Source organism: Taudactylus pleione, unplaced genomic scaffold, assembly GCF_031769625.1.
Source record: "Taudactylus pleione unplaced genomic scaffold, aTauple2 ptg000352l, whole genome shotgun sequence".
Taxonomy (NCBI): domain Eukaryota; kingdom Metazoa; phylum Chordata; class Amphibia; order Anura; family Myobatrachidae; genus Taudactylus; species Taudactylus pleione.
This window is the reverse complement of record NW_028284753.1, coordinates 13,115,931-13,260,109: the sequence shown is the minus strand read 5'-3', so window position 1 is coordinate 13,260,109 and position 144,179 is coordinate 13,115,931. Positions and strand designations below refer to the sequence as shown.

Genomic DNA, 144,179 nt, shown 5'->3' with positions numbered 1-144,179 from the left:
AGAGTACATTGATTTAAGGCAAGTTTCGACCTTTCCATCCATAGGGTCCTTCAGAGAGGATACTGTAAGGCAGGGGCTGGCTGGCAGACTTAAGACAGGGAGCGAGCCCACAGCACTGGCCCATGAGTAGTAGCCCGTACAAAGATGGTTTAACATTATGCCAATTACAGTATTGTGGAAATAAAAAAAATCTCATGCTTGTTGCCAGGGGTCTCATGTTTGTTGCCAGGGGTTTGACAGGAGAAGATGCATAGTGGCGTAACTATAAATTTTGCTCCCCCCTGCCAAAAAAGTTTCAAGCGCCTCCCTCCCCATAAAATAAACACACCCTAAGGTGTGTGGTTTCATGATACAGTAATGTCCCTTACACACTAAGTACTGTCCTTCTAACAAATTATGCCAGACCTTAATGCCCCTATAACACATTATGCCACACAGTAATGCCCCTTACACATTATGCCATACAATAATGCCACGTATAACACATAATGAAACACAATAATGCCCTGATATTAAATTATGCCATGCCGTAATGTCCCTATTACACATTATGCCACATCATAATGCTCCTTACAACACATGCCACACAGTAATGCCCCTTACACATTATGTCCCTTATAACACAATACCCCACAGTAATGCCCTTTATAACACATTATGTCACATTAAATAATACACCCAATAGCACCCATTACATCCCACCCTGAAAGATCTACTTCACCAACCCTCCTCTCCACTTTTGCCAGTCTGTCTCAGCTCAAGACAGGTTGCACAGTTTCTATGTATGTATTGGTAACAAAGCGTATAACCTGTAAACTGTGTGTATCAAGTTAGTGCCCCTTATACAGTGTCCCCTATAGTAGTCCCCATGTAGTTGTGCCCCTTATGCAAGGTCCCCTATAGCAGAGCTCCTTATGCAATGCCCCTTATGAAATACCCTCTGTAGCAGGGCCCCTTATGCAATTCCCCCTGTAGCAGGGAATTGGTATGAAATACCGTCGGCCGCATGGCCGGCGGTTCGATTCCTGTTAGCGGCAGCCCAACAGAAGCAGAGTGCGACGCAATGGAAGCCCGACAGCGCTGGAAATCCCGATCGTGGATAGGTAGGTATCCACTAACCTAACCCCCCTAACCCTAACCCTCCTTAGGGGTGCCTAACCCAAACTTCCCCCCCCAAGTGCCTAACCCTAATCCCCCTTCTAAGTGCCTAACCCTAACCACCCCCTTCCCCGCTGCCTCAACCTAAGTCCCCCGGGGGGGTGCCTAACCCTAAGTCCCCCCCAGGGTGCCTAACCCTAACCCTCCCTCCCCCTAGCCTGACCCTAACCCTCCCGGGGGGGTGCCTAACCCTAAGTCCCCCCCGGGAGCCCTAATCATAACCCTCCCCCCCGCGGCAGTCCGCTCGCGGCGCCCGGCATCACTACGATCGTGATGCCGGGCGCCGGTCTCCCGGCGTCGGGGAAATGCGGGCGTCTATATCTAGACGCCCGGCATTTCACCCATGCCGGGATAAGACAGTCGGGAAGCCGGCTGCCGGTATTTGTCTCCCTGTAGCAGTGCCCATTTTGCAGGCCCTCAGTAACAGGTCCCCTTATGCAATGCCCCCTGTAACAGGTCCCCTTATGCAATGCTCCCTGAAGCAGCATCCCTTATGCAATGCCCCCTGTAGCAGTATCCATTATTCAACATCCCCTGTAGCAGTGCCCCTTATGCAATGCCCCCTGTAGCAGTGCCCCCTTATGCAATGCCCCCCTGTAGCAGTGCCCCTTATGCATTGACCCCTTTTGCAATGCCACCTGTTGTAGTGCCCCTTATGCAATGACCCCTGTTGTTGTGCATTTTATGCAGGGCCCTCTGTGTAGTGCACATATGCAGTGCCCCCTTTAGTTGAGCCCATATACAGTGCCCCCTGTAGTTGTGCCCACATGCAGTGCCCCCTCTACTTGAGCATATATGTTATATGCACCCTGTAGAAGAGCCCATATGAGGTGCCCCCTGTAGCTGTTCCACACCGCCAGTACTTACCTTAATTTTCGCGGCTGTTGTCCGGACTGTCTGTCGCTCCTGCTGTTGATCCAGCACTGCAGGCGCGGACACGCAGGCTCTTCACACGCGCGGGTGATGTCATGACGGCACCCCGCGCACCTCCGGGTATTGCAATGCATTCCCTGGCAGTTGCTAGAGGTCAAGTAGGACCTCTAGCATCTGTCTCCACCTAGGCGGCGGCCATATTTAGAGGGACATTTCCAGCAGCCTCCGCATGGAATCTGAACTGCAGCCCCCAAAACACCGCGGGGTCTATTGTTTCCCCCTTACCGTGGCCACCAGAGCCTCTTTGCTTCCTGAGAAGGCAGCCTGCGATGCTCAGCAATAGAGCGGCCCGGGGGGCACATGGCCCCCGGCCCAGCCCGCCACTGCTGTAAGGATAGGCAATGTAGTGCTCTTAATTAATTGCGTAACATGGGAGTCCACCAGAGGGAGAGTCTCCCATTTTGAACAATAGGCCGCAGGAAATGGATAACAGGAGGTCAGACATTTTTGGGGTTGAAACCTCTTACAAGGCATTTGCCAGGCTGCTGCCATTTGTTCAGCTAGTTGATCTGATAGAGGGAATTCTGCTGATGCCACTTTCTGTCATTTAAATAGTGGGTGCTTAGATTTAGGGTCTGGTTCGTCATCTTCTATCAATAAGATGGATCTAACAGCTCGCACCAAAGCAGGAATATAAATTTTTGACTGACTCTCTTCCTCCCCCGGAGTGGAGTCAGTGTTAGAGAGATCAGCATCTTCTGCCTCCTCAGATGACACCTCAGAATCTGAGAGCTGGACTGTGAGGATAACACAGGTCGCTCAGAAGTTTTACTGAGTAGGGGCTTCTCACCTTTCAACATAGTTTGAAAGGCTGTAGAGGTAGCCACCAGACTCTGTACTGAGCTAGAGAGTAGATCTACCCATGGAGGGGGAACAGGAGGTACCTGTATAGTCTGAACCTGTTGTGGCAACCGCAGAGGGGGACTAACAGCCTGTTGTGGCAACCCCATAGGGGTGATTACAGCCAGGACCACTATATATATGAGGGTGACCTGGAAGCGCTGCAAACGTAATCAGGGAGAGCAGCCCAAGATTAGAAAACAGGTGTACCCACACCTGAAACAATTGATAAAAAGTATGCAATAGTAGCCAGCACCTGAGAAAAGGAAGCCCAGGGGGGCTCTTGTGCAGGAGCTGGGGGATCTGATGGGCCTGGTGGGGTATAACACTTAGTGCCTGATTCAGAGCCGGACGCAATTAGCGCTCGCTCGTCCTGAAAATAGGGGTGGCTATTCAAATGAACCGTTCGCTGTTTGCGGTCTGTTGACGCCTCTAGGTCTGAACGAGCGAACAAAACTTGCGGTCGTTTTTTGGGAAACTACGCCCCCTGGCTGCTCGCATCCTACGTCATGTCCGCTATTTATTAGATTAATCGAGTACATCGAACAGGGTATGAGCTGCTCGCTATTCTTGTGGTTGGTTTTTGCTACCACAATTTTGCGAGCAGTTCTGGCTTAAAAAAACCCCAGTGACGTGGTCAATGACGCTGCTGTTTTAAATATGCACAGCCATAAAACGCCCGTTTTGACCTTTAAGCACGCCTGCGATCGGATCTCCACTCCCCGTTTTCAAGCACCTTCCCCTGTTACCACCCACATACGCCTCATTCTGTCACTCAAATTAGCAGGCATTCGCTATTTTGCGAGCACATGAATTTCGGCCGCACTGACTGGTTCGCGCATGCGTATAACGATCCGTACGCATGCGCAGTTGGGCAAACATCGCTCGGAGCGAACGAGCTGCCGCTTACGAGTGGCTCTGAATCAGGCCCTTAGCACATAACCCATCTTGTATCAAATCCTCCTCACTTAAGCCTGCAGCACATCATTTGCATGACAGCAGTATGTGTGCAGATGCTTGCTTGCTACTCTTGCCCTTGCTAGACATAGCTGCAGAGTAGTACAGTACACAATATATATGACACTATGTATAATGCAACCACTAGGTATATAGAATACAAGTAGGAATGCAATATACTAATCCTTGGGCAAGCACAGAACAAATATGGCACAGAGCAGTAACCAACTGTATGTGACAACCCTCACAAATACAAGAGATGTTAGGGCAAAGTAAGAAAATAAAGGGAGAGATATATGCTGAAGTATAGAGAAATATACAAAACAAGAAAAGAAAAGGAGCCACAATCCGCACAAGTGGGAATAGTCCGTAATGAAAACTAAACAATATAAATATATGCAAATGGCCTTGCTATAATTCTCTAAGTATTTACATAGCTCCCTTCATGGGTTTATAATATATAGTTAGATAGAAGCATAGGATATTTTTTTTATTTCGTCACACACCCTATTTGTTGCTGATCAATCTATTCCTACTGCATGGATGTATGCAGAATGTTATTTGGTCACCATACTAATATATATGTATGATATAGTATCCCGAACAAGAAAAAAAGGGGGATACCCAATTGGGTATAAACAGGCGCTGAAATGTGTTGCTTTTCTAGCAGCTACTATGAGAAGTAGGGGAGTCACTCCCTATACATACAAAATCACATGAAATAAAACAAGTAGCGCTAGTGATATAGTTATTAACATAACATATAGACTGTGGTATTTGAATATATAAAACAATTTATTATAAAAAATGTTGCTGATTCCACAATATAATATTGCCTATCAGCATTTAACAATAAAATCACAAGTTCTCACCCATAATCCCAAGTCTGTATTAAACTTTGATATAAGATCCTAGTGGGGTACCATCGATGTTGCCTCAATTGGGGACTGTTCTTTAGATGTTGGTACTGGTTGCCGCTAGAGGAGTGTCCCTTAGGTATTATAATCCAATTGGTGGGTCCTCAAGTGATGCGGTTTCCTATATATTATAGTTGCTGTCTGGTAAAATGCCTGGTGCCGCTAGAGGAATGTCCCTTGTATAGAATAGTTCCAGTGCTGGGTCCTCAATTCATGCGGTAGCTAAATAGCAAATTACTGAATGCAGCATAAATGATGTTAAGCATATCACTGAGTCCTCAGCTCCAAGGGCTAGTGTGGTAATTAAGCAGCAAAGTCTACTTGTATATTAAGATAGTCACCCAATCTCCAGGTCCTTAGCTCCAAGAGCTGCTGGGATGAGAGATGATGGTGCAAACGATGTTCCGTTGAGGATCTATAAAGTAGGGTGATGTATAAGAAAAATCCTGACGCGTTTCCCTGCGTCTAGGCGCAGCTTTATCAAAGGTAGGGAATGTATGTGCGCTACTTGTTTTATTTCATGTGATTTAGTATCCCGAACACACTGAACTTATCATTTATATCATCTTATTTTATCCCCATCTATAAGGGTATTTGCTACATTTAATTAGTAGCATAATTTGCCTACCATCTGATTTAACCCATGAAATTGACCATATACCCATCAGGGGTTATTATGAACTGAGGTATATTCTCCATTTGTTATATATGGGGTGTATTGGTACTGCGAAAATTGATTAGTCTACCAACACCTATACATACACATGATAAAATCATATATTTGAAATAAGATACATGTCATACTGTTAACATTTAGGCAATATCAATTCATGCCTTTATATCTATATACTGTACTATATAGAAATATATTCACACCATGATTATCAGGCAAATACCAATGGGTATGTTCTGATATCCATCAAGAACAGCAGCTTCATGACAAGCAGGAGAGTTGTCAGACTCCCTGGAGAGCATGTTTTCTGCTACTTCGTTATTATTTCTTACTATGAGAACTAAATGTACAAATATCTGACCAACCTATTAGACAACATTTCTCATGGCCTCTGTACATATCTACTTATGTTATGCCATGTGGACATACACGTACTCCATTCAACACAGCACTATAAATTATATAATCAATGTTTGAAATAATACTGACAGAGTGGCATTTCTTTTAAATAAAAGTAGTCAGAGGAGGAGAGCAGCTCAGGAAAGCAAGACCTCAGAGGAATGGCGCCCTGAGCTGAGGGGAGAGGCCTCTTTGATGGGGAAAGCTGACCTCCCCATGCTGATTATTAACCATCGGGACACTGGATTCCTGCTCCATATGTACCCTGGTGGTCTAGTGGATCACTGTGGACAGAGCCTGTGTTCACTCTCAGCACCTCCGGTCTGTCCCCTGAGACCGGAGGTAAGACTGCCAATCCGTGAGTCACCACGGGCATTGACCCACCTTACCTGTCCCCATGTGTCCGGGATAAAGTCTGAGTCCGTCCGCGGGGCCGGCTAGCAAGGTCCCCGGGATGTCCGCCGAAATCCCCAGCTGCATCTGGCGTTGCAGCACCCGCATTGGTGACAGAACGGGACCGCAGACATCCTGTGGATGGTCTGCTGCTACCCGCTCAGCAGATAAATGATGAAAAATAAATAAAAATAAAGCTATTTGGGCTGCCTAAGCAGCCCACTGCAGAATAGTAACCCGACTTCGGCCGTGCACCGACGAAACTGAGGTGCCTCTGGTTTGGCAGGAGGGACCAATGCATCTTGGGAGCTGAAAGCTTTAACTGTATGGTGCCCGGTCCTCAACCACTACCTGTGGAGCCCTATGGACCCTGAAGAAGAAATTATTTGTTATATCGTGTAACATATTTGCAGGCTAAGAAAGTAGACCAATTGTTTGTTCCCTGGAAACATGAGCAGTTGGTGTTGGTGTTGAGTGCGGCTCATACACTTCTGTGGGGTGGCCATTTATGGGAGGGAAATACTCCAGCGAATTCAGTTAAGATTCTTTTGGCCAGACATTCATGCAGCAGTAAAAAAATATTGTCAGGAATGTCCAGTGTGTCAGAAGACAGCACCCCAGCCAAGGTTTTGGGCACCCTTGGTTCCCCTACCTGTCATTTCTGTACCTTTTGAGAGAATTGGTATGGATCTGATAGGGCCAGTGGAAAAATCTACTCGTAAACAACAATACACATTAGTGGTAGTAGACAGGGCCGGACTGGCCATCGGGAACTTCTGGCATATGCCAGAAGGGCCGATGGCCTTAGGACAGGCTCGAGGAGGGGGGACGGAAAAGTCCCCCGACCTCCACCCAAAGGCTCCGGAATCATTAAAATATCAAAGAGACGGAAGGGGAGGAGGTGTGCATGGGCCGGTGGCGGCTGTGCTGGGCCGGGAAGAGACGGGGGCGTGCCACAAGGCCAGCCCCTGTGACTCGCGGCATGTCCCCTTGCATTAACCACACCCCCCTTCACACGCGAGTGCAGGGCAGACTGCCATTGCTGATATACAGCTCCAGTCCATCCATGGTAGTAGATTATGCCACAAGGTACCTGGAGGCCATACCGCAACATAATATGAAATCTAGCACTATGGCCCGGGAGTTATTGATGCTATTTTCCCGTCCGGGCATACCAAAAGAGGTCCTGACGGATCAAGGTACACCTTTTGTATCTAAATTAATGAAAGATTTGTGCTGACAATAGGATTACCACCTCAGTTTATCAACCGCAAACAGATGGCCTTGTAGAATGCTTTAACCAGACCCTTAAACAGATGGTAAAGAGGGCGGTGTCACAAGAAAAGCAAGATTGGGAATTACTCCTACTTTTTTTGATGTTTGCAGTTCGAGAGGTGCCCCAATCCTCCACAGGGTTCAGTTCCTTCGACTTTCACTATGAGAGGCAACCTTGTGGAATTTTAGATGCATTAAAGAAAGGGTGGGAGCAACAGTCATGCCAAGAGCCTAATATTGTTCAGTTTGTGTCTCAATTGTATGGCCGCTTAAGACACATTGCGCCACTACTGAACGAACATATGGACAGAGCTCAACAGTGTCAGAAATGCAATTACGACGTTACCACAGTTGACTGGTCTTTCAAACCAGGAGACAAGGTACTAGTGCTTGTGCCTACTTCTGAAACAAATTGTATGCGCAATGGCGAGGCCCTTATGAGATTATAGAGGCGGTGGAACCTGTAAACTACAGGGTACGACAGGAGGGTAGAAGAAAGATGGCACAAATGGTAAATCTATTAAAACCTTGGAAAGAAAGTGCCAGTCAGCCCTCTGTAGTGGCAAAGAAAATCCCAAACTATTAGGCATCCATTGAGTTCACCCTCAGTCATAGCCAAAAACAGGAAGTGGTGAGCTTAATAGCACAAAACCAAGATGTATTCTCTGCTATTCCAGGAAAGACCCGAATCATACAGCATGATAGTGTTACTCCTCCCGGGGTGATAATAAAGCAGAGACCCTATCGCATACCTGAGGCAAAACAGGCAGCGGCAATATGAGAGGTGGAGGTGATGCTGCACTTAGGGGTCAAAGAGGTGTCAAACAGTGAATGGAATAACCCCATTGTCTTAGTGCCTATGCCTTCAGGGGCTTTAAGATTCTGTAATGACTTTCACAAGTTAAATAAAGTTTCTCAGTTTGATTCCTATCCTATGCCCTGGGTTGACGAGCTCGTGGAAAATCTAGCAAAAATACATTATCTCACCACTCTTGATTTGACAAAAGGGTATTGGCAAATTCCTTTGACTGAAGCTGCTAAAGCAAAAACAGCCTTCTCTACCCCAGAGGGCTTGTTCCAGTACAAAATGCTGCTTTTTGGTTTGCATGGAGCCCCAGCAACTTTCCAGAGGGCTATGAATAAATTGCTTTGGCCCCACAGGAGTATGCAGCTCCATATTTAGATGACATTGTCATCTTTAGCTCTGACTGGGAGTCACACCTTCCAAGGGTAGAAGCAGTGTTACAGTCTTTATGGGCACATGGTTTTTACTGCTAACCCTGAGAAATGTGCCATTGGAATGGTGGAGGTGAAATACTTGGGATATAGCGTATGCAGAGGGCAGGTTAAACCTCAGCCCAGTAAGGTGGATGCAGTTCTCACCTGGCCTAAACCCAAATGTAAATCACAACTCAGAACATTCCTTGGTCTGGTAAGTTAGTACCGCAGATTCATACGTGATTTGCCACTAGGGCGGCTCCACTGACTGAGTGCCTTAAGAAACAATCTCCAGACCAGATAATATGGTCTAGACCAGCAGAGACTGCTTGGCAGGATTTAAGATGAGCCTTGTGTATAGAACCTGCTTGGCAAGCTCCTGACTTTAAGATGCAGTTTGTGTTGCAGACTGATGACTCTGGTACTGGCTTAGGAGCAGTCCTTTCCCATGAGGTAGATGGAAAGGAGAAACCTATACTCTATCTTAGCCGGAAATTGCCTGCCAAGAGAATGCAAGTATTCAACTATGGAACAGGAGTGCTTGGCGATTACGTGGACAGTAGAGTCGCTAAAATATTATCTGTTGGGGTGAGAATTCAGGCTAGTCACAGATTATGCTCCCTTACAGTGGATGAACACAAACAAAGAGGTGAATGCCCAGGTGACCTGCTGGTTTTTGGCTTTACAGCCATTCAAATTTGAGGTATAGCATCAACCAGGGAAACGGCACCTCAATGCTGATGCCCTTTCCAGAAGGTTTGTGGGTCCTGAACCTCCGAGCAACCGTATAGTGAAGCTAGGGAAAGAAGAGGGGGTGCAAGGCAAGCTCTGGAAAATGGTAGAGGATTGTGTTCCCAGATGGTGGGCGAGGCAGAGAGCTCGTCTGAAAAAGTTTTAGGTTCACCAGGGTGGTTGAAGCTAAGGGGGAAGGAGTGGGACATGGACAGCATGCTTTCAAATGAGGTTAATGTGTAGCAGAGATGGAGCAATAAGCAGCATGGTGATGAGATCCAGTCCAGGTTTTCCTGGGATCAGTTGTAGCCACAAGCAAGGCTAATTAGCAGCACCTGTTATCTGTCTTTAAAGTTGTGTCAGTGCAAATCCACAATGATCCTGATGGTGAATTAGTCACCCAGGTTATAGGCCCAGATGTGACTAGTGTTAGGGATCCTGGCCCTGAGGGTCCACTAAAAGAACTGTGTTGCTGTATGGAAGATTCTGTGTACCTGCGTAACATCCTGCCTGTGAACACTGCAATGACCTGTATATCTGCCTGTGGTGAGAAAATACATTTCTGATGGATTTTACTCTGGTCTATGTGATTCTTGTTACAATATGTTACATGATACTGCATTCTTAGGACCATGGTGTATTCACTACAGTGCATAATCTGATATATTATACTGCATGAACTATCAGTATATACTATATATATTTAAAAATGAGCCCAGACCATGTAATATACTATCCATGTTGTCTGCAGACTATGCCCTCTCTAATGGTTAGTCAAGCCTCTTTATTGGCTGGCCACACCCCCTGTGGTGCCTGGATGCACCCCATAAGCATGGGTCAATTCCACTGTGTTACCCCAGTGGGTCCTTATTGCCCCAGTCCGACACTGGTTCCTTCTCTACTGTAATCTATAGTAAGCATAAAAAGTTCATCAGTTTAAACAACAAGAGAAACATAATAAGGTTATAGAGCATAGCTCATAATTGCATGTATATGAAGGCATTATCTGGATTAAGTAAGCTACAAACAGATAGTGAGTCGAAACACACCAAAATACACAGCTTTGAGAGAAACCTTCTATTTCTTGATTGTGTAAACAGAACATTTCCATTTAAGAAAATGTATAAGTGCAGGGCTGTATGGTTTCTCCAAAATAACTTTATTATTATATGTACAGCATTAAAATATATATTAGAGATGTGCACAGACCCCGTGTTTTGATTGTGGTACTATATCATCATCGTGTTTTGGTTTTGTCAATACCACCCTTAAGTGTTTTGATTTGGATCTGCATTTCTTTAAAAAAAATGATAAAAACAGCTAAAATCTTGTAATTTGGACCTGTTTTTGTTCCTACAGAATTATTAACTTCAATAACATTAAATTCCAGCGTTAATGTTCTGTGTCTTATATCTGTAACCTGTATCTGTATGATTGGATTTGATTGAGCCTATGATTTTCTGGTCGTAGAAGTTTGTTATTAATGTATTAATTTTTGCCAGCACAGCGCGTGTGACATCAAATCGTCGCAATGTTGGATTGGAGAGGAGCCGCACACGAAGAGGAGTAGCAGGTAGGAGGTAATTGGAAGACGGGCAGGAGAGACACAGGGGTGGGTGTCTGGAGATTAAGTGACACAGGGGAATGGAACTGAAGACACGGGACTGGGGAGACACAGGGGTAGGTGCTGGATAGACATAGGATGATGATGCTGAAAGAAATGGGGGTGAGGCTGAGAGACACAGGGTGTTGAGGCTAAGAGACACAGGGGAGGATAAGATAAGACCAAGAAACACTGGGGAGTGGTATGAGTCTGAGAGACACAAGGGGGGAGGGGGGGTGATATTGAGAGCCACAGAGGAGATTAAGCTAAGAGACACGGGGAGATGAGCCAATGACTGCAGATGAAGAGACATAGGGGGATGAATCTGGAGAGACATAGGGGAGATTAGGCTGGAAACACAGGGATGGTTCTGTAAAGACATTGTAGGGATGTATTGGAGCAGCACAGGTGAGGATAAAGCTGGAGCGGCACAGGCTGGAATGAGGCTGGATCAACACAAGACGTGGTAAGGCTGGAAACACACGGGAGGATAATAATGAGAGACACAAGCGACAAGCGATGATGAGGCTGGAGAGACAAAGTAGAGATGAGGCTGGAGAGACACAGTGGAGATGAGCCAATAGCTAACTAACTTGCATTGAGACATGAGTGTGCTAGGCCCAAAGATTTCTATTACCCTGACTTTGGAGAGTCCCTGCTGTAATAAGTTGCTATGATACGCTACTAGTGTATGATGTGCTATTGGTGTATCATAAACTATTAATATAAAGGCACACGTGCATGTCGCACAAATTCCTTTCTTTTATGGATGCAATTTGTCTATGTGAATCCCTCCACATTTTAGGATATTATTGTCAGGCGCATGCAAATTTTAGCCTGGGGGGCAGGAACACAACACTAGCCATTGAGCAGCGGCCCGCCCTTAACCACATGCCTGTCAATAATGCAAGAGATGTGACTGCAGTCAGGAGTGCATTACCTGACCAGGTCGCTGTCAGGTTGCGGCCCAGGATCTGCCGTTACTCACCTCAGCGCCGGCTTCCCCTGACCTCCTCCTGAGTGGTCAGACATCAGGTGCGGCGGCGAGTGACGCGCTGAGGATGATTCCTGTGGTCTGCTAGGACATCCATCTGTTGCGCCATGATTTGGTTCCTGCACTTACCATAACAGATGCAGCCATAACCTGATTAACCTTCACCCAATGGTAGCATGGTTTGCTGTCAGTCGACACCATACCCCAATGGATCGCTACCTAAGGGTATTTAGCCGGACAACTTCGCTACTTCCAGTGACTACTTGCTGTTGCAGCGTTCCAGGTTCCACATTCCTTTCTACAAGGGATATATTCCTAGTGTCATTCACCAGCGCATGTACTCAGTACGTCACTCGAGTACTATCTCCTAGTGCCATTATCCTGTACCAGTCCTGCCAGGGCTGTAGCTAGGGTAGTGCGGCCGGTGCCATCGCACAGGGCACCACAGGTCAGGGGGCACTGTTTGGGCCTGTCAAATTTCTGTTTATTATCATTCTCACTTGTAGCTTCCTCTTATTTCATCCCCAGCATCTCCTGGCCTCCCCTATCTCTTCCCTGGCCCTTCCCCATGAGGCCATTCCCCTTTTTTGGGTGCATTATGTCCCTTTGAAAAATGAGGGGGGCGCCAATGCTCTTTCTGGCACAGGGCACCAAAAAGTCTAGTTACAGCTCTGAGTCCTGCGTCTGGATCACCAGCGTGTGTACTCAGTATAAATTCCGAGTACTGACTCCTAGAGCCATTCTTCTATTCTCTTCCTGCGCTTTCCCTGTGCTTGTGTTCTTCCGTTTACCACTTGTACCGGATACCTGACTAAAGGGCTGCAACCTGCTTGCAGCTTAAACCCAAATCCCAATTGGAAGGGTCACAGGTGAACATCTCCCAACAGGTTAGGCTCCGTGCCTTTGGTCAGGTCTAGCCAACATCCGGTATTTGTGGATGAGGAAGACATATATCCAGGCCCCTCCAACCTAAGACCTGGCTTCTAATCCATCAGTGGAAGATCTTCAGTTTCCGAACATGACAGTTGCATCTCATGTGTTAGTGCTGCATGTCCGGATCCCCCTGGGTAAGGAAATCTGTTCTGCACATGCAGAGCGGATTTCCTCCTCCTCCTCAGGACCCCTGGGAGTGATGCGGCGGTCTGTGACTGCCATCACATCCAATATCGCGCCCCAGAATGCTGTGCGAATGGCACTCCGGGGTGCATGCGCCTAAAGTAAAAGTGCGAGGAGGGGAAAATAGTTCACAAACAAGCACCGGTAAGCTGATCAGGACTGGGGATCAGTTCGCCCTGCACCACGCTCTACTGTGCTCGTCAAGAAAGAGGTGAGGGGGCAGGGCTAGACATGGGGAGTCAGGGGGGGCATCTACTGGCACTAGGGGGAGGGGGTTTGTCATGAATATTAAAATATCTTTTTTCTCTGTCTGTGTATATACATATATATATATATATATATATATATATATATATATAAACGACAGGCTCAATCCACGGCACTCGACCATCTGGGGTGCCCTTGGTATGTGACCACACAATCTACATAAAAAATATCATACAAACTCGGCACTCACATGCTTTTCAAACTGCAACTCCTTTGAACATAGGGAATGTTGGTTCCAAAATATTGTAATAATTTGTTAAGCTGGCCACCGCTTCACGGTCATTCCCATCTAGCCAGTCCCTACACTGATTCTCAGATAAATGAACTTGATCTGCCATCTTGGCCTCAAGCTTGCATACATTTTAAACAGAAAACTGGGTCCTGCCTTAAAGAGACAGGACCACACCCAGGGCTATCAGTTAATAAGCACCTGGAAAAAGAAAAAAGTTTGTCTTACATTTGAAAAACAGGGTGCCCTAGCAAGTGTGACCACAAAATTTAAATAAACAACAGGCTCAATCCACGGCACTCGACCATATTATTGCAATATTTTGGAACCAACATTCCCTATGTTCAAAGGAGTTGCAGTTTGAAAAGCATGTGAGTGCCGAGTTTGTATGATATTTTTTATGTAGATGGTGTGGTCACATACCAAGGGCACCCCAGATGGTCGAGTGCCGTGGATTGAGCCTGTCGTTTATTTAAATTTTGTGGTCACACTTGCTAGGGCACCCTGTTTTTCAAATGTAAGACAAACTTTTTTCTTTTTCCAGGTGCTTATTAACTGATAGCCCTGGGTGTGGTCCTGTCTCTTTAAGGCAGGACCCAGTTTTCTGTTTAAAATGTATGCAAGCTTGAGGCCAAGATGGCAGATCAAGTTCATGTATCTGAGAATCAGTTTAGGGACTGGCTAGATGGGAATGACCGTGAAGCGGTGGCCAGCTTAACAAATTATTGCAACATTTTGGAACCAACATTCCCTATGTTCAAAGGAGCTGCAGTTTGAAAAGCATGTGAGTGCCAAGTTTGTATGATATTTTTTTTATATATATATATATATATATATATTACTTGTAATCCTGACGAAAGAACGACAGATATAGTTCTGAAATGTTGATATACTCTACAGCAGTTTAATTTATTAAGCCGTCTATGAGTGCCGCCTCTGCACTGCAGTATTATTTACAGTCACTCTTGGATCTGGTAATTGGGAAAACCCCAGGTACAAGTTACCTCTAAAGTAACGGAGTGCCGGCCTGTTGGGGAAACATATATATATATCCAAATACAGAGCAGCAGCGGGCGGCACTCAGAGAAACTATCAAAAATGACACGGACACACCGTGAATCCAGTCAACGTTTCAATTCTTTTACAGAATTTTCATCAGGACATAAAGTACAAAATGCAAAAATACTTACCTAAATACCCTCCGCCAAGGACACCCAACGTGAAGTGCTGAATGGACCTCGCTCACTGACGTCCGGCAGCGCCGTCCGGCATGCAGTCGCGGCGGGGCTGACGTCATCAGTGGGAGTCCTGTTGCTAGGTGATGAAGAGAAAACAAAATGATTACACCAACACCGCACCGTGGCTCGCACAGCCAGCTAGCCAGGAATAACATAAAGGAAATACAGTCACCAGGCAGAGGAGGACCCAGTGCCAAGCATATTGAAAAACCAATAGTAATAAATGTGATAAGAAACCAATAATATAACAGCGCAATATACGGAAGACAGTAAAGATGCAGATAGTCAGAGTCAGGGACATAAGGGAAGATATGCGGATCAATAAGAACTTTATGTTATTCCTGGCTGACTTCAGCCCCGCCGCGACTGCATGCCGGACGGCGCTGCCGGACGTCAGTGAGCGAGGTCCATTCAGCACTTCACGTTGGGTGTCCTTGGTGGAGGGTATTTAGGTAAGTGTTTTTGCATTTTGTACTTTATGTCCTGATGAAAATTCTGTAAAAGAATTGAAACGTTGACTGGATTCACGGTGTGTCCGTGTCATTTTTGATAGTTTCTCTGAGTGCCGCCCGCTGCTGCTCTGTATTTGGATATAATTATACTGGGAAGGCACCTACCAGTAAAGTTTAATAGGCGCTAGTGCCGAGTACTTTGGTTGACTCTATATGAGGACCTGCTGGTTTGCATTTTTTCTAAGGCACACACCAAAATTGAAATTAACTCTCTCATCTCCAAGGACCATTTTAGTGATTTTTTTGTTGCACATGGTGTTATCTTTAGGTGGTTATGTCGCAGAGTATTGTACCTACGAGTAATTCAGGATTACAAGAGGTTGATTTGCCGCTGGGTGATACCCACACTTTTACGGATGAGGAAACTAGTAGGATCCTATTTTCTGAAAACTTTGAAGCCACTGCGGGTGATGAAACAGCCCAGCAGCATTATTTCACGTTATTTAAATTAAAAAAACGGGAATTGGACTATTATTTGCATGGCGTTACGCTATCAGATTATTTCAAAGAGAAGAAGATACCACGTGGCTTCAGGATTCGCAATATACCTACTATTGGGAGACACAATTCTGAATTTTGTAGAAAGTAGGCTGCGATCCTCAATAGAGCGCCCTTTGACTTTATCCTCTTGGTAATAGAGGAATCTACAAGAGAATTGAATATTATCAAAGAAAAAATTAAGACATTTGAGGATCAGCATTTAAGCACTCTTGTGGAAGACCAGACCTGTGATTGGCTGGAGAAACTTCAGGTCCAAGTTAACAAATATAAGAAAGAACTTATTCAATTTAAAAGAAACAAATTAGCCACAGTGAATCGTGATTACGAGGAGAAGCAGGTGTATAGCTGGGCTACTAGCACTTACAAAAGACCTAGAGTTTTTAAAAAATTTGGAAGACAACATCGATATCCATTTGATACGGAAAACTCAGGTGAATCATTAACATCACAGAGTGACTCAGAATGTGCTGGAGCAAGGGATTTGTCTGCTACCTCACGCCCCCCTTTAGGGGTAGCGACGAGAGCTTCAAGAGACCCCGTCAGAGATCCGCTACTAGAAGGGGTGGACAGTGTGCGAGGCAAAGGAAGGCAGAATTTAAGAAGGAGAAGGTGATCTACAACCTATCCTCACGTATATTATCAGATGATGAACTAAGAGTATTAAGAAGAGGACTTAGTTTTGTGCCCACTAATGAGCATGACTCATTCCAGAGCAAGATTGATCTGTGCAAATTTAATCGCCAACTTAGATTGAAAGAAAATTTTGGTAATCCTGAATTACCAACACGTCATATTCCTCTGGATAAAAATATTAACCCATTCAAAACTAAATCCTTTTTTGACCCTGCCTCTAGCATATTAACATCAAGGCTTATACAAAAACTATGATTGAAACAATTGAAAAGGCAGATAAAACTACTTCTATTGACAATCTGTCCCATAAGGAGCGTGTGGCCCTTAAAAATCTGTCTGGTTATGAGGATGTTGTTATACGCCCAGCCGATAAGGGTGGGGGAATTGTTGTGTGGGGCATTGAGGAATATAAGGCTGAAGCCTATCGCCAGCTGAATGACACTGAAGTATATAAACGATTGTGCAAGGATCCAACAAATACCTTGTATAAAGAGCTAGAGCATCTTTTATCAAATGCAGTAGCGTAGAACATAATAACTGATAAAACGGCAGTAGCATTATTGCAGGAATCCCCTAGGGTTCCTATTTTTTACTTGCTCCCTAAATTGCATAAAAACAGCATTTGGCCCCCGGGTAGACCCATAATATCGGCAAGAGACTCGTTATATTATAACGTTTCTAAGTATCTGGATCTGTATCTTCAGCCGGTAATCCAAAATGAAAAAACGTTTCTGAAAGATACTACGATGTTTTTGAATGATTTAAGTAGTTTCACATTTTTACCCTCAATGTTCTTTATGGCGACTATTGACGTAGTTAGTCTGTACACGAGTATCCCCCATGAAAGAGGAATTGAAGCTATGAAATGGCTAATTACGAATAACAACAAATACGGTGGTCCAGATATTGATTTTTTCTGGATCTATTGCAGTTAGTGTTGACGCACAATTTTTTTTATCTTAAATGGAGAATTCTTCATACAGCAACAAGAATGCGCCATGGGATCCTGTGTGGCACCGGCTTACGCAAATGCCTTTATGTTTTCGTTAGAAAAAGAGCTATTTTTCTGTGACTCTGGGACTGCAGGTAATATTATCTATTTCAAACGATACATAGATGATATCTTTCTTCTGTGGACTGGTACTGAAAAAGATTTTAGGGATTTGATGATCCAAATTAACCAGAAAGATCCTAATATCAAATTTACTTATGATGTTAGCAGTGAAACAGTGCACTTTCTGGATGTACGGATTACACGGAGTGAGAATAAGTTACATACCACCATTTATAACAAACCCACTGACTGCAACTCTTTACTATCAGCATCTAGTTTTCATCCAGGTGCTTTGAAGAGAGGCCTACCCTTTTCTCAATTTGTGAGGGTAAGACGAATTTGTGATAGTGAGGAAAAGAAGCAGATGGGACTTATGCATAATCGATTTTTACAGAGGGGTTATTCAGCATCATTGCTTTCAGTAGCTAAAACTAAAGCTTTGAACATTCCAAGATCGAAATTATTACAAAAATCTAATGAACAATTGGAGAAGAAGTCTATGCTGTTCATCAATCAGTTTTCAACTGCAAGTACAGAAATCGTCAGAAAAGCTAAAAGACATTGGCCGTTAATTAATCAGGAAGATGTACTGCCTTTACTGAAAAATACAACGCTGGTTCCCTGTTATAAGAGAGCTAAAAATATTAGGGATCATGTAGTAAGGACCGATATTACAGGTTGGGAGTCTAAATCTAAGAAGCAAGCCCATTTTTTAACTAAAAAACCGGGTAATTATCGGTGCCTTAACTGCACAACGTGTAGTTTCCTGGAAACTGGAGACACGTTCCCTCGTCCATTAATGGGTAAAAAGATACGTATAAATCACATACTTACTTGCACAAGTAGTTTTGTGATATATTTTATACGCTGTCCCTGTGGGCTTCTCTATATCGGGAAGACGACTCGCCAGTTTAAGGAGCGAATGGCACTTCACAGAAGTGCCATCCGACTGGCAATTGAGGGTAGAACATCAGACCAACCGGTTGCTAAACACTTTAGGGATGCTAGGCACAGTCTTAGCTCTCTAAAATATAAAATGATAGATCATGTCCCGGAGCATCACAGAGGGGGAGATAGATCTAGATTGCTTCTGCAGAGAGAAGCACGCTGGATCCATAGGTTGGATATGCTGAGTCCTAATGGACTTAATGAGCAATGCCTATTGAACTGTTTCATCTAGGTGCATAAGTTCTTATTGATCCGCATATCTTCCCTTATGTCCCTGACTCTGACTATCTGCATCTTTACTGTCTTCCGTATATTGCGCTGTTATATTATTGGTTTCTTCTCACATTTATTACTATTGGTTTTTCAATATGCTTGGCACTGGGTCCTCCTCTGCCTGGTGACTGTATTTCCTTTATGTTATTCCTGGCTAGCTGGCTATGCGAGCCACGGTGCGGTGTTGGTGTAATCATTTTGTTTTCTCTTCATCACCTAGCAACGGGACTCCCACTGATGACGTCAGCCCCGCCGCGACTGCATGCCGGACGGCGCTGCCGGACGTTAGTGAGCGAGGTCCATTCAGCACTTCACGTTGGGTGTCCTTGGTGGAGGGTATTTAGGTAAGTGTTTTTGCATTTTGTACTTTATGTCCTGATGAAAATTCTGTAAAAGAATTGAAACGTTGACTGGATTCACGGTGTGTCCGTGTCATTTTTGATAGTTTCTCTGAGTGCCGCCCGCTGCTGCTCTGTATTTGGATATAATTATACTGGGAAGGCACCTACCAGTAAAGTTTAATAGGTGCTAGTGCCGAGTACTTTGGTTGAATATATATATATATATATATATACATATATACATATATATAAAAACGTTCAAAGATGTGGCACTCAGGACTCAACACTGGTAGCTTCATAACAACGTTTCAGTATTTACTACTGTCTTCAGGTTACATATATATATATATATATATATATATAGCTACAGCTCAAGGCCTCCATATATAAATAGGCCCATCATCATGACAGCATGATGATGACCAGCTGCCTAACTGGACACACAGTCGGCCATAACGCATAAGTATTAAAATAGTTGTTCTAGTTTTCTGACAAAATTACGCAATTTTTAATTTATTATGTATTAAGGAGATAGTGGGGCTGATAGTGTAGGGGATGTATTGTACATACCCACGTGGCACATGGCCCACACAGCACACAGCACTTCCCTGTTCTCAGTATAGGATCTTGAAAATTTTCAGCCCCAGGCCCATTTGGCCCCTAATCTGGCCCTGTATGCAGGGTTGGACTGGCCCACAGGGGAACAGGGGAAATCCCCGGTGGGCCCCACTGCCTAAGGGCCCACCTCCCTCCTTTAGGTGTCAGGTTCCAGACATCCAATCATACATTGTTACTCTAATAGATGGTCAGTTACCTGGTGGAGTGGAACCACTGATCAACATGGGTGCTTGGTTCCTTTTTTTAGGAACTACACCAAGATTTTCCTATTGGTTAGCTAAGCATCTGTGGTGGCTGGCCACACCGCTAAAGCATGGGGCCCTACCACTGCATTCCCCCGGTGGGGCCTTCATGCCCCAGTCTGACACTGCCTGTATGTATATATATATATATATATATATACATATAGTGACACATGGGGTGGGGGGGATAAATTGGGGGTTAGGGTGGGGGCTCTGCCACAGGGACATATTACCACTAGGGAGGTGTGGGTTAATATTGCTGGGGACAGCAATACACTGGGGGGGGTCTATTTTGATGGGGGGTGGGAAATTACATTTAATCTGGGGCCTATGGACACAGGGGTTGGGGGTGGTGCATAACACCTGCTAGGTATATTTTTTTTAAATAAAATATTTAAATATATTTTTACAAATACTTTTTAAACTTAATTAAATTAAAATTAGGTCAATTTCTGTGTGGTTAATTGTCAGTTAAGTCGTTAAAAAGAGATTTTAAGTAGAGAACGCAGGGACTGATTTATTATAGGGTAAAAAACCCTATTGCTTTTAAAAAGTGATGTTTTTGCAGGCTTATTGTGGTGATTAGGGATGTAGTGAATAACAGGGACTGAAGACTGCAGTGTTAGGCTCTTTTAAATAGACAAATTACTTAAAATACCCTGAAACTGCCATTCATTAATTTTAGGGGTAAACTAAAAAATAGAGCTTTTTATATAAACTTTGACTTTTTTATATTAACAATAGCATTGTTATAAAAGAGTAATAAATAAAAAACATAATTTCTTAACTCTCACATGCATAGTAGGGTATTTATAGGTCTCACCATATGCTTCTTATGAGATGGCATATGAGGTAAGATAAGGGGATACATTCAGTCTCCCGGCACATGGGATGCCGATGCTTGAAATAATGGTGCCAGAATCCCAACACCTGTCAGAATCCCAGCCCCGGCATCCTGACTGCCGGCATCCCGAAGGTAAGTAGCGGGTTTAGGGGGAGGGTTAAGGGTTAGGCACCAGGGGAGGGTTAGGGATAGCCAATAAGGTGGGACGGTTTAGAGCGCGGGGAGGGGGAGGTGGAGGTTAGATTTAGGCACTAGGGGGAAGGTTAGGTTCAGACACCGGGGAGGGAGGGTTAGGGTAGGGAGAGGGGGATGGTTAGGATACCTACCGACAGGTGTCGGTATCCTAACCCTGTCAGGATGCCGACATCGGGATTTTTACAACCGGGATCCCGACCGTCAGAATCCCGTACCCATCCCAGGGTAAGACATACATTCATATAACTTAGATGAAGACTACTGTGTCTCCAGGGTCCGTTCAAGAGTTTGGGAAATATTGATCCCCAAAAACAACCCTAATCCTTTCCTGCTGCCCTAAGTGCATCTCATGATCGCGTTCCATCAGTGTTACATCACTTGACAAGGTATAGGATTTCTCTGGTGGAGTGGTCGCCAATGCTGGAGTAAGACCCCATAGGGATCAAGGCAAGTTAATGATGGGCACCCTAGGCAAGAGCGCAGAAGGAATGATAAATCAGTACTCACTTAGGGGCCTATTTATCAATTATTATTTGTAGAATTTACTAAGCTCCGGAGTGCTTGCCCTGGTAGGTAATGCCATGTTCAGATGGTCTTAACCATTGTAGCCTATATTTTCAACAAGAGTAATCTGTAGGATCCCTCCCTGGCAATGCCAATAGCATATGCATGGTCAGCAGATGGTGTGGTGTGGTGCATGCTCAGTAGTGTGGCTGGCCCCTGAAACAGAAAGTAAAGTGATCGCACTAGCAATCACTTTACTTCTAACAAATTGCTGGGACAGGCTCCTTTATTTTAATAAATTGGGGTAATCCTTAATTTCTTAGTTATGTGATGAGAATTTTTAAATTTTCGAATCTAAAACCTGATAATTAATAAATATGCCCCAAAGTAGGCAGGTGTGGTGGTGGGGTGTCACTGAGGTGCAATTATTGTTTAGGACAACTGAGTGAGGATATTAATCAACTTAAAATTGGCAGCATGACTACAAATAAATAATATTAAAACAGCTAATAATAATAAAATTATAAACAAGACCAATGTTATATTAAATCAAAATAGATATAAAGATAGTTAGGGATGACAAATCAGTAATGGCTCAAGTGGCTAATATTAACCATAGTGTGGCCTGAGAAGAGCAATAGAGGAATGAAAGTGTCATGATTTCACAATAATAAACTTTTACTTTAACTTTTTTTATTATCTTTGGCTTTTTGGCCTCAACACCCCACCTCCACTGCTTATATATAATATACATATAATAATTTTGTGCCACCCAGTGCTCACCATTACCTCCTCTCACTTACATGTTCCTTCACAAAAACAAAAGTGTCTGTCAGTGGCAGGTTGCAGCTACCTGGGGGCCGAGGCAGCCGCATTTTGAATTTGGTGCCATCCACAAGTAAATTGGAGCTCGCGGACTGGCAGCCAATCAGGAGCCGCCACTGTGGCCACTCCTAATTGGCTGCCTGTCCGCAAGCTACGATTGGCTGCTATCACAATGGCCCTGGAGCTTATCTACTCCGCTGCCGGTCAGGCCCCTTTTCTGTCCGGGCCCGGGACTCTTGTCCTGGAAGTCTCCCCCTGATGGCGGCCCTGGTGGCTGTCACCAAAATGTTTTCACCAAAGCAGTGGCAGTCTAATATCGGCTGGGGCAACGGCCATGCCATCCTCCCTAGACCACATCAGTTAAAGTCTACAATGTAGAGTTTAACTGACATGGCTGCATAGGCAGTCTGTGGCCACATCATGTTCTTCATGTTCTTCAGCCCACCAGATAGTGACCCAAGTGTGTTTAAAAGGGGACCAGCCCAGGGGGCAGGTTCCCCCCTGCCCCCTGGCCCAACCTATCCCTGTATTGTAATGCTCCAGTTTACTCTCACAAGCAGTCACTCTAAACAGACAGCAGTAGATGCAGGGTCGGACTGGCCCAGAGGGGTACAGGGGAAATCCCTGGTGGGCCCCATTGCCTGGGGGCTCACCCACTCGTTTAGGGGTCAGGTGCACTCGAATTATACACTGATAATTTGGCCAGTTACCTGGTAGAGCAGGACCACTAATGAACATGGGTGCTTGGTTCATTTCTATGAAAACTACTCTACACCAATATTTATCCTCCTGCTAATCAAAGTGGGTAATCATTACACAACTCTGTCCCCTACTCTTGTTGTCTGTGGGCTTTAACATAATGAACACAATTCCTGCCATTTATTGGAATGGCATTGTAGCTCTGCATTCATCTGCTAACCTACAATTAAGTCATCCTAGTAATAAGAGCTCAGATAGTTGATTTTTTTTTTTACAATAGCATGTATTTGGCCTTTATTAGACCTAATGCAGTTCTTACTGAGTTTTAGACACTGGCCAGTCAGTGCCGGGGTCCCCTATCATATGTACAGTGAATTAATGTGGTATAGACTGGATCACTATCATGTGCTTACATTATACTGTATTTCCTGGTGTATTCACTACAGTGCATTGCTGTTATCGTTCTGGTACAAATATGAATGCACTATAAGGATTTATTTACTATATATAAAAGGGGTCCAGACCATGCACTCTCTAAAAGTTAGCTAAGCCTCTGTGGTGGCTGGCCACACCTCTTAAACATAGGCCCCTATCACTGCAAATCCCCCAGTGAACTCTTCATGCCCCAGTCCAACACATCTCTTGCTTGCAGAAGCAGCTTGCCCTTTGTAGTAACAATGTTTCATATAGCCTCTCTGTGAATGGATATTACGCAGGCCTTTCCCACACACAGGCGACATGTCCTGTTTTTCAGACTAGGGGGTAAGTTTACTAAGAATCGAGTTTGGTTGTGCTTCAACTCACTTTGCTTCACCTAAACTCGGGTGAGTTTTCCTTTTTAAAACTCGCAAATTTACTAAGAAGTGAGTTTAGCTGAAAGTGAGTTTTCCGATGGTGAAGCAGAATGAGTTTTTTCCCCAAAATTGCGAGTTTAGATGAGAGTTTTGATGAGAGTTTAGATGAGAGTTTAGATGAGATTACTTACCAGAGATTGCAGTGTTTTCTTTCTGCAAAACTCACCCGAGCAAGCAGCCTGCATATACCAGTGAAATATGTGAAAGTTGCTTGTGTATTGAACCTGTAAAAAATTGTTAAATGTTAGAAAAAAAATGACATAGGGTCCCCCCCAAAAGCATAACCAGCCCCTAACTTGTCAGCCAGTCCTGGTTCCTAAAATTACGGGGAACAAAACGAGTAGGGTTCCACCATAATTTAGGAACCAGCACCTGGCTGCAGGGTCAGTCCTAGTTTTAGATATAGGGGGAAAAATGTGTAGGGGTCCCTATTTAAAACCAGCACTGGACCAACCCGACCGGGGTGTAATGCCGCAGCCCAAATACACTTTCACCGTGGCTCCAGGCCCAAACCATTACAACCCCAAGCCAATCAGGCCAAGCCGGGGATCCCACGGGAAGTGGGGGCCCCCCAAAAAGGTGCCCTCCCCCGAAACCCCAGGCTTGGTCTGAAGCCCTGGGCTGTGGATACTGGGGTAATAAAGGGTTATATAGTAGTAAACTATTGTATTTTACAGTAGGACTACAGGTGCCAGCATGCCTGCCCTTTGGCACTTGTGGAACTACAAGTGCCAGCAGATGGGGGCACCCGTACCCCTACTGTAAAATAAATAGTTAAAAAAGCACAGTACACACACACCGTGACAAGTAAAAGTTTATTGCATACACCTACCCACTCACACATACTTACCTGCTGCCAGGAGATCTGCCATAGAAATCCGTGAGGTATGGACCTGCAAGAAAGATCCTATACTTACCTCCTCCATCGCGCTGGTCTCCATAGCATCCAAGTAAGTATGTGTGAGTGGGTAGGTGTATGCAATAAACTTTTACTTGTCACGGTGTGTGTACTGTGCTTTTTTAACTATTTATTTTACAGTGGGGGCATGGGTGCCGCCCATTTCCTCGCACTTGTAGTTCCACAAGTGCCAAAGAGCAGGCATGCTGGCACCTGTAGTCCCACTGTAAAATACAATAGTTTACTACTATTTAACCCTTTATTACCCCCCTACCCACAGCCCAGGGGTGCGGGGAAGAGCCCCGGGCTTCAGACCAAGCCTGGGGTTTCAGGGGGGGGGCACCTTTTTGAGTGGCCCCCACTTCCCCTGAGATCCCTGGCTTGGCCTGACCGGCTTGGGGTTGTAATGGTTTGGCCACGGAGCCCCGGTGCAAGGGTCTCCAGGCTGTGGCATTACACCCTGGTCGGGTTGGTCCGGTGCTGGTTTTAAATATAGGGGGTATCCTACGCAATTTTTTTCCCCCTATATCTAAAACTAGGACTGACCCTGCAGCCAGGTGCTGGTTCCTAAACTATGTTGGAACCCTACTCGTTTCGTTCCCTGTAATTTCCGGAACCAGGACTGGCTGACAAGTCCGGGGCTGGTTATGCATTTGGGGGGGGGGACCCTATGTAATTTTTTTATAAATAAAAAAAAATTATATTAGGTATTCAGGCAGAAACATACATAAATCACACTGATCTGTGTATGTCTCTAACAAACTCGCAGCTCAGGAGGTTGTCTATTTGAAACTTCAATTTAACAGTGAGTTTGCTACAAACTCACCAGAGATTGTAATCTCGATTTTCAGTAAATTTGCGAGTTTCATCTTTTCCATGTAAAGTACTTCCTAGTTTGGCCGATGGTGAGTTTAGTTGAGTTTGCAAACTCACATGAGTTTTAACAGTGAGAAGAGAAAACTCCCTTCCAAACTCACACCTGTTTGGTCTTAGTAAATTTGCGAGTTTGAAAAAAAGGCTAAACTCGCATGAGTTTGCAAACACAACCAAACTCGATTCTTAGTAAATTTACCCCAATGAGTCCATGAGAGCCAAATTTTGTCAGGGATTGAGGAGTCAGACAGCTTGTTCACCACAGTGTAATACACAGGACTGCATTACTGCTTAGTCTTTAGGTAAAACACTTTTGCCATATTGGGATGTAAATAGCACTGAATGCAATAGAATATAACAGCATGGAAAAAGGAACAGTACATTTCCATCTAAGATTCATGCAACAATTATATACAGTATATTGTAAATACTGTAAATAAGCCAAGTAAACAGAAGATGAACATATTTAACATCATTGATGTATATAGATAAACAAAGGGTTATAACCATTATTTTTCAATTTAAGATGAAAATGCATTATTGAACATGAACATACGACATCTAGCTGGGCAGTAGTGTTTCTTTTAGTTGCTTTTTGCATTTTTACATTCCAGTAGCAGTTAAACTGGTTCAACTGGTGTTATAGGGAGGGGGAGAAAAGAAGAGAATTGAGGTGAAAAGAATTTGTCAGAACATTCAATTTGGCAGAAAAACAAACATTTGTGGTTTAGAATTACGCCTCCAGCAACCTCCTTATCCCTATTTTTGCCGCCCTACTTATGTTAACCCATCCAATATTATTGTAGGTTGCTAATGAAAGTCTCTATAAGACATGGAAGTTACAAATAATATTCTAATGAAGTTTATTAGGTACTGATATCCAGATCTGGGTAAAGTGGTGTAGACAGTCATAGTTATTACTAATATTTTATCTCCCTCGATATTTATAACACAACATTGTATGATAAAACCTTTGCTTGGCTATATTTGGGTTTAGTGTTTACATGTGCATATATGGATTATATGGGGTGATTTATAGTTGAATGTAAAACATGTTTTCTTCTGCACACTTGTATTTGCTGTATTTTGAGTTAAAAACATCTTATGTTACAGGTAAGCACAAGCATAGGGCCTGATTCATAGTTGCCTACTTTCAGCTCCCTCCTTCCGGGAGGGAGCTATCAGGCTTCCACAGGTGGGGAACGTGACGCTGCGATGATGCTCCGTTGGGGACGGAGCATGGGCCATGACAGAGTGATCGCGTCATCGTGGCCCCGCCCCCTCTTCACAATGCCAAAATTAATGGCATTGTGAAGCAGGAGGCGGGGCCACGATGTAGCAATTCAGCATGAATAGCCTCACCGGGGAGGGGGGACGGATGGGTCGGTTGCCTGCCTTTCTGGGGGGCCAGGAGCGGCAACCGATTTTCTAGAGGCTTCCGGCCGAATCGGGAGGGTATGTAACCCTGGCCTGATTCCCTACGGAACGCAACTGCGAATGCAATAGCGATTATGCATGCAGTCTGACTGCGATGATATGCTTTTCCATTTTGATTGCTATGCCGTCGCAGCACTACGTAAGGACGCACACTTTACCTTACCCACATCCGTAATGTCTAGCAAGACTGCTAAACTATCGGTACAATCGAGTACCATCGCAACCTCACGCACACTTACACATGCCCTGACCTTACTCAGAAATTGCTAACTTCCATGCACTCTATCAGGCCTCAGGCTGCGTCATGCATGCCTACTCTCCCAGAATTTGCGGGGGGCTCCCATTTTTCGGGTAACCCCCCACATCCCCGGAACAAGGGTAGGCACTTCTCCAGCATTCTGCCCACTTCCTAGTGAAGTAGGCAGAATGGGGAGAATATTAGCGGGGATCGGCGATTCCGTGCGTTGGGGACAGGGCCTAAAGATGCGATTCTATGAGAATTGCGTAATTTAGCCCCATCCCTATTTCAAATATGCGTCATGTCGTAATTACGAGATTTCGAGTAGCCCTGCCCCCAACTCCGCCCACTTGCTTTTCCTCCCGGGAGAAGAATTTCTACGTTGGCACGCCTGCGTTTGGCCGAACCCCCCCCCCCATCATCACCCACAAACTGTACTTCCTGTCAATCACTCTGCAATGGGTCTGTGTAGCCATTTCGACCACAGTCCCGATCGCAATGGCCGGTTCGTGCATGCGCACTGCGATTCATACACATGCACAGTACGCAACAATGGGCCGATTGCGTGAGTATTAGCAGCTGCATTCCTTGCTGAATCAGTCCCATAGTGCATAGATGTGTACTGGGCAAATATGTCATTTGCAAGACCTGTACTTGTGTAGGCACATAATTCCTCTATAGATAGATGTATAAATATTAGGGGTGAGCGGGTTCGGATTTCTGAAATCCGAACCCCCCCGAGCCCCCCCGATCCGAGTCCGATCCGAGTCAGGCTCGACTTTTCCCGCCTGACTCGGATTCTGAAATCGAGGCAAAACGTCATCTTCCCGCCTTCCGAGTCTCGCGGGTTTTGGATCCTATATAAGGTACCCACGTCGGCGCCATTTTCTCACTCGGCTGTGGACAGTGAAGAGGGAGGGTGGGAGTTAGGGCTGTGTAGTGTAGTGTAGTGTAGTGCTGCTGTTGTCCACTACTTCAAAGTCCATAGGGGCTGGCTGTGTTGTGCTGTGCTGCTGTTGTTAATAGGGGCTGTGTCCACTACTTCAAAGTCCATAGGGGCTGGCTGGACTGTGTTGTGCAGTCAGTTCTCCATAGGGGCTGTGTCCACTCCAAAGTCCTGTGCAGTGTCCCAGTCCTAAAGAGGTGCTGTAGTGTTGTCCAGGGGGTGCTCTGTCCATCAGGGGTGCTCCCCCCAAGTGCTAAAAATATAATATATTTTCTGTGTTTGTGAATTGTGTGCGCAGTAGCCGCACGTGCATCAACAAAGTAGTGCCAAGCGTGCGCCTGTGTCATAAGTAAAGGGCCGGCTGGCTTGACCGTTAAAGGGTGCTGTAACCCCCGAAAGTACACTCCAGTCCAAACCAAAAAAAAATTATTTTCTGTGTTTGTGAATTGTGTGCGCAGTAGCCGCACGTGCATCAACAAAGTAGTGCCAAGCGTGCGCCTGTGTCATAAGTAAAGGGCCGGCTGGCTTGACCGTTAAGGGTGCTGTAACCCCCGAAAGTACACTCCAGTCCAAACAAAAAAAAAAATTATTTTCTGTGTTTGTGAATTGTGTGCGCAGTAGCCGCACGTGCATCAACAAAGTAGTGCCAAGCGTGCGCCTGTGTCATAAGTAAAGGGCCGGCTGGCTTGACCGTTAAGGGTGCTGTAACCCCCGAAAGTACACTCCAGTCCAAACCAAAAAAAAAATTATTTTCTGTGTTTGTGAATTGTGTGCGCAGTAGCCGCACGTGCATCAACACAGTAGTGCCAAGCGTGCGCCTGTGTCATAAGTAAAGGGCCGGCTGGCTTGACCGTTAAGGGTGCTGTAACCCCCGAAAGTACACTCCAGTCCAAACCAAAAAAAAAAATATTTTCTGTGTTTGTGAATTGTGTGCGCAGTAGCCGCACGTGCATCAACAAAGTAGTGCCAAGCGTGCGCCTGTGTCATAAGTAAAGGGCCGGCTGGCTTGACCGTTAAAGGGTGCTGTAACCCCCAAAGTACACTCCAGTCCAAACCAAAAAAAAAATAATTTTCTGTGTTTGTGAATTGTGTGCGCAGTAGCCGCACGTGCATCAACAAAGTAGTGCCAAGCGTGCGCCTGTGTCATAAGTAAAGGGCCGGCTGGCTTGACCGTTAAAGGGTGCTGTAACCCCCGAAAGTACACTCCAGTCCAAACCAAAAAAAAATTATTTTCTGTGTTTGTGAATTGTGTGCGCAGTAGCCGCACGTGCATCAACAAAGTAGTGCCAAGCGTGCGCCTGTGTCATAAGTAAAGGGCCGGCTGGCTTGACCGTTAAAGGGTGCTGTAACCCCCAAAGTACACTCCAGTCCAAACCAAAAAAAAAATTATTTTCTGTGTTTGTGAATTGTGTGCGCAGTAGCCGCACGTGCATCAACAAAGTAGTGCCAAGCGTGCGCCTGTGTCATAAGTAAAGGGCCGGCTGGCTTGACCGTTAAAGGGTGCTGTAACCCCCGAAAGTACACTCCAGTCCAAACCAAAAAAAAATTATTTTCTGTGTTTGTGAATTGTGTGCGCAGTAGCCGCACGTGCATCAACAAAGTAGTGCCAAGCGTGCGCCTGTGTCATAAGTAAAGGGCCGGCTGGCTTGACCGTTAAGGGTGCTGTAACCCCCGAAAGTACACTCCAGTCCAAACCAAAAAAAAAATTATTTTCTGTGTTTGTGAATTGTGTGCGCAGTAGCCACACGTGCATCAACAAAGTAGTGCCAAGCGTGCGCCTGTGTCATAAGTAAAGGGCCGGCTGGCTTGACCGTTAAGGGTGCTGTAACCCCCGAAAGTACACTCCAGTCCAAACCAAAAAAAAATTATTTTCTGTGTTTGTGAATTGTGTGCGCAGTAGCCGCACGTGCATCAACAAAGTAGTGCCAAGCGTGCGCCTGTGTCATAAGTAAATGGCCGGCTGGCTTGACCGTTAAGGGTGCTGTAACCCCCGAAAGTACACTCCAGTCCAAACCAAAAAAAAAATTATTTTCTGTGTTTGTGAATTGTGTGCGCAGTAGCCGCACGTGCATCAACAAAGTAGTGCCAAGCGTGCACCTGTGTCATAAGTAAAGGGCCGGCTGGCTTGACCGTTAAGGGTGCTGTAACCCCCGAAAGTACACTCCAGTCCAAACCAAAAAAAAAATTATTTTCTGTGTTTGTGAATTGTGTGCGCAGTAGCCGCACGTGCATCAACAAAGTAGTGCCAAGCGTGCGCCTGTGTCATAAGTAAAGGGCCGGCTGGCTTGACCGTTAAAGGGTGCTGTAACCCCCAAAGTACACTCCAGTCCAAACCAAAAAAAAAATTATTTTCTGTGTTTGTGAATTGTGTGCGCAGTAGCCGCACGTGCATCAACAAAGTAGTGCCAAGCGTGCGCCTGTGTCATAAGTAAAGGGCCGGCTGGCTTGACCGTTAAAGGGTGCTGTAACCCCCGAAAGTACACTCCAGTCCAAACCAAAAAAAAATTATTTTCTGTGTTTGTGAATTGTGTGCGCAGTAGCCGCACGTGCATCAACAAAGTAGTGCCAAGCGTGCGCCTGTGTCATAAGTAAAGGGGCCGGCTGGCTTGACCGTTAAGGGTGCTGTAACCCCCGAAAGTACACTCCAGTCCAAACCAAAAAAAAAATTATTTTCTGTGTTTGTGAATTGTGTGCGCAGTAGCCGCACGTGCATCAACAAAGTAGTGCCAAGCGTGCGCCTGTGTCATAAGTAAAGGGCCGGCTGGCTTGACCGTTAAAGGGTGCTGTAACCCCCGAAAGTACACTCCAGTCCAAACCAAAAAAAAATTATTTTCTGTGTTTGTGAATTGTGTGCGCAGTAGCCGCACGTGCATCAACAAAGTAGTGCCAAGCGTGCGCCTGTGTCATAAGTAAAGGGCCGGCTGGCTTGACCGTTAAGGGTGCTGTAACCCCCGAAAGTACACTCCAGTCCAAACCAAAAAAAAAATTATTTTCTGTGTTTGTGAATTGTGTGCGCAGTAGCCGCACGTGCATCAACAAAGTAGTGCCAAGCGTGCGCCTGTGTCATAAGTAAAGGGCCGGCTGGCTTGACCATTAAAGGGTGCTGTAACCCCCAAAGTACACTCCAGTCCAAACCAAAAAAAAAATTATTTTCTGTGTTTGTGAATTGTGTGCGCAGTAGCCGCACGTGCATCAACAAAGTAGTGCCAAGCGTGCGCCTGTGTCATAAGTAAAGGGCCGGCTGGCTTGACCGTTAAAGGGTGCTGTAACCCCCGAAAGTACACTCCAGTCCAAACCAAAAAAAAATTATTTTCTGTGTTTGTGAATTGTGTGCGCAGTAGCCGCACGAGCATCAACAAAGTAGTGCCAAGCATGCGCCTGTGTCATAAGTAAAGGGCCGGCTGGCTTGACCGTTAAAGGGTGCTGTAACCCCCAAAGTACACTCCAGTCCAAACCAAAAAAAAAATTATTTTCTGTGTTTGTGAATTGTGTGCGCAGTAGCCGCACGTGCATCAACAAAGTAGTGCCAAGCGTGCGCCTGTGTCATAAGTAAAGGGCCGGCTGGCTTGACCGTTAAAGGGTGCTGTAACCCCCGAAAGTACACTCCAGTCCAAACCAAAAAAAAATTATTTTCTGTGTTTGTGAATTGTGTGCGCAGTAGCCGCACGTGCATCAACAAAGTAGTGCCAAGCGTGCGCCTGTGTCATAAGTAAAGGGCCGGCTGGCTTGACCGTTAAGGGTGCTGTAACCCCCGAAAGTACACTCCAGTCCAAACCAAAAAAAAAATTATTTTCTGTGTTTGTGAATTGTGTGCGCAGTAGCCGCACGTGCATCAACAAAGTAGTGCCAAGCGTGCGCCTGTGTCATAAGTAAAGGGCCGGCTGGCTTGACCGTTAAAGGGTGCTGTAACCCCCGAAAGTACACTCCAGTCCAAACCAAAAAAAAATTATTTTCTGTGTTTGTGAATTGTGTGCGCAGTAGCCGCACGTGCATCAACAAAGTAGTGCCAAGCGTGCGCCTGTGTCATAAGTAAAGGGCCGGCTGGCTTGACCGTTAAAGGGTGCTGTAACCCCCGAAAGTACACTCCAGTCCAAACCAAAAAAAAATTATTTTCTGTATTTGTGAATTGTGTGCGCAGTAGCCGCACGTGCATCAACAAAGTAGTGCCAAGCGTGCGCCTGTGTCATAAGTAAAGGGCCGGCTGGCTTGACCGTTAAAGGGTGCTGTAACCCACAAAGTACACTCCAGTCCAAACCCAAAAAAAAATTATTTTCTGTGTTTAGCCGCACGTATATATCAAATCGATATAACATAAATGGAGGACCAAACTTTCTCCGATAAAAATAAAATAGAGAAAGATCAAGAACCACTTCCTCCTAGTGCTGAAGCTGCTGCCACTAGTCATGACATAGACGATAACATGCCATCAACGTCGTCTGCCAAGGCCGATGCCCAATGTCATAGTAGAGGGCACATACAATCCCAAATGGCAAAGTTCAGGAAAATGACCTTGAAAAAGACATTTAAATCAGCTGAAGAGAAACGTAAACTTGCCAATATGCCATTTACGACACGGAGTGGCAAGGAACGGCTAAGGTCGATCCCTAGTATGTTCATGACTAGTGGTTCAGCTTCACATGACGATGGAAGCCCTCCTCCCACTAAAAAAATCAAAAGAGTTAAGCTGGCAAAAGCACAGCGAAGAACTGTGCTTTCTAAGAAGATATCACAAATCCCCAAGGAGAGTCCAAGTGTGGTGGTGGTTGCGATGCCTGACCTTCCCAGCACTGGACGGGAAGAGGTGGCTCTTTCCACCATTTGCACGCCCCCTGCAAGTGCTGAAAGGAGCACCCACAGTCCACTTGCTGATATGCAAATTGAAGATGTCACTGTTGAAGTAGAACAGGATGAGGATACTGGTGTAGCTGGCGCTGAGGAGGAAGTTGGCGAGGAGGATTCTGATGGTGATGTGGTTTGTTTAAATCAGGCTCCGGGGGAGACAGTTGTTGTCCGTGGGATGAAAAAGCCCATCACGGTCATGCCTGGGCAGAAGACCAAACATTCCACCTCTTTGGTCTGGCAATATTTCTATCCAAATCCGGACAACAACTGTCTTGCCATATGTACCATATGTAAAGGTGAAATAAGTAGGGGTAGGGACGTCAACCACCTAGGAACATCCTCCCTTATACGGCACCTGCAGCGCGTTCATAAAAAGTTACTGTCAAGTTCAGAAACTTTGGCTAAGACCGTAAGCAGTCCAGGGACACCTAAATCCCGTTGTCCTGTTGTATCCAAGCGCCTGCAAACCACACCGTCAACTCCCTCCTCGTCAATTTCCTCCTTAGTTAGGATCGGAAGTAGTCCTGCAGGCCATGTCACTGGCATGACTGACTCTCCTATCCGGGATTCCTCCGGAGGATCCTGCATTGCTACGCCTACTGCTGCCGCTGCTGCTGTTGCTGCTGCTGGGAGTCGTTCATCATCCCAGAGAGGAAGTAGGAACACCACTACTTTTACTAAACAATTGACCCTCCAACAGTCCTTAGCGAGGAGGATGAAGTACGACAGCAGTCATCCTGAAGCAAAACGTATAACTGAGGCCTTGACTGCTATGTTGGTGTTAGACGTGCGTCCGGTATCCGCCATTAGTGCAGTGGGATTTAGACAATTGATGGAGGTAGTGTGTCCCCGGTTCCAAATCCCGTCTAGATTCCACTTCACTAGGCAGGCGATACCGAGACTGTACAGAAACGTCAGAAAAAGTGTCCTCAGTGTCCTGAAAAATGCCGTTGTACACAATGTCCACTTAACCACGGACATGTGGACAAGTGGAACAGGGCAGACTAAGGACTATATGACTGTGACAGCCCACTGGGTAGATGTATCACCTTACGCAGCAACAGCAGCAGCGTCACCAGTAGCAGCATCTCAGAAATGCCAGCTCGTTACAAGGCAGGCTACGCTGTGTATCACCAGTTTCAGTAAGAGGCACACCGCCGACAACCTCTTAGAGAAACTGAGGGAAATCATCGCCCAGTGGCTTACCCCACTTAGACTCTCCTGGGGATTTGTGATATCTGACAACGCCACCAATATTGTGCGGGCATTACATCTGGGCAAATTCCAGCACGTCCCATGTTTTGCTCACACAATAAACTTGGTGGTGCAGAATTTTCTGAAAAGCGACAGGGGCGTGCAGGAGACGCTTTGGGTGGGCCGAAAAATTTCTGGCCACTTTCGCCATTCAGCGACTGTGTGCCGAAGACTGGAGCGCCAGCAAACACTCTTGAACCTGCCCCGCCATCACCTGAAGCAAGAGGTTGTGACGCGGTGGAACTCAACCCTCTATATGCTTCAGAGGATGGAGGAGCAGCAATAGGCCATACAAGCCTATACATCCACCTATGACATAGGCAAAGGAGGGGGTATGCACCTGACTCAAGCGCAGTGGAGAATGATTTCCGTGTTGTGCAAGGTTCTCCAGCCCTTCGAACTTGCCACACGTGAAGTCAGTTCAGACACTGCCAGCTTGAGTCAGGTCATTCCCCTCATCAGGCTTTTGCAGAAGCAGCTGGAGAAAGTGAAGGAGGAGCTAAGACGGAGCGATTCCGCTCGGCATGTGGGACTTGTGGATGAAGCCCTTCATTCGCTTTGCCAGGATTCCAGGGTGGTCAATCTGTTGAAATCAGACCACTACGTTTTGGCCACCATGCTCGATCCTAGGTTTAAAGCCTATGTGGTGTCTCTCTTTCCGGCCGACACAAGCCTGCAGAGGTGCAAAGACCTGCTGGTGAACACACTGTCAGCTGAAGCGGAACGTGACACGTCAACGGCTCCTTCTTCATTTTCTCCTGCAACTGGGGCTGCCAGGAAAAAACTTAGGTATCCTAAGCAACCCGCTGGCGGTGATGCAGGGCAGGCAGGACCAAGTTTGGACATCTGGTCCGGACTGAAGGACCTGGCAACAATTTCTGACATGTCTACTGTCACTGCATATGATACTGTCACCATTGACAGAATGGTGGAGGATTACATCGGTGACAGCATCCAAGTAGGCATGGCAGACAGTCCATACCTGTACTGGCAGGAAAAAGAGGCAATTTGGAGGCCCCTGTACAAACTGGCTCTATTTTACCTGAGTTGCCCCCCCTCCAGTGTGTACTCCGAAAGAGTGTTTAGTGCAGCCGGGAACCTTGTCAGCGAAAGGCGCAGGAGGTTGCTTCCACAGAATGTGGAGAAGATGATGTTCATCAAAATGAATTATCAGCTCTTCCAGGGAGACCAGCCTCCAGAAGGTACAGAGGGACCTGTGGTGGTGGATTCAAGTGGGGACGAGTTAATACTTTGTGAGGATGAGGATGTACACACTGAAGAGGGTGAGGAATCGGTGGATGAGGAGGATGAGGATGACATCTTGCCTCCATAGAGCCAGTTTGTGCAGGGACACATTAATTGCCAGCTTGTTTTGTGGGGGCCCAAACGAACCAATCATTTCAGCCACAGTTGTGTGGCAGACCCTGGCGCTGAAATGATTGGCTTGTTAAAGTGTGCATGTCCTGTTTATACAACATAAGGGTGGGTGGGAGGGCCCAAGGACAATTCCATCTTGCACCTCTTTTTTTTCTTTGCATTATGTACAGTTTGGGGCCTAGTTTTTCAAACTGCCATCCTGTCTGCCACTGCAGTTTCACGCCTAGATGGGTCACGTGTTTGTGCCGCCCACTCGTGTCGCTTAGCATAGTCATCCAGCTACCTCGGTGCAACGTTTTGGACATAAAAACACTATTGTGAGGTGTGAGGTGTTCAGAATAGACTGGAAATGAGTGGAAATTAAGGTTATTGAGGTTAATAATAGCATAGGAGCAGAAAAACCTACAAATTCTGTGATTTTAGCTGTTTTTATGCTTTTTTAAAAAAAAATACAGATCCAAAACACAAAACCCAGAACCCAAAACACGGAAGGGTGGTTTTGGCAAAACCAATCCAGATCCAAAACACGAAGAAAGATCCAGATCCAAAACCAAAACACAAAACACGAAAAGTGGCCGGTGCACACCCCTAATAAATATACGTTTAAAACAAAATACTGGCGCATCTAAAAGGGCGTAGCTGAAGGGCACATCCATGTCCTTACTTCAGTCCACTGATCTGCTTCTCAAAGCGCAAGTTGCCACATGTTTCAAAAAAATGTCACGCAAATGCCCTTGTGTCCAACTCTAAATCATGCCCATAATGCACATCCCATTTCATTGATTCTGTTTTTCTTGTGTTAAGCAGCAGTGCTAAGAATGGGCATCAAGTTTCATTTGTGTCTTTGGTACCTACAATATATAAATTCCAGCTGCGCTTAAAGGCTTAAGCTGATTCCTGCAATGCTAGCAAAAAGTGTAAGGAGAACTGTCTGTGTTTCTGTGTCCTGACTCTATGGGGTCAATCCTATTAGGTGTGATGATCTCGCTTGTGCGAGTCATCACTGGAGTGGCCGCACTTTACGGCAGCCCGGATTCGCCTAATATTGCTCGCAGCCCCATAGGGCTCCGAGCAAATTTATGCGAATCTAGGCTCAGGTCGGGTAGTGAAGGGTGTGAGATGCAGTGCCGTTGCTGGCATTTAAACACGGTTGTAACTGCACATCGCAACCTTCGCACATAATTGGATTGACCCCTATTTCTCATTACCTCTTTTCGCAGAAATGTTCCAAGCTCAAATGTAGGTTAGCTTTAGGTGCCATAGCTTTCTGGACATTCTTCAACTGTCACGGCTCAAACAGGTTTTGTATACATTTTGATATGTGCCATTGTCTAGGGTTGCCTAATAATTGGCTTTGTATTAACTATCTCTAAATTCTATACTTCTGTTATCTATTCCACCTATCTTTGGGCAGTTTCGCCCATTCCTCTTGCAGCACCTCTCAAGCTCCATCAGGTTGGATGGGAAGCGTCGGTGCACAGCCATTTTCAGATCTCTCCAAAGATGCTCAATTAGATTCAAGTCTGGGCTCTGGCTGGGCCACTCAAGGACATTCACAGAGTTGTGCTGAAGCCACTCCTTTGATATCTTGGCTGTGTGCTTAGGGTCGTTGTCCTGCTGAAAGATGAACTGTCGCTCCAGTCTGAGGTCAAGTGCGCTCTGGAACAGGTTTTCATCCAGGATGTCTCTGTACATTGCTGCATTCATCTTTCCCACTATCCTGACCAATCTCCCATTTCCTGCCGCTGAAAAACATCCCCACAGCATGATGCTGCCACCACCATCAGGTCAATAATGCAGCACAGGAATGTAGTCAGCACCCCAACGGTCGGTACACCGGTGACAGAACCCAAACAGCGTCAGGATTCCAGCTCCAGAATCCCGACCGCCGGCATCCTGAGGTAAGTATCAGGGGTCAGGGGAGGGTTCGGTTTAGGGTTAGATACTAAGGGGGGAGGGTTTAGGTGCGGGGAGGGGGAGGCTAGGCACTAGGGGGACAGGTTAGGCACTAAGTGGGGAGGGTTTAGGTGCGGGGAGGTTAGGCACTAAGGGGGGAGGGTTTATCTGTGGGGAGGGGGGATTAGGCACTAGGGGGGAGGGTTTAGGTGTGGGGAGGCGGAGGTTAGGCACTAAGGGGGGAGGGTTTAGGTGCAGGGAGGGGGAGGTTAGGCACTAGGGGGGAGGGTTTAGGTGCTTGAAGGGGGAGGTTAGGCACTAGGGGGTTTAGTTTAGTCGCGGGGAGGGGGAGGTTAGGCACTAGGGGGCGGTTACGGTTAGGCACCAAAAAGGAAGGTTAGGGTAGGGAGAGGGGGAGGGTTAGCATACTGACCAACAAGTGTTGCTATGGTAACCCTGCCGGGATCCCGGCGGCAACTGCTGGCAACCCATACCCAACCCCGTTTCCTTACACATGGACTAAAAATGTATCTTTATCTAAGTTTTAAAATCAGTATTTCAAAACTTTCTAAATATAACCAACTGTTTCAGTAAAGGGTAATGCCAGGAAGCACCAACTAAATTTGATGAAACAGGCAGAATCTGCTCTATATAGAGGGGATGTAGTTATTATGCCAGCTGTCAGGATGCTGGCACTCAGAATCCCAGCACTGCATCCCGACTGCCAGCATTCCGACAGTAAGTATTGGGTTTAGAAGCAGGGTTAAGGGTTAGGCACTAGGGGGAGGGTTAGGCACTAGGGGGAGAGATAGGCACTAGAGGGGGAGGTTTAGGGCATACCTCCCAACATGACCCTCTCCAGGAGGGACACAATGCTCTGGTCCTGGACTTCCCTGGTAAGAGATGGGGCTGCAGCGCAGTTCAAAATTCAAATAGGGGAGCCACACCAACTGTCATTTCAAACGCTGCCAAACATCACTGGCTGGGACTCACAGGCAGTTGGTGTGACTCCCCTATTTGAATTTTGGACTGTACTGCAGTCCCACCTCTGGAGCCGCCACCAATCATAAATTACCAGGGAAGTACAGGACCAGAGCATTGTGTCCCTCCTGGAGAGGGTCATGTTGGGAGGTATGGTTTAGGGTGCGGGGGAGAGAGGTTAGGTTGTGGAATTGGGGGGGGGGAGTTAGGTTTAGGGTGTGGGAAAAGAGGATTAGGGGAAGGGCAGTATATTGACCTCCTGTTGGGATTGTGACACTGTCGTAATGCCGGTCTCTGGATTCTGATCTCTGGGATCCCAAGCACCGGCATCCCATACCAAACCCATATAGAGGTCCCAGAGGAATCAGAGATGTGGCAAACATCAATTTATATTTTATTCATGGGATAGATTGCATTATTTCAAAACTAGGAGGTCCCAGAGATTACAATACTGGTTTGTAATTAAATATTAAATGGTGGGTGTGGAACTGTTACAGCGGTATATCACAATGATGGGTTATATAAGTAGGACTAATCTGTATATAATTGCATGTGATTGTATTTTGGGAGTATGAGCTTGTATATGGTGGACTCTCAGTAGATCTCCAGAAATAGCTTCCCCAAGCAAAGGACATCATTGGTGCTGGTAATACCAACAGTCCTCCCATGCTATCATTATCTCAAGATGGCAAGAGCAGATGCTTTATTTTAAAAACGAATTCCCACTTCCTCTAGAACAGGAGTGGGGAATCTTTTTTCTGCCGAGGGCCATTTTGATATATACAGTCATGTCCATAAATACTGGGACATTGACAGAATTTTCATATTTTGACCTCTATTCACCACCACAATGGCTTTGAAATGAAACAAACAAGATGTGCTTTAACTGCAGACTTTCAGATTTAATTTGAGGGTTCATCCAAATCAGGTGAACGGTGTAGGAATTACAACGGTTTCTATATGTGCCACCCACTTTTTAAGGGGCCAAAAGTAATGGGACAAACTAAACAATCCTAAATCTAACTTTCACTTTTTAATTCTTTGTTGCAAATCCTTTGCAGGCAATTAGAGCCTGAAGTCTGGAATGCATAGACATCAACAGACGCTGGGTTTCATCCCTGGTGATGCTCTGCCAGGTCTCTACTGCAAATGTCTTCAGTTCCTGCTTGTTCTTGGGGTATTTTCCCTTAAGTTTTGGCTTCATCAATCGGATTCAGGTCAGGGGATTGACTTGGCCATTGCATAACATTCCACTTTTTAGCCTTAAAAACCTCTTTGTCTGCTTTTGCAGTATGCTTCGGGTCATTGTCCATCTGCACTGTGAAGTGCCATCCAATGAGTTCTGAAGCATTTGACTGAATATGAGCATATAATATTGCCCGAAACACTTCAGAATTCATTCTGCTGCTTTTGTCAGCAGTCACATCGTCAATAAATACAAGCGAACCAGTTCCATTGGCAACCATACATGCCCACGCCATGACACTACCACCACCATGCTTCACTGATGAGGTGGTATGTTTTGGATCATGAGCAGTTCCTTTCCTTCTCTATACTCTTCTCTTCCCATCACTCTGGTACAAGTTGATCTTTGTCTAATCTGTCCATAGGATGTTGTTCCAGAACTGTAAAGGCTTTTTTAGATTTTGTTTGGCAAACTCTAATCTGGTCTTCCTGTTTTTGTGGCTCACTAATGGTTTACATCTTGTGGTGAACCCTCTATATTCACTCTTGTGAAGTCTTCTCTTGATTGTTGACTTTGACACATATACACCTACCTCCTGGAGAGTGTTCTTGATTTGGCCAACTGTTGTGAAGGGGTTTTTCTTCACCAGGGAAATAATTCTTCTGTCATCCACCACAGTTGTTTTCCGTGGTCTTCCGGGTCTTTTTTGTGTTGCTGAGCTCTCCGGTGCGTTCTTTCTTTTTAAGAATGTTCCAAACAGTTGATTTGGCCACACCTAATGTTTTTGCTATCTCTCTGATGGGTTTGTTTTGATTTTTCAGCCTAATGATGGCTTGCTTCACTGATAGTGACAGCTCTTTGGATCTCATATTGATAGTCGACAGCAACTGATTCCAAATGCAAATGTCACACCTAGAATCAACTCCAGACCTTTAACCTGCTTAATTGATAATGAAATAACAAGGGAATAGCCCACACCTGTCCATGAAATAGCTTTTGAGTTGATAGTCCCATTACTTTTGGCCCCTTAAAAAGTGGGAGGCACATATAGAAACCGTTGTAATTCCTACACCGTTCACCTGATTTGGATGTAATTACCCTCAAATTAAATCTGAAAGTCTGCAGTTAAAGCACATTTTGTTTGTTTCATTTCAAAGCTATTGTGGTGGTGAATAGATGCCACAATATGAAAATTCTGTCAATGTCCCAATATTTATGCACCTGACTGTATATAACATTATTCGCGGGCCGGGTGCAGGCACGCCCCCTCCGTGTGATGTCACACAGGGGCAGGGCCACAATCGCCGGTGATTACAGCAATGCCTGGAGCATCCTGAGTGGGAGCTGTAAGGGCAGCAGTGTAACAGTCTGTAGCGTCCTAAGGACCCTCAGGCGGCCCTGCTGCATAGATTCTGGCTGCAAGGTGCCATTCTAGGCACCCTGCTAGCCAAATGAGGCTAGCAAGAAAAAGCTCTGAGGGCCAGACCAAATGATTCCGGGGGCCTTATACGGCCCCCGGGCCTGAGGTTCCCCATCCCTGCCCTAGAATGTAAAGTCTCTTGAGCAAGATCTTCAACAGCAAAGGTACAACACTAACTTATCACACAGGTAACAGGGTAACAGTAACTGGATTAACAAAAAATATATGGAAATATTTAAAATTTAAATGCCAGATGGTGTCACACCTAATAGTCCATGAGTGTGAAAAGGGTTCTCAGTTCTTCAAACCTGGCCAACTTGGTGCGAGTCTTCCCAATGGGCAGCAGCGGTCCTTGAAAGGTGGAACTGGGTCTGGAATCTTCACTGAGATGATTTTGCTATTATGGTTACTGTACTTTATACCAGTGTGGAAGGCAGAGACTACTGGTCAGCCCACTTTAGTGGGTACACCATATTCATTGAATTGCGGATGGCATCCAGTGGAGTGAACTGTTTGCCGGGATTTTACGATTCTTCATTGCCAGCAAGAAGTAGCTGCGTATTTCCGCTACTGGCACTGCATCAGTCCCCATGCAAATGTTCTGCGTATTTCGCTGAACCTGGTAGAAGCCACAACTTCAATGCCAGTTCTTTGCAGAGAATGTCCTACAGCTGCAAACCTCTTGCTCTTGCTTTTATTACCAGCCAGATGCTACACATATTCAGTTCCATGTGTTAATTGGGACATTCAAACAAAGGGGCTGAAAGGTGATGCTTGCTGGGGATGATTCCTCTCCTCTCCCCTAAGTGGCTATGATGCCAGAGAGTCTAATGAGGTCTGACTTTAGAACAGGGACCAGTTCATCATGTAAACCAGGGGTGAACATCCATGAGTAACTCCTTCCAGACAAAAGTGATGTCAAACACACAAAGTACAAAAAGGTGTGTGTGTGTGGGGGAAATCTTTTGTGCTAGGGGATCTTCTGTGTTAGTGGGCGATATGTGTGAGGGGGATCCTTTTTACAGGAAATCTGTGTGAGGGGGAGATCTGTGCAAGTGGGGCAGGTTCATACATGTGTGTGTAAATCTTGCTCTGACACTAACCAGTACCTCCCCATCCATCGACCTCACTGCATGTCCTTGCTGCGCACAAGAATAAGGGGTGTGGCCACACTTCACAGTGCAGGTAACAGGGATGTGGCTTCACAGCATGGCCCTGTCTGTGCATGCCAGGTGAGCAGAGCGTCGGAAGGCCGAGCTGCTCGGCCAGGCTTTCAGGCCGAACCAGCCCATCGGCCCTTCTGGCACTAGCCAGAAGTGATACCCAGTTGGGCCCTGGACTTACAGAAATCCAGAGAATTTCCCAATTATGTTACCTGAGGCAAGAAAGGGTAACCACCTCTCATCTCATGGGTCAATGTGTGAAACGAGAGGTTGGATCAGAATATAAAAGCGCAGCTACAGTACACTGTTTCATGAACTGTAAAATGTCATTACCACACTTTTACATTTAGAGATGGGACTCTGCTTATAACACAGATATTTTAACAGCTTTTCTTAGTATGAGGAATACCACCTAAATAAGGAGTGCAGTGAGATTTATCTAACACTCTGACATAAGTTTGCAAGTGAGACCTATGGGACTGCTCAGTTATGTAGACTGGATCCCATCCTTTATTCCACACTGTTGTAATTGTTGTACTGCATAACTCTAAAATGGAATTTTTAGTTACTAATTAATTTATGATATATCAGTTATTTACAGACATATATATATATATTAAGTGTGAATATATATATATATATATATATATATATAATTCAAACTTGCATGCACCATTTATATATGGTTTATTTTGTCAAATTAGAAGGAACTAATTTAGTTTCCTGCGAGGTTCCGTCGTTGAAAGCTATTCAATTACTATAGTCACAGTTGATGACCGCAACTCAAAACAGGTTTTCTCCAATGATTACTGCTTATGACAGGGGGCGGCATGTATCAAGCATCACAATTTGAATGTGATATATCCCGATACTTAATAAAACTGCAAAGGACAGCTATTCCGATAAGAGCGGTCCTTTGCGGAGTGAGGACTTCTGGGTTTATGACCGGGAGTCCTTAAGGGCATGGGTGGTCATCGGCCAGCATATGCGCGATCCCTGGCGGACACTGGGAAGGATCCTATTGGATCCGTATCAGGGAATTATCTGAATAAAAGCCCATAGGATTCTATTAGGCAACACCATCTATAGATGACGTTGCCTAACAGGTGCAAACTCCTGAAAGTTTTGCTATTCGGAGCTTGATACATATGGGAAGCCTCCAAAAACAGCAATTTTCAGAGGTTCGACCAAATTTTAGTGTTAGTACATTCATCCAGCCCAGGACGAGGTGTGAAAAGAAATAAGTAAAGGTGGCTCAATCATATTTGCCGGTTAGAGAGCAGCTCACATTGTGCAAGGCTCTTATGGAGTCCCGCGCTTAATTCAATCTGCCCCTATAAGTGTCTAAGATTTTTCTAAAACATATACAGTATATTAGTATTTTGGCCCTGTTAACTTTCCTGTTTCTGAAATACATAGCATAGTGTCTCTAGAACAGCTGCTGATTGTGTTATCTACAGTTTTATATTTGTTAGCACTGTGATGTTATTATTTTCTTACAAATATTCAAACTGCAGAATTTTACATTACCAATATGGCAAAGGTACAGCACAATTTGATCACATTTTTTGGTTTAGTAAATAGGCCCCTTAGACTGACAGATTTTGTAAAAAATCACCTTGTTATTTGCTGCACTATAAATTTCAATGATTTGGCTTATAGTCACATTTTACAATTGCCTTGCAGATTAGTGTGTGTATATGTCAGCAGTACATACAGACTTGCTCTTGGCAATTGGCTGCTGTGGTGCTTTTATTACATCTATTGACCTATATGCCACAAAAGTTCTGTGCACATCTAATATACTTAAATAATGTGATGAGTGAAACCTGAAGGTATTTCCCAATTTCCACTGTCTCTAGGTTCTTAGGGGCCTATGTATCAAAGCTGGGAGAGAGATACAATTGTAACAAATAAATCACCAACCAATCAGCTCATAACTATCATAGACTATCATAACTATACATAGGCTCCTTATTCAGCACAAGAGGTTTTGTTTATAGCACCAGCACACAATACAGCCCTATTCCACTAATGTATTCAATGTATCACAATTCACTAATATGACATCTGAAATAGTAAATTAATTCTTTGAGCGATATCTGGTGGGGTACATAGTAAAGTAAGTAATACTCTCAGCTGACTTTACCCCAGTTAACAGCAGAAGTAAAGTGCGAAAGGTGATTCTATTGTATTGTGGTTGTGAGCCACCAAATGATGTACTTTAATTAGTAATAGACTATCCATCTGTAAATAACCCACAGTGCCAGATGAGAAACCTGTAGATAACCAGATATGTGATGTAAAGTGTAAAAAATGATTTGAGCACCATAGGACACAGCTATGATCTGCAGCATATTGTTTCAAACTTGCAAATATAACCTGTTAGTAATGTGCAAAAGGATAAGACTACAATGTGCAGATCTGTTTGTGATGGCTGGTTTTAAAACGTTATAGTCTCTGTTGTACTCAGACAGGTAAAAAGACAGAATTATACATACCTGAACTAAATTTCACTCCTGATTGGTCACAGATAAGCAAATTCCACTTTCAATTGGCTTAACATACCTGTCAGTAAATCTCCATCCAACCCCTTCCCATACTCCTCCCTCTTCAGGTATAGAACAGAGACCCTACACGACACGTTAATCCTTCAATTTCCATCCCAGGATCCAACTAAGGGGAACACAAAACTTTTTCTGACAATACAAACATTACAATTCAATTAACAGGGTCCAGGTATGACCCTGCAAGCTAGTTCCAGTGACAGTGCTGTGTATTCCCAGTTAAAACCAGTGAATATGTCTGGGGAGGGTGTGGAAGACAATGCTGTTTTTGAGGATATCAAACCTGCTATAAGGATGCTGGAAACCCAACCTGAGCTCAGTGAGGTGAGGCAATAATCTACACATATTAGATCAATGATAATCTAACATATTTATTTTTAGTTTATATATTAACATATTGTTTTGTGTATTCCCTGCTGAAATCCCTTCAACAACTTTCTTTTATTTCTTTTTCCCTGTTGTACTGGTTTCACTTTTCCAGTTGTATGTTTTTTCACTATGGAAAGTTTTCCTTATTAATTGTAAATTTACATTATTTCAATGTATTTCTCTTTGATAATCTAATGAGCAGTCTGCTCTACTTGCCTGAAAACATTTGCATACTTATATGTTTTTAATGCATATCTGTATATTACAAGAATGCATACAGTATTAAGACCTGTTGTGCTATTTATACATGCACAGCAGTGTAATTACACTGTGAATATGATATTGTTATAGTCTTGGCATGAAGATGTTTAAGCAGATAGGGATCCGAGGACTATTATGTAGATTATAACATGTCCCATGTACAGTACATATCATACATGTATGTGTATAGTAAGAACAGTTTGAACAAATAGCATGCCTTCAATAATTAATTGCATCAATATATAATGCAAATGAATAATTATTACTCAATACGATTGTATAACTATTAGTAACTTTATTTTATTACTTTTATTTTAATACACATATATAGTGCCCCATCTTTATTACTCTAGCTAAAAACACAGATAAAAACCATCATTATATTGAAGATGGTGTTAAAGGGGGTGACATAAAGGAATTAGTATATTAGTATATTTAAATACACATTTGTTCAGGGAATATACAGTAGATTGTGACAAGTGACAGTGGCATTATAAAGAGGTTGGTATAAAGAGTACTGTATACTACAAATCATATTCACTGACACGCACACACTGTATTACATACAGTGTCTCCTCCATGCGCCGTAGGCAGGTATCACAATGTACAGATTCCTTGTATAAGAACGGCCTGAGGACAAGATAATACATTTTATCAGGGAGTGGAGACAAATGATGTGTCTGCAAAGGACTGTTCTACCTGTTCAGCAAGATTCTATATGCACATGCAGCTATATATTCTATGATGTGTTACACAGTATACATTGTTTACTACTAGATGTTTTTTGTTACTACAACAATTAGTTGGACAATTAGTTCTAAAGGATATTTTTATTGGTCATTTTCATACAACTAGCTCTAATGTCCTGGATAATCATTTTAAATATAGTGCTAGTTTTTTTTTTTCTTTCAGAATTTTCAGGAACCTAAACAATGCTGAACAGGTGACATAATCCAGTCCTAGCACCAAAAGCTCTTGTTCCTACTGCATTTCACACAGTGTGAATATTGGCTGTGGGGATCCTACTAACAAACTTACATTACTGTCAGTAATCCAAATGTGCATCCTTATTATCAATAAAAACAAAACAAAAACTTTAAAAATAATAATAATTGCCCCTGTAGAGATGGATCTAATCAGTGTTTTTGAAAAAAAAAGTACTACAGAACTATGAGCATTTTGTTCCTTCCATTCGTGACAGAGAATATAGGCTCAGTGGCAACACTTTATAAAGCTTTTGCTGTGTGGTCTGTTTTCTAGCAATATAATGTAAATATATAGATATCGGTCACTGTTTTATGGACACATTCGATGTATGTGCTCCACGCAGAATAGTCGGTATTACAAATACATATTACAGATAGCCAGTAGACATGCTGTTAGACAACTTGCACTCCCAGGTGTGCAAGAGGGCACGCACACAGGAGTGGCCAGTTAATGATTAAACCTAGTCTATTGTAATATAACAATGTTACCTCATTCCATAAAGCTTGTATATTGGAGATAAGGATTATTGCAGTTACGTGTGAATGTAGAAAATGGAAGGGAAAAAAACATAAGACATATGAATACATACACAAATACATCTATTTATACTCCATTAAAAGCTTACAGTAAATACCTATGAAAAGATAGTCAGTAAAGTAATGAAGATAGCCAACCACGAAAACCAGAAATGTGCGTACCACTAAATGCCATTGCAAGCTCAGATAGGATGTCTTTAGTAAACCTTCATAGTACTCCCACCTTTGTAAAAGTATCTTTACATAATGAAAACTAAAAAAAAAACATTGCTGTATTTTGCACAATTTTTTTTTTTAAATAAGCAATTAAAATATTTTTTAATATTGTGTGCCATAAATCAGGTCTATGAAAACAAGCAGTTGACCAATAATGCTAAATTACAAGTGCAATATTTTATGCTGCACTGTATTGAAGCTTAAGGGACATATTTGAAAGAAAAATACCTGAACACCGGCATTTATCAAACAAATGTTACCAAGATCATAGGCAAACGCAGGGGGGGGGGGGGGGGGGGTTCCGTCTGCCCGGAAACCCCCCTCCCCCAGCCCACACCATGACCACAATAGAAATAGTGATATAATGGAATTTTACTAGCGCTGCATGTTCTTCTCAGTATCATAAATGAAATAAATAGCACTACCTGTGGATCTTTTAACATGTAACAGCCAGTAATAAATAACCTGTGCACCAATTAGGGGATTTGGAGAACATGTACTGTTAGGGATGCTCTGATATACAGCCCAATATTTACATATATGTCCAGGACAGTGCTAGGTTCTTCTGCTGCTCCTCCAGGCTCCCGGACTTGCTCCCATACCCTGGAATGGTGCTCACATCCAAAATAAGAACATTCAGCCCAGGCAGGATGGCCCTACTGCCACATTTAATTGCATACTGTGCTGGAATTATGACACACAATACACTTTGTATGACGCATATTATAGCTGGATATGTGGTAATTATGCCCTCTTCATGGACTGGCCACACTCACTCTAAAATCCAGCATTTGGAAACCCCCCTCTAGAAATCCTGCGTTTGCCACTGAAGATACTTAGTCCATACTGGCCTAGAACAGTGACGTCTAGGTTACTGGTTTACCAAGCTGGTTCTCGGTGCACACAAATGGGCTGCCCAGCTTGCACATGCGCAGTGTAACTGAAAGTAAAGATATGAGTTTAGGCTGCCCCCCCATGCACAGATATAGAGACGCACTTTCTTCTATTGGGTGAAGCGGTAACAAGCCTATAACTGGCAAAAACACGCAGATTATCCTGCAATACGGTCCTTTATATGTCCTCTTCCACAAAGCAGGGGACATGCCTGTAAATCCTCTCCAGCTCTTTATCTTATTTATAGCTCCTATAACATTAAATGAGATTTTTCCATGATGTTGCAACAGTAAATGTGTACATATATACTGTATGTCCAGCCCATTCTCAGCAATGGATGCCCAAGATTCACCCAAATCCTCCCATCTGACTCTGCTAATGTTTGGTGAATTTTATCTATAAAATCTGAAAGAGCACTAAAGAGTTTGCACTTCTGCAGTTTAAATTGATATTTGCATTGTAGTGCGGCGAAAGCTATTACTCGCAGTCTGCAGCAATATTCAAGCTGGAGACATATATCTGACATGGGCTCTGCTTTGCAGAATGAAAAAAAAAACACTTTACGAACATATACATGATTAGATACATCCGTACAGTACATACATATACAGTAATGTACAGTATGTGGCACAGCATTTTTGTTACGTAACTTTTTTCCAGTAATTGGAGCATTCCAAAAACAATTTAAATAGTGTTTTACAATTAGCCTAAATTTCCTAATAGCTGCTCCTGGCATTGCCTTCCTAATGATTATTTTGTTATAATGCTCCTTACAGTGACATGTTACTTTGTGCATGATTGTGTGCTCTTTCATGCATGACTTATGTTTTAGCTGCAGTGGTCTTTATATCATTATCAGATATGATATATGTCCTAAATTATGTGGACAATGTATTTAGCAATCATTTGCTGCACTGTTTAATAAGAGTTGGTCTAATCATGTGCTGATCATGACAAAACTTTAGTGATGTCACGTTATGGAAGGGTTAAACAGCTAGGCAATAGATTAAATAACTAAGCACTAAGATCACCGTTAATACATCTTGCTAGCTATTACATCAAGAGGTAAGCAAGGAAAATCAGTTTGATTATCTGGCTAGTTACATGGCTGCAGGGAACATACCTGAGATGTGATGTATGCAACTTCTGGTTTCTCTATTTACCATCCCCAAACTGTCAGAACCTGGAACCTAATCCTGCAAATCTAACAATATGAAGCAATGTGTACCATGAAAAAACACGTCATTTGAGTCTTCTTTGTTAAAATGTTTATACTTCCAATTCAGAGACAAAGAAGTACTTTCTTTGCTGGTATGCAGTTCTTTTTGGGTATAAAATAAAAGACACAGGTTTTTTTTGCTTGTAACAGCTATTGGGTGCATATTTATATTACATTTGATCAAAACTTATAATTACATGCATGCATATTACCCAATCCACTAGTCTTATGCCACAAAGGAAAACTTTTTATTGCTTGGGGATTTCATTTTTGTATCATGTAACATTTGTCAGTTACAAATCCTATAAACTATGCTTAAAATGCTTGAATAGACAAGCTTTTTAAGCATACAGTGTATATATATATATATTTATATATTTAATTTTTTTTATTATTTTTTTCTCTATAGTATATTTGACACTAGTAATTGTGAAACTTTCATCATAGTTATTCAAACCTGCCAATGACAGTGCCTGAAATGACAGGTTAGCAGTGTATGAAGGCATTAATTATTTCCCTTGTACTATACATTAGGGTTGGGAACTATCAGCAATGGAACTGTCATTACAAAAGCAGAGAAACATAGAAAGTAGCTATTACTGCAAACATGACACACAGCAGTATTGCATTTAAATTAATTGGTGCCATTTACAAAAAAAGAATACGTCATAGTTCGTAAACATATTTTTTTGTGGAAATAATGTGCAAAGTGATTTTAGGTACACGGGTGTCAAGTAAAACATTGTACAACTTTTTTAACAAGACAGCTTTGTGCTACACTTAATAGGTTGCAAGTACAAAATAGGAATGTGAAGGTATATTTATTGGGCAGCTCAGATGTTGTAATGGTTAGCATTACTGCCTCACAGCACTAAGGTCGTGGATTCGATACCCACTATGGCCCTAACTGTTTGGAGTTTGTATATTCTCCCTGTGCTTGCGTAGTTTTCCTCCGGGTACTCCGATTTCCTCCCAGACTCCAAAAATATACTGGTAGGTTATTTGGCTTCCAACAAAAATTAACCCTAGTGTGTATGTGTGGTAGGGAATATAGAGTGTAAGCTCCACTGGGGCAGGTACTGATGTGAATGGCCAAATATTCTCTGTAAAGTGCTGCGGAATATGTGTGCACTATATAAATAACTGGTAATAAATAAATAAATTTACTAAAGTGCGGGTTTATAGAAGTGGAGATGTTGCCCATAGCAATCAATCAGATTCTACTCATCATTTATCTAGCACCTTCTAGAAGATAATAGCTAGAATCTGATTAGTTACTATGGGCAACACCTCCACTTCTATTAACCCGCACTTTAGTAAATATACCCCGTAGTCTCATCTATGTTTTGTATTAATCTAGTAAGGGAACATCAGGACTGTGTTTTAGTACATTTATATAATACTAGCTGGGATACCCGGGTGGAAAATAATGAACCTTGAAGTCCATCTATATACATGTATGAAGGAACAGCGCAAGAATACTGTCGGTGCAATGGTTCAAGTTTATGAATTTATTTGAGAAAATTCTATCGCAGCTTGTTTAAAACATAAAAAATTCCAAAGAACACAAAATAAAATCGGAGCAATAAATGTAGTTATATGTGTATGGGGAGTCAGGGTCATTGCTAGGGTAGTGCTATCGCACAGGGCACCACAAGTCAGGGGGCGCTGTTTTGGCCTGTCAAATGTCTGTTTATTATCATTCTCACTTGTAGCTTCCTCTTATTTCATCCTCAGCATCTCTTGGCCTCTCCTATCTCTTCCCTGGCCCTTCCCCATGAGGCCATTCTCTTTTTGGGTGCATTATGTCCCTTTGAAAAATGAGGGGGGGCGCCAATGCTCTTTCTGGCACAGGGCACTAAAAAGTCTAGTTACGGCTCTGTGGGGAGTATAGTAAAATCCCATAAGGTTATGTCTCTGGTATAAATAATGGACCTGTCCTACAGGTCGAAATAGATTACTCTGTCCAAAAGTAAATATCCATACCATACCATCCAAAAGGAGTAATCCTGGAAGTGAAATAAATCCCTACAGCTACGTGCAGTCCCACTGATGGGGAGGAGTTGTGGTGAGCTGAAATTCCAGCAACTTCGTGCCGCCCTGCTTGGGATATAGGTTGTAATCCTTTATTAGAATATCTGATCAGGATGCCTGGTGGAATGGTGGTAATAGGATTTTAGAAGGACCAGAGAGAACCAAAATCTCTGTGGGTAGTGTAATAGGTCCGCTAACGCGTTTCTCTGTCTGTTGCAGCTTCGGCAGAGGACAGAGTAATCTATTTCGACCTGCAGGACAGGTCCATTATTTATACCAGAGACATAATCTTATGGGATTTTATTATGTTCCCCATACACATTTAACTTCATTTATTGCTCCGATTTTATTTTGTATTCTTTGGAATTTTTCCATTTTTTATGTTTTAAACAAGCTGTGATAGAATTTTCTCAAATAAATTCATAAACTTGAACCATTGCTTGCAGTAGTCTATACACCAACAATATTTTTGAGCTGTTCCTTCATACATGTACCGTATATAGTTGCTTTCCATACCATCAGATAACCACTGATTTTTTTGGGCAGCTGCAGTAATATTGTGCGTGAATATATTCTCACCATTATAACATTTTATTGTAACTATATATTGAATCTACTGGATTGGCTAGCGCAATCTCTTTTTTTTCTTGTATTTTCTTGAAGTCCATCTGCAGCCTTCATTTACAGGACAGAAATCACTATAACTTCCCAAATCACAGCGGTTCAGAAATCACTGCAAAACAGAAATCAGTGCAGAATAGAATTCAGTGCAGAGCAGAAATCTCTGCAGACCAACATTGGAAACCATGGCATATGAAAATGTGCTTGGAGAAAATTAGTAACTGTCAGTGCAGGTGCAGTGTGACAGTTGATCCTCCGACTCACTGCTCTTCCGTTGGAGCTCTGCCTGCCCCCCACTGGTACATATCAGCCTGTGCTTTCAGCTAAGTGCAGTTTTAGGCATTGGAAGACATCCTATGCGAACTTGCTTAAACTAAAATTTCAAATCAGAGACTCCGTGGCCTACTTGGTGGGCACCATGTAGACCTCCATGGCACTGACAAACTTCAAACATAGCCAAAAACATAATCCTGGTCAAACTACACCACCATGCCAAATTTGGTGGAGCTAGATACAAAACTCTGGTTGTGCATAAAGGACAAACACACACATACGCACACACTTTCTCGCTTATTATATAGAGGTTTTTGCTTTATGTGTATATATGTGCTGGGATGAAACAAAATAAGTCCCACTGCCGATTATAGCCAGTGCCTGGTTCCTCAGAGAAACCACAAGGATTGGGTGGATGTTCTCACAATGTGCTTTCTGCATTCCTTGAAATTCATTTTAATGTATTGTCCTGATAAATCTACTTTCTTGCATTTGGCCATAGAATCCGCTCTATTATTGCAGTGATAATGCTTTTTCTCTAGATGCGGTTACTACCTACACTTTGGAGAAAGTTTTATTTAGGACATAAAAATTGACAATAAAAAAAAAATCATGTCCAGCAGTAAATACTCCTAAAATTGTCAGTAAAAAAAAAATATTTAAAGGGGTGGCAACCTTGCCGTGCGTCATAGTTAGACACTGGTATGTGAAAAGTCACTGTGAACAGATAGCAGTTCTACTAGTTATGCACACAAATTACTATATTATAGAGATATGTCAAATGCATGATTACTGCACTATTGAGAGTCTACATTATCTTGTGACGCAGAGGAAAGTATATCACTTAATAATAGCTATCAGCTATGCATAATAACTTAAATATTCAGACATTACATAAATGACACAAAGTCTTAGCCCATATATAGATTTTTCTTTCTATTTGCTGCTAATCACACATACAACACACATCAGGTTACACCATGTTTTCTTCCACTGATATATATGCAAAGAACAGAGACAGACTGTATAGGCCATGCCTGAAAGCACAATAGCTACTCTTTTCTGGCTTAACAAACTCCATTTGAATCCCTATCAAATCCAACATGTTATTTCCATAGGTGCAGTTCCTGGAGATTAAAAATTAGTGACTTGCAGCAGAGCAAAATAAAATTCACCACTCTCGTGTTATTGCTCCAGACTTTGCAACAGCTGAGGGCACTAGTGAAATATACAGCTCTTTGTGCCCATTTTCCCCCTATACACTTTGCCCACAAACATGTGTACTCCTTTAAATTGTATATGGTCTTTAATTGATTGAGATCGCATTACCACTATTTTACTTTGTCAGTAATGATCTTTGTTATTGGCATCACATAAATGTCAAGTGCCCACCATGCACTAAGCTTACACTGAGTAGCTCAGATCAGTGTCCATTGAAAGCCTTTATTACCTTTGAGCAGTAATAAACAAACAGCGTGACTAACTCAGATGGTCACTTGCCAGTAGCAGGCCCATCTCCAATATCTTCTTTTCACATTTCACTATTAGGTTCACAAAGTCTTCATTTCATTTTTGCAATTTTGAGCACCACTGGGGTGTAAAAATGCACATTCCTAGCTTCTCCCATTGCCCATTATTCAGTCAAACATTATGTACATCTACAAATAGTATATTCATGTTACAACCATGTTACAACCAGAGCAAAAATACCCACTAAAGATGCAAAACAAACTGAATATTCACTTCACAGACAGAGGTCTACAGACATTGGAAAGTGTGAGTGTTTCTGACAGTGCCAAGAAACAGGGGCGTATCTATAATGCAGGGTGTGCGGGGCGCTGTAAATATAACTGGAAAATGGCCACCGCTGCCATTTTCTCATCGTTTGCGCATGCGCGCCCATTTTCCCGGTGACCTGTGCATACTCTATAGACTCTGGGCACACTCTAGTGTCCAGAGTCTATAATTCCGGCGCTGGCCGCACACAGCTCAGTGCGCTGCCGGCCACCGGACAGAGAGGAGGGGGCCCGTGTCGGAGACTGTACACAGGCCCCCTCCTCTCTAGAAACGCCCCTGCCAAGAAATATGGATACTGTGGGGCTGATGCAGAGACAAGTTGGACACAATACAGATGTGTCCACATATATCTTATCTCCGTGCGCTACAAGTCGCGTTGAGCGCAGTGCGACTGGGTAGTGTTCAGCGTCTTTTCGGGCAACTTTTTATCTTCAGATGCGTCTACAGTATGCCTATATTCTGTGTGCGGCTGCTGGTTTATCTGCATGCGAAATGCTACGTTACAGTGTAAGCGGCTGTGACACTGCGACGCTGTGACACTAACATAGCACAATCAACATAAGCGGCTTGTGCATGCTATTCGCATTGTGAATAATATGCATTAGAAGGTAAGAAGTCGCACAAAAAGACGTTCGGAGCTACCCAGTCACGCCACTGCATGGCGAAACTAGAATGGCTGTTTAATGCGCAAGGAAGTAAGATGTGGACACATCTGCAGTTCCCGCATTGTGTAAACGGGACTAAATGCATATACAGCCATATACAGAGTTGTATGCTTCTTTTCAAATGGCCGCCAGATATCTGATACCCATCATCATCATCATCAGGCCACGCTTACACCAGATAAGTCTGAAAAAAAGGCGTCTTTATGCTTCCAGTCAACTCTGCATATCCTATAGTTCCTTCGACACTCCTCTCACTATGCCCCCTTCAGTAATGATTGTAGAGTAGAGATGTATATACTTACAGTAGTTCTGGGGCATGCAGAGTGCAAAATGACTTAAGATACAGTATACTCAACATTTCATCAGCCCCTGCATGTTCAATTAGTGTAATATGAAAATGAACGGAGACTGCTGTAATCACAACATAGGGAAACAATCGTCAAACTGCTGCATGCAACATTACGTTTCTACAGTTGATTCTCTTTGGAGTGACAGAAAAACCACATTCCAGTAGGGGTAAATTTACTAAAACTCAGTCTCAGTTCTAAACCAAAACCGACGGTAAAAAAATCTCTATTTACTATCCGTCGGGTGTCAACTTCCCTCGTGAATTTGCCATCGGTTTTGACCTTTCTATACAAAACCTAAACGTTAACAGCAGCGCATAATACTGCACTGTGAGGTTCCTGTCAACTACTGTTTAGTATTGTATTGTAACTCACCCATGTAAACAGTCATCATAAATACCCTATAAAGTGCTAATTTAATTACAACACCCTGTACATTTATACATTCTTGCATGAAGTCATGCACCCAGGAAATATAGGTGCCTTTGGCAGCCCAATATAACTAATTTCACCTGGAATACAATGTTCTGCTTCTGTCCTTTTCACTCGCAAAATAACTAATTTCACTTGTAATACAATATTCTGGGTAGATATATGAAGCACTGACAACAGTGGAGAAGTTGCCCATGGCAACCAATCAGCTTCTCCCTATCATTTTATAAAATGTTCTTAATAAATGCAACCTCAAAACTGATTGGTTGCCGTGGGCAACTTCTCCAATAACACACTTTTCCACTCTTTCCACTGCTTCTACCCCTCTGCTTGACCTTCTCAGATTAGTACCATCTCCTAAACTTAGTAATTAATGTCATAGGTGTTTTTAATATTATTTAGTAGTCTATTTATCAAACAGTGATAACCCTTTTTTCAGGTGTTTTCATCTGAAAAAGGGGTTATCACTACTTTGTGTACTTCACCAAAAGTGATACCGCAGAGAAATCACTGATTTCTCCTATGATCCCTTTAATTTTGTATATCATTGCGATTCTCATAGCTGGTATGGGCACTGCGATGTCTGAGCAGTTTATCAAGTTGTGATAAGCTCTATGTTTTGCAGATTTTGATTAAAACATAGCACTATCTCAGGATGGAATTATATATACTTAACCTGCAGTATTCTAAATATGTACTGCAAATGCATGATCTCCACTCTTTCACATGTGCAATACAGAAACAGGTACAAAACTCACTGGCATGCGTGGGATTGTGCATGCCCATTATGGAGCTAAGGCTGTCAGGCCCACTAATATGCACTTAATCATTACTCAAATAAACCATTTATTGAGGACTAAACTATCAATATTTCTTTATTACTTGAGAAGAGGGGCCTCTTTTCTCTTTTCATAGACCATCACACAGAAGGCTTACATTAATAAATTGCAGCAGTACGTTATCACAGCAGTACGATAGGTAGTTAGAGAAAACCTAGTAAAAGGTCAAGTGCACAAGCTAGTGTCTTTGGAATAGTATGATATTGTATGTGGGGAAGACAGGCAGTAAAGGGAGTGAGGGCCTAAATATGATGTAGACAGAAGATTATATTGTACTTGGCATCCTATGCAGTGCAAAGCTGAAACGACTATAGCTCCAGCACTTGTTACCTCCGTGGACCATGCATGCACAATAGCAGGTGATATCAAAATGTGCTCTTGTTAGACAGAAGTTGCAGTATGACTAATACGAGAAGTTGCAACAAAGTGATTACTGGTTTATGCATTGTGATACTTGGTGTATGCAAGGTTGCTGGTGTCTGCTACATTGTCCTGAATGCCTGAATCAATCCTTGTGGCATAAGTGATAGCATTGAAAGATGTGGGGCCCTAGGGCTGTGTTATACTGTGGAGAATTGGAGAACTGTGCCAAAAGTCATGGGATAGGCCTAGTATCGTGTAGGACCTCCTTTAGCCCAGCGAAGTGCAGCAACTTGATGCAGCATCGATTCCAGAAGTGGACGGAAGACCTCTGGAGAGATGTTGACCCATGCTGTCTGGATAGATTCCCACAGCTCCCTGATAGTTGTACTGTAAGTGCAGGATCTTGGGTGTGAATGGACCTCTCCACCACATATCATAATGCTCTATTAGGTTCATGTTGGGTGAACATGGAAGCCACACCATTTGTTGGAACTCTCCAGAATGCTCCTCGAACCAATTCTGGACAACTTGGGACTGATGACACGGTGCATTATCCTGCTGGAATATTCCATAATTGTGCACATGAAGTAAATAAAGTCTGCAAATGGTCATCAAGTAATGCAAAATAGCCGTTACCGGTCAATGATGTCTTCAGGCGGACCAGCGGACCCAACCCATGCCATGTGAACACACCCCACACCATTATGGAACCACCACCAGCCTGCAAGGTGCCTGGGGTTCATGGCCTCATGTAGTCTGCGCTAACACTTGAACCCTACCATCAGCCCGAAACAACTGGAACCTTGACACATCGGATCATGCCAAATGTTGCCAGTCCTCCAGGGTCCAATTAGCGACTAGGCTGCAGGAGTGGAGGGTTAGCATCAGGAACTAAAGGGAGGTTAATACTGGGTATACACTAGATGATATGCCATCCGATATGTCGGATCGGGCCAACATATCGGGCATATTGTCTAGTGTGTACAGACTAATGCACGCTCCCGCAGGTCATTCATCGCATCTTTTGATCTGCCTGCAGTGCAGGCCGATAAGAAGATATCTTCATTGACACCATGCTCCTGGATGTGGCCACTGAAAGATATATGCGGTCACACAATATATCATTTAGTGTGTACAGCCGACTTATCGTTCCATCGGTCATGTCATCTGTTGCGAGCCAGGATCGTGTAGTGTGTACCCAGCTTCAGAGTTTAGGGTTAGCGTTAGGGTTAGGAGCATTACTCACCCTTGGATGACAGACAGAAGTCATCACCATCTGACCATCAGTCCCCAGAAGACACCACCAGAACTTGCCTGAAACCTACTACTAGGTTAATGTACGCTGCACTATAGGGACTGTTGTGTCAACATTCTAATCATGTTGAAATTTCATCAGTTTTGACATGATGAATGTCAACATGGACATAATATCCAGGCATTTAACATGCATCAACAATGACTAGATAACATATAAAGGGGAGTAAAAATGAATGTAAGCAAATTAATCATAGACACACACTACGATGTACTGTATACCCACCGATGCGACTGACGATCTGAGGACCAACATATCAGGCGGTCCCTACACATGGGGAGATTCAGTGTCTGACTGCCTGATATGAAGCCCCCCCACCATAGCGCTGCGTGGGATCGCTGTCAATTCGCGTGATCTTTTAAACATGCAGAAGGATCAGACGAGGCGACAGACGACCTCATGGGAGCGCGCAATGTGCAATATCATGCATACACACGGAACAATATTGCTGGTTTATCGTTCTAATCCATCGGATCGTTTGCAGTAGCGTTCCATGTGTAGGGGCCTTTACACCATTGAGCTGATTTGTGTTCATTTAGATATTGTGTGTAGTGTTCACAATTAACAGTGCTCAGCAAAATATACAGGGGTTGTATGGGAACCTGCCAGTGTAAAGTACATAGGTACAAATCTTGAGATAAAGTGGAGAGAAATATTGGGCAGGATGTATAACACTAAAAATGCTGTCAAACTTCTGAAAACTAACATTTTTAGAGGTCTGCTGCAATATGAATTAAAGTGTCCCTCCAGCACTGCAGTCCCCATAGAATGCAATGGGGATGTGATGTGTCGATATGCATCAAACTCTGGGAACTGAAACTTTCCCGAGCTTGTGCCCGATAACCAGCGCCATCTACAGATGGCGTTACCTATAGAAGCCTATGAGCCACTTAATGCTGATTTCCCCTGATGTATGTGATGCATGATACATCCTGACCAAAGTACCAACCAATCCCATACTTACCAACTCTCTGTGATTGTGAGGGAGACTCCCTGAAACAGCAGAAATCTCCCTGTCTCCCTGAAGAGCTTAGAAATCTCCCTGATTCTACCTTACCCCCATTATGAAGCTGTTATATATAAAAATAAACAGAGATACTTACATTCAAATAAGATCATTAGTATAATTTCCCTGAATTGGTTATAAGGTACAATAATCCCTATTGCTACATGTATTTTCTGTGTGTTTTTCTCAACAAATAGACCTTACTATGCTTTGGGGCTCATTTACATTTGGATGTAAGTCAATTTTATGACACGCCCCTCTGATGTAGCCGTACACGCCCACTTTACCACCACACTCATAGCTGTTGCTTTCGCAATCTCCCTGAATTTCTTTTTCAAAAATAGGCAAGCATGACCAATCCTCTGTCATTTTTTAACCACAGTCTGTAAAATGATAGATAGAAGCTGATTGGATGATACACAGAGCTTGAAATCAATATTTTACTGCAACCTTTTGAAAGAAGTAAAATACAGCTGACAAAATATGTGATATTATAAAGCCAATTAACAAAACTTGCATATCTCCATTACACGCTAGTATCTACACCTAGCTATGCAAGATATTATTAATAGCTAGTGGTGTCATTAATGAGTTTCAGTGATCTTTGCCGAAACAATATACAAGGGTTAATAAAAGACATTATTTTTACACCACTTCCAGCTACAGAATCATGGAAGAGATTGCTATCCAATGTACAAACAATCTTCTGCCATATAGTCCATGTAATATACAACCAGGAAGATATATGGGGCAGGTTTATGGCAGAAACCTTTTATCAAATCTGCATTTAACCTGTGACTAGTGAGCAAAGTACATCCAGACGCTTGTAAAGTGGATGCCAATGAACTAATAAACATGTCTCAACACTAGATGATGTTTATCAAACCAGTACAAATGTAGCTATTTAAAGGAAAACACCTTACTTGCCTTTTATACACTTCCTGAGAGAAGAAACACAAGACACATTCCATAATGACAAGCATATTATTCATTACTTCTTCCTGAACACATTTAGGGGCCTATTTATCAAATAATAGTTGCTGAAAGTATTAAGGAACCCAGTGGCGTAAGTTCATCCCACACGCCCGGAGGCAAGTTATTATTTGGTGCCCCCGTCACAGCAGCTGACACTGTAATGTAGCAATTTGCATGCAGACAGGCTATAGATAGACAAAGGCAGCAGCTGATGGTCTGACATGGAGCTCTCCACTAGTGTATGGTGGCTTCTCAGGTACCGGGAAGGGGTGCTGTGTATTGGGCCGCAGTGACGGTACACTCCCGGTACATAGTTACAGCCCTAAGTGCGGTGAATATGTGGTGGACAATGGAGGAGGTGCCCCTTCATTGCTGGAGCCCGGCGGCTGGCGCCTCCATTGTCTCCCATAGTTCTGCCCCTGAAGGAACCCCTGAATGAAGGAAGGATAGCAGCAGATATTTCCAATATCTCCATCTCCGACAGCAGCCGCAGCTCCCCATGGCTTCTACGAGGGCTGCAAAGCTGTCAGATTTACCAAACATATTCCAGGGCTGACCCCGATAGGATAACGCCATCTCCAGATGGTGTTACCCTAGAGTAGCCTATGGGAAAGCTTCAGGGACGTGACCCTGGTTTGGATTCCAATCCACGCATGCGCAGTGCACACTGGGGACTTGAACCAGGAAGCAGTGTGATAGATTTACGCTGCCTGTCTCCTGGTAAGAGATTGTTTGTAAATTTGCGTCAAAATATTCATTTTTACTTTGCGGATTTACACAAAATATATTTGTTTCATCCGCATAAAAAATGTGGACTGTGATAAATATGCCCCTTAATATTCTATACACCATCCTGAAGACTGTCTCTGTAATTTCCATGCATGCACAGTATTACATGTTTGGACGGTCATCTGTTTTCTTTCATCATGTACTAACTACAGTATTTCTACAGGGCTTAATTTATACAGAAACCAAAGTACTTGTCATTTTGTCAAATTAACATGAACAAATGTCTCTCCAGCCAGCAACCCTTCTGCCTCTCTAGCCAGCACCTTTTGGCTCCCAGCCAGCACCCTTTATGTCTCCCCAGCCTGCACCTTCTGTCTCTCCAACAGCACCCCTTCTGTCTCCCCAGCAACCATCCCTTCTGTCTCTCCAGCTAGCACCCCTTCTGTCTCTCCAGCCAGCACCCCTTCTGTCTCCCCAGCCAGCACCTCTTCTGTCTCCCCAGCCAACACCCCTTCTGTCTCCCCAGCCAGCACCCCTTCTGTCTCCCCAGCAACCATCCCTTCTGTCTCTCCAGCCAACACCCCTTCTGTTTCCCCAGCTAGCACCCCTTCTGTCTCCCCAGCAACCATCCCTTCTGTCTCTCCATCCAGCACCCCTTCTGTCTCCATCCAGCACCCCTTCTGTCTCTCCAGCCAGCACCCCTTCTGTCTCCATCAAGCACCCCTTCTGTCTCTCCAGCCAGCTGCCCTTGTGTCTCCCAAGCCAGCACTTTTCCTGCCTCTTTAGCCAGCACCCCTTCTGTCTCGAAAGCCACCATCTGTTGTCTCTCCAGCGAGCACTTCTTCTGTCTCTCCAGCCAGCATACCTCCTGTCTCTCCGCTGTCAATAATGTCTTGTAGCCTTGGGGCCTATTCATCATACGGCCCGGTAACCATGCAGAAATGATAGTTTCCACATATTTAATTACCGGGCCATTCATCATGAGCCATGAGGTATTCAGCAAACTCCGAAGTTTGCTGCCGAGAACTAGCGCCATCATGGCGCTTGTTCTCGGATCCCTGCTCTTTCCTATGGGAAGGAGTTCTGGGATTGCAAAGAGAGAACCAAGCGGATCCCTCCGCCGTCTCCTCATCAGCTTCCCGGCGGCTTTGCACATGCGTCACCAGAGGTCACGACGGGGAGTAGGCAAGTAACGCAGCTACAAATGTATTTGTAGCTGCGATATTAAACACGGGGACAACTGCTTTTCGGAGCAGTTGTCACCTCACCGGAGTAATGATGAATTGGTCCGGTGTCACTTACTTAAGTATACCTCGCAGCGAGTCCAATACTTCATCATCGGAGGCCATACGGCCTTCGATGATGAATAGGCTCCCTTGTCGCAATAAAAAAAAGAAAAACGCTATTGTACCAGGCAGCTGCAACCAAGCTGCTACCCAAACATACAACACATTAATGGATAGGATAGATCCATCTATAACCGCTCCCTGTGCTGCTGCAGTGATCATTAGGGCACAGGCAGCGGTTATAGATGGATGTCTATGTGTCCCCGTGACAGCTAGCGCCCCGAGCTCCGCCACTGTGCAGCTCTCCAGGTATCGGAGCCAGTGACAGGCTCCCGTCTCTGTCCAGACCTTTGACTCTAGTCCTGGCAGTCCCCCCGGACGGCAGCCCTGCTGGTAACCATGACCACCAGGAGCATCCTGCACCGGCATACATCTATTGGAGAGAGTACAACAAATACACAATGACATAACAAATAAAACATCCACCACCTAGAGAGGCCGTATAGTTAAAACCATACTGCAATTTATGTTACCCACACATTGCATTAACATACTGTATAGAGGCATATTTATTATAAATTGTCATTGCAATTGTACATATCGTATGAATGTATCATGTAAAGATTGCCGGGACAGCAGTCCTGTCAAAGAGCGAATAATTCCTTGATGCAGTCCAGTCATTTCAACTTACCTCTCGCAAAAGTTAAGGATTTCTCCTAATGCGCATGCACCAATCGATATATGTATACAGTCTGAGTCTCCCATATCCAAATCCTTAGACCAGAATGTGCCCTTTCCCCATTTCTGAATAAAATGATTCTGTAGTGCTGGGTGAGATTGTCAGGTGATCACAGACAATAGCTGCTAAGGGGCCCTATAATTTAAGGGGGGGGGGCACCCCACTTTTTAAAGTGGGTGCCTTTTAAATATTAGATACCAAGTTGGGACAGATATTCCCCCATCCCTGGACTCCATAATATTTCTGTTGTGCATGGGGTTAATTATCTTTTTTATGGAGGCACCTCATCTTTCAAATGGGGGGTTTACCATATTTGTGCTGTGGTTCCCTTCTACATATGTGTAAAGTGGATTTGTTTGTATGAGGTTCATTTTAAAAATGACCGGTTCGTTTTTGCTGAAAACTGAACACACCTGAGTCCCTGCTCGGATCAAGTAAAACCTATTCCCGACTCAGTTTGGAACTCAGCTCTAAAAACCGCATCGCACGTGTTTTGGATTGCATTTATGTCCCTCCTGCGTGATTTCAGGGACTGTGAGATTATCAAAATTGACTATAAATGACTGGAAATTAATGTTATAGATAATAATACTATAGGCACAGAAACAGGTCCAAGTTACATCACTTTAGCTGGTTTTATACATTATTAAAGAAATACAAAACCTAAACTTAACCAAAATACTTGAGGGTGGTTTTGCCAAAACCAAAAATTATGGTGATTTGGGAGCAAAACCAAAACACAGGGGTCTGCACAAATCTCTAGTTCATGGGCGGGGTGCAGAGATGCTGATTTTGCGGTCAAACCTCCGAATATTATGTTTTTTACTGGTACTGGGAGGGGGCATGTTAAATTTTGGGAGGTGTGGCCAGACCCCCTCCTTACAAAACATTAAAAATATACTATGGGTGTGCATGTTCCGGTGGCAGAACCAGTGGGGTGGGGTGGTTGAAGAGGAGTTAGTGCGATCGCTCCCCCCAGCACATCAAGCAGAGAGAGGATTGACTATTGCTGCAGCAGCCTCTCTCCCCAGCCCAACACACCGCTCAGTGCACCTTACTGGGCAGAGAGGCTGCTGCTGCAGTTTTTATTTCTCTCCCTGCCCGAAGTGCCGCATCCATAATGGGTACGGAAAGAACACTGCAGGACCCAGGACCCCCAAACAGGTAAAGAGTACCCACGCCCTACCCTCTCGGCACCCCTGCTGATACTTACAGGTCATACACATGATACACATATCACTTTACACAGGTCACACCGACATCACACACCAGATACATACTGATTACTATACACAGATCATACCAATATCACACACCAGATACACAATTATCACTATAGAGAGGTCACACCAACATCAAATACACCTGATACACACTAGGCAGTACACAGATATCACACTTCTAATACACACTAATCACTATATACAGGACTCACCAATATTGATTTTAATTACTGTTAATTTTCTGCTAGTGAGCTTTGAAAGAAAAACAGTTCTGTCGTCATTGCTCCACTGAACAACAGGTCCCTGCATGTGTCAAACACATAAAGCAGGTAAGAGTTGCAGTACAGTCGGCCCAGCCACACTCTTACTTCTATGTCATTGATATTACTGGAGTCATCAGTCACAAGGAATATGTGGAGCAGGGGCCAATTGCTTTAGTATTGCCTAATGATAATATATGCTTCATTCTGCCACTGCTACACAATCCTTTTTTTTTTCTTATACAAATGTTTATAGAAGTATTGTTTTTTTAGATTTAGCACTTTTAAACACACTAAAGAACAGAAAACACAAGTCCTTAATTATCATTAGAGCAATGTGTCACTTAACCATTTATTTACAGTGAGAAAGAATTGTGGAGATTGTGGAGATATTCTCAACTTATTGTAGAAACTTTAGAAATGAACAATGCAAATATTTGAGAGAATTAACAATTGTGTTCAGTGACTTGGGCACTGTCTATAACTGATCTGTATGCTACATGCATCTAGCTGCATGGTGCCCATGTCAGGCTTCCTGCACAGCTCTGTCAGCCTCAGTCCCATGCTGCTAAGCAGTAGGGGTCAGAGGAGAATGTGGCGTGCTGAGCCTTGCTTGGAGGAGCTTAGCACATGCTCCTGTGACCCCTGTGATTGGCTGAAAGTACAGAGAATGCTGTGTATGAAGCTCCATTCATATTACTCTGCAGCCTGACAGTAACCTTTGGTGAAGTGCTGACCCAGCGTAACTCTGTGAGCAAGCGAAAAAGAGAAAAGGGAAATACCAGGCGCTTCTGACTGATGTAAATTAATAATTAATATCTAATTTAAAATTAAAACATTTCAATCCAAACGCTGCCCATTAGGTTTGGGTACTGAACGATGGTGCAACTTTTTCTGTAAGCAAGCACCCACATTTCAGGCCCACAGTACCCTTCTCATAATAAAAAAAATGTAATTTGGGTGGCTGGTGGGCCTCCTGTATAACACAGGGCCCTAGGCAGCCAGCTGGGATGACTTGTTGATAAACCGGCCCTGTTTGTGGCTATATTATTTATTTTATTATGCCACCATTTCTTAAAATATCTTATGTGTTATTTTCATTTGGACTACTGCAGGGAAGGAAGTTTTCATTGGGTTTATAAAGCAGTAAACCTATTTGGTGATGTTTATATTTGATTGCATTTTATATGGAAAACATTATTTTAACGTTTATTAACCACTAACCCACTGGTAAATATCTTTATTTTTTTATTATCACATTACCTAAATATTAGCTATTTAAACCTGTTTCAGTATATTTTTTTTAACAAATATGCAGATTTGTTAATAAAATTATTCTGTTGAAAATTTATATAGCTATTATTTACATAACTTGGTCATTTAAAAAAAAAATTGGGGGGATATATTTGGAAAAAAATGTTTTATATAATGAACAAAAAAACAGCTGTGTTAACACATTATATATATATATATATACAATTACCAATGGACTGGCAGTCCAATGGCTGTGCGCAGCACAGAGCTTGCTCCGGGGCCCTCCTTTAGGGTTCAGCAACAGTTCCCACATATACATCCAGGAGCTCGGACTTCCTTTCTTCTTTACTGATCCGGACATCAGACAGCATATCTTTATATTTTTACGGTATATAGATGATATAGTTGTTTTTTGGACTGGTATGGAACAATTGTTTCATAATCTAATTTTGTCACATAACTCTTCGGCTGCACCAGCTAAATTGACCTATTGTATACTATTAGCACTAATGAGGTCACATTTTTGGATGCCGGCTTCCCGACTGTCATATCCCGGCAAAGACATATCCCGGCAAAGACAGGCGCCGATATGCCGATGCCTGTCATTGGACATACGCCGGGAGCCCGACGCCTGGCATCCCGATCGAAGGGCGGATAGCCGTGGAGGGGGGGGGAGGGTTAGGTTAGGGGCTCCTACGGACTTAGGGTTAGGCACCCCCCTGGGAGGTTAGGTTTAGGCTAGGAGAATGGGGGGTTAGGGTTAGGCACCCCCGGGGGGAGGTTAGGTTTAGGCAGCAGGGAAGGGGGGGGGGTTATGGTTAAGGCACTTACAGAGGGGATTAGGGTTAGGTACTGTGGGGATGTTAGGGTTAGGCACCCCTAAGGGAGGGTTAGGGGGTAGAAATAGGTTAGCTAATACTTACCTGAGGACGATCAGGATTTCCACTGCTGCTGGGATGCTGGTGTTGGGATTCCAACCGAAAATCATACCGATTCCTTCATGATGCAATAGCTTTCATCTAATTCCAACAATACGTAGTTTACCTTATTCTCAGATGCTCCGTGTTTGCAGAATCGCTAGTGAGGTTACAGAAACACACAAACAGCTTGACATGATGGTAAAGAAATTCCTCGATAGAGGTTATCCCCTTAATGAATTAATTCAAGCAAAAAACAGAGCTCTGTCTCTTGATAAAATGGATCTATCAAGGCCATCAATTAAATCTTCTGACCAAAATGTGATTACATGGGTTATTAAATATAGTACCAGTAGTGAAAACACAAAGAGATCTCGCACCAACCGTATCTATTTATCTTTAGACTACCGTAATGTAATATGGGTTATATTCCCATACCCTAACACTTCATAAATATTGGCTCAAACAAGGTTATATTATATATGAAGGCGCTACCTGACAATCTTAGCATAATTGGACAAAAGCAGAGAAAAGAAAAGATCTCCGTCTGGTGCACTAAAGGGATCCCGGTAGTTAGTATCAATAACTAATTTCCTTAATAAAATATAACTTTTATTATTAACACTTAAAATTAGGTCCTAGAGAATAAAAGGCGAAATAATTAAAATGATAGAATAAGTATGTGTGATGTGTATATATATGTATATGTATACACATAAATACAAGTAGAAGGAAAAGTGGTGCTTAAAATAACACCTGTCGTTGGTCTGTTATACACATAAGTAATGTGGATCAGGATGCATATAGTGTACTGATTGTCTTTTATTATCTTTATTTATTTCTTCAGTACACTAGATGTCATAGGGAATATACTCCCAGGCACTGTTTGTGACAGTATGGTGATTAGACTAGTAGCTTTTTATTAGCAGTTCATGTCTACAACTACTGTAACAATGTAATAGATCTGAAAATTGGCTCATCCTAACCCACTACTTCATGTTCCTTCTTTACAATCCAGCCCATCTGTGTCACCCCCTCCCTTTTAGAATGTAAGCTCTCACGAGCAGGGCCCTCTTCCCTCATGTGCTTCTTCTTCCCTTACTTATACTTTAATTTACAACAGCACCTAACACTTGGTTGCTGACACCATGCTGCTTATTTAAGTGTTATGCAGCAATGTTTATAAATCATGTATTTGTCCTGCATTGTTTGTACTGTTAACTATTTTTCTTGTGTGCTCATTTGTTTATGTACTATGTAAGGTGCTGCGGAACCCTTGTGGCACCATATAAATAAAGGATAATAATAATAAAACCATGCACCCTGTGAGATCGAGCTGTCTTCCAGCAGCTGCTGCTCCTTTACCTGGCAGGGGCAGAAGGAGGGGGCTGGGAGGGAGATGTGACAGAGCAGAGGGGCTGACACTCCCTCCTGAGCTCAGTGGCTGTGAAAGATTAGCTTCCAGCAGCCGCTAGTGGGCGTTTCTGACACCGTCGCAAGAAATCGATAGGGTCAAGGAAAGCACAGCTTGGCATGATTGCATCTCATGCGACCATGCCAGCAAAGGGTTAATAACACTGTAAAGACATAATTTCAATAGTGTATACTGTATACAATTCATTACATTAATATCTCCTTTACAGCATGAGAGCTCTCTGCGTGTCAGGAGAGCTGCTGTGTTTGCAGCTGGTCAGACTTGACTTACTGTATATGTGCATTGATGTTGCCGATGTTTACGCTGCTGCACGTTGTCGGACGCATATGAGAAGACAGCAGTGGGCGTCCCTATGCTCGGTTGTGCTTTGGAAGGCATTAGCATATTTTAGCAACTGCGATCCGTGAGAGAATGCAGTTGTGATTGCATTAGCGTAAATCTCGGAATCAGGCCTACTGTCGAACTCATACCTACACTATAGTTGGTCATAAATGTGTATGCATCTATATGCTTAATATAGAAATATTGATATGATTGGAGCTGGAAATATCTTGAGATACTGTATGTGTAACTCAAAATATACACGTAAAAACAGCAGTTTTGCAGCTGTCTGTTTTGCATACTGTATGTTCAGGACATAAAAATGCATCCAGGGCTGACTGAGCTCCCATTTATGTATCATTCATATACTGTATGTTCACCCTAGTGCTAGTTGAAATACTAAATTCGGCACTGTGGGTATTCATACACTTATTCTTTAAGTGTGAAATACAAAAAAGGTGTTCTTCAGACATACAGCAAATCAGTATCCATTAAAGATGTGTAGCCGGATTATCGCTCCAGCATGTCAATGTCACAAACTGTAATTTTTCCCTAAAACTCGTAGCAGTTAAACATTGTAATGTGTATTATACTTTCTTTACAGACGAGATTGGAAATGGACAAATACCTTCTGGGTCATGCCCCTCCACTACAGATACTTGCCGACAAAAAATACAGAAGGGAGAGCGCTTCAGTTGTCGATGAATTCTTTGAAGCCGAAAAGCCGTCCCAGGCTCCATACAGTCTAAACATCAATGTAATTTTGCCAGACACATCTAACCTTCGTACAGGATTGTACCGACCATCAAGGACTTTCACTGTACTCCCACAAATAAAGACTGAGCCAGGTATTGAATACCCGCAGTCATGCTCTGCTTCCTTGACCCAGACTCTGCCAGATTTCACCAGTGTGTTTAGTATGCCCCATTCAGTGGCAGTCAACAACATATTTATAAAGCAGGAAGCACCTTCAGAAGTCCCACTGTCGACAAGCGACACACCGCAGACTCATCTTTACCATATGTCTGTAGCCAATGATGCACTAAACTTGGTCCAGTCCAATGGAAACACATCACTAGTAAATGCAGTAAGTGGAACTACCATGGCAACAGCCAATGGAAGTCCACCTTCTCTAACACATTGTACAAGGCAAAACCTTGGAAAGCAGTTCCAGTGTTTAAGTCAAGATGGTGTTCTGGTTTCTGGGCAGTTTTTCCAGTCTTCATCTGTCACTTTACCTCCTTCACCACCCAATTCTCAGCCAGGGAGTCCAGAAAACCAGCCAGAGATGATCAACACCATGTCTCCACCTCCACCATATGAGGCTACATTTGGACTCAAACTGGTACAAGCCCAACCAGTTCATACTGTGCACAATCCACTTGTGTCAGTGATACCACAAGGACAAGTGATTATGGCATTCCCCAGGTACAATCGACGAAATAACCCAGAACTTGAGAAAAGACGAATCCATCACTGTGATTATCCAGGTAAGCAAATATAAGTTGTGATGCATCTACTTCAGTCATTTATGCCAGCGCTGTATCCCGAGCATTTCTGGAGACATAGATATGCTACGGATAAAGTACAAGTGTGGGATCTTTTGATAACTCTTGCTTTGTCATTTTCCAATATAACACATAAAAATATGGTGCTAAAACTCGCAAAGAAAGGAATACAAAAAACTATAATATAAATACTGTTCCCTCTGCCATACTGCCTGCTCATACACCATCATTAGATATGGGAAACTGGTTATCCAGAAAGTGCAGAAAACCATCGAGGGACACAGAGGTATAAAGTATGGACACTATATATAGCTGTGTGCCTTGTATAGCCATACATCTGTTGTTTGCATGGCACTTGTCATCACTTTTTGTTATTAAATGAAATAGCAATTTACATTTTGTGTAACCTATATAAAGTTTTTGTTATGATTTTTTTCTCAGGCTGTACAAAGGTCTACACCAAGAGTTCACATCTCAAGGCACATCAAAGAACACACACAGGTAATGATATGTATGTAGTTCATGTTGTTTGCCCATTTTATATTAATTCAATTGTGACATAACTGTGTGCATCATCTTTAGCTATAACATAGTTTCTCAGATCTACTGTATAGGGTACCCTCTAATGTTGGTACATGTTGACCAAATATGCTCTATTGTGTATCACTTTATACTAGAGATATGTGGGTTTGGTTTTATTCGGTTCTTTTTGCCAAATTAGCGCAAGTTCGGATTTATTGCATTGGCTACCCAAAACACGTAAGAGCCAGATAGCCAATAAAATGACGTTTTTGAGATCCAAACATATCAGAGTAAAACCAAACCACTCATTTCTACTTTATACCAAGAATCTACCCCCAGGTATAAATGTATGACAAATTGAGAACCTGTTATCTTTAATATATCTTTATGTAATTTAAATATGTGGTAAAACTAATTCCACCTGTTAGACTTTTAAAATAAAGGCAAAATGCTCCCAGTAAGGGCTTGTGGAAGCTAAGGACAGAGTAATACCCCTTTCACATCGCAAACTTGGCTCTGACCCAGGATTTTGAACACGGGTCCAAACTGTCTGCGACCTGGGTCAGACCCCTTTCACACTGCACCTTCGACCAGGGTTATTCCCGGGTTGGCCCTGTTCACACTGAACCCAGGTCAGCCATACAAAACCCTATGGATGTCATTCAAAATTGACTTTTTCAGAATTACAAAGATATAATAACAAAAGGGAACACAAGAGGGGTGTGAGGACTACTCCTAGCATTGCAGGAATCATGGCTGATGGATTATCACTATGTAGCCCTCAGTTCATGAGTGTTTTTGCTTTACTGCTCTTTGATTCAGCCAGTGAGAGCATGATGCAGCTTCTGACAGCATAGTGTACAGGTCACTTCTTCATTACTCCAATTAGCCTTCACTGTAATGACAGTAGTGGTATTACTATTAACCCCCTCCAGGCTGCCAGAATACTGCCTCTGCTGTTGTCTACAGTGTGCTGCCTGTTTGTCTGGCTGCTGACATCATCAAGTGAGACCCAGGAACATCCAATCAGTGGTGTTTGCTGAGTCCCGGGTTGGATAACCCGGGTTGGGCCTGTTCACACTGCACATCAACCCAGCTTGTTCCCGAGTTCAACTCTGGTCGATTGCAGGGTTGAAATGCCGGGTCGCCAGACCCGTCAATTTTTCTGTTGGCGCATTCACACTGCACTTCGACCAAGGTCGATCCGGCAATATAGCAGGTTACTTTTGCGATGTAAAATGGGTATAATTGTCCAGGGTCCCTGCCATTATATGGGTTTTTCTTTATTGGTTATTAAAATTAGTGTTATAATGTGTCACTTAGCCAATAAGTGTAGTGTATTAGTGTAGTTAAGTGATTTCTGAAGGCAACTAGCACACAGTCATGTGACTGGGTGATTCACTTACACCCCTTTTCCACCTAAATTCCGGGTCTGACCCGGAGTAGGAACAAAGTTCCTATCTGGATCAGACCCGGAATTTTGCCGACGCCGACTCGGGATATTCCCGAGTCGGGGCAGCTCACACCGGAGTCGGGTCTGCATAGACCCAGCTTTCCCGGCGTGAAAGTGGACGCTTGGAGATGACGTCATCTCCAAGTGCCACTGAAGCCGAAGCAATCGGCCGGCTGGCAGCGCACTCCAGGTCATCGTGACCCGGAGTGCGCTGTTCTCACAGCAGGGTTTCACGGGCTACGCCCGTGTTAAACCCTGCTAGTTACCTGGGTTGGATTGCCGGGTCACTCGACCCGGCGATCCAACCCTCTCCCCTTTTACACCAGGGAGCTGCCCGGGTTAACCCTTCAAAAACCCGGGCTTTAGCTCCGGTGTAAAAGGGGTATTAGTCTGAATAAGTAGAGAGAAATGTCGGCAGTAATGATAACCTTCCAGCAACCTATATATATATATATATATATATATATATAATACAACCAAAATTACAGAGCAATAATAAGGAATGCAGCAGCAGAATTATACATTTCTTGTCTCTCAATTACTGAAGCACAGAATAATTTAGGAACATAAATGATGTAAAATCTGGTGACTTCAATACGTAGTCACAGGGGGGAATGTCTTTGATGTGGGGAGGTCTAGATTAGGTCTTCTCTGCATATTAATATTGGTAACATGTAACTTGTCACTTGAGGATCCTTGTCCAGTTTCATTACACATGAGATGTAAAGTGGACAGAGTCAGCCCTCTGATGTTATAATTGTTTTGGGCTAGACATGTGGCAATATTATATTCTGCATATTTGACCAACATACAGGGCCGTAGCTAGGGTAGTGCGGCTGGTGCCATCGCACAGGGCACCACAGGCCAGGGGGCGCTGTTTGGAACTGTCAAATTTCTGTTTATTATCACTCTCACTTATAACTTCCTCTTATTTCATCCCCAGCATCTCCTGGCCTCCCCTATCTCTTCCCTGCCCTTCTCCATGAAGCCATGACCCTTTTTTGGTTGCATTATGTCCCTTTGAAAAATGAGGGGGCGCCAATGCTCTTTCTGGCACAGGGCACCCAAAAGTATAGCTACGGCTCTGCCAACATAACTGACGACAGATGCCACATTCTTTTACATTTAAATTACAATTAAAGGTTGAGTCACCCATATTCAAAATGCTTGGGACCAGTAGTATTTTAGATATCGGATTTTTCCGTGTTATGGAATATTTGCATACCACAATGAGATTTCTAGGGGATGGGACCCACGTCTAAACACAGAATGCATTTATGTATCATATATGCCTTATACACACAGCCTGAAGGTCATTTTATATAATATTTGAAATAATTTTGTTAATCAAACAAAATTTGTGTACATACATGAAGTTAATTTGTTTTTCATATACACCTTATAAACACAGCCTAAAGGTTATTTTATACAATACTTTTAATTATTTTGTTCCTTAAGCAAAGTTTGTGTACATTGACCCGTCAGAAAGCAAAAGTGTCACTATCTCAAGTCGTGCTTAAAAAATTCTGTATTTATGAATATTTGGATATGGGAGACTCAACCTGCACAAGTAAAATAATTAACTCCATATCATACTCATTGGATGACACCTGCCACAGCTTAAACCTTAAGCATAAGCAGCATTACCCTGAAATGCATTTCAAAATATAAAACCAAAAATAATTGATGCATAATTAAATCTTACAGCCCAGGACTGCTAAACCTTAACGATACCTGCAAGTGTTAATGCTGCTATTGCTGGCTATAGAGAAATCTGATCACTCACTAAAAGCAAGAAGGCAACACTTCCTTTACCGACTGTGGCTAGTATACAACATATCCTGCTCATTAGGATAGAGCTCATCCATAATAAGTGTAGTAGTCAAACATTACTTGCAAACAGCATTGCAGAAGTCAAATCTGAATTGAATTGACCTATTATAAAAAGTTTCCTTTGTTTGCATTTATGTTTCACTGGGCATCTAACACATTGATGTCTACCCGTCTCTACACTTCACAGATTCCCCTTGATAAAAATAGAGACAGTTTGAGTCTTAAAATACTCTGCTCTTACAAACAAAATGTTGTCCTAGACAAGGACAGATATGCATCCTGGACCCTGGGAGAGTGAAAGAGAGAAGCTGGTGTTGCTCCATTGTTTGGGGTAGATCTTCCGTGGTTTTCCAAGAAGTGTGCCAGGACCTGACACAATGGGTGCTGTCCCTCCTCTGATTCAGTGCCCATTGTTTAGAATCTGGGTCTGACCTTCTTACATAGTGGCAGACAATGGTTTGGCAGGATTCTTTCTTGTTCTGAAGATAGAGTAGGGGAGGGAGCATTCCATTATATTAACCCATTATAGTTGCTGTTTCATCCAGCAATATATACAATTTATAGATATTGGGAACTTTTCAGAATAAGTTTATTCTGTGTATGTCATAATAACATAAGACACATAATGTAGCTTAAATATAAGAATAAAATATATTTACTTGTGTAAAATATCCATTGTGTGTTGGCTAATACTTAGCACTGAAAAAGAAACAATATTTACTAACCCTCATGTTCAGAGATCATGCTAACAGGTGGAGCTGTGTTTTGTATTGGACCAAATACAAAGTCGTCATTTTGGTTAGTGAAATTGTGCATGCGCATTTTTCAGTTACACTTCGCTGTCTGTGCTAGTAGAGAAGTACAGTAGAGGAAATCCTTGCATCGGGGCACCGGACTGGTGAATTGCAACTTACTGAGCTCTCTATTGCTGCCATTAGAAGTGATACAGATTTTCAGGTAGGGTAGTGCAGATAAATAGTCCCCTTAACCTTCCAGAGATATATATGTAAATACTTGAATTTTACTAACTGAGACAAAGAAGCATAGTAAAGTTAAAACAAATAACCTGCGTGGAGTTAACACATTTTTGTTAAATTTGTTTTTTGACATCAGTTATGCAGATAAAAGGAAACAGGTGGACAATGTGCAAATGGTCATTTTAAAGGGTTTCCAGTTTCAGATTACTTTAGTACTAGTAAAGGGGCCGAAACATGCCAGTTACTGTATCACTGTCCGCCCTCTCCTGGCCCCATGCAGCCACCCCTACCCTCACTGCTCCGCTATCCTCTGCAGCTCTTCTCCATCCCACCTCCAACTCTGTACTTCCTCTCTCCCACTCTGTACTTCCCCTCTCCCACTCTGCCCGCTCCTCTGGCCCATCCTGCCACACTCTCTGCAGCTCTTCTCCATCCCGCCTCCAACTCTGTACTTCCCCTCTCCCACTCTGCCCGCTCCTCTGGCCCATCCTGCCACACTCTCTGCAGCAATTCTCCATCCCACCTCCAACTCTGTACTTCCCCTCTCCCACTCTGCCCGCTCCTCTGGCCCATCCTGCCACACTCTCTGCAGCTCTTCTCCATCCCGCCTCCAACTCTGTACTTCCCCTCTCCCACTCTGCCCGCTCCTCTGGCCCATCCTGCCACACTCTCTGCAGCTCTTCTCCATCCCACCTCCAACTCTGTACTTCCCCTCTCCCACTCTGCCCGCTCCTCTGGCCCATCCTGCCACACTCTCTGCAGCTCTTTTCCATCCCACCTCCAACTCTGTACTTCCCCTCTCCCACTCTGCCCACTCCTCTGGCCCATCCTGCCACTCTCTGCAGCTCTTCTCCATCCCACCTCCAACTCTGTACTTCCCCTCTCCCACTCTGCCCGCTCCTCTGGCCCATCCTGCCACACTCTCTGCAGCTCTTCTCCATCCCGCCTCCAACTCTGTACTTCCCCTCTCCCACTCTGCCCACTCCTCTGGCCCATCCTGCCACACTTTCTGCAGCTCTTCTCCATCCCGCCTCCAACTCTGTACTTCCCCTCTCCCACTCTGCCCGCTCCTCTGGCCCATCCTGCCACACTCTCTGCAGCACTGCCCCCTCCACTCTGGCTGCATATTAACCTAACAGCGCGTCCTCCAATCCACTTCTGATCTGTTGTGTCTCCCTAGCAGTGGGAGTAGCTGGATGGGCGGCACGCATCCTGGTTCCCATACATGTAGGAGATAGGACAGACCTTACAGAATTATTATGTAGATATTATCTTTTATATGCCCTTCTCCAACTTTACTACATTCATTGTTTTGTCTTTCTGAATTCATTCTGTGCTTTTTTGTCATACCTTTATGTGACAGATAGTTCTCTATAACCCCTCAATGTTTCAAGTGAAAACATTTGTCATAACTAAGACCAACAAAAATAAACACTGCCTGATAATACAAATACAAAAATGAATATTTACCTACTTTTGAAAATGACTTTGAGGGAGATTGCAGATGGCTGTACAATGCCATTTTGGGGGCGTGGTCTGCTCCACCAAAATGGTGTGTCTAGCTCCACCTATGAGCGTATATGTTCCTAAATGCTGATAGCCTAGCTCCTCCACTGTCATTACTATATCTCTGCCCTGCCACATTGACATTAATAGATCCCCCCACACACATTTAAAAGAATAGATTCCCCCACACACACACACACTTACATGAATAGATTCCCACACACATTCACATTAATAGACTCCTTACACGCACATCACACACACAAACAAAATTACATTAATAGATTCCCACACACACAGTCTCACACACATCACATGAATAAATCCCCACACAAACACATCAAATTAGTAGATTCACACACTCATAGACACATTAATAGATGCCCACACACACACACACACACACACACACACACACACATTAATAGATCTCCCACCCCCTCTCCTCCCTCACGGCACTGACATGAATAGATTTGGGAGGAGCTACAGTGAGCTCTAACACTCACAGGACCTCATTCAGAGTCGGTCGTTGCGGCTGCACGTTCGTACGCCACCGATGTTCGCTGAACTGCGCATGTGTAAAGCTCGCAATGCGCGTGCGCAAACTTGCTGCTACGATCTGAAATTTCTCTCTCCTTGAACACAGCCAGGTCGGTAATTTCAGTGACAGATTGCGGCGTTTGTGTGTGGTAACAGGGGAAGGTGCTTGAAAACGGGGGAGTGGAGATCCGAACGCAGGCGTGCCTGACTATGCAAACGGCGTTTTATGGGAGTGCATAATTAACAAAGTAGTGTCATGGCACACGTGACATGGGTGGTTTGTACACTGACCTGATCGTAGTGCTTAAGAGAGGGTATGGTCAACCTTACGACCAGTTCCGATGGTTCCCGATGGTCTCGATTAATCCTTATATGGCCGGAGATGACGTGTAATGCGTACGAGAAGGGGGCGTATTTTTTGTCTTCCGGCCGCTTCCTCCCCTTGGTCGGCCATCTAACGATCCGATCTTAGGGACGCAACATGCGAGTGCATCATTTGCATATCCGGTCCCTTTTCCCGTACGACCTTGTGGCCGCAACGACCGACTCTGAATGAGGTCCACAGTCTCATGCAGCTCCTCTGTCTCTGTCTTCATTACTCCGGCGTTGACTCCTCCGTTATCACAGGCTGGCCAGGGAATGCTGGGAGCATCAGTCTCTCCCAGCAGTCTGTGTGCAGGGGAAGGCATGCCCAGGAGACCTCCGGGCCAGTAGCAGCCACACTACTGACTCCCTGCACCAGGTGAGTACGCCCCTGTGTCTTTACACAGTGAAGCTCAGGTCGTGCCCCTTTGCCCCTGGACTTGCGCATGCTCAGTCCAGATTTTTATACAGGACTGAGGGAATGCAGGGGATTCAGCCTACTTTGCAGGGTGGCGGGAGCTACCACCTTAATTTGGGAGACTCCCACGAAATGCGGGAGGGTAGGCAACTCTGAATTAACATGCAGACACTCCAACTACTCCTGGACTTCCCACTTGCAGTCACCCAGTGTTGAACTAACTAATTGAAGAGAAGAAGAGAGTTTTTAACACAGTCAATGTTAAATTATAAATTATCTGCAATCATAAATTACATACAGGGGCGTATTAAGAGAGGAGGGGCCCCGTGTTAACTCCCCGTCTGCTGCGCACTGACAGCCTCAGTAGACTGAGGGCACTAGTTTGTGCCCAGAGGCTACTGCACATGCGCAGGTCACCGTGAAAATGTCAGAGCATCCATTTTCCTGGCGATTTCCCTACTGCACAGAATGCTGGGAATATGGCTGCGACGGCCATTTTCCAGGTGTTTTGTGTAGCGCCTCTCCAGCCGACGTGGGACTTCGGAGAGGTAAGTATGACAAAGTATGGGTGCAGGGTGTGCGACCCCTCCTGGACCCAGGGGCCCGTGTTCACCGCACACCCTGCTCCCATTATAGATACATCTCTGATTACATAGGAAGTCCAGGAGAAGATAACTATGTACCTAGTGGAGGGGGTCATGTTGGAGGGTCTGTAACATTGCATGAGGGCATGTGCAAGCTACTCTATGAAGTACTCTGAAACTCCTATGAATGCTGTAATATATTCTCTTTTCTTATATCAGTTTTGGTAAACTTGACTTCAGTACTCCGCATGGGTACATATGTTGTGGATCTCCTACTAGGAAGACACGTGAACATATCAAATTGAGTGAAAAGATGATAAAACCTTCTTTCCTCCTGCATGAATCCACAAAACATGCCGCTTTTATAATGTTTGGGTTACTTTGCATGGCAAACCTATGAGATGTTTGTAATGGTAAGAAACAAAATGTTATCTACATTTTTGAAGGGGACCCATTACCTTAGCAAGCTGACGGCTGTTTCCTTTCCTCTGCTACGCGCTGCTCTGCACTTCATGATGAGAGAGGCAGAGTGTTGGAATTCCCATACCCTCAGGTAGAATTAAGTTTCAGCGCCTTAGGTTACTGTCTCAAATCTGGGAAGATGGTGGTCAGATAACAGTGTAGTTGCTACTTGTACTTCTCTGGGGCCCTACTCCCCACTCCAGTATATACTGTCAGCAGCGTTCATTATCCTCCATGTTAACTGTATACATTGGAAAGGAGAATAGGGTAGCAAAGTACATGTGACAGATACACCGGGCTGAGCAGCTGTTGCCATAATGTGCACCTTCCGCGGATAATTGCCACTCCGGAGCAATTTAATTAGTAGGGATTACCCCGTGCATGAGCCCCCACAGTCAGACTAAACCTCGCAGCTCATGGAGGTGTAAGGTAAAGTCCTCGGAAAAACCACCAAAACAGGTTTGCGTGCAGGGAAAAAAACCATTTATTCCGCAGTTTCAGCTCCATCCTGAATATGGACACAACAGAGGGGAGCAGAACCTAAAGCAATATTGGTGGCAGCCGCACAAGACCCCGTCAGACCCCTTTCATATTACCCCATAGTTATGCCTGGGTTATCTATCTATTTATCTATCTATCTATCTATCGATCTGTCTGTCTGTCTGTCTATCATCCTTCTGCTGGGTATACACTTTGACGTCAGAGCAGCTGTTTGGTAAGCTATACACTCTTACCATTCAGCTGCTCAATGTGTCTGGGCTTTCATCACAACTGGGCGGGTATTTAAATTCGACTGCCCAGTTGTGTTGTCAGTGTCTCCGGGTCCCTGCATATGGGCGGTCTTTGGTAGGGGTGCAGAGAGGTGGGGGAGCGGATACTAATTGGAGGGGCCTGGCAGGGACCCGGGTCTGATGTTGCCCGTCCTCCCTCTTACCTGTCAGCAGTCCAGCAAACGCTATTGTGAGCTGTGCTGTAGTGGGAGACCGGGAAGATTGCTGCTTCTGCTGAGCAGCAGCAGTCTCCTCTCCTCTGCCTGTGGGGGGGGGGGAAATCACACTGATAGCGCCCCCCCTGCATATGCACCGGGTATAGGGGCACACAGCTCCCCCCTCCCCAGCGTGCAGCGCCGTGAAATAGGGTATTTCATTTTTTCTAAAGGGGCGTGGCCATGCACCCTAATCAGTAATAGAGCCCAGGCTGGCTCTTAATGGCCCTGGTCGGCGGGTCACCCATTCACACAGTCAGATGCAACTATATAGTTACAGATATATCGCCATCGGCTGTCTGGAAGGGCCGACCTGATATGTCATATAGGGTGTACACACCCACTGATGCACTCACGATATATCTCTTGTCAGAAGAACAAAACATATATCGCCAAGTGTGTACCCAGCATTAGTGTAGCTTGTAGCTGATAATTATGTTAAATCTTGCTAATGAACCTTGGGTCTGGTGCAAAGATTAACACCAGTTGACTGTAATTACACCCACATTACACCCATTTTGTGCACAAAGATGTGCACAAAACAAAATGTAGATATGTGCCCATATGTAAAGATGTACCCATCTTTGCAATTATGCCATACACATGGTTTCAAAACAGCCATCATTATCCTTGGTGCAGGAGGTCTACCTGATAGTGGGTGTCTTTACATATAAAATAAAGATATTTTTGTATGTCTTTACACATATGCAGATCTATACATAGCTGAAATTCAGTTAACATGCCATTGCTAAAGTCTGCATATATGCAAACATACCCTTACCACCCAGTTATAGGACTGTACAGTAAGTCCCTTCATCCGAAAAATGGAGATGTAACTCTAAATTAATCATAGGGGTTTATTAACTAAATGGCGGCTTTTCAAAGCAGCCAATTATCAGCTTTGTTGCCTGCAGATTTTAAAACAGCAATACTATTAATGCAAAGCCAGGTGTATTTTAAGAGTTTTGCATTTTTGTTGGCAAAAATGCAGCTAACTGTTGCCTTAGAAAAGCTTCTGTTTAGTAAATAAACCTCATAGTTGTATACCCTCAGGTCCAAAGCAAGCGCAGTTCAAAAACACTCAGGATCCACATAAAGAACTGACTTGGCTAAAGTGCAGGTTTTTAGAAATGGAGTTTTTGCCCATAGCAAACAATCAGATGCTAGCGATCATCTTCAAGAACAGGGGCTCTTTGTTGTGCTGCGACTCGCAACATCCCCCGCAGACTCTGCACTGGCTTGGGTGTGTGGGGGACGTTGCTACACCACTGCAACTGTGAATGCACTGCAACTGTGAACACTGGGCCTGATTCAGAGCCGGACGCTCTGATAAGATCGCTTGCTCTGAATCAGATCATTTTTTTTTTTGGTGCGGTCTCCTGGCTTCACATAGCTGTGGGTGACCACCCACAGCTATTGAGAGCGGCCAGGTGATGGTCGCGATGGTCTTGACCATCGGGGCTTGCGACGAGACCCTTGTGGTAGGGTCTCGTTCCCGCAAGCCCTAGTGAGCTTCTGGATCTTAATGACTCCGGAAGCTCACCACTGACATCACTCGTGATGTCAGTGGGGCCGCCCCCATACGGCAGGAATTCCATCGGGAACGCCTCCGTTTGGCCAGCCACCCCCCCCTGCCCACCTCCAAAACGTGGTGAGCTGTGGATCAACATCGACAGCCGTCCCCTTTTGGTGTGAGACCCGGAGCGACTGAGCGCCCGTTGCTAGCCGGGTCTCACGCATGCGCACTTCGGAGCCGGCTCTGGTGTGCGCATGCCCAGTGGACAAACATTGACACACTCGCGAGTGCATAGCGCTTGCGAGTGGGTCTGAATCAGGCCCACTGATTGCTTCAGAGGCCAACTGGGAACCAATGATGTAGTGTGCGGGTGACGTCGTGATGTCACACGCGATGTTAGATCCAGCAGTCAGCGGGAGTGACAGCAGGAGCGGTGCACATAGTGAAGCCCAGCGTGAAGTCAGGTAAGTACTGGTTGCACTGCTTAAGGGGAACAACTACAAGGGCACTGCATATGGAGCACAAATCCAGGGGGCACTGCATAATGGGCACTACTACAGGGGGCACTGTATAATGGGACTACTACAGTGGGCATTGCATAAGGGACACTACTACAATGAAGCACTGCATAATGGGCACTACCACTGGGGGCATTGCTACTGCAAATGTCATACCATAGGCGTGAGCATAAAAATGGGGCATGGCCTTGTGATCGCTAGGCTGCGCCCCATTTTTGCTTGCACGCCTTCAGTGTGCTCATGATATCGGCTCTTCAACTTGGCTATATTTTTGGGAGGCTCTTTACCTCTGAATGGTTGGCCACCCCTGTTCTAGAAGGTGCTAGATAAATGATAAGTGGAATCTGAAGCTATGGGCAACAACTCCGCTTTTAAAAACCCGCACTTTAGTAAATATACCCCTAAATCACCCTCATTGTGTCTTAGGGTAGAAATAAATGTGTGATCTCTCTCTATAAATACTGGCCTAATTCAGTTCTGAAGTTGTATTTAAATAGTTTGTTTGTTACTTTCACTGTGTTTGCTTAAATACTGTACTGAATACAGAAACAATATAGGGAATTCCATCATTCAATGTTCAAATATTTGCCTTTCTTAAGCTAATACTGTTGCATGCAGTAGCTGTAGTTTGTGCACGTACAGTATGTGTATATATATATATATATATATATATATACACTGTATATATATATATATATATATATCTGTTCTTGCAGATATCATTTACTTCCTTGTATACTGCATTTATTGTGTTTGGGGTTGGTTCTGTGGGTAACCAACACATGCAAGGAATCCAATGCACAATGCATCAGGTAGCAGACAGGACAAAGCACATCGGCTGCATTTGAAATATTTAGCCGCCATTCCCTACGTTCCCTGTGCACTCCCCCCAATCCAGCCAGCCAGCCTGCCTTCCCTGCCCGTCTTCCACCCCAGTCCAGCCAGCCTTCTAGTCTGGCCAGCCTTCCATCCCTGTGCCCTCCCCCAGTCCAGCCAGCCTGTCTTCCCTGCCCTGCCCCAGTCCAGCCAGCCTTGCCTGCGCCCCACACAGTTATAATAACAACTGCCCCTGCAGCCCAAACGTTGAGAATTTTTAAACTGGTTTATGCACCAGTTGATGCCCCCCCAAAGTAGCTCCACCTATATTATCCACAGCTCCATCCACCTCTGCCCCTGTCTATTTTGTCTGACCGGGCCCCACTATTTCTGATGACAGCCCTGAACACATATAAATGTAAATGAAAGGCAGGCATATTATTTGTACTTCATTAAATAGGTGTCAAACCCCAATAACTGTAGTGTTCACTGATCTGGGGTGACGTGGGAGCTTCTGAGAAAGACCTAAAACCACTATTGTCCTCCCAGGCCCATTGTCAGCTAGGATGTAGTCATGTGCCGCCGCTCACAATCCCGACATCGGAATGCCGGCTAAGGATTTATGATAGGCATCGAAATACCGACGCCTATCATAATCCCGACGCCGGAAAGCCGAGGACGCCATCCCGCACGAAGGTTGGTCTGGGGTGTCTATTAGCATTAGCGGCGGGGGGGAGGGTTAGGATTAGGGAGTCTAACGGGATTAGGGTTAGGTTTGGGGGGGGGCAGATTAGGGTTAGCACCCCTAGGGAGAAGGGTTAGGCACTGGGGGGGAGGTTAGGGTTAGGCACCACTACGGGAGGGTTATGGTTAGGTGGGGGACAGGGGAGAGTTAGGGTACTTATCTGCCCCAGTCGGGATCTTGATCCTGTCGAGCATCCGCTGTCAGGATTTGAACCGGCTAAATAGCTGCCGGCATTTCTATACAGTCTTGATAAAGGAGGTTCTCTCCGAAACGTTGATTTCATCATTGTAGCTGCTTGAAGTTATTTGCGTCTCTGAGTGCCTTTCCATTTTTCACCTTGAATATATATATATATATATATATATATATATATATATATATATATCTGTTCTTGCAGATATCATTTACTTCCTTGTATACTGCATTTATTGTGTTTGGGGTTGGTTCTGTGGGTAACCAACACATGCAAGGAATCCAATGCACAATGCATCAGGTAGCAGACAGGACAAAGCACATCGGCTGCATTTTAAATATTTAGCCGCCATTCCCTACGTTCCCTGTGCACTCCCCCCAATCCAGCCAGCCAGCCTGCCTTCCCTGCCCGTCTCCCACCCCAGTCCAGCCAGCCTTCTAGTCTGGCCAGCCTTCCATCCCTGTGCCCTCCCCCAGTCCAGCCAGCCTGTCTTCCCTGCCCTGCCCCAGTCCAGCCAGCCTTGCCTGCGCCCCACACAGTTATAATAACAACTGCCCCTGCAGCCCAAACGTTGAGAATTTTTAAACTGGTTTATGCACCAGTTGATGCCCCCCCAAAGTAGCTCCACCTATATTATCCACAGCTCCATCCACCTCTGCCCCTGTCTATTTTATCAGTACCGGGCCCCACTATTTCTGATGACAGCCCTGAACACATATAAATGTAAATGAAAGGCAGGCATATTATTTGTACTTCATTAAATAGGTGTCAAACCCCAATGTTCACTGATCTGGGGTGACGTGGGAGCCTCTGAGAAAGACCTAAATCCACTATTGCCCTCCCAGGCCCATTGTCCGCTAGGATGTAGTCATGTGCCGCCGCTCACAATCCCGACATCGGAATGCCGGCTAAGGATTTATGATAGGCATCGAAATACCGACGCCTATCATAATCCTGACGCCGGAAAGCCGAGGACGCCATCCCGCACGAAGGTTGGTCTGGGGTGTCCCATTAGCATTAGCGGTGGGGGGGAGGGTTAGGATTAGGGAGTCTAACGGGATTAGGGTTAGGTTTGGGGGGGGCAGATTAGGGTTAGCACCCCTAGGGAGAAGGGTTAGGGTTAGGCACTGGGGGGGAGGTTAGGGTTAGGCACCACTACGGGAGGGTTATGGTTAGGTGGGGGACAGGGGAGAGTTAGGGTACTTATCTGCCCCAGTCGGGATCTTGATCCTGTCGAGCATCCGCTGTCAGGATTTGAACCGGCTAAATAGCTGCCGGCATTTCTATACAGTCTTGATAAAGGAGGTTCTCTCCGAAACGTTGATTTCATCATTGTAGCTGCTTGAAGTTATTTGCGTCTCTGAGTGCCTTTCCATTTTTCACCTTGAATATATATATATATATATATATATATATATCTGTTCTTGCAGATATCATTTACTTCCTTGTATACTGCATTTATTGTGTTTGGGGTTGGTTCTGTGGGTAACCAACACATGCAAGGAATCCAATGCACAATGCATCAGGTAGCAGACAGGACAAAGCACATCGGCTGCATTTTAAATATTTAGCCGCCATTCCCTACGTTCCCTGTGCACTCCCCCCAATCCAGCCAGCCAGCCTGCCTTCCCTGCCCGTCTCCCACCCCAGTCCAGCCAGCCTTCTAGTCTGGCCAGCCTTCCATCCCTGTGCCCTCCCCCAGTCCAGCCAGCCTGTCTTCCCTGCCCTGCCCCAGTCCAGCCAGCCTTGCCTGCGCCCCACACAGTTATAATAACAACTGCCCCTGCAGCCCAAACGTTGAGAATTTTTAAACTGGTTTATGCACCAGTTGATGCCCCCCCAAAGTAGCTCCACCTATATTATCCACAGCTCCATCCACCTCTGCCCCTGTCTATTTTATCAGTACCGGGCCCCACTATTTCTGATGACAGCCCTGAACACATATAAATGTAAATGAAAGGCAGGCATATTATTTGTACTTCATTAAATAGGTGTCAAACCCCAATGTTCACTGATCTGGGGTGACGTGGGAGCCTCTGAGAAAGACCTAAATCCACTATTGCCCTCCCAGGCCCATTGTCCGCTAGGATGTAGTCATGTGCCGCCGCTCACAATCCCGACATCGGAATGCCGGCTAAGGATTTATGATAGGCATCGAAATACCGACGCCTATCATAATCCTGACGCCGGAAAGCCGAGGACGCCATCCCGCACGAAGGTTGGTCTGGGGTGTCCCATTAGCATTAGCGGCGGGGGGGAGGGTTAGGATTAGGGAGTCTAACGGGATTAGGGTTAGGTTTGGGGGGGGCAGATTAGGGTTAGCACCCCTAGGGAGAAGGGTTAGGGTTAGGCACTGGGGGGGAGGTTAGGGTTAGGCACCACTACGGGAGGGTTATGGTTAGGTGGGGGACAGGGGAGAGTTAGGGTACTTATCTGCCCCAGTCGGGATCTTGATCCTGTCGAGCATCCGCTGTCAGGATTTGAACCGGCTAAATAGCTGCCGGCATTTCTATACCATTCCTGTCAGCTGCAGTTCAGTGAAGAGATAAAAAACATAGTGCTCTGGGATCCCCAATTAACAGTTGTCAATCATCTTATTTTACTTTATTTTTTTTAAACATACTTAAAAAAGTGACTCTTTGGAAAAACTGAGGTAGAAATGTATGTAGACGTGTACGTACTAGAGAAATGTGGAAAAGGAAATGATTACTGCGAGCTGACAGAAATGCATACTGAGAGAAAGAGCAGAAAGCAAATACTGTTAATTACACCAAAAAGTTAGCTCTTCTAAGTTTGTGATGCAATTCCAGAACCTTGTCATTGTTGGAGTAATTACAGTAATTGTATTAATTGTCAACATTTCATTATTTTGGCAGGTGAGAAGCCATATAAATGTGCCTGGGAGGGCTGTGACTGGCGATTTGCCCGTTCTGACGAGCTGACAAGGCACTACCGTAAGCACACAGGTGCCAAGCCCTTCAAGTGTGCAGCCTGCGGACGCTGCTTCTCTCGCTCGGATCACCTTGCTTTGCACATGAAGCGACATCAAAACTAGGCCTTAAAACTTTTCTAATGAGACAGTATATTGTAAATAGATATTTTTTAAAGGAGTGATCTCAAAGAACAATGTGACTAAAACTGACCGAGTGAATAAAGTCTCAACAAAAACAAAACATTTAATTACTACATCAATGAGATTGATTAAACATTTTTTCAGAAAGCCTAGTTTCAATGCGGAGACATGTAATATAGATTTCCTATAATGCAGTATGTTTAGTTCCAGTATAGAACGCTGTCTTCTACTTGTGGATACTTCTGACACCGTAGTAGAGAATTTAAAAAAAAGGTAGCATCATCAGCCAGGTATTCATGACACATAAATACAATGGGTTTAAACAAATGCTTCCAGTTTAAGTCTACTGCAAACAATTACGATCTTCAGATTTAGGAAAGCAATAATTTGTTCATTGGGTAATACTTCTGGAAGACTGTGAGGCTGCCATTTGTGTAAGGAAAAAATACACAACTTCAGTTTATGGAACAGACTATTCCCATGAAATGCAATCTATGCAATGAGCAAGGTTACTTTCTACAAATAGGGCTGTGAAATAGCAAAGTATGATCTGATTTATGACAAACGAATCTGCTATCAACCAGAAGAGAAACACTGAAGCTGGTCGTGTCTATTAATGTTTCCACTGAACTGGGCAACAATGGATTCTATAGAGTAAGATTTTCCTTCTAAGCAAGAACAGATGAGTCTCAATTCACAAAATAAGTGAGACCTGTTATTTCACATCAATCTCAGAAAAGGCTGTTGCACATAGGAGGTTTTTTTCCACCTCTGTGCGTATAAAACCAGTCATAAGTGACGATGAGCAAAACTATCACCTGACTTGGTAATACTGTTATTTAGATGGTACATCACTGACAAGGAATCCATTTTCTGCACCATGAACAAAGAAGTTCTTTGCAGTACTATATATTGTATATATGCTGTAAAGTTGTAGAACTTTGATGCAAAATAGTTTTAGGGAATATGTGTAAAATCAAAGCGAACATGTCTAAGGATAGTAGTGGAAAATAATATGCAGTTGTTATGTTTTTTTGTGATATGTATACATTATGTATTCATGTGTAAATATATATGAACAAAGCAGTCAGGTTGTGCACCAGTTGTAGGTAAAGGGACCCTGCTTCATGTTAATTCTGTTATGTTGTCATTTCCCATTAATATTAGTTGAATATACTCAGTTTGTAATAGCCAAGTTTGTATAGAAAAGATACTGTAAATTTTCAGAACATTGGGCCTGATTCAGCAAATTCCCAATTATCGCACACAAGCCGCCGTATGCCTCAGCCGGATTGGCAGGCAGAGGCGTTTATGGGGCAGTGTGGGGGCGGTAACGGCCTGTCCATGGACACAGAATCCTGACTTTGCAAGCTGGTCAGCCTGCGTAAGCTGAGGCTTACTCAGATGGCCAGCGCCATCCAACATCGTGACTATCGTGATCCCGGGCTGTGACCTCGGTCATGGCACTGGGATCGCAGAAGCAGCTGGTGGTGTCAGACACCTCTTGCTGCATTTGCATTTTAGCAAGGATGGAACTGCAAAGCTGCTTGTGTGCGGCTTTGTAATTCTGTCCTCTGCTGAATCAGGCCTATTGTTTCTCAAATTCAGGAAAGTGCATTTAACCTCTACAAATCAACCAATGTTACTATAAGAGAAAGGGCACATCTAGTTTATTCAAGTGAAAGTACCTCCTCTTTTACCACTGAGTGATGTGGATTTATTCTGTCATTTGTGAGATGTGCCGTAACATTTGTATTAAAAGCATACTAGTGTAGTTATTGGTCCTAACAATCATAGCAAAGCCTGCATTTAGTTGAAATGAGAAAAGCATTATAAGAACAATAATTGTCTGAGGACACCAGATACAGACAGTAAGAACTTGAAAATAAGGATTGGGTTCGGGATGCCGATGCTCGGGATCACTGGCATCCTGACAGGGCAATTTTTCTGGTAAAATAGGTTTAGGAACTGTGGGTGGAGCTACAAATAAACAAATATATTTATATATATATATATATATATATATTATATATATATATTATTTAGAAAAGAAGACACTCAAAACAGCCTTTAAAATAAAGCTTATCTTATGGAAAATACATTTTGGCCCAGGACATTACATCATGGTTAATGAGTTCCTGTTTGTTCCTGCTGGAAAATAGCATTGCCATCACCTGTCAATAAGTGTCCTACCTCTAGTCCTCCCTCCTCGCACCCTAAACCTAACCTCCCCCCTAGTGCTTAAACCTAACCCCCCCCCAATGCCTAACCTTAACTCTCCCCCTAGTGCCTAGCACTAACCTCTAACCCTCCCCCTAACCCCAATACTTACCGTTGGGATGCCTAAGGTCGGGATGCTGACGCCAGGATTCTCACTGGTGTTGGGATTCCGGCGCTGGCATTGTGAGCGCCTGCATCCTTGCTGTCAGGGTTTCAACTACCTCCCAAAAATAATGCTGATAAATCAAAGAGTCCGGAAATGCAACACTTAGGGATTCCTGTTCGTACATTTAAAAGGGCACAATGTATATATTCTGTTTGTCAACCATAGACTTGGAATTTTTACAATACATGTTCGGTCTATTACTCAATGTACTCAATGCATTTGTAGTGTGATGCTGCATAATTCAAACACCACATTGGAGCAGCCCTTATGTGTGATCTGTTTTCTTCTATGCAACAATAAACTGATCGTTTTGATTTGTTATCGGAAGTCATTTTCTATGACATTAGGTCCAGTTGCTTGAGGCTATATCTATGAACATCATTTTGATTAGAATTCTTCACATGAATATCTTAATTCACCTTATTTATATATGTATACTACCTGTATATTTAGAGAAAATTGAATGCTATGAGTAAAATGTACAGACAGTAAGCTTGCGGATCTCACTAGATGCATTTACCTTGATGTTCAGCCTCTGCAGGCGTGAATAGGTGTAAATAAGGTAGTTTAGTCTGAATTATGATCAAGGATCAATGTTTTCTATTTTTACCATAACATGAATGATATTACATATTAAAATGTGAAATGTCAGTTCTGTACCCAAACATGCCAAAGAGTTTCAATTATTATTGTGCTTGATAAACAGAGTTCTGCCAATCCCTTCTATTAGAATTCTTGTTGTGGATCTGCTTCTGTTATACCCGTAACAATACCCTTGGTCAATATCAGAGATGTAATTTAAAAAGTTATTTCAATTAGAATCTTCTGAAACTCACATGCTCTTTATAGTGAAACATAATGCCTATTTTATGTATATATATTTTTATAAATTGAAATATAAATTTTTTTTTATATATTGAATAAATATATAAATGCTGAATTTTGTTGACTTATTTATCTAGATTTTGAGGAATGAATACATTAATACATGTGTATGAGCCTTACTCAGCAGTGCACGCTAGTGTCGGCGGGGAGGGGGCCGCGATTGCCTCCATTTCCCGAAACGGCCATGTTGATGCCGTTGAGGGGGAGGGAAGAAGCCGGGATCTCCGTCGGCTGATGGAGACCTTCTGGTTTCTTCCTCTCATCTGCGGCGGCCGGCTGCAAGACCCCATGGGTCACCTTAGCCGGCTGATGCTCTGCAAAGTATACCATGCTGCGTTGAACAACGCGGCTCGTATACGTAATACAGCAGGAGGTGTGACGCCTGCTTGCGAGCAGCTTTGTAATTCCGTCCATAGCTGAATAAGGCCCTATGTACACCAGGAGCAGTAAAATCACAAGTTCCAAAAATAACAGTAAAAATCCTTTTATCACACGTTATATGATATACAGGCAGTTCCCATGTATCACCACTTGTCTGAAAAGTGTCAGGTTCACAATCATTCACAATTGTTATAAGAATTATACACGCACAAATCACAGGACTTTATTTGAATAGTTGTGTTGAAATGTTTTCTGTAGACTCTTTGCTTGAAACAAAAGAGACAGAGTAGTGCATAAAAATAAATCATCTGCTACAGTCAGAAATTAATACATTCAAATAAACTTCATTTTCTGGAGTTAATATGGGTTTAAAGCTTAGATGCCTCACATGAAAAAATATATGTATGTACTAGGTTTGCAAATAATTTTCCACTAAGCTTTTGTGACTTCCAAATAAATAATTAATCTACAAACAATACTTAAAAAAAGACTGATACTATAAAATAGTACATCTCAGACGCCTCTAGTTTACAATTGACTATGGGCCTGATTCAGCAAGGATCATCATAACTACTAATACACACGCAATCGGCCGATAGTTGCGTACTGCGCATGCATCATAGTGCATGTGCGCAAACCAGCCACTGCAATCGGGACTGTGATCGCAGTGACTACGCAGACCCTTCGCAGAGTGATTGACAGGAAGTGCCGTTTGTGAGTGGTGACGGAGTGTGGTCAGAGAAATGCAGGCGTGCCAGTGCGTTTGAACGCCGTTGCATGGACGTGCATAAATTATCCACTCCGATGCCTTACGCAGCCTGAGTATTCGTAGCGTGCGATGAGGATAGCAATTCCTGAGTAAGGTCAGAGCTTGTGCAAGTGTGCGTGAGGCTGCAATGGTAATCAATGTTACTGATGGTTTCGCAGTCTTGCTAAGTATTATGGATGAGTGTAAGGTAAAGTGGGTGTCCTTATATATCGCAATGGATGAGCATACTATCGCAGTCAGACTGCGTGCGTAATCGCTATTGCAATCGTAGTTGCGATCCGTAATGAATCAGGCCCTATGTGATTGATGTTTGATGTTGTACCTTGCTTCCTTGTATTGAAAGTTTATGCAAGCTGAAATTTTGTTAGTTTTCTATCACTTCTCTATACAGTGTTTGATATATTAGATCAATTATTGTGTGTAAATAAATGTTATTTTTTAATAATTTTATGTGTCTCGATTGATTTAATTTCTTACACAAAACACACAACACCCGCACAGACTCAAAAATTTAGAAATTTTGAATTTCATAGGCTCTTCCCTATTGTCCTATATTCTTATATGTTTTATTTATCAATATATATATCTCTCATATTATTAGGGAGGTGCACCCAGGAATAAAGTAAATATACTGAAAAAAGAAGAAGACAAAAGTATTCCTACATAGGGCACTCATGAGCCACAGATTGATATCTAATAATGATGTTTTTATATCATTTAAGGATTCAACAATTTTCTAAAATTTTACTTTTATTATTGCAATTAAAATATTACCAGCGAAATATCAACAGTTAACATACACAAACATTAATAAAGAAAATTATTTAAAAGAAAATGTATTGCCTATAATTATAGTATAAATCATTCCCATATATATTGGGCAAAAGTTGTTGTCATTACATTCAGGCCCTCATTCAGAGTCGGTCGTTGCGGCCGCTCGGTCGTACGCCACTGATGTTCGCTAAACTGCGCATGCGTAAAATTCGCAATGCGCATGCGCAAACTAGCTATTACGATCAGAAATTGCTCTCTCCTTGAACACAGCCAGGTCATTAGTTTGAGTGACAGGATGAGGCGTTTGTGGGTGGTAACAGGGGAAGGTGCTTGTGAACGGGGGAGTGGAGATCCGAACGCAGGCGTGCCTGACTATGCAAACAGCGTTCTATGGGAGTGCATAATTAACTAAGTAGTGTCATGGCACATGTGACATGGGAGGTTTTTACACTGACTACATCGTAGTGCTTAAGAGAGGGTATGGTCAACTTTAAGCTCTACGAGCAGCTCCGATGGTTCCCGATGGTCTCGATTAATCCTTATATGCCCGGAGATGACGTGTAATGTGAACGAGAAGGGGGCGTATTTTTAGTCTTACGGCCGCATCTTCCCCTCGCTCGTCCATCGAACGATCCCACCTTAATGACGCAACTTGCGAGCGCTTCATTTGCATATCCGGACCCTTTTACCTTACGACTGTGCGGCCGCAACGACCGACTCTGAATGAGGTCCTCAATGTGCCACACTGTTATGGTCAAACGTGTAATATTTCCTATAGAGGGTCCTCTTATTAGGATAATAGATCCACAACGATCATTATTTATTATGACCAATATAGCTTTACCAAAAGGATCATAAGTGTCATTACATTCAATAATCCCACTAGATGGTTAGATAATTCTGTTCCTAAAGTGTCATTATCACAACAAATTATTCAGAGACACTGAACTGATTGGGTTCAATCTAAAATGTTCTGTTGCTGCCTTATGGCATATATACCACTGTATTAAATCCAGCCCTGAGGTTATCTTTCCTCATTGTTAGATCCCCAAAGTTTTATATATATCCAGGGAGTTTAGAGTATTGGTATAATGTTATATATCGAGCTGATTCTTATCATAAGAATCATATATCATATATTCATAGTCACTTTATCTCCGCTCATAAATTTATTTATAGGAGAGCCCTGAACCTAAAGAGTAAACTGACCCAAAGTGCTCTAGTGATTAAGAACCCTCACCCTATAAGAACTGAAGGGTTCCACAGATGTGGTATGTGTCAGGTGTGTAAGGAAGTGAGGACGGACAAAATTAAATACGAGTACTAAGTTTAACATGAGAAACAAAGACTATGAAATTAGACAGTTTACCACGTGCCATACGTGTAATGTGGTATATTTCATTGAATGTAGCTGTAACGTAATATATATAGACCGCACTAGCAGTGCCTTAAAAACACGCCTAAGTGAACACCTGAGAAATTTGGGTAAAGGTCTCACTACACACTCATTATCTAACCATTTCAAAGATAATAATTAAAGATAATAATTGCTCCACAAAAGATATTAAGAATTTTATGGCCATCCAGAGCATTAAAGGAAATGAAAAAGATCCCAACGAGGAGGCAATGTTAGCGAGGGTAGAAATGCGCTGGATACACAAACTGAAACATTGCACCCTCTGGGTGTAAACCAAGACTTTGAGATAAAGTGGTTTCTATAAGGAAAAGACGGTTATTTAGGAGCATGCAATTTTAGTACTATTTCGATTTTTTTATCAATTTTATTAGATGAAACTCTTTTTTTACCTTTTTAAAATCGGTATACAAGTGTTGGAATTTATAAATAATGAGCTTTTTTTCTCCAGGAACTTTGGATTTTTTTAATATGTAGTTTTTTTTATAAATTATTCCCCACCAGTTGTGTTCATATTAAGGATTTATTTTTTTTTTTTTTTATTAAGTCCTTTTTATAAATGTATCTTTTTTTAGTGTATGATATATCTTACTAAAGTATTGTGTTTACATAGTGACCTACTGAAATGCCAAGGAGACGGAGAGGAAGGAATAGCGTTCCAATAGATGGAAAGTGGGAACGGAAATAAGCGATCCATTGGAAAAGCAGAGATATGCGGTTCACTAACAAAAAGTGGTCCATAGACCGGAAGCGAGGTGCCGCCACGAGAAATAGTCAAAATGGAGATGCGGGCCAGTGACATCACTGAAGGGTGGCACATGCGTCTCACGAACAGGTAGTGAATGCTATATTGGAAGAAGAAGGTGATACCCGCAGAACCTAGCAACGGAGCTGGTGTATGTCAAGACAGCTTGACAAATATTGGAAGTGCTAAGCTGTTACCGGGAGAGATGGACAGGCCCTATACAATTGAATTACTATTTTCTCTAATTGTGAACTTTGCCATGGAAGTACCTGATCATCATATTATTTAAGAGACCACCAGGGATCATCTGTCACACGCCCTGAGGAAGAGCATACGCTCGATACGTGTTGGCAGCCGGTGACAGAAGGACGTTTGTGCTGGAGTTTGGAGAGGACACTGGATGACCTGTGACTGATGAGTAGCTGAGTGTTAAGGTTCTGGAGCCTTCAACTCTGTTTACATCTATATGCACCATTAACACTATCATCTGGTACAGCCTCCCATTATCACCTGTGCTATGGTGTTTTAATGTATCTGATTGCTGATCAAACCACATGTTTTTATTATTGTGTGGAGTTGTGTTAATAAATTGCACAGTATTTAATTTTATTACACTATGTTCCGTGTTTACGCTTTTTTTCTTTCATATATGGGAAAATTATGCCGTATATTAGGTATTTTCTACTGTGTCAAGAGAAAAACGACTAAGAAAAGCTTTGCTTCAATCATATCATTATTTGTTGGTATATTGAGTTACACATTGAAGGGATAAGCGCCAGTATTCTGGTCCAAGTTTATGTATTTTTTGCCTGCATTAATATATGAGTTGCACAAATGATGTTGTACAGTATAAGATGGGTTGCTTTTAGCTTAGTTAGCTAAACAAAATCAAGGTGGCTCCAGCACTTTAATAACACAAGTCCTCGTCCTTGATAAAAAAAAGTACAAGGGGTGGGGGTTTGGCTGAGGGAACAAATGGGATCCAACATGGGAAACTATTCTATTCCTCAGGGTCTCAATAACATAGCCAATGTCATGAACCTCACTGTTTGCTGCAGCTGCTGGGTCACTTACCTGGTTCCCCGCTCCATGATCTGACTTTGTTACAGTCCACCTCCAACTGCAGGTTCTTCTCATCTCCTGCAGTCTCGCCAGGTTCCATGTGCAGCATTCCCTCCAGGGTTAGGTCTAGAATGAGGTGCTGCAAAGGACCTCTGACGTCACAACCATGTGACTCGCTGCAAAAGGGGGAGGGACAAAGTTCAGAACGGGGCAAAAGTGTTCCCTTGCCACCCTGCGCCACAGGTTTATAATCCCCCTCTATGCCCACGTGGATAGTAACACTGGTAGCGGTTCGCCCTGCTGCAGCGGTCACATGGTTGTGACGTCAGAGGTCCTTTCTCCAACTTGGATCTAGCAACAACCTTCCCTCCAGTGCTGGGTGCAGCCATGACTGTATCAGGTGACTGTCCATCCTCCAACAGGAGACCAGTTTTCTGTCACCTGATGCCTGCAGCCAATCCCTGCTCTCCCTGGGGTACAGTATATAAAGATACTCCCCGCACACAGCACTTGCCAGTGCAATGTTGTTCACAGCCTAGCTGTGTGTTTCCAGTGAGCTCCTGCAGATTCATATCATTGTCCAGAGACTTCAAGTACTATTATCATCTTGCTGCACTACTAGCTCCAGCAATCCATTCCCATTCCGGTGTTCCAGCAATCCGTTCCCATTCCGCTGTTCCAGCAATCCATGTCCCATTCCAGTGTTCAAGCAATTTGATCCCATTCTGGTGTTCCAGCAATTTGGTCCCATACTGGTTTTCCAGCAATCCAGTTCCATTCTGGTATTCCAGAAATCCAATTCCAATCCGATAACCAGTTCCACAAACAAATTCAAGCACAAGCGTGACAGCCAGGAGAATATAAACTTAAACTTTAATTATATAACCCACCAGTATTTATATTGTCTCTATTTTCTTGGAGTCTTTTTTGTTATTGCTTTTTTTCACAATTTTCATTGCTATTTTTTACCTCTACTATTGCTTCCATCTGCCCATGTATGCACCACTCAGCACAATGTCTGGCTTAGAGCTCTGGCTGAAAGGTTTTGATGATGCAATAGAAAGGAAATATATAAGAAAGGCTCATAGATATACCTCCGCCTTTAATAATCCCAAGAACATGCACAACTTACACCTATTCATTACGCAGGCACTTTGTTCACCCTGCCCTTTTAGGACCGCTTGGAAATTTGCCGACTTTTCTCATGTCACTCCATCCAACCTCTCTGTCAGCAGTCTTTTTGTTACAAGGGCTTCCTTGGTACCTGAAGAAGGTTCCATAGCCGCTTTTGGAAAATCCCAGCCTATTCACATTGCCTACAAGGGGATCCACGAACTGTGCATTGTCAATTATCGCTATTCTGGTCCCTGTAAACTTCCATGGAACTGGTAATATACCTTTTAGCTGGTCATTCTTTCAACCACTTAACTAACAATTTTTTTTTTCAGAGAAAAACGGCCAGAAATTTTTTTATTTTAATTTAATGAAGTTTAGAACATATTTTAAAAAATATATTTAAATTTTACTTTAAAAATATATACCATGGGGATGTTTTTCACCCCCCTACCCCATGTCCATAGGCCCCGATTGTAAAATCACTTCCCATCCTCATCAGAAATTACCTGCATTAGTGGCAAAAGATCCCCAGCACTATCAACCCCCAACGCCCTGGTGGAAATAGCGGTAGAGCATAAGGCAGGGGAGACTGATGATCAGTCCCCCTTGCCTTACGCTGTGCTGTGGGAGGAACTATGTTCCCTTCCTAGCAGGGGCGTGTTAAGAGATGCGGGGGCCCGTGTGCACTTCCCGTGCGGGGCCCCCTCCTCTGTAGCGTACGCAGGGGGGTTTCCGAGCACACAGAAACCCCCCCAGATGAATCAATTTTTTTTTTAAACACGGAGACAACCTTGACTCTGCAGAGTCAGCGGGCCACCCGTGGCCGCGATTGGAGCTGCCGCACATGTGCAGCAGCTCCTCAGGCAGAGAGCTCTGATCGGAAGAGCTCTCTGCAATCTGCACTGGATACAGAAGAGACGGATGGCCGAGGGAGCTGAGGTGCATGTGCAGCATACTATCTGCTAGGGTAGCAGCGGCGGTGAGCTCCTCCTCCTCAGCCCTGGGTTTATATAAGTACTATATGCTGTATGTGTGTGTGTATGTATGCTATGTATGAATGAATGTATGTATGCTGTGTGTATGTTTGCTATGTGTGAATGAATCTATGTTTGCTATGTGTGTATGTTTGCTATGTGTGTGTGTGTGTGTGTGTGTGTATGTATGCTATGTGCAGGGCCGGATTGAGGGCTACATGGGCCTGGAGCTGAAAATGACCAAGGGCCTAGTATGAGAAGCAGAGGAGGTGTGACCAGTGCTGAGTGGGTGTGGCCAGTGCCATGTGGGCGTGTACACCCCTGTACTCTCAGCCCAATGTCTCCCTAAATATGTAAAGGAAAAAAAAATGCTTCATTTTGTGAGGTAAATAGAAATACAATGTTACTACTTATGATTTATGGCTGACCATGCGGAGAGCAGATGGCCAGTCATCATCATGTTGTCATGACAATGGGCCTATTTTTATGTGGAGTCCTGGAGCTGGAGCTCCATCCACCCCATTGTTAATCTGGCCCTGGCTATGTGTGTGTATGTATGCTATGTGTGAATGAATGTATTTATGCTGTGTGTATGTTTGCTATGTGTGTGTATGCTATATGAGTGTGTGTGTATGAATGCTATGTGTGTGTGAATGAATGTATGTATGTATGCTGTGTGTATGCTTTCTATGTGTGAGTGTATGTATGCTATGCGTGAATGCATGCAAGCTTGTGTGTACAGTACAGTATGTACGCTGTGTGTGTGTGTATACATATATATATATATATTAGGGATGTGCGCCGGACATTTTTGCCGGATTTGGATTTGGATTTGGTTCTAATTCGTCGTCCGGCTTTGGATTTGGATTTGGATTTGCCAAACTGCGGTGACTGGCTTTGGATTTGGATTTGGATTTGGATTTTTTTACAAAAATTGACAAAAAAAGCTAAAATCACATAAATTGGTCTTTTTTTTCTTCCTAGAGTATTATTAACCTCAATAACATTAATTTCCAGTCAATTTAGACCATATCACAGCTTATAATATTGTTTTCAACATTATTGGCCAAAGGTTGCAGTGAGCTGACTGGTTACTAAGCGACAAAGCAGCGGCACAACGACACAGACACCACAGTATAAAGCACATCTATGACACATTGCCACACAGCAGTGGCAGAAATTAAAAGTAGTGCACCCACCCAGTGGGGTACGGCCAGCAGAGTCACAGTACTTGTTTACAAAGTGGGCTACGGCCCTAGGAGTCACAGTGCACAATCTTATTAGCATTACACCGCACATAGGGCCTGATTCACATTACACCATAAAGTAGTGTCTCTTATTTATGTTACGACACACAGTAGTGCCCCTTTTACACAATGCCCACAGTAGTGACCCTTTTACACAATGCCCACAGTAGCGGTGTCCCTTACACAATGTCCCCCAGCAGTGGTGCCCCCTATGCAGTCCCCTTAGTAGTACGGTCCACTATGCAGTGCCCCCAGTTGAATGCTCCCCAGTAGTATGCCCCCCATTAGCAGGCCCCCCCAGTAGTATGTCCCCCATTAGCAGGCCCCCCCAGTAGTATGCCCCCCATTAGCATGCCACCCAGTAGTATGCCCCCCCAGTAGTATGGCTCCCCCAGTAGTATGGCTCCCCCAGTAGCAGGCCCCCCCAGTAGTAGGCTGCTCCAGTAGTAGCCCCCCCTGTAGTATGGGCCCCCCCTGTAGTATGGCCCCCCCTGTAGTAGGCCCCCCCAGTAGTATGCCCCCCCCCAGTAGCAGGCCCCTCAGTAGTATGGCCCCCCCAGTAGCAGACCCCCCCAGTAGTATAGCCCCCCCCAGTAGCAGGCCCCTCTGTAGTATGGCCCCCCAGTAGTATAGCCCTGCCCAGTAGCAGACCCCCCCCAGTAGTGCAGACCCCCCCAGTAGTATAGCCCCCCCCAGTAGCAGGCCCCTCTGTAGTATGGCCCCCCAATAGTGCAGATCCCCCCCAGTAGTATGGCCCCCCCAGTAGCAGACCCCCCCCAGTAGTATAGCCCCCCCAGTAGCAGGCCCCTCTGTAGTATGGCCCCCCCCAGTAGTATTGCCTCCCCCAGTAGCAGACCCCCCTCAGTAGTGCAGACCCCCCCCCAGTAGTATAGCCCCCCCAGTAGCAGGCCCCTCTGTAGTATGGCCCCCCCAGTAGTATAGCCCCCCCCCAGTAGCAGACCCCCCCAGTAGTGCAGACCCCCCCCCCCAGTAGCGCCCCCGGACCTTTGACAAGTAAAAAAATAAAAAAAATAAAACTTACCTGTATCCCCGCTCCCGCGCCGTCCGCTCTGTCACACGCTGAGGAGGGAGCCGGAAGACGGAGCTCATGTGTGAGCTCCAGCCGGCTCCCTCCGTGCAGCAGCCAATGAGAGTCTGTGTGACTCTCATTGGCTGCTGTAACAAACACACAGCTGCCGCTGGCGGCTGTGTGTCTGTGTCTGTGTAGGGCAGAGCGCTATCACTGCGCTCTGCCCTACACGCGAGGAGACCTGATGTCGGATTCTCTAGTGAGAATCCGACATCAGGCGGCCGCCGTTCGGCCCCGAACGGGGATCCGAGTCAGGCGGTGAACACCCGAACAGGGTTCGGGTGGACTCGGATCCCCAATGTTCGGAGCGGTTCGGATTCCACAGAATCCGAACCGCTCATCTCTAATATATATATATACACATATATAGAATGTCCACGGGTGGCACTCCCAAAAATAGACAAATAAAATAGCCGATGCCCTCCACAGAAAGACAATCGTGGTTGTCTCCCAGTATACAATCCAGATAGGCAGCACTCCACGTGATTAAATCACATCCATGTGTGATTTATACTTGCGTGGAGTGCCGCCTATCTAGATTGTGTATATATATATATATTATAGAGATGAGCGGGTTCGGATTTACTAGGTTCTTTTCGCCTCTTTATCGCAAGTTCGGATTAGTTTGGATTTATTTTATTGGCTATCCAAAACACGTGATAGCCGATAGCCATTAAAATGCCGTTTTGAGATCCGAGTAAATCTGAGTAAAACTGAGTAAATCCGAACCCGCTCATCTCTAATATATTTATGGAAACCCCCCCCTTAAAAATCCTGCATTTGCCACTGCTCCTCTAACCCCAGTGGCCGGGAGCTGACTGACGCGGCTGGCCAGCCACCGAAGCATTAGTAGACTCTGGGCACTAGAGTGTGCCCGGAGTCTACTGCGCATGCGCAGAACACTGTAAAAATGGCCACGGCTGCCATTTTCCAGTGTTCTGAGCAGCTGTGACACCAAACGTGGGACTACAGACAGGTGAGTTTAATATAATATGGGTGCAGGGTGTGCGGTGTGGGGCACCGCACACACTGCACCCATTATAAATACGCCACTGCTCCCTAGCAATTTTAGCTTAGGCGCATGCGCCCCAGTGTGCCATTCGCATGGCATTTTAGGACGCGATTTTTGGAATGATGTTGGCAGTCATAGACCTCAACATCACTCCCAGGGGTCCGGAGCAGGATGTGCAGAATGGATTTCCTCCATACAATCTGGGGAAGCAGAGGGGCGCACTAACGCCTGGGATTCGACCTGTTCAGTTAAAGCACTACTGGCTGTGGTTGTATCCCTTGCAAGTGGTTAAAGGGCCATCTGTTCATGCAGACCCATATTGCAACATCACACAAGGCTAACTATAAACTGCTTATACACCAATATTGCTTTAAGATCCATATGTGTGCTTCTTATATCAATACTTTTTATGTTTATTTTTCATTAAATGTTTCTTACAATATATTGCTGTAGGTATATTAACTGCATCCCCTGGTTCTTGTATGCTAACAAGGAAGAATAAGTAGCCTTTACCTTCTTAGCATGTAAAGGTGCTTATGTCTGCTTGTGCATGCTACCACCACTACATTGCTATATTACTGGCTTTGAAGTGGATCTTTCCTTCATTGTGCCAGAAGCTGGATCGATAGTTTTTGCCTTTTTGCTGACTGTGACTTGTATGTTATAAGTGAATCAGTGAGGATTCATTAAAAGGGAATGTGGCTCTATGACCAGTTTGTTATGAAATAGGGGTATCCCTCAAGAGCAAAGTCCCACAACAGCCTTGAGGGCTGGTGACGCTTGGCGAGATGCGGACATGAAACAGCCTTGAGGGCTGATGAAGAGCAAAGTCCAGCAACAGCCTTGAGGGCTGGTGACACTTGGTTAGATGCACATGTGAAACAGCCTTGAGGGCTGGTGATGCTTGGCCTTTGGTCCGAGTAGCAGCCTTGAGGGCTGATGCGCTTGGCGTGATGTGGCCTTTGGGTCGTGTAGCAGCCTTGAGGGCTGATGACGCGGCCTTTGGGCCATGTAGCTGCCTTGAGGGCTGGTGATGTTAAACAAGATGCAGCCATTGGGCTGTGTATCAGCCTTGTGGGCTAATGAAGAACAAAGTCCAGGAACAGCCTTGCGGGCTGGTGATACTTGGCAAGATGATGCTGGAGTGCGACTTGTACCGCTTTCTTTGACACAAGTGGCAGTACACTGGATTGCGTGTACCAGGAAAGCTGATGTGCACCTTGTGCAGCCGAGTTGAAACAAGCAACAGGGATGCTGGGGTGCGGCCTGTGCTGCCTAGATGACACAAGCGACAGGGATGCTGGATTGCGTGTACAGGTGACACCGGTGTGCGCCTTGTGTTGCCGGGTTGACACGAGCAACAGGATGCTGACATGCATCCCATGCCGCCTAGATGGCACAAGCAGCAGGATGAAGAGGTACGGTACGTACCGCCTAGATAATACCAATGGCAGGAGAAATACATGACAGGCAGAGGTAGTGGCACTCGACTAAACAGGAACTAACCACCCGAACCGGAAACAAGTGAAACGTTATCACTGGCACCTGAGCAACCTGCAGACAAGATAGAAAAAGCCACAGAAGCCAATCAGGTTAGTCCAGGAATCACAGACAGGTGTTTGTAGGAGTTCAGTGATTGATAGCCCGAACGTTTGCATCTCCTAGCAGCTAGCAGCTTGTGACAGTACCCCCCCTTGACGAGGGGTTAAGGAACCCCTAGAACCTGGTTTGTCAGGAAAGTTCTCAAAAAATATTTTCTTCAACATAGGAGCTTGCAGAGATCTTTCGGAAAACCAAGAGTGCTCTTCCGATCCATACCCCTTCCAATGGACCAGGAATTGAAGATTCCCTTGTGAGATTCTGGAATCCAAGATTTTCTCAATATCAAATTCCTGATGACCCTGGATAAGAACCTGTGAAAGTCTGGATGAACGTCTAGGAACAGACCTGGAGGAAAAAATTTGGTAAAACCTGCCTCACATGCTGACGATGCTGCTCTAGGGACTTAGAATAAATGAGTATATCATTTATTTATTTATTTTATTTATTACCAGTTATTTATATAGCGCACACATATTCCGCAGCGCTGTACATCCGTCCCTGCCCCAGTGGAGCTTACAATCTATATTCCCTATCACATGCTCACACACATACACACTAGGGGTAATTTTGTTAGGAACCAATTAACCTACCAGTATATTTTTGGAGTGTGGGAGGAAACCGGAGCACCCGGAGGAAACCCACGCAAGCACAGGGAGAATATACAAACTCCACACAGTTATGGCTGTAGTGGGTATCGAACCAATGACCTCAGTGCTGTGAGGCAGTAATGCTAACCATTACACCATCTGTGCTGCCCATCTAAGTAAACCACTGCAAAGACTTCAAGAAAATCCCTGAGTACCTCATTAATGAAGTCTTGGATGATGGCTGGGGCGTTGGAGAGACCGAATGGCATGACAAGGTTTTTATAATGCCCTGAATAGGTGTTGAATGCTGTCTTCCACTCGTCTCCTTCTCTGATCCGGACAAGATTATAGGCTCCTCTTAAATCGATTTTAGAGAATATAGAAGCCTCCCGAAGCTGATCAAAGAGAACAGAAGTTAGCGGCAAGGAATATTAATTTTTTTATGATCATTTTGTTTAACCCCCAGAAATCAATGCAGGGACAGAGTGAGCCATCCTTTTTCTTGACAAAAAAGAAGCCTGCCCCCACCGGACACTTGGATGGCCAGATAAACCCATTCTCCAGGGCCTCTTGGATGTATTCCTGCATAGCTTTACTCTCAGGAATGGACAGGACATATAACCTGCCTTTGGGAAGTCTAGAACCAGGTAAGAGATCATTTGCACATATGATCGATGAGGTGGCAGATTGTCGGCCTTCTTCCTTGAAAATACTTCAGCAAGATCATGATATGGAGTGGGGATTGATGATAAGGACTGCAGTAGCAAGACTAATTGGTCGAGAGAGACACTGAGAGAAACAGGAGGATCCCCACTGAAGTATTTCTCCCATTTGCCAATGAATCACGTGGCTATATCTTTTAAGCCAGGGTAATCCAAGCACCACCTGAGCCAGTGGGCATTGAAGCAAGAGAAAGGTCAACTCTTCGAGATGTAAGACACCGACAGACAATCGTATAGGAGGAGTACGGAAACAAACCGGATTCTTGGACAGATTATCACCATCGAGACCAATAACAGAAACTGGATGAGGTAAGGGCTCAGGGGTTAACCCCAATGTGTTAAAAAAGGCCATATCCATAAAATTATCTGCGTCTCCGCTATCCAGGAAGGCAGGGTATATGAGCATCTTGTAACTGAATTACTGTGGAGATAAGGACTGAATTTTCCAGAGAGATGGATGCAAGGCATAGATGTAACTCTCCTAATACACCTAGACTTTGCCTTTTCCCGATTTAACAGGACAAACCTTGGCTACATGTCCCTTTCCTCCACAGTAAAGACAAAGACCCAATAAACATCTCATGCGCTTCTCCTCTAATGGAAGATGAAAAGCGCCTAATTGAATTGGCTCTTCCAGTTCAGGTGGAGACATCCAAACTGGAGATCATGGAGCCAGAGATGGCAAGTTCTTTTCTACTCTGCGCTTCTGGAATCATTGGTCAATGCGAATGAGCAGGTTCATAAGGCCATTCAAGTCCTCTGGAGAAGGATATTGGACCAGGATATCCTTAATTTGATCAGAGAGACCCCAACGAAACTGACTCCAGAGAGCAGAATCATTTCATCCAGAATCGGCAGCCTATTTACGGAACTCCTACGGACAAGAAAGAAAAAGCCACATGATGCAAAAGGTTAGTCCAGGAATGATACGCAGGAGGTAGGAGGAGTTCAGTGATTGATAGCCCGGCGTTCGCATCTCCTAGTAACACAGCTTGGGACACAGTTAAAAAGAATTGCATTTCTAAGAACCTAAAAACCCCTTTACTTAAAAATTACCTTTAACACAATTTCCTATGAAAACCAACAGATATCTTACAATTGGGATGTGGATGGGCCACCATTTGATAACTGCTCTCTAAATGCTCTAGGTGAGCAAAGAAAAAAAAAAAAGAAACAAAGATAAGCCATTGTTTTTTATTCTGATGCTGTTCAGTGGTACCAAGTACCATCTACTTTTTTTTCCAGAAACTGGTAGTTCCTGTCTGGAACTTGTATCATCAGCCTCTTAAGCTGGCCATCCACTATACAATTATCTGTCAGATAAATGACAATCATCCATTTGCTCACAAACACTGGAAAATAGCCAAAAATGTTTGTTCAGACAAATTGGTTAAAAGTTGAAACACCCAAATTTAACCAATTTGAACAATTCTTTTTGTCCTTTCTTCAGTGTTAAAACCATATGATCAACTGTCATTTGCTCCCATATATTACCAGGTTTTCATTCCAACCAGTCAGATTGTACAGATATCTGACAGAAAATTGTATAGTGGATACCCAGCTTTACATTCCATTCTACTAGCTAGCCAGAAGTGAGGTTAAGTGACTTTTTGTACATAGTATCGGCACCTTTGAGGATCAGTGTTGTTATTTACTCAACACAAGAAATATGAACGGTATGATATTACAATTATAAGTGATTGAACATTGGCTAAATGCAAAAATGTGCATGACTCAGATCTTACATGCTTCAGTTATGTTTATTTGCATTCATTTCACCCCCAAGAAGAGCTAAACCTGAAGGGAACCCAGATTCTAGAATGCACCTCTCTATCAGCCAAGTAATATGAGTCAGTGTGTTGGAATGTAAATAGTGACTATGGCTCAAGGAGCATACGCCCAATATTCGTGTCTAGATTTGCTGTGTGATACCTAGCCAAACAAGATGTCACTTTTATTAATCTGAGCAGAGAATGAAGCTCATTTTTACTTTATAGTTAAATAGCTTTCATAGGTTTTCAAAATAAACATTTTTCTGGGACAATTGCTCATTTTTAACTAATCTCTAGTCAGGGGTGTTTCAAGAGAGGAGGGGGCTCGTGTGCAGTCTCCGACACGGGCCCCCTCCTCTCAGTCCGGCGGCCGGCAGTGCACCGAGTCTAGAATCTGGGCACTAGAGTGTGCTCAAAGTCTACAGCGCATGTGCAGGTCACCGGGACTACCGAGAGATACGTATAATATGGGTGCAAAGTGTGGGCAAGTGTGCACCACATACCCTGCGCCCATTATAAATACGCCCCTGTCCCTAGTAGTAATTCTGTATTTTGTATTTAATAGACAATGAACATAAATATATGTGTTTTGTTTACATGATTTCTGCTAGCAGATTTCTCTATATATGTACTGTAAATGCTTCCGTTACAGTGTATTCAGAATTAAAAATGCATTGCTATTTATAATTATGTGGTTGGAAAGATCAAACATTGGGCCTGATTCATTATGGATCGCTATTACGATCGCGGCTGTGATTACGCACGGAGGTCTGCTGAGAAAATATGCTAATAAATGTAATCGCAAAGCCGTCACACTGCCAGCATAGAGACGCCCACTACCGCTATCCCACATCCGTAATAACTTACAATCCTGCGTATAAATCGGGAACACTGAGTAATATCGGCCCCTCGCGCAGAATTACAGCAGCCCTGACCTTACTCAGAAATTGCTAATCTTGTCGCACGCAGTGAGAGCTCAAGCTGCAAAAAAACCCCCACACCCACAGACCCAGCGAGCGGCCAGCGGCTGCGAGCAGATCTGAATCAGGGCCTTTGTCCATCTGCCAATAAGCTTTCATATTCCCTCATTAAGAAAATGTTTTAGGCTGAGCCATCGGTACCCATCCCACACAAACCTTTTGAAACCCAAGTCTGTGATGGATTATTGCATAGGCAGAGCCGTTGCTGATTTGCAAATGATTTGCAACATAGGGCCTGATTCAGTACGGATTGCTATTGCGATCGTAGCTCCTTAATCGCACGCTGATCCACTGAAACAATATGCTAATGTTTGCAATCGCAATGTCGTCGCAGCCTAACATAAGGATGCCAACATCCCCTTACACACTTAGCAAAATAGCGAAACCATCAGTAACATCGAGTATCATCGGTCCCTCATGCAGAATTGCAGCAGCCCTGACCTTACTTAGAAATTGCTAACTTCATAGCACGTAGTGGGAGCTCAAGCTGCATATGGCAACGCAAAGGCTGTAATGGCGTTCAAACGCACTAGCATGCCTGCATTTCTCCGACCCCCCACCCCGTCACCACCCCAAAATGGTCACGCCCTGTCAATTACTCTGCGATCTGTCTGCATAAACACTGCCTTCATGCACGCGCACTACGATGCATACACATGCACAGAATGCAACAATTGGCCGGCTGCATATGTATTCGCAGTTGCGATTGGTAATGAATCAGGTCCATAATACACTGTCACTCGTCAATCCAACAGAATTAGTTCACATGCACGCTCAATGTTCTCATCAGTCGTGGACGTTGACGGGCATCCAGCTCCTTCTTCATGGCTGACACTTGTGCGACCTTCTTTGAACTTCTTTATCCATTCATAACACACTTCTTAACGACAAAACACTTTCTCCATACTGTGCACAAAGTCTTTGATGAATATTGGCACCAGACAGACTCTCAGACCACAAAAAACAAATCCCTGCATGCAGGGCTGTAACTAGGGTGGTGCGACAAATGCCATGGCACAGGGCACCGCAAGGTAGGGGGCGCTGTTTGGGACTGTCAATTTTCCTGTTTATTACATTCTCACTTGTAGATTCCTCTTCTTTTATCCCCAGCATCTCCTGGCCGCCCCTACCTCCTCCCTGGACCTTCCCCATGGGACCATGGCTCTTTTGCAGGTGCACTGTCTTATGTCCCTATTTAAAAAATGAGGGGGGGGGGGGGCGCCAATGCTCTCTCTAGCACAGGGTACCAAAAAGTCTAGTTACGGCTCTGCCTGCATGCTGCTCATCTTTCACAGGTGGGGCAGCCATTACTTCTTACACTGCAGTCACATATGAACTGACATAACACGTTCAAACCTGCACAGCAGTGATTGGGGAGACAGCAACCTAGTACGGAAAGCGTTGATAAGAAGTTTTAATATAACTGGAGTACGGATAATTTTTGACTAACCTTTATATATATATATATATATATATGCCCCCTTGATCACCCGTGAGGCCACGCCCCCTCTGTAGTCTACTTCCCCCTGCCTCCTGGTGATTCACAGATTATGTCACTGTGAGGCGGGGCTTAATTGCGTCAGCGATGGGAGGCGGGACTTAATTGTGGAGGCGGAGCTTAACCCAGATGCTGCCGGGTATTACATTACTCCCCCTCTAAAACTAGGCATTTCCACTGTGCCCTGCTAAATGTGCACGTACATTCACCCCCGTTCACACCTGAATCACACGGGCATACAATAGAAAAGCATGCATGACATGTTGAAAACACATAAAAGAAATGCAAAACAGAAACATAGTAAGTATATCAATATAGAAATCACAGGAGCATGTAAAACATTTCTGAGCAGAATCAATTGAAATACAGATATTAGGACATTACCCACAATGCAAAATATGCTCCGCTCCCCCTCTTAAACCAACAACGTGAGTCAAAGGTGTCCTTCCTAGCGGAACCGCTAGGTTACTGCAAATGGATGACAATTTAGGTTCAAACACAGAGAACCTGCCCTCGCCTGCTCTTGTCTCCCCCTGTGTCAAAAGAGACAGATGGCTTCATGGACCCCACCCAATAAACAAACTTCCCAAATTAAGAAGGGACTCCATTCCCCTATGGTCCTTGGTGTCTGCAGACACTTGGAGATGGCCAAAGAAAGTGCCCCCAAGGGTGTTGCTCCGGCTGGGTGCACTGTACAAAGACCCTCATTCAGAGCCGGACGCTCTGACAGAGTGCTCGCTCTGAATCAGGGCCGTCCCTCTTAGTTTTTAGAGTGGCCTCCTGGCCGCTTGCATAGCTGTGGGTGACCACCCACAGCTATAGCGATCGGCCAAAAAGATGGTCGCGATGGTCAAGACCATCAGGCTTGTGACGAGACCCTTGTGGTAGGGTCTCATTGCTGCAAGCCCTGGAGTGCTTTCGGCTCTATCAGAGCCGAGAGCACTCCCACTGACATCACTTGTGATGTCAGTGGGGCTGGCCCCAGACGGTAGGCGTTCCCATGGGAACGCCTCCATCTGTGCAGCCACGCCCCCAGCACACCCACCAAAGGGGGCATACTGTCACTCACCATCGACAGCACGCTCCCTTTGTAGTGAGACCCATGGCAACGGCTTGGCCGTCGCTATCCGGGTCTCGCGCATGTGCATGACGGAGCCGGCTCCCTCGTGCGCATGCGCACTGGGCCAACACTGACCCGCTTGCGAGTGCTCAGCGCTCGTGAGTGGGTCTGAATTAGGCCCAAAGTCTCAAAGTCCTACACATGTGCTAGCTCCACCTCCTCAAATTGTTGCCATATGCCCCATGTTGGGTTCCAAAGGTGAAGCCCTATTGGTACTGTGGTACACTTACATGGAGTACCTGAATGTACTGCCTCTCACCCCTTCTCGGTGATTCCCCTCTGTTCCACCTATGGTGTGGGTATGGCATGCATGACCAGCAGGGCCCCTGAATACTCGAGTGCTTTGCACAAAGTACCTGATGTAGGGAACACATGTAGACATCAGGTGCAGTGCAATAAAGAAATGTTGGGTGCCAGACCATCTCATAATGCAATAACATGAAAACTTTATTTATGCTCCACTATTTCCTCCAGTACAGTAAGCATAATGGTTACAAGCTCCACTTTGCCAACATCCTCTAGCACAATACTTGCAGATGGTGAATGCTGTATTTTAAGCGTAATGGTTACAGAAGATTAGTTGCATTCCACTACAAACGAACACCTCCAGTGCAGTCTTACACATATGACACAGCAGTAAAATAGTAGCACATACCCGGTGTTGCTGGGCTCAGTAATTCTACGCATGTCAGTCCAACAAATACTTCATACAGCATACAGGGGACTCCAGATTCAAAGTTCATTGCACTCATCTCAATCCTCAAGACTGCTAACGTGCGGCACATCCCATTACACAGGGACCCTCTCTCCTTCCATCACCCCGCATACACCTTCAGGCATACTGACATCCTGTATATCCCGAGACTCTGCCTCTAGTACACGTCCCATTATCCTGGGATCTTTCAACTGACATGCTGGCAACTTAATGCAGACCATTAACCCTTTCACTGCTTCAACACTTGGTTACACAGGATTCTTCCATAGGACTCCCTTCTAGCCACACAACCATCTTGTACTGACCCCTCCCTCACTATGGGGCACTACTCCAGGGGCCATCAACCAGGGATCCAGCATTACAACTCATAGACACTCACCCTGTCATCACATGGGCTGTCTCTTCACAGGAGATCTCTCATCTTCCACTGTGGCACCAGTCAGCACTTGCCCATAGATCCTCTGCAGTGACTTCCTCACTCAACAGGCACTGTGGCTCCAGCTGCTACCTCTGCAGCACTCCCCAATTCTCTTCTAATAAGGGAGTCTCATTATCAATGGTGTTGCTCCTCATATAGCAGCTCCCTTGCAGGACTGTGGGGAGGGGTGACTCCCACTCTTGTCTGCATCCAGGGGCCTCTCTAAGACCCCTTCTTTCCTAGGAGCCCCTTACTATATTACAGGGGCATTCCCCTTGTACACATGATTTGTGTTTCTTGGCAGCCGCCATGTACCCTCCCCTGAATGCTAGGGTACCGCGGGAACTCCCTCTTCTTGTCCCATGGCCCCAGCGTAAAATGGCCAACCTCCTTTTTCCACAAGGACGCCGGGAATCTGAGTCTTTATAGACTCAGGCCCCGACGTCACAGGCTGCTGGTTGTATCCTGGAAGGATTGGGAGATCTGTATTAAGATGATATTGTTAGACATTGGAATCAGCTTATATCATACATGTCTACACACCCGGAATTTGCGGGAGGCTCCCGACGTCACAGACTGCAGCTACAGCTGGGATGCATTCACACCTGCCGCGAGGCCACACCCCCTTGATCACCCATGAGGCCATGCCCCCTGTGTAGTCTACTTCCCTCTTCCCTCCTGGTGATTCACAGATGATGTCACTGGGAGGCGGGGCTTAACCGCGTCAGCACTGGTATGCGGGACTTAATTGTGGAGGCGGAGCTTAAGCCAGACGCTGCCGGGTATTACAGTTCTGTAGTGGTCAATTATAGTTCAATCAGGCTTGTTATAATTAATAACCGTGTGTGGAATGGAGGCTGCAGTTTGTTAATATGGCAGCCACCATGATTTAAACAAAAGTATTCATGCAATCCTCCTCCTCCCCCCCACCATTGAATCATGTGCTGAACAATAGCATGGCTTAGTGAATGCTGGCTGTATCCTGGAAGGATTGTGAGGTCTGTATTAAGATGATATTGTTAGACATTGGAATCAGCTTATGTCATACATGTCTACACTCCCGGAATTTGCAGGAGGCTCCTGATTTTTTGGGTAACCCCCCACACCCCCAGAAGGGTAGGCACTTCTCCCGCATTCTGTCAACTTCCTAGTGAAGTGGGCATAATGTGGAGAATTTTTGTTGTTATTGCGGGTCTCCATGCAGGGGGCAGGGCTTAATTACGCGATTCTGCATAATTCGCATCATTTGGTCCTGCCCCTTATTTAAATTTGATCCAATCGTGGAATACTATATAATGCAATGTTTGCCTGAAAATATCACACAGTTGTGGTGTGTGAGAATGGTGTCTCTTTTACCAAAAATAGCTTGAAGGTGAGATGAGTTCCACATCTCACTAATAGATATCGTATTTGCGAAAGAGCATTGAAGTTTATTTCCCCTATTACCATGGTTTGTTAGCAATTGGCATAGAATATCCAATTTGCATATTTATAATAGTATTGCAAGTAATGTCCGACAAAGTTGGTGTAATGAAGGAAGTGGATGGATAGATATGTGAATTACAGGATGCATTACGTTGGTATTACAGAGCTATGGGAGTTTCCTCACATTCAAAATGGAGGTTTGGACAAAATAAATTTTCATCCCATCCCCCACACATCATACACTCCCATACTCTCTCTCTCTCTCTCTCTCTCTCTCTCTCTCTCTCTCTCTCTCTCTCTCTCTCTCATCATCTATGTATATCTTATATTGTATTATGACTAATATTGTAAAGTTTAAATACTGTTTTATGATATACTTTATTCATACTTGCCAACTCTCCCTCATTGTCAGGGAGACTCCCTGAAATAGTAGCAATCTCCCTGTCTCCCTGAAGAGTCTACCAATCTCCCTCATTTCACATTACCCCCATTATGACACTGTTATATAAAAGAAAAAACAGAAATATATACATTCAAATAGGATCATTAGTATAATTTCCTTGCATTGGGTATAAGGCACAATGATCCCTATGGTTACATGTAGTTTCTCAGTTATCAGTGTGTTTTCATCAACAAGTAGATCTTAGTAACTGCTTTGGGGCTCATTTACATTTGGATATAATTCAATTTTATGACACGCCTCTCAGATGTAGCAGTAGACGCCCACTTTACCACCGTGCTCATAGGTGCTGCTTTCACAATCTCCCTGAAATGCTTTTTCAAAAGTAGGCAAGTATAACTTTATTTATGTGGACTTTATAAGCATCGATTTGATAACATAAATACACTATTACTTTAGTACATCTGGGGGTAAATTTACTAAAGGTTGATTTGGCATTTTGAGTGATTTGAGGTTCGATTTTGTTTTGAGTATTTACTATTACTATTTACGACTTTGGACTCAAATCGCCCTCAAATCTACCATCGGAAAGACATTGGTACTTTTACATAGCCCAACACACAAAACCCTTATTACTATCATTCGATTTGAAATCAACCTCAAAATCGGACTTCAAATCACTCTTCAAATCCCCAATACAATAGACCTGCTTCATGCTTTCGATTTGAGCATGAGCAGGTCGGATTCACACAGATACATACAGACATCAGTGAGATGCCTGCATGTATCTCACTGAAAAAAGCAATTAAAGAGATAAAATTAAGAAAAAAATTGACGTGAAGTCCCCCTCCAAAACACAACCAGCCCCGGACTTTGCCAACCCTGTTCTGGTTGACTAAGTACAGGGAAAAAATGACGTAGGGTCTCCCTTTACTTAGTACAACCAGAACAGGGCTATGGGAAGCAGAGCTGGTTCTGGATTTACAGGGAAAAAATTGCATAGGGTCTCCCTGAAAGATCCAGAACCAGCCCTGGACCCTTTCTAATGGGGGACTGATGCCACAGCCAGGGGAGCCCTATCACTGGGCCCCCCAGCCGCAGCATCAGCCCTGACCGTTAGTCAGCATAGGCCAGGGATCCCTGGGGAGTTGGAGACCCCTTCAAAACAAGGGTCTCCCTCTCCAGGGCACCCCTAGCCTGGGCTGATAGCCCGGGGCTATACCCGCCACCCCTGGGGGGTGGGTGGCGGGTTGATTGTGACAGTGTGGTGTAAAAAGAGATATAAATGAACATTGTCTTTCCAGTAGAACTGCAGGTCCCAGCAAGCATCTCCTGCATGCTGGTACTTGGAGAACCACAAGTACCAGCATGCAGGGCATTAAGGGCCCACTGGGACTTGTAGTTCACCTGTAAAGAAATGTACCAAGAAACACACACACACCTTACAAAGTATAACTTTAATACATACATACATACATACACACACTCACACAATACTCACCTATCTTACCTCCAGTGGTCCCCTTCTCCAGTAGGCATCCATGGGTTAAAATAATGAAACGATAAAACCGGACCCTCGCATTAAGGAGTAATCAGTCTAACCAGACTAATTACTTCTTCCCGTATGAAACGCACAGACGCGGCTTCATCCTTTGAAGCTCTGTGTCTGTGTGTTGATTGGCTATGTCAAAGCCGGATGATTGGCTGAGGCAGAATCTGTTAAAATTAAAATCTGAACGATGCCATTTTGCGAATGGCAACAAGACGCCATTTTGCAAATGGCCGCCCAGTGCCATTTTAGCGAATCTCACACATTATAAGTAAATACGGCGATGCTATTTTTTAGCGTCGTGCGATTCCCACGCAATTGAACAATGTTAAAAGTCCTCATTATATAAATACATACATTTACTAAAACATATAATATTAACAAACTGCAAAACACGTACCACGGTGTACTCCACAAATACATAGTTGCACAACGCTAACTAGTGTCTTTCCTTAATATCCTTATACTTACACACTGCACACTTACATAGAAAGGTTCCCCAGCATTAAGGTTAATATCAAAGGTTATATTCATTATTAATTATGTAATAAAGCGACGGTATTTATGATCTCGGGTTTAGTAAATGATAAATAGACCGTGTTTGGTGCCATTCTGAACCACTGTTTATTTGCAGATTTCTGGCTCCATCGCCAAGGAAATCGCAACATGCGTCTGGGAATTATGGATCATAGAGAGATAGGCATTGAAATGTACTCTGTTTATGTAATGTAATTAGGCAGTTTAGACTTGTTCTTTGGCGGGAAAACGGACACAAAGAAGCTGTTGGAGGCTGAACTATTACAATATAAACTGACCAATGAACTGCATCGTAACAGGAGAATTTAGGAAGAAGAACCAATGGGATTATGCCAACTTGTTCTATTGTATTGCCTATCTCTGCAAGGGTTTATATGCAAGCACCCTGAATCTGCTAATCAGTCATCTTTTCTTTGCTGTTGACAGAGGTTTCATAGTTGATGCCGGGAATCTGGATTCAGAGCGCATGCATATGTATTTGACTGTACCTAGTGATTGTATAATCTGTTTGTGCTAATTGTATTTAGATCACAGGTGAATAATATCTTTTTGTGCTTTGGAACCACACTCAGTCTGGAAAGCAATTATTTCTTGTGCGACTTATAACGCTAAATAGCGACATTTAGGGTGTATAGATAGGTAGGAATTCATAGTTTGGGGCTCATAGAGAAATCACGCTACCATTCACACGGTGACACGTGGTTATTAATCTCTCAGCAAAGGGTGGAGGCGCCATACGCAGGAAAGAACGCATTGTGCCTTCGAATACATGCTACCACTTTGTTGCTGAGAGACCGCTATCCGTTATTGTGTGAGCTCAAGGAGCGCTGATTAGAATCTAGGGACAGGGAAGGAAAAAGTATGTTTTCCTTCGTTGATAGAATTTCATGTTAAAAGGGGAAGCCGCACAATAGTGTAAGGGTAATAATAAGTTTTGTATAGCGGTCGCATTATTGTGTATGTGACTAGTCGCACAATAGCATATACGTATTTCCTGTATTGCTGCCGCGTGTTTAAACAAAGCCATTGAGATTGCATTGTGATATTAATAGCATGATAGCATTGTTTTAAAGATCTTAATCGGTGCTGCCATATCTGGGAAAATGTTTATTTTTCTACGCAGGAAAAAGGTGTGTAACAGTGAATGTGTTTTGGTAGGGGTAACATGTTCCCTAGCTAGGGGTATCGTAGGACCTTAGGGGCTAGGCGCCTGGTGTCGGCCTAGTCGCTCGGTAGTAGATACCGAAGTCTATACACACAGCAGGTGTAGTTGTTGTTTTGTGTTAGGTATCGGCTCTCAGTGTGATCGCAGCATCCAGTGATCAGTTAGGGTTATTGGGCATTGTGATTGAACCGCACGGTTGTGGCATATTGTGATTGTGAACTGAGTAGTGGTGGACGAAATCACTGAAAAGGGTAAGTGTTATTGGAATGCTTAAATTCTAGTAGTGCAAAGAACTTGAAAAGGGATTAGGTGCGTGGAAGCAGCCTGGTTATTCTTCCATAGGTGTGTGGGCGCATCCTGTTAATATCGTCCACAGGTAAGTGAAAGTAGCCTTGACATTCTTTCACCGATTTAAATCTCTATTGAAAAGTTTAGTGTTATTTTCCCAAGATGGGAGCCAAGCAAACGGTAGAGATGTTAGATGATGTGCTGCTCTTGGAAGCGCCGATTGGTTCGGCACGGCATATAATGCATACTAAGTATGGTGCTGTATGCTTTAAGATGACGAGAATGAGTGTAAAACCTTTTCCCAAAATTGGCAGCTTTGATAATGAGGTATTGAACAATGTCCGAGATAGCATCTGTATGATGCTCTCTCGAAAGAAAAAGATAAAGTATAACGATTGTTTAAAGCTGTGGCAGCACGAGGGGGATACGTGGCTCAGGGGTGGGCAAGCGACGCAAACTAGCATCACGTGCATGATGCAGGGAAGTGCGCATGCAGCGCTAGACAGCACGCACGCACAGCAAGGTAGCATTGCGGAAGGTAATGTCAGTGGTTCACGCGCACCACCATCGCCCTATGCGAATGGGGGTGAAGGTACAGTTGATGTAAAAACTCATAAAAATGTAACATGTACCCTCTCTTGAGTAACTATAAGGAACATGTTTATGATGCAGATGATGAATCTGTTGTGATGTCTGCTCTCTCCCATGTTGAACAAATGTTAAATGTACCACCACAGCAAGCACAGGTAGCTGCCTCACTAGTACCAGAAATGGAGGTAGCCCCACCCGTAGAGGAAGTTTTAACCCCCGCTTTACAGTAGCGGAGATTACTAATACCATACGTAGTAGCAGTAGGTTGAACCCTCAACTAGGTAATTCGGCCAAAGGTAGCATTATGGCAGGCATTTATCCCGTCTTGACAATAACTGTTCCCAATGGGAATCCGGATGCGAATGGTGTAGTACCCACAAGGGAGGTAGCAATGCATTGTCCTTGGACAAGAGCGGAGCTAAATTCCATAATGAATGACTTCCCTGACCCTAAGAATGAATTAGCAAAATGCCAAAGATTTGTGAAAAATGTGGGTAATGCTCACGAGCCAACCAATAAAGATTGGCGAGTGATGTTAAGGGCATGTCTTCCGCACAATACCGACGTGAAAAAGTTTATCACGGATTGCGTATTGGAGGGAGACGACCCCTTAACAGACGAGGATAACCGAGGTAACATTACCCGCATAATAACTCAATTGGGTGTACATTTTCCGTTAGTAGTTAACTAGAGTAAAATTTTCACCATAAAACAAAAAGAGAGTGAATCTGCAGAGGATTACTGTACCCAAGATCTGCAAACTATCACCCAGTACACTGGGATAGAAGATATTAAAGATAGCACTCACCATAGGGAAAAGGTCATCACGGTACTTATGGATGGTCTTAAAGAAAATCTAAAGACCCGAGTCCAAACCTCTCTACCTGGCTGGAGGGGAGTTACTGTAGACACACTCAGGGAGTCTGCTATTGAGCACGATAAAAACATCCTCAAGAAGAGAGAGACCCAGAGCAAGAAGCTAATGGCTGTTAGCATTCAAGCTCTAGAAGGAATGAATATACCATCACAGCCACCAGACATACATGCACCTGCACAGCTACATGCCCTCACCAATCCTGCACTGCCACAAACACAGCCCTACCCCACTTATCACACACAGCCACAAAACCCATACTACCCGCAACCACCATATTACCCTCAAAATTCTTACCCACACTCACAATCTTTCTCTACTGCCCAACCCACACAACAACCTTTTCCCCCACCCCACTCACGAAGGTGTTTTAACTGCAACCAAGTGGGACATGTAATTAGGAACTGTAAGATGAAGAGGGTAGGAACCCCTAACCAGGGAGTACCTAGATATCCATATAAGGGATATATGCAGAATGCAGGGAATGTTCCACCGTCACCTGCTCCAGTTGTGGCCTTAAATGCTGTATTGGAGAGTGAGAGTCAACGCTAGGGGGCAGGTCATACCTGTAGTCTACAGCCAGTCAGGTTAACTGGGGATGTTAGAGAAGAACCTGTAATGTTAATTGATGTAGCTGGTACTAAACATTCTTTTCTTGTAGACACAGGGGTGACCAGATCAGTGATAAAATCTCCATCTAATTAACAGATGACCAGCGAACAGTACCAGCAATGGGTGTAACGGGTAAAGTGCAACATTATCCTTTAACCAAATCTGCAGAGGTTACTATTGGTCCATTGCATACCAGGCATTCCTTTCTCCTGGCAGCAGTGGTCCCTACTAACCTACTGGGAAGGGATTTGTTATGTAAAATGGGATGGGTCATATATTGTACCTCTAATGGTATATTTCTAGATATCCCAGAGAGAGTTGTGCACGAGGTGAGGGATATTTTGGACACTCCCCAAAGGTTAATGTTTCACTCTACTGTTTCAGATAAAAATTCATCTCAAGTAGAACAAATGTTATCTCAGATACCGGGGTCCCTCTGGACCAAAGATGGACAGGACACTGGATTGATGGCAAATGTAGCTCCCGTAATGGTAAATTTAAAAGCGGTAGGCAAGCTCCAAAAATTCCCCAGTACCCATTAAAACAGGAGGTAGAGATAGGGGTTTATCCCATAATTGAATGTTTATTACAACCGTACAGCAAGTGTAGCCAACAGTCCCATCTTTCCTGTGAAAAAAAGTGGTGGGAGGGGTTATAGGCTGGTACAAGACCTTAGAGGGGTTAATAAGGTAGTAGAAAGCCAATTCCCTGTAGTGCCAAATCCAGCTGTCATTCTCATGCAGATCCCACCAAATGCAACCCATTTTACTGTCATTGACCTCTGTTCAGCGTTCTTCTCTGTCCCTCTTCATCCTGACTGTCAGTACCTATTCGCTTTTACATACAGGGGTATACAATACACATGAACACGAACGCCCCAAGGTTTCATAGACAGCCCCAGTATCTTCTCCCAGGTATTACACGACTGTTTACAATCTTTTTAACCTACAGAAAAAAGAGGGGATTTTCCCTCCAGCACACTGCAGCAAAAACAAAAATACTTGAATCCTACATGATAATAGAAATTCAGAGGTATTGGTTTACATACATTTGCAAATATATGAATAAGCGCTGGGCCAAACGTCAAGGCTCCTCTATACCAGCGTCCCTAACATTATGGGGTTCACGTCCGAGACGCAGGGAACCCCAAAAGAATCCAGCCAAGGACCCTCCCCAGGGCATCACACGAATAATGGAAAAAAGGGTGAAAGTGAAGTGTAAAGTATAGTTGTGTAAAGATAAATCAATAAGTGTTAATGGTAAGGGGTTAAAATTACATAAATAATAGACAAACAAATAGAAAGGTGATAAAAAAATATCTATGTGAATTAAGTGGTGATGCCCTGAAAAAAGGCCCAGCCAGAGCAACCTTGGGGGCCCCACGCCCAAACGCTCACCCCAAAATAATTGTTGCTACCTAATAGTAGCACCCACTCTGGGTCATATAATTACAAATTAATGTACTGCATAATAACAGTACATGTATAAACTGAGAGCAGACTCACCTAGAAGGTACCCCAGAAACCTCCTAATGGCACTATTCAGACCAACACATCCTCCCAATGCTGGCTCCTTTCATGCCTCACAGAACTGCAAACAAAAAGTATGGTGGTCGCTCACATCAACTTAATGACATTGCACAGGTGCTCGTAAAGGGTGGGGTTTACACTGAGCTACAGAAAAAAAAAGGGGATTTTCCCTCCAGCACACTGCAGCAAAAACAAAAATACTTGAATCCTACATGATAATAGAAATTCAGAGGTATTGGTTTACATACATTTGTAAATATATAAATAAGCGCTGGGCCAAACGTCAAGGCTCCTCTATACCAGCGTCCCTAACATTATGGGGTTCACGTCCGAGACGCAGGGAACCCCAAAAGAATCCAGCCAAGGACCCTCCCCAGGGCATCACACGAATAATGGAAAAAAGGGTGAAAGTGAAGTGTAAAGTATAGTTGTGTAAAGATAAATCAATAAGTGTTAATGGTAAGGGGTTAAAATGACATAAATAATAGACAAACAAATAGAAAGGTGATAAAAAAATATATATGTGAATTAAGTGGTGATGCCCTGAAAAAAGGCCCAGCCAGAGCAACCTTGGGGGCCCCACGCCCAAACGCTCACCCCAAAATAATTGTTGCTACCTAATAGTAGCACCCACTCTGGGTCATATAATTACAAATTAATGTACTGCATAATAACAGTACATATATAAGCTGAGAGCAGACTCACCTAGAAGGTACCCCAGAAACCTCCTAAAGGCACTATTCAGACCAACACATCCTCCCAATGCTGGCTCCTTTCATGCCTCACAGAACTGCAAACAAAAAGTATGGTGGTCGCTCACATCAACTTAATGACATTGCACAGGTGCTCGTAAAGGGTGGGGTTTACACTGAGCTACAGAAAAAAAAGGGGATTTTCCCTCCAGCACACTGCAGCAAAAACAAAAATACTTGAATCCTACATGATAATAGAAATTCAGAGGTATTGGTTTACATACATTTGCAAATATATGAATAAGCGCTGGGCCAAACGTCAAGGCTCCTCTATACCAGCGTCCCTAACATTATGGGGTTCACGTCCGAGATGCAGGGAACCCCAAAAGAATCAAGCCAAGGACCCTCCCCAGGGCATCACACGAATAATGGAAAAAAGGGTGAAAGTGAAGTGTAAAGTATAGTTGTGTAAAGATAAATCAAAAATGTCATTAAGTTGATGTGAGCGACCACCATACTTTTTGTTTGCAGTTCTGTGAGGCATGAAAGGAGCCAGCATTGGGAGGATGTGTTGGTCTGAATAGTGCCATTAGGAGGTTTCTGGGGTACCTTCTAGGTGAGTCTGCTCTCAGCTTATACATGTACTGTTATTATGCAGTACATTAATTAGTAATTATATGACCCAGAGTGGGTGCTACTATTAGGTAGCAACAATTATTTTGGGGTGAGCGTTTGGGCGTGGGGCCCCCAAGGTTGCTCTGGCTGGGCCTTTTTTCAGGGCATCACCACTTAATTCACATAGATATCACCTTTCTATTTGTTTGTCTATTATTTATGTAATTTTAACCCCTTACCATTAACACTTATTGATTTATCTTTACACAACTATACTTTACACTTCACTTTCACCCTTTTTTCCATTATTCGTGTGATGCCCTGGGGAGGGTCCTTGGCTGGATTCTTTTGGGGTTCCCTGTGTCTCGGACGTGAACCCCATAATGTTAGGGACGCTGGTATAGAGGAGCCTTGACGTTTGGCCCAGCGCTTATTCATATATTTGCAAATGTATGTTAACCAATACCTCTGAATTTCTATTATCATGTAGGATTCAAGTATTTTTGTTTTTGCTGCAGTGTGCTGGAGGGAAAATCCCCTTTTTTTTCTGTAGCTCAGTGTAAACCCCACCCTTTACGAGCACCTGTGCAATGTCATTAAGTTGATGTGAGCGACCACCATACTTTTTGTTTGCAATCTTTTTAACCTGCCAATGGATCTGTTCTAATACAATATGTGTACAATTTATTGTTGTGTTGTGATTCGTTTATGTCATGTATAAATGATACTAAACTTTTATTGTTTTATCTCTCGCAAACAGTACACAAGGTTGCTAAGGACAAACTACAGCCATGCCAGTCCAGGGTTAAATACTTGGGACATTGCCTAACCCAGGGGTTACGACATCTGACCACTGACAGAATCCAAGCCATATAGACCATGACACTGCCGCAGAACCAACAGAAAATCTGTAACTTCTTGGGAATGTGTGGATACTGCAGACTGTGGATCCCAGGTTTTTCTATTTTGGCCTTGCCATTACAGGACTTAGGACCTTATTCAGAGATGGTCGTTAGATGCAAGCGGTCACTCTGAATGAGAGCGGCCGTTTCAATCTTGTAGTGCCGCCTCTTGGTTGATCGCTAAGCTGTAGGTTACCACCCACAACTCTAGCGACCGACCAGGGTGATGGTCGCGATGGTCATCGGGGCATTCGACAAGACCCTAAGGTTGGGTCTTAGCACTCACAAGCCCCAGGGAGCTTCCTGCTCTGATCGAGCAGGAAGCTCCCCACTGACATCACTGCTGATGTCAGTGGGGCCGCCCCCAAATGGCAAGCGTTCTTTCGGGAACGCCTCCATTTGGCCGGCCACACCCCCTGCCCGCCTCCCAAATGGGGCAAGCTGTCACTCACCATTGACAGCTCACCCCCTTTGGTGCGAGACCCCTAGTGATGGAGCGCCCAACGCTAGCCGGGTCTCGTGCATGCGCACGTCAGAGCCGGCTCCAATGTGCGCATGCCCAGTGGGGAACATCAACCCAGTTACGAGCGCACAGCGCTTGCGACCGGGTCTGAATGACCCCCTTAGGCCCTCTTTCAGAGGCGGTCGCAAGAAGCGACCAGTTACTCTGAATGAGGGCGGCTTGCTTAACTTTTCAAGTGCAGCCTCCTGGTCGCTAGCTAAGCTGTGGGTTACCACCCACAGCTTTAGCGACCAATCAGGTTGATGGTCGCGATGGTCAAGACCATCGCGACCATCAGGGATTGCGACGAGACCCTAAGGTTGGGTCTCGGCAGCCACAAGCCCCAGGGAGCTTCCTGCTCTGATCGAGCAGGAAGCTCCCCACTGACATCACTGCTGATGTCAGTGTGGCCACCCACAAAACAGCAAGTGTTCTGACAGGAACGCCTCCTTTTGTATAGCCACCCCCCGGCCCATCACCATCGACAGCCGCCCCTTTTGTAGTGAGCTCCGGAGCGAGAGAAATTCTCTCTCGCTTCAGGACTTGCGCATACGCAGGGCCTTAACATCGACCCGGTTGCGAGCGCTCAGTGCTTGCGACCGAGTCTGAATGAGGGCCTTAGTCTCTTCCTCAAAGGCCGATTGTGTCGCACACCCAGAGGAAACAGAGCAGGCTTTCCTTTATCTTAAGGATAGTCTGACAAGAGCACCTGCATGGGGAATGCCTGATTATGAAAAACCTTTCGATTTGTATTGTACGGAAGCTAATGGTTGTGCAGCAGGTGTCCTCACACAAAAACATGGTGATGCCAGTAGGCCCGTAGCATACTACAGTGCACAATTGGACACTGTGGCAAGATCACTCCCAACGTGTTTAAGAAGTGTAGCAGCAGCTGCTCTATTGGTCAGTAAGAGTGAGGAAGTAGTATTAGGCCATGATATGATTGTTTATACACCCCATGCTGTATCTGCTTTGCTGAATTCTGCCAAAACCAGACATGTCTCCTCAGCTAGGTTCACAAAATGGTAACTAGCCCTAATAGCACCTGCAAACATCACCATAAAACAGTGCAGTACGTTAAATCCAGCAACGTATTTAACATATGTGCAACAGAATGCACAAAGGGTGGAGAGAAGTGAGTCGCTGGTGGAAGGTGAGTTCTGCAGGTATATTGATGCACATGATTGTATGGATTATCTGCATCAAACCTTTACTGCAAGACCTGACATATGGGATACACCTTTAGAAAATGTAGATGTGACATTTTACATGGATGGGAGTTGTCACAGAGAGACTGACACTGGAGAGTTATGTACAGGTTATGCTGTGGTAAATGACAAAGACATCATAGAAGCCGAACCTCTTGGTCCACCCCACTTGGCCCACGTGGCGGAGCTGGTGGCACTAAGGAGAGCATGTGAATTAGCAGAAGGCAAATCTGCTAATATCTACACTGACTCTAGGTACGCCTTTGGGGTGGTACATGATTTTGGTGCTCTATGGCGTCTGAGAAATTATATGCCAGCAGCAGGCTCACCAGTTGCACATTCCAGGCATATAAAATGACTACTGACAGCGATCCAATTGCCTAAGGCATTGGCGGTAATTAAGTGTAAAGCCCATACATGTGAGGATGATCCAGTGTCACTGGACAACAACAGGGCAGATGAAGCTGCCAAATGGGCAGCAGGGTTAAAAGTGAACATATCAATTACCCAAATGATGTTTCAAACGATTGATATGCTGAAATTAATTGAGATGCAAAATTTGTGTTCCATTCAGGAAAAGGCAGTCTGGAGGTCTAAGGGATGTGGGCAGGAGTCCTCTGGACTCTGGAGAGAAGGACAAGGTAAGCCAGTGGCCCCCAAGGTGTGCTACCCAAGCTTGGCTGAGGCAGCGCACAGTCTGACTCACTTGGGAAAGCAAGGTACGTGCAAGTTGGTGAGAGCATTCTGGTGTGCACTGGGTTTTTCTTCTCAAGTGGAAAAGAGAACAATGTCCTGTTTGACCTGCTTGAGGAAAAATATTGGGAAAACAATCCCCACCGAGCCATCCCACATTCCTCTGACAGATGTACCTTTTCAGGTAATACAAATTGATTTCATGAAATTACAATGCAGGAATCTCAAGTATGTATTAGTGTGCACTAATGTGTTTTCTAATTGGGTTGAGGCATACCCAGCTGCCACTAATACTGCTGCGTTTACTGCTAAGAAGATTGTTCAGGAGTTTGTATGCAGGTACGGTATCCCTAGAATTATTGAAAGTGATAGGGGTACTCATTTCACAGGTGATGTCTTCCAAAACATGTGTAAGTTGATGGGTATTAATAGTAGACTTCACACCCCCTCGACCGCTAGCCAGCGCCAAGGTGGAGAGGATTAACGGTACCATTAAAAATAAATTAAGTAACATCATGGCAGAAACTGGACTGGGGTGGCCAGAAGCACTACTGCTTGTCCTTCATAGTATCAGGACAACTCCTAGACCCCCCTCTCAATCTGTCCCCCTTTGAAATACTGTTTGGTAGACAACCTCATTTGATTATAAGTCCGTAGGAAGATTTGAAAAGTAACAACGAGGTTACTGTAAGGTATCTTATAACAATGAGTAAACAGTTAAAGCAGCAACAGCAGAAACTGAAATTGTTGTCACATGATATGCCAGAAACAAAGTGTCAAGATGTTGAACCTGGAGAATTTGTTATGATCAGACATTTCTTGCGTTCAGATTGTTTGACAGATCGGTGGGAAGGTCCATACCAGGTATTGCTGACGAGTACAACTTCTTTGAAAGTGGCAGAGAGAGATATTTGTGTCCATTCTACTCACTTTAAGAAGGTCAAGCAAATGGTGGTTAGACAAGGCGGAATCAATGCAGATAACATAGACCTGTTAATTGCGAGTCTGTTCCGGGAAGGTTAAAGGTTACAGTGAGATACCTGAGCTAAAGAAATTTGTAAATCATTGTTTTCAGCAATGGATTGGTCTGCTGTGGTTATCTTTGTGTTTTCTCCCAGAGTTCTCATTCTCCTGGGTCGTTTCAGGATCTTTGGTTTCTGTGACAGAGGACAGAGAGGGGAGCTGATGGTGATATCAATGGAGTGGAGTTGGGAGAAGGAGCAATACAGTCACAATGGCGGTACCTGACCAAATGTAGTACAGAAATTGTTAAGAGATCTGTTATTCTGGAAACTCGGAGACAGTGTTAAGGTCTATCGTCTGAGGATTATTGTATGTGTGAGTTTTGTGGGTCCGTAGTCGATGAGAGATGCATCCAACGGTGCCAGCCTAAGTATAACCAGTATTGGGGTGGGTATCCTTTAGAGGATTATCATACTATGGTGGGCAAAGTTTTAAACCAGACTGACTGTTGGGTGTGTTCTCATGTGCCTCAGGGACAACATAATGTAGGGTTAGTGCCGTTCCCATTAAATGTCTCTGAGGTCTGCAAATAGGGGATGCACTGGATGGGAAATTTCTTAAGTCCAAACCACCTCAGTTTAAACTCCACCAGTACCAAGTAGATAAAGCACTTTTATGTTTGAACATCACCAACTTCAATAAACCAGGAAGTTGGGAGGTGACGGGGAATAACCAGATGATGACCTTCTCACTAAGATCTGATAGTGAACCTATAAATATTGAACTCTTACGCACAATTAGACTAGGTGGAAGACACTTCCGGTATAAATATACACTAAGTTCCACCAAAGAAATGGTTGGTAGGGTACCAGAAGGGTATTGTGTCAAGGTATTACAACCAGAAACTTGCATAAGTCAAATGGGAGAACCTGAAATAGGATCACTTGCTAGAGAAATGTGTGTGACTGTAATGAGGTTTACTATCCCTTATGTTCTCCCCGATGATGTATATTTTATATGTGGAAGAAAAGCGTATAAGTGGTTCTCTCCATGTTCCGAAGGTTTGTGTTATCTGGGAAGAGTATTTCCTGAAGTTATGACCCTCACACATGGTGATATGCTTGGGATTCATAAAAACACACCATCACCATATCTTCACAAACAGTATGAACATAGAGACAAAAGAAATATGATACCTGGTGATGTATATAAAGCCACACAATTGATTAGTGAAACAACTGACTTTCAAGTTTTAGTCGCATTGGATCCCACCAGGATCGCTCGGGGTACACTAAATGTTAGATATATCCAAGACCTTGCTAAATTAATAGATAATATCAACGAGATGTATGATGACACGTTTAGGTATACTGGTAGGGAGTTACAAGCTTATAAGAAAGAACATTGACTAGTGTTAGATTATTTAGCAGCTGTCACTGGAGGGTATTGTGTAACTTTGGCCACCCAATTTGGTGTAAAGTGTTGCACATATATTACAAATGATACTAGTGACCCCAAGGAAGTGATAGACCGGAAGATGGACAAAATTATGTAGCTGAAATGGGAATTTCGGAAGAACCATAATGCTTCAATGGCTGAAATAGAGGAGAAGGTAGAGGAATGGGTTTCATGGTTGAACCCAGTGAAATGGTTCTCCGGTTCTCTGGAGAGTGGGTCCAGGAAATAGTTGCTAGTATAGGTAAACTCCTGATCCTCATATTGGTTGTCATCATAGTAATTGGCTTATGTGTCAAATGTGTTCCTACTGTGTTGAAATATGGAAAATGTAAAGATAAGGTAAGTCAAAGGAATGAAATTATGATGGTGGTCAGTAGTAACAATATGAATACTGAGGTAAATGAAGAACTGCATTACAACCCTGAACTAGAATGTACCATCAGATAATGTATAAATTTAGCCATGCATGAAATGTGTTATGAAATGTTATTTTAAACATCTTAAATAATGTAAGTCCCTATCCCCTTCAAGACTTCCTTTATAGGTTAGGTGCATCCCCACATCTTTCCCATGATCTCCCAAGATCCGCGGTGTGCATATAATGGTAGTTTTATGTCCCCCGACGACACATTATTGATGGTTTAAGAACCACCTTGTGCCATCCCATAATATAACATTAAATAATATGTCATAATGTAAGCCTAAATTAAATTTTTAAAAATCAGAGTGTGATAGCATGTTGTTGGCTGTCGAAGCCGGATGATTGGCTGAGACAGAATCTGTTAAAATTAAAATCTGCACGACGCTATTTTGTGAATGGCAACAAGACGCCATTTTGCGAATGGCCGCCCAGCGCCATTTTAGCGAATCTCACACATTCTAAGTAAATACGGCGATGCTATTTTTTAGCGTTGTGCGATTCCCATGCAATAGAACAATGTTAAAAGTCCTCATTATATAAATACATACATTTACTAAAACATATAATATGAACCCTGCAAAACACGTACCACGGTGTACTCCACAAATACGTAGTCGCACAACGCTAACTAGCGTCTTTCCTTAATATCCTTATACTTACACATTGCACACTTACATAGAAAGGTTCCCCAGCATTAAGGTTAATATCCAAGGTTATATTCATTATTAATTATGTAATAAAGCGACTGTATTTATGATCTCAGGTTTAGTACATGATAAACAGACCGTGTTTGGTGCCATTCTGAACCACTGTTTATTTGCAGATTTCTGGTTCCAACGGCAAGGAAATCGCAACATGCATATGGGAATTATGGATCATAGAGAGATAGGCATTGAAATGTACTCTGAGCCGGAAGCTCTAACAGAGCGCTCGCTCTGAATCAGGGCCGGCCCTCCTACCTTTTGGAGCGGCCTCCTGGACGCTCGCATAGCTATAGCGAGCAGCCATGATGATGGTCAAGACCATCGCGACCATCGGGCTTGCGACGAGAACCTGCGGCAGGGTCTCGCTGCCGCAAGCCCAGGAGTGCTTGTATTGTATTGTATTGAGCTAAAAGCACTCCCACTGACATCACTAGTGATGTCAGTGGGGCCGGACTCAGACGGTAGGCGTTCCCGTGGGAACGCCTCCGTCTGGGCAGCCACGCCCCCGGCACACCCTCGAAAGGGGGCGTGCTGTCAATCACCATCGACAGCACGCCCCCTCTGGTGCGAGACTCTTAACGACGGCTTGGCCGTCGTTATTCGGGTCTCGCGCATGCGCACGACGGAGCCGCCTCTGTCGTGCGCATGCGCACTTGGGCACCATTGACCTGCTTGCGAGCGCTCAGCGCTTGCGAGCAGGTCTGAATAAGGCCCTCTGTTCATGTAATGTAATTAGCCAGTTTAGACTTGTTCTTCGGCGGGAAAACGGATACAAAGAAGCTGTTGGAGGCTGAATTATTACAATACAAACTGACCTATGAACTGCATCGTAACAGGAGAACCAGGAAGAAGAACCAATGGGATTATGCCAACTTGTTCTATCTCTGCAAGGGTTTATATGCAAGCACCCTGAATCTACTAGTCAGTCATCTTTTCTTTGCTGTTGACGGAGGTTTCATAGTTGATGCCGGGAATCTGGATTCAAAGTGCATACGTATGTATTCGACTGTACCTAGTGATTGTATAATCTGTTTGCACTAATTGTATTTAGATCACATCGTGTAACTATATGCTTTTAGATGAATAATATATTTTTGTGCTTTTGGAACCACAATCAAAGTTTGTAAAGCCATGATTTCTTGTGTGAATTATAACGCTAAATAGCGACATTTAGGGTGTATAGATAGGTAGGAATTCATAGCTGAGAGAGGTCAGGCCCCGCCTCTCGGCTCCTCCATTGTACTCAATGGTGGGAGGGTTACTAAAGTTTATCCTGCGGCTCCCACCATTGAGTACAATGGAGGAGCCGTTCATTGGCTGAGAGGCGGGGCCTGACCTCTCTCAGCCAATGAACGCACAGACACGGAGATTCAAAGGATGAAGCCGCGTCTGTGTGCTTCATTTGGGAAGGAGTAATCCGTCTGGTTAGACTGATTACTCCTTAATGCAAGGGTACGGTTTTTTTTTTTTCATTTTATTATTTTAACCCATGGATGCCTACTGGAGAAGGGGACCACTGGAGGTAAGATAGGTGAGTATTGTGTGAGTGTGTGTATGTATGTATGTATGTATTAAAGTTATACTTTGTAAGGTGTGTATGTGTTTCTTGGGATATTTCTTTACAGGTGAACTACAAGTCCCAGTATGCCCTTAATGCCCCGCATGCTGGTACTTGTGGTTCTCCAAGTACCAGCATGCAGGGGAGACTTGCTGGGACCTGCAGTTCTACTGGAAATACATTGTTTATTTATCTCTTTTTACACCACACTGTCACAATCAACCCGCCACTCACCACCCAGGGGTGGCGGGGATAGCCCCGGGCTATCAGCCCATGCTCAGGGTGCCCTGGAGAGGGAGACCCCTTTTTTTTGAAGGGGTCTCCAACTCCGCAGAGATCCCTGGCCTGGGCTGACTAACAGTCAGGGCTGATGCTGCGGCTGGGGGGCCCGGTGATAGGGCTCCCCTGGCTGTGGCATCAGCCCCCTGTTAGAAAGGGTCCAGGGCTGGTTCTGGATCTTACAGGGAGACCCTATGCAATTTTTTCCCTGTAAATCCAGAACCAGCTCTGCTTCCCATAGCCCTTTGCTGGTTGTACTAAGTACAGGGAGACCCTATGTAATTTTTCCCTGTACTTAGTCAACCAGAACAGGGTTGGCAAAGTCTGGGGCTGGTTGTGTTTTGGGGGGTGACCTCACGTTTATTTTTATTTTTTATTTAACTATTTAGACACTTTTTCCAGCCAGATACATGCAGGCATCTCAATGATGTCTGCATGTATCTGTGTGACAACGAACTGCTCATGCTGAAAGTGAAAGCATGAAGCAGTTCGTTGTGTCTGGGATGTGAACAGTGATTTGAAGGGTGATTTGCCATTCGATTTGGACATGAACTTGCCAAATCAAACAGCAAATCACTCTCCAAAACCGATTCAAATCAAATTTGTTTTGCAAATCGCAAAACAAATCAACCAATAGTAAATGCAGTGAAAAAACGTTTTTCACTGCATGCGATTTGAGTCGATTTGAGAAGTGCTAAATCACTCCTCAAATCGTGCTGCAAATTGACCTTTAGTAAATTTACCCCTTGGTGTGCAATGTCTTATTGAAATGAAATTATCCTAATGATTTAACGATTCTTGTATAAAAGATATGAATTATGATATGTTATTAAATGATAAAAATAGAAGATTGCTTCAAGGTTCAAATCCCAACGCCGGAAGACCAGCAGCAGTGACGATCCTGACAGGCCATTAAGGTAAGTATAACCCTAACCTCCCCCTGGGGGTTCCTAATCCTAACCCGCCTTCCCCTAGCCTAACCCTCCCAGGGGGTTGCTTAACTGTAAGTCCCCTCTGGGAGCCCTTAACCTGCCCCCCGCGGATGTCCGAGCCCGCTGCTCGGCTTACCTTCATTCGGTATGCCAGGCGTCGGGCTCCCGGCATAGGGATAATGACAGGCATCGGGATTTCGACGCCTATCATTAGTCCCCTGTCGGGATTGCACAGTCGGGAAGCCGGCAGTCGGCATTTGGACCGTCGGCTTCCTGACTGCATACCGTTTTAAAGTACAAAGAATTCATAATTAATCACAGTAAAACCAAATATGAATAATAATATATTTTTAATAAATATACATTTTTCATATGATTGAAGCAAATTAATGTAAATAGAAATTAATTTAGTGATGGTAAAAGTATTTTACCTATGGAACTGTAATGTATTGCGAATTTGTTCCAATGTGGTGTGTTCTGATAATGTCACAAACATTATAATTGGCAAATTTTATAATGTTTGTTAGAATAATCATGATTCATTCAGGAGCTGGAATTCAGCACCAATGTGAATAATGATTTGCATTCATTACCTTCTGTTGTTGTTCACAATGTCTGATTGGGAACAAAATGTGTGTCATATACGGCATTACTGAGCACACACATGGCTGCAATGCAGAAGTTGATAGACCTGTGTTCATATAGTGTTTGAGTCTAATCATTTAAAAGGTTTGGATTAGGAAAACATAAGTACAGGAATAGATAATATTGCCTGTGGACTTGTACAATATTATGATTATCTTATGTGAAGTTTATTTGTACTGTATACATTATCATGGTTATCTGTGTATAGTTTTTATGTACCTCTTCTGAAAAATGTGTTCAGATAAAATACCATAGAATTGTGGATACTTGAGGTTTTTGTCAAGGGTGTGTGATATCTGGGTGTAAGTAGCACCCAGTCAAAGGTAGGAGTTGCGTGGGCAGCTCCCACGGACTCCTGGTTAGGACGCATTAGGCGTAACTATGAGGACTCTCTGTCTCTGGTTGCAGTGGTACAAGGCATAAATTTCAACATGGTTGTGGAAAAAATAGCCTGTTTAGAACATTTAGGATTGTAAACCAAAATACAGTTTGGGTGGTTACAATTTGATATTAAATGGCTAGCCCCGTGCTTTTCTTCTGTAGAATAGGCATAGTGGGGAGTCCATTAAAGGCATTTTCAACCTATAATTACCGTATATACTCGAGTATAAGCCGAGTTTTTCAGCACATTTTTTGTGCTGAAAAAGCACCCCCTCAGCTTATACTCGAGTCATGCCCGCATGGTACGCTGCTGAGTAGCGTACCATGCGGGCCGCGGTGCAGACTGTGTCACTGTGACACAGCCTGCACCGCGTGTGTAGCGCTGACCGGACGAAGTTCGGTCAGCCCTACACACTGCCAAACACACAGCCGCCGGAGCCGGCAGCTATGTGTTTGGTATAATCAGCAGCCGCTGAGAGTCTGTCAGACTCTCAGCGGCTACTGCTGCTCCCACTGCGGGAGCCATCTTTCGGCTCCCGCAGTGGGTAATGGGAGAGACGTCGTCATGACGACGTCTCTCCCATTATGCAAAGCGGCGGAGGAGCCTGTAGCAGCGTCGGGACCAGGAGCGGGGTTACAGGTAAGTGTTTGGTTTTTTTTTTACATTTCTTTCTACTGGGGGGGGTACTACCAGGGGGGGGGATATCGCTACTGGGGGCACTACCAGAGGGGGGGGATTAATAATGGGGGAACTACCAGGGGGGGATGTTGCTACTGGGGGCACTACCAGGGAGGGGGGGAATACTGGGGGCACTACCAGGGGGGATGTTGCTACTGGGGGCACTACCAAGGGGGGTTAATACTGGGGGCACTACCAGGGGGGGATGTTGCTACTGGGGGCACTACCAGGGGGGGGGGGTTAATACTGGGGGCACTACCAGGGGGGGATATTGCTACTGGGGGCACTACCAGGGGGGGGGATTAATACTGGGAGCACTACCAGGGGGGGATGTTGCTACTGGGGGCACTACCAGGGGGGGTTAATACTGGGGGCACTACCAGGGGGGGATATTGCTACTGGGGGCACTACCAGGGGGGGATTAATACTGGGGGCACTACCAGGGGGGGATATTGCTACTGGGGCACTACCAGGGGGGGTATTACTACTGGGGGCACTACCAGGGGGGGATATTACTACTGGGGGCACTACCAGGGGGGGATTACTACTGGGGGCACTACCAGGGGGGGATTACTACTGGGGACAGTACCAGGGGGGGATTACTACCAGTAGCTGCTGCATTTCCCACCCTAGGCTTATACTCGAGTCAATAAGTTTTCCCAGTTTTTCGTGGTAAAATTAGGTACCTCGGCTTATATTCGGGTCGACTTATACTCGAGTATATACGGTATGCCAAAAATAGGTCTTTGATAGTTGTCTAGCGGGTACGTGCTTCGGCGACGCATTAGGAACTATGAACAGACCATGCACAATGGTTGCCTGTTAACTCCAAAAGTAGCAATTTTGGTGGGGTTTGAAAGCCAGGTCTGTGAGACTAGTTCACCAATCATATTAAGGGATAAAGGACTTTACTTCCACGCAACAGACAGTGGGGATCAGTGGCGTAACTTCATCCCAGGTTCCCGGAGGCAAGATGGTGCCCCCCCAGCACCTATGCCAGTCCCAGCTGCCGCCGCCCCCTATGCAGTTCCTTTTATACAATGCCCCCAGTAGTGGTCCCCCTATGCAGTAGAGGACCCCTTATGCAGTGCCCTCCTAAGTAGTGCCCCCCAGTAATGGTCCCCCTATGCAGTGCCTCCAGTAGTGGTCCCCCTATGCAGTACCTCCAGTAGTGGTCCCCCTATGCAGTGCCCCCAGTAGTAAGGCCCCTGTAGTCAGGGCCAGATTAACAATGGGGCGGATGGAGCTCCAGCTCCAGGCCTCCACATAAAAATAGGCCCATTGTCATGACAACATGATGATGACTGGCCATCTGCTCTCCGCATGGTCAGCCATAAATCATAAGTAGTAACATTGTATTTCTATTTACCTCACAAAATGAAGCATTTTTTTTTCCTTTACATATTTAGGGAGACATTGGGCTGAGAGTACAGGGGTGTACACGCCCACATGGCACTGGCCACACCCACTCAGCACTGGTCACACCTCCTCTGCTTCTCATACTAGGCCCTTGGTCATTTTCAGCTCCAGGCCCATGTAGCCCTCAATCCGGCCCTGCCTGTAGTGCCCCCATATGATGCCCCCACTAATAATGCTGCTGTAGTGCCCCCATATGAAGCCCCCATTAGTAAGGCCCCTGTAATGCCCTCTGTAGTGCCCCCAGTAGTAAGGCCCCTATAATGCCCCCTGTAGTGCCCCCAGTAGTAAGCCCCCTGTAATAAGCCCCCTGTATTGCCTCCAGTAGTAAGCCCCCAGTAGTAAGCCCCCTGTAATAAGTCCCCAGTAGTAAGCCCCCTGTAGTGCCCCCAGTAGTAAGCCCCCTATAATGCCCCCAGTAGTAAACCCCCTATAATGCCCCAAGAATTAAGCCCCCTGTAATGCCCCCAGTAGTAAGCCCCCTGTAGTGCCCCCCCCACGTACATGCACACACATACCAAAAACGAAAAATACTTACCTTAAACCCCCACTCCTCGGAACTATGAGAGTGACGCCATGACGTCACTCCCATAGTGCACTGCGGGACCCAGAAGCCGGAGCTCAGGAGTAAGCTCCATCCTCCGGCTACCGCCGGGGGAAGAGAAGGAGCGGGCGCCTGGCAAATGGAGGGTGCAGGGGGAGCGACACTTAAAATTAGATTTCCTTAAATATTGTAAGAAGCTCGCAAAGTGGGGTATATGTGTTTAACCCATTTATTCAGTTGTGCAACAGATATATAGGTGGCACTGGTGTGAAGCTTATAATCAAGTGATGCATTGCCAAGCAGGATGTGATTAATTGTATCATATGGCAGGTTTGCCTTGAGTCCTATAATAATTGTACTATATATATATATATATATATAGGTAAGCAGAATGTAGTTGAAAAAGACTAAATTGCAGGTTGGCGAAGTCTGTAATAAAGGTAAAAATGGATATTCATCATTTAAGATGCCACAGATGTTAGGATGTCTAAATAATTGTTTTCCTTTAGGTAAACAGGTCATGTGGTAAGTATATATATGACTGCAGGAAATATGATTTTTAGACCGTGGTATGTACATAAAATTAAAGATATTGAGAGACAATGTGATATGCGTAATACTCAGAACGTTGGACATGAGATATTCCTTAGTAGCAGGGATGTCATATGCAAAGCAAAGATAAGGAAATCTAGATTTGTCATTACTGCAGTAAATAAGGAGATGTCCTTATCATACTGATTACATATGATACTGGGTTTAACCCAGTGGTTCCCAAACTGTGTGCCGTGGCAGCCTGGGGGCCTCAGGTTGGTGGTCCAACCCTGACCAGACTCATAGGAATTGGAAGATGGTGGAAAATGTCTTTTTGAAGGATTTTGGAAAGATTAATAGCCGAAAATATACCTATATATCCCATGAAGTGACGTATGTGGTAAATGCCATCGGAACTGTTGTAAGTGGTAACAGTTCATAAGGAATAGTTTTTAGAGATCCCAATTGATTGTTAGTAGCAGGCATAAATGTGATATATTTATGTTAATAAATCCCTGTAAAACTTAGTTAACTTGTAATGTAAATATTAAGGATAACCCTATGGTTGAGGTTTCATTCACCAGAACAGGGGGATTGCCCTAGATCATAAAAATATGGATATTGATCATACTTTTTGAAATTGTTGCAGTAACAATTAAATCAGCGGAATGTAAGTTTTTCTCAAAAACACCTGTTGTAATTTTGATGCTTTACCTCTTGTGACCAGTAGGGACACTCACAGGTCTTAGGAGTAGTAGAAGGGGAAATAGACATCCGTTTCCAAGCAGAGGTGGTAATGCCTAGAATTACTATGGGAAAATTACATTTAAGGTTGCTTTAAGATGGTCTAATATTTAAAAAGGTTCCATAGGATGATTTTCTGTTATTAGTAAAGTAATTGGGTATATCTACTGTATTAACAGTTTGTATGTTTGGTATAGATAGGAATTAGTACATATTGATATGCCTGTATTCTGTATACTAACATGTATTTCTATTTTCTCAGAACATTGAACAGCAGGTCAAAGTGGATCAAAGAGCCCAAGACTTCTCTGATTAACGTCAACAACTAATGCACAGATTATTGTCAAGAGAAAATAGGGGTGCTATATGGGTATTTGAAGGATGAAGATTTGGGATTTCCCAGATTAGGGATATTTTTGGAGATTTTTTATTGGAAATGAGAAAAGCAAAGGCAGTGTAAGAACCTGAATGCCACCTAGTGGATAAAACAAAGCAAAGTTTAGTCTGTAACACTCGCCAATGTTAATGATATGTGATTTTTGAAAACTCCAATATGAAGTAGGCGAAATTATAAATTATCATAGAGGGTGGGGAGGGACAGCTAATGCTCAAAAGAGAATCCATTTTTCATCCATATAGGGAAATCAAGTCAACAGCAGGATAACTAAAGGCTGCAGGTGGATCGGGTGGAAGAGAATACATCAGATTTTGTAGGAAAGGTGGAGACATTCAAAAGTACTGATATCTCTGAATTTCTTATTTAGACGCTGATGAGGCCCAGCTGTGGACAGACGACATTTCTGGCAGATGACTGCATGGACCCTAAGATGATCGGACGGAACACAGATTGGAAGGATGGAACACAGATCAGAAGGACCAGGACAAAGATGACTACACCCCAGAAGTGCCACCCACCTCATTGGGGGAAGATGACATCAAAAACAACTATAGACTTTTAGTATTCAAATGTTAATAATAAAAATTAGGAAAGAACCTGTTGCTTACATAGGAAGATTTTTTTGTCCTGCATAAATTTGCATAAATACAAAAAGGTTTTTTGCCATCTACCTATTTTGTAGGAGAGAAACATTGCTTCTCAACCCTTTCATTACTTATTACTTTGAACCGTGGCAAAGTTGCATTGTTATGATTTTCTCCAAACTGAACTTTCTCTCTCTTTGATCATGCATACTAACGCATATATACACATACACTAAAATGGTGATAATTCATAATCATATGTCAGTTCATCTGTCAAATGTCATCAAACCGACACGGGGAATGTTAAAGAATATCACCATTTATAGACTAATTAATAATCAATCAATAAACTGTATATTAGGGGTGAGCGGGTTCGGATTTCTGAAATCCGAACCCCCCCGAGCCCCCCCGATCCGAGTCCGATCCGAGTCAGGCTCGACTTTTCCCGCCTGACTCGGATCTGAAATCGAGGCAAAACGTCATCATCCCGCCTTCCGGGTCTCGCGGGTTTTGGATCCTATATAAGGTACCCGCGTCGGCGCCATTTTCTCACTCGGCTGTGGACAGTGAAGAGGGAGGGTGGGAGTTAGGGCTGGCTGGGCTGTGTAGTGTAGTGTAGTGCAGAGTAGTGTTGTGCTGTTCTGTGCTGCGCTGTGCTGCTGTTGTCCATTACTTCAAAGTCCATAGGGGCTGGCTGTGTTGTCCTGTGCTGCTGTTGTTAATAGGGGCTGTGTCCACTACTTCAAAGTCCATAGGGGCTGGCTGGACTGTGTTGTGCAGTCAGTTCTCCATAGGGGCTGTGTCCACTCCAAAGTCCTGTGCAGTGTCCCAGTCCTAAAGGGGTGTTGTAGTGTTGTCCAGGGGGTGCTCTGTCTGTCAGGGGTGCTCCCCCCAAGTGCAACCTTTTGGAAAATTACAGAAATTTTAGGTTTTTCTGCTCCTATGCTATTATTAACCTCAATAACCTTAATTTCCACTCATTTCCAGTCTATTCTGAACACCTCACAACAGTGTTTTTATGTCCAAAAGGTTGCACCAAGGTAGCTGGATGACTATGCTAAGCGACACGAGTGGGCGGCACAAACACGTGACCCATCTAGGCGTGAAACTGCAGTGGCAGACAGGATGGCAGTTTGAAAAACTAGGCCCCAAACTGTACATAATGCAAAGAAAAAAAAGAGGTGCAAGATGGAATTGTCCTTGGGCCCTCCCACCCACCCTTATGTTGTATAAACAGGACATGCACACTTTAACAAACCAATCATTTCAGCGCCAGGGTCTGCCACACAACTGTGGCTGAAATTATTGGTTCGTTTGGGCCCCCACAAAACAAGCTGGCAATTAATCTGTCCCTGCACAAACTGGCTCTAAGGAGGCAAGATGTCATCCTCATCCTCCTCATCCACCGATTCCTCACCCTCTTCAGTGTGTACATCCTCATCCTCACAGAGTATTAATTCGTCCCCGCCGGAATCCACAACCACAGGTCCCTCTGTACGTTCTGGAGGCTGGTCTCCCTGGAAGAGCTGATAATTCATTTTGATGAACATCATCTTCTCCACATTCTGTGGAAGCAACCTCCTACGCCTTTCGCTGACAAGGTTCCCGGCTGCACTAAACACTCTTTCGGAGTACACACTGGAGGGGGGGCAACTCAGGTAAAATAGAGCCAGCTTGTACAGGGGCCTCCAAATTGCCTCTTTTTCCTGCCAGTACAGGTATGGACTGTCTGACATGCCTACTTGGATGCTGTCACCGATGTAATCCTTTAACAGACAGACGCACGCTTGTCGCTGCTGCTTTGAGGATGCAAGTGCGGCTACAGCCCACACAATTCACAAAGACAGAAAAAAAAAGAATATTTTTATTGTTTGTGGAGCGCACTTTGAGGGTTACACCACCCTTTAACAGACAGACGCACACTTGTCGCTGCTGCTTTGAGGATGCAAGTGCGGCTACAGCCCACACAATTCACAAAGACAGAAAAAAGAAGAATATTTTTATTGTTTGTGTAGCACACTTTGAGGGTGTCACCACCCTTTAACAGACAGACGCACGCTTGTCGCTGCTGCTTTGAGGATGCAAGTGCAGCTACAGCCCACACAATTCACAAAGACAGAAAAAAAAAGAAGAATATTTTTATTGTTTGTGTAGCACACTTTGAGGGTGTCACCACCCTTTAACAGACAGACGCACGCTTGTCGCTGCTGCTTTGAGGATGCAAGTGCGGCTACAGCCCACACAATTCACAAAGACAGAAAAAAGAAGAATATTTTTATTGTTTGTGTAGCACACTTTGAGGGTGTCACCACCCTTTAACAGACAGACGCACGCTTGTCGCTGCTGCTTTGAGGATGCAAGTGCGGCTACATCGCACACAAGTCACAAACACATTAAAAAAATAGTTTTTTATTTTTTGGAGCACTTTGAGAGTTACTCCACCCTTTAACAGACAGACGCACGCTTGTCGCTGCTGCTTTGAGGATGCAAGTGCGGCTACAGCCCACACAATTCACAAAGACAGAAAAAAGAAGAATATTTTTATTGTTTGTGTAGCACACTTTGAGGGTGTCACCACCCTTTAACAGACAGACGCACGCTTGTCGCTGCTGCTTTGAGGACAGTATCCTATGCAGTGACAGTAGACTTGTCAGAAATTGTTGGCACGTCCTTCAGTCCGGACCAGATGTCCAAACCAGCCCTTGACTTAAGACACAGGCGCACGCTTGGCGCTGCTACTATGTTGATGCACGTGCGGCTACATCGCACACAAGTCACAAACACATTAAAAAATAGTTTTTATTTTTTGGAGCACTTTGAGGGTTACACCACCCTTTAACAGACAGACGCACGCCTGTCGCTGCTGCTTTGAGGATGCAAGTGCGGCTACAGCCCACACAATTCACAAAGACAGAAAAAAAAGAACAATATTTTTATTGTTTGTGTAGCACACTTTGAGGGTGTCACCACCCTTTAACAGACAGACGCACGCTTGTCGCTGCTGCTTTGAGGATGCAAGTGCGGCTACAGCCCACACAATTCACAAAGACAGAAAAAAAAGAACAATATTTTTATTATTTGTGTAGCACACTTTGAGGGTGTCACCACCCTTTAACAGACAGACGCACGCTTGTCGCTGCTGCTTTAAGGATGCAGGTGCGGCTACAGCCCACACATTTCACAAAGACAAAAAAAAAAGAACAATATTTTTATTGTTTGTGTAGCACACTTTGAGGGTGTCACCACCCTTTAACAGACAGACGCACGCTTGTCACTGCTGCTTTAAGGATGCAGGTGCGGCTACAGCCCACACATTTCACAAAGACCGAAAAAAAAAGAACAATATTTTTATTGTTTGTGTAGCACACTTTGAGGGTGTCACCACCCTTTAACAGACAGACGCACGCTTGTCGCTGCTGCTTTGAGGATGCAGGTGGAATCTAGACGGGATTTGGAACCGGGGACACACTACCTCCATCAATTGTCTAAATCCCACTGCACTAATGGCGGATACCGGACGCACGTCTAACACCAACATAGCAGTCAAGGCCTCAGTTATACATTTTGCTTCAGGATGACTGCTGTCGTACTTCATCCTCATCGCTAGGGACTGTTGGAGGGTCAATTGTTTAGTAAAAGTAGTGATGTTCCTACTTCCTCTCTGGGATGATGAACAACTCCCAGCAGCAGCAACAGCACTAGGAGGAAGTGGTTCTTGATCTTTCCCTATTTTATTTTTATCGGAGAAAGTTTGGTCCTCCATTTATGTTATATTGATATATACGTGCGGCTAAAGCGCACACAAACACAGAAAATATTTTTTTATTTTTGCTGGAGAGTAGTGCACTTTGTGGGTTACACCACCCTTTAAGAAATGAGCCAGCCGGCTCTTTACTTATGGGACACAGGCGCACGCTTGGCGCTGCTCCTTTGTTGATGCACGTGCAGCCACAGTGTACACAAGTCACAAACACAGAAAATATTTTTTTTTTTGGTTTGGACTGGAGTGTACTTTGGGGGTTACAGCACCCTTTAACGGTCAAGCCAGCTGGCCCTTTACTTATGACACAGGCGCACGCTTGGCACTACTTTGTTGATGCACGTGCGGCTACTGCGCACACATTTCACAAACACAGAAAATATATTTTTTTTTGGTTTGGACTGGAGTGTACTTTGGGGGTTACAGCACCCTTTAACGGTCAAGCCAGCCGGCCCTTTACTTATGACACAGGCGCACGCTTGGCACTACTTTGTTGATGCACATGCGGCTACTGCGCACACAATTAACAAACACAGAAAATATTATTTTTTTTGGTTTGGACTGGAGTGTACTTTGGGGGTTACAGCACCCTTTAATGGTCAAGCCAGCCGGCCCTTTACTTATGACACAGGCGCACGCTTGGCACTACTTTGTTGATGCACGTGCGGCTGCTGCGCACACAATTCACAAACACAGAAAATAATTTTTTTTTGGTTTGGACTGGAGTGTACTTTTGGGTTTACAGCACCCTTTAACGGTCAAGCCAGCCGGCCCTTTACTTATGACACAGGCGCACGCTTGGCACTATACTTTGTTGATGCACGTGCGGCTACTGCGCACACAATTCACAAACACAGAAAATAATTTTTTTTTTGGTTTGGACTGGAGTGTACTTTGGGGGTTACAGCACCCTTTAACGGTCAAGCCAGCCGGCCCTTTACTTATGACACAGGCGCACGCTTGGCACTACTTTGTTGATGCACGTGCGGCTACTGCGCACACAATTCACAAACACAGAAAATATATATTTTTTTGGTTTGGACTGGAGTGTACTTTGGGGGTTACAGCACCCTTTAACGGTCAAGCCAGCCGGCCCTTTACTTATGACACAGGCGCACGCTTGGCACTACTTTGTTGATGCACGTGCGGCTACTGCGCACACTATTCACAAACACAGAAAATATTTTTTCTTTTGGTTTGGACTGGAGTGTACTTTGGGGGTTACAGCACCCTTTAACGGTCAAGCCAGCCGGCCCTTTACTTATGACACAGGCGCACGCTTGGCACTACTTTGTTGATGCACGTGCGGCTACTGCGCACACAATTCACAAACACAGAAAATATATATTTTTTTGGTTTGGACTGGAGTGTACTTTGGGGGTTACAGCACCCTTTAACGGTCAAGCCAGCCGGCCCTTTACTTATGACACAGGCGCACGCTTGGCACTACTTTGTTGATGCACGTGTGGCTACTGCGCACACAATTCACAAACACACAAAAAATATAATTTTTTTAGCATTTGTGGGGAGCACCCCTGATGGACAGAGCACCCCCTGGACAACACTACAGTACCCCTTTAGGACTGGGACACTGCACAGGACTTTGGAGTGGACACAGCCCCTATGGAGAACTGACTGCACAACACAGTCCAGCCAGCCCCTATGGACTTTGAAGTAGTGGACACAGCTCCTATTAACAACAGCAGCACAGCACAACACAGCCAGCCCCTATGGACTTTGAAGTAGTGGACAACAGCAGCACAGCACAGCACAGCACAACACTACTCTGCACTACACTACACTACACAGCCCAGCCAGCCCTAACTCCCACCCTCCCTCTTCACTGTCCACAGCCGAGTGAGAAAATGGCGCCGACGCGGGTACCTTATATAGGTTCTGAAACCCGCGAGACTCGGAAGGCGGGATGATGACGTTTTGCCTCGATTTCAGATCTGAGTCAGGCGGGAAAAGTCGAGCCTGACTCGGATCTGCCTCGGATCGGGGGGGCTCGGGGGGTTCGGATTTCAGAAATCCGAACCCGCTCACCCCTAATATATATATATATATATATATATACTGTATATATATATATATATATATATATATATATATATATATATATATGTATATTATAAGGGCACAGTCGTGCCCTTATATTAAGGCTGCGTGTAAAAAACTGCGATTCTCCCATAGAGAATTCCGGAGGGGGGGCACAGTGTTTAAGGGGCTACACCTCAAAAGCTATTTGAGGTACCGAGCTGAAATTTGCCATGGGCAGTAGAGTTGTCGCTCGGTGCTGCATGCCAAATTTCAGGGCATAAACATAAAAAATTAAGACTTGGGAGTAATCTAAAGTTCCAACTGTCACATTTTTCTGACATTCTCAATTAGGACCACTTTTCTGCTATAGTCTATGTTTTTTTTTGGGAAGGCATAACTCAAGGTAGGGAGCGCATTTAGACTTGGGGTTTGTTTTATTAGGTAGCTAATGTGCCAAGGTAGGGCATTTTGGGGTTCAGGTAAGTTAGAAAGTTACTGTTTTTAAACTATTACCTCACGAATGCGCCATTGAATAGATAGGAGTTTTCAAATTGTTGTGCAGCCGCAGTAGGAGCCTCCAGCAGGTGTCTTCACTGTGGCTTCACTTGGTGTACCAAGAAGGCTGTTATTTGTGGGTGGTAGCGGGGGCTGGGTCCGAGGGGAAGGAAGTCAGTGTTTGCTGTGGCCGGGATGCAGGGGAGAGGGGGTAGGGGTTAGCTGGTGTTAGCTGCTGCTGGGAACTAGGGACGGTAGCGGGCATTAGCGGCGGTGGTGCGGCAACAGTGCGGGTGACAGTAGTGCAAGCATTAGGACCCGGGGGAGGTAGCAGCACACAGATGTAGGCTCGGATCTGGAAAAATCCATAATAACTGCATCTGTGTTTAAAAAAAACAAACACAGAAGCAGGGACGGGTAAGTGAGACCCATCTGTGCTTCTGTGTTTAAGTAAATAAAAAAACCTGTGTAAAAAAAAAAATGGCGTGGCCCCCTCCCCAAAAACAACAACCAACACCGGGCTTTGGAAAGCCAGTACTGGTTGTGCTAAATACAGGGGACAAATGTCATAGGGTTGCCCCCTATGAAGCACAACCAGCACCAAGCTTTTGAGAACCAGTCCTGGTTGCCAAAATATGGGGGAAAATGACGTAGGGGCCCCCTGTATTCAGTGCTGGGGATAGCCCCGGGCTATCAGCCTGTGCCTGGGGTGCCCTGGAGAGGGGGGCCCCTTTATTGGGAGGGTCCCCAGGGATCACAGCCTGGGCTGACTAGTGGTCAGGGGTGACGCTTTGGCTGGGGGCCCGGTGAAAGGGTCCAACTATACCAGGCTGGAGGTTTGTCTCTATGACAACCATCAAGCTTTGGAGTGATGTCATCCACGGAGGACAGGAGCCGCCGCGTGCGTGCCAACCCCTCCCCCTGCCTGTCCTGGCCGGCGCCGGCACACAGGAAACACACCGCTACTTAAAGGTAAGACTTAGCAGTGTCTATGTCTGCTGTTTACATATTTAATATTGTTATGCCAGCCTTGAGAAAAGGGCCGTGTCTGGCTCTAAAACGTCGGCAGTTTGGCATGTATTAAAAACCCTCTTTTGCTTATAATACCAGTCCAGGAGTGCCGCTGATTCTTTGCATGAATATTGGACACTTACAGAAGGCACCCTGGCACATATTTCTACTAGTTTTTGAGTGCCGGTTCACCGCTGGAATATATATATATATATATATATATATATATAATTATATATATATATATATATATATATATATATATAAATATAAAATTCTTATACAGACAGTTACAAAATATGAGCATTATAGTCAGAGCCCAGAAACTAGCTTGGTTGGCCCATTATCATTTGAACACAAATATGCCAGCTCTCATACTGTAAGCTAATTAACATCTCAATACATGTGGCCAAGAGCTCTCTGGCTTGTGTTGTAACTCAAGAAGGTTTGAAATACCTCTTTCATGTCCGCACCTATCAGGTGATACGAGGGGTTGGGGTTCACACACAGGGCTCAGAGACACTTACAGAAGGATAGGACACACAGACTCATGCTGCTATAGCTACATGAGAAGGATGGGATCTCAACACTCCCCAATGGAGAATCTGGCTCTTTTTCTCCCTCTCTCTCTCAACCCACACTTAGCTTATATGGACCTTAATAATGGCATGGTTAATGATTTGTTTAATAATGTAGTTATCTGTACAGTAGCATACCTCCCAACATTCTGAGATCCAGACTCGGGACCTCCCGAAAAGGGGCGTGGCCTGATCGTAAAGGGGTGTGGTCTGATGATGCCCCTGTTTACATCACTAATGGGGCGTGCCCAGCATCTCTGGGCTTCCCCCCGTACAGTGAATAGATGCTGTGCGCATGCGCACGGCATCTATTCTCGCGGTGATACCCCCGCTATGCAGAGCAGCGGTGTATGCTTCCCCCAACTTCCCCCCCACCGCAGGACACTGAGGCCCGTGAATGGGACAGCGGGACAGTCCCAGAAAAACAGGACTGTCCCGCTGAATGCGGGACAGTTGGGAGGTATGCAGTTGTTTATATGTGTAAGTCTGTAATGACTGGTGTTAGCATACAATAGATGCTGTAGTGCGATCTAGGCAGTTTATACTTTTTGTATTTGTAAAGAGAGTAGTGTTTTGTGGGCAGCATGCAGGAAAGGAATTCATATTGGAATCTTTGTTCGTATACACAACAAGGTTATCAAGCTGTATTGCTTTGGTAAAGAATGATGGTTATTCTGTGAATCAGCACTATGGTGGTTTGTGAATAAACAGCAAGATATGCTTTTTATTGTGAAGTTCTGTAGTGGTCAATTATAGTTCAATCAGGCTTGTTATAATTAATAACCGTGTGTGGAATGGAGGCTGCAGTTTGTTAATATGG

The 144,179-nt window shown here is 44.3% G+C and overlaps 1 protein-coding gene across 1 annotated transcript; it reads left to right on the top strand.

Annotated features, from left to right (window-relative positions):
- Positions 1-45,120: 45,120 nt before the first annotated feature.
- On the top strand, positions 45,121-91,255 carry LOC148508669 (Krueppel-like factor 5). The gene is made up of 4 exons (XM_088444283.1): positions 45,121-45,387; positions 68,981-69,866; positions 70,326-70,385; positions 86,192-91,255. Exons 1-4 carry the CDS (start codon positions 45,238-45,240, stop codon positions 86,368-86,370), a joined length of 1,275 nt encoding a protein of 424 aa, XP_088300409.1. The 5' UTR covers positions 45,121-45,237; the 3' UTR covers positions 86,371-91,255.
- Positions 91,256-144,179: the final 52,924 nt, after the last annotated feature.

Excerpts from the sequence above, each read along its gene's own strand:
- LOC148508669 (XM_088444283.1), top strand. The coding sequence starts at position 45,238 with ATGACCCTGCAAGCTAGTTCCAGTGACAGTGCTGTGTATTCCCAGTTA. Across the intron at positions 69,867-70,325 it reads CCATCACTGTGATTATCCAG|GCTGTACAAAGGTCTACACC; the intron begins GTAAGCAAATAT and ends TTTTTTTCTCAG. Across the intron at positions 70,386-86,191 it reads ACATCAAAGAACACACACAG|GTGAGAAGCCATATAAATGT; the intron begins GTAATGATATGT and ends TTATTTTGGCAG.